The 142,589-nt window shown below is 43.4% G+C and overlaps 5 protein-coding genes across 11 annotated transcripts; 4 read left to right on the forward strand and 1 right to left on the reverse strand.

Annotated features, from left to right (window-relative positions):
- The first annotated feature begins 2,821 nt into the window (after window positions 1-2,821).
- Window positions 2,822-62,885, forward strand: MARK1 (microtubule affinity regulating kinase 1). 6 transcript variants are annotated; one of them, XR_004549441.1, is made up of 19 exons: window positions 2,828-3,205; window positions 26,466-26,669; window positions 27,379-27,432; window positions 34,768-34,816; window positions 35,940-36,005; window positions 36,998-37,068; window positions 38,060-38,116; window positions 41,849-42,085; window positions 42,175-42,294; window positions 46,338-46,437; window positions 47,024-47,136; window positions 48,404-48,557; window positions 49,610-49,800; window positions 52,388-52,488; window positions 54,625-54,786; window positions 55,592-55,846; window positions 56,391-56,506; window positions 58,606-58,650; window positions 60,747-60,796. XR_004549441.1 is itself a non-coding variant. In XM_034060308.1 (18 exons), the coding sequence occupies exons 1-18, from the start codon at window positions 3,155-3,157 to the stop codon at window positions 61,099-61,101; spliced, it is 2,385 nt and encodes a 794-aa protein (XP_033916199.1). In that variant the 5' UTR covers window positions 2,832-3,154; the 3' UTR covers window positions 61,102-62,885. The 6 variants fall into 6 exon arrangements, 3 of the variants coding, with proteins under 3 accessions (XP_033916199.1, XP_033916200.1, XP_033916201.1); XR_004549442.1 differs by having other exon boundaries at window positions 56,412-56,506; window positions 60,747-60,795; XM_034060308.1 differs by lacking the exon at window positions 56,391-56,506 and having other exon boundaries at window positions 2,832-3,205; window positions 60,747-62,885.
- Window positions 62,886-65,770: 2,885 nt separating this feature from the next.
- C3H1orf115 (chromosome 3 C1orf115 homolog) lies at window positions 65,771-69,716 on the forward strand. The gene is made up of 2 exons (XM_034060837.1): window positions 65,771-66,205; window positions 68,294-69,716. The coding sequence occupies exons 1-2, from the start codon at window positions 65,795-65,797 to the stop codon at window positions 68,411-68,413; spliced, it is 531 nt and encodes a 176-aa protein (XP_033916728.1). The 5' UTR covers window positions 65,771-65,794; the 3' UTR covers window positions 68,414-69,716.
- Window positions 69,717-77,698: 7,982 nt separating this feature from the next.
- Window positions 77,699-78,100, reverse strand: PFN3 (profilin 3). Its single transcript, XM_005151879.2, has one exon. The coding sequence runs from the start codon at window positions 78,098-78,100 to the stop codon at window positions 77,699-77,701; it is 402 nt and encodes a 133-aa protein (XP_005151936.1).
- Window positions 78,101-83,292: 5,192 nt separating this feature from the next.
- Window positions 83,293-91,716, forward strand: LOC101870557 (mitochondrial amidoxime reducing component 2). The gene is made up of 7 exons (XM_031051541.2): window positions 83,293-83,582; window positions 83,774-83,947; window positions 87,022-87,184; window positions 88,986-89,126; window positions 90,459-90,520; window positions 90,610-90,681; window positions 91,199-91,716. Exons 1-7 carry the CDS (start codon window positions 83,305-83,307, stop codon window positions 91,323-91,325), a joined length of 1,017 nt encoding a protein of 338 aa, XP_030907401.2. The 5' UTR covers window positions 83,293-83,304; the 3' UTR covers window positions 91,326-91,716.
- Window positions 91,717-128,734: 37,018 nt separating this feature from the next.
- On the forward strand, window positions 128,735-132,456 carry HLX (H2.0 like homeobox). 2 transcript variants are annotated; one of them, XM_034060838.1, is made up of 4 exons: window positions 128,735-129,534; window positions 130,062-130,241; window positions 130,682-130,866; window positions 131,694-132,456. In XM_034060838.1, exons 1-4 carry the CDS (start codon window positions 128,973-128,975, stop codon window positions 132,036-132,038), a joined length of 1,272 nt encoding a protein of 423 aa, XP_033916729.1. In that variant the 5' UTR covers window positions 128,735-128,972; the 3' UTR covers window positions 132,039-132,456. The 2 variants fall into 2 exon arrangements, with proteins under 2 accessions (XP_033916729.1, XP_033916730.1); XM_034060839.1 differs by lacking the exon at window positions 130,062-130,241.
- Window positions 132,457-142,589: the final 10,133 nt, after the last annotated feature.

Raw genomic sequence — 142,589 nt, forward strand, 5'->3', positions numbered from 1 at the left:
AGTCTCCTTATCCAAACACATGCACGTACACAGATCAATCCCGCAATGGGCTTGTGTCAGCAGGAGTTTTCCCCAAGCACTGGTTGCAGCGAGGCCCCATGCAAAGCCCTAGACACAGCCTTGTTCTTATTTGGAATAAAAGTGAATGCACTTTGACAAGCTAAGCAACCAAACTGGGTGAATATCCAGTTTAGAATCATAGAAGCAGCTAGGTTGAAAAAGACCTTTAAGATGACAAAGTCCAACCATTACCCAGGACTGCCAAGCCCACCTAAACCATGTCACTGAGGGCAAACTGATGTCCCCTCAAGATCTTCCCTTATGGCTACCGCTCATGATCTCCACTCACATCCATCCCTCATCTACCTCTCACAGTGGTCCACACTGAATAGCTGCCACCCCTAGCCCTCATGGCCGCCCATCACATCCCATGGCCGCCCATCCTTTCCCCTAATGATTTTCCCTCATGGCTGCCCTTCCTCTTCCCTCATGATCTCTGTCACAATGGCCCCTCACCCCTCATTGACACCCTTCCTCTCTCCTCCTGATCTCCCCTCAGGGCTGCCCCTTCTTTCCCCTCACAATCTCCCCTCACGGCCGCCCTTCATCTCACCTCACAACACCCCCTCATGGCTGCCCCTCCTTTTCCTCCACGATCTTCCCTCATGGCTGCCCTTCCTCTCCCCTCATGATCTCCTCTCATGACTGCCTTTCAACCCTCATAGTCTCCCCTCATGGCCACCACTCCTTTCTGCTCATGATCTTCCCTCATGCCGCCCCTCCTCTTTTGTCATGATCTCCCCTCATGGCTACGCTTCTTTCCACTCATGATCTCCCTTCATGTTCACCTCTCCTTTTCCCCCACATCTTCCCTCATGGATGCCCTTCCTCTCCCCTCACAATCTCCCCTCTTCACAGCCCCTCATGGCCATCCCTCCTCTCCAACATGATCTTCCCTCATGGCTGCCCTTCCTCTCCCCTCATGATCTCCTCTTACAATCACTCTTCACCCCTCATGGCCACCCCTTCTCTCCCCTCATGGTCTTCCCTCATGGTCACCCCTCTTTTCCCCTCACAATCTTCCCTCATGGCTGCCCGTCCTCTCCCTTCATGATCTCCCCTCACCCCTCAAGGCCATACATCCTCACTCCTCATGGCTTCCCCTCATGGCTTTATCTTTTTTCCCCTCTTGATCTCCTCTCATGACCACCCTTCACCTTTCATGGCCACACATCGTCTCCCCTCATGGTGGTCAACAAACTTGTTAGGGCTAGACCATAGCTGTTTACCCTGAGTAAACCAAACCTTGGGTTGTTTTATTTCCAGGAAAATGAAGACCCCTGAAGTTTCCTTTGCAGTCAGTAATGCCAGCTCTGTGAGGAGAGAGCTGGGCCCTTCCAAGGACTTGGGAGGCTTTATGCTGAGGACTCACTGGGAACCTCTGTCATTCCAGCCACACAAATCATCCACTCTCAGAGCAACAGGATGCTGAATGTGCAAAAAGCGAGTCCAGTCACACTGCTTGTACAACACATGGGGATGATCTCTGCCTGTGCCTGCAACAGCTACAGAGGAAGAGCTGTTTTCCTAAACAGCTGGAAAACTCCACTGTCAGGGGCACTAATGCAGAGCTAGCTCAGCCAGAGCTAAATACACTCTAGCGCATTTACCCATAAATATACCTATAAATATAGGTGCATACATACATATTACCTATAAATATAGGTAATGAATAACAGTCTATGCCCCTTCAAAAGCACATGCAATCCATCATAGTACTTTCCATGAGGAAGGTCTTTCAGAACAATGACTGTGCTCACAGCATTTATGGTGTTTATAGCCTCAGCTACAAAACCCCATCAATATACTGCAATGGAAACTCAGGCGCATTGTTTTTGTTGCGGTTTGGTGCAGGGGAGGTTGTTTTTTCATGATTACTTCTAGAATTTGGAGGAGGGTTAATGTCATGTAAACACCAGTAACATCTCAAAGACAAAAAATGCCTGTATGGTTCTAATTTTAAGTACATGAGGTCATTGGTTAAGCATTTGAGTACTGTGTGCGGGTTGGACCTAAGCGGGTAGATGTATCGCAGTTTTGCTGATCCCGTTTCAGCTTCAAAGCGGGTAAAACAGGCTGGCTCAGGCACACCAACGATTTACACAGACGCTGACACAGGGGTTTAGGAGCCTCCAGAAAGTCTGTGACTTGTGAACTCGGAGCTGTGCCGGAGGCGGGTACAGCCGTCCCACCGACTTTCCTAAGGCTGACCTCTGGTAATGGGAGAGTCTCCGTGGCGAGCCTCTCGCCAAGCTGCACCGGACACCAGTACCCCCGTGGGCCCGGCCTCGCACTCCTCACGCTGGGGGCTCCGCAGGCTCCTGAGCCCCGAGCTCCGCTGGCCTTCTCCCCGGGCACCGTATCGCCCGTCCCCTCTTTCTCCCTCCCGAAGCAGCACACCTGCCGCGGCCCGATCATAGAATCATAGAATAGTTAGGATTGGAAAGGACCTCAAGATCATCTAGTTCCAACCCCCCTGCCATGGGCAGGGACAATCCCTCTCGGCCGAGCGCCCGGCGAGCCCTCCCGGCCAGCACCGACCCCGGCTGTGCCCGGCGCAGCACCACCCGTCACGGCTGCCGCGGCGGGAGGGACGGTGGCGCCGGCAGAGGCCACCCGCCCGCGTTTGCCGCTCCCGCCAGCGCTTCCTGCGGAGCGGGGCGGTGGAGCCTGGCCGGCTGGGCCGGGCGCAGCGCGGCGGGGCGGGGGCAGGGAGGACAAGGGGAGGGGAGAGACGGGGCAGGGAGCGTGGGGTAGCGGCGGCAGGAGGAGGAGTCGGTGTCGCCGCCGGATGCTGCGAGGAGGTGCCGCGGCCGCCCTACGCTCCCGGCCGCTCACCTGAGCGGGCAGGAGGAGGAGGAGCCGGCGGTCGAGCTGCGCGAAGCCCGGCGGCGGCGAGGCGGGCGGGAGCGCAGAGGGTCGGCCGGGCGGGTGAGACCATGGCGCCGGGAGCCTAGCGAGGCCGGCAGCGCGGCGGGAGGCCCGCCGTGTGCGCCCGGCTGCCGGCAGGAGCAGCCGGCGGCCTCCGCCGCGGCCTAAAGAGAGCGGGCGGCCTTCCTCTGAGCGCGCCGGGTGCGGCGCCGCGGCTCACAAGATGTCCACTCGGACGCCGCTGCCCACCGTCAACGAGCGGGACACGGAGAACGTGAGTGCTGCGCCGGGCCTTATCCTTCCGCGCCCCTTCCCCCGCCCGACGCCCCCTCCGTAGCCGCCTCTCCCCGGCACCTGGCTGCGACCCGGCCCTGCTTGTCCTGTCCTGCCGCCCAGGCCGGGTGCCCGGGGGGTGGGAGGGCCGCAGCCGTCCCCTCGCCTGGCGGGCCGGGCACTCCCCAGCGCCGGGCCGGCTCCGCCGCCTGCCCGCGCCTTAGGCTCCTCCATGCGGCGCTGCCGGGGCGGGTCCGGCGCGCTAGGATCCACGTCGCCCCAGCCCAACCGCTGCCCCGGGCCTCCGGCAGGGTCGGCAGGAGGCCGACGTTCCGTACCGAGACCGGACAACCTCTTCCAGGCGTTGTTGGGCTGGGCCGGGCTGCCCTTATATGTACTTTGCGGCTGTAAGCGCAAACAGGCGATTTGCTTCGGTGCCTTGCCGGGGAGAGGCCTGTGGCCCCGCGGGCTGCATGCTGGGCTGCACTGCCTTCACGCGTCCCCCACTCCGTGTACCCCTTGCAGCGGGGCCGGGGCGCCCACTGGGGCGCTTCCGAACTGCCTGGCGCTCGGTCCTGTCTCGCCTTCTGAGGTTCAACCGTACTTGTCCTTTGTTTGATTTGCACCTCGAAGGTGGTCCTCAGCGTAGCTGTTGCTGTATTTCTTCTTCTGTTTTGCTTTGTGTTGCAGTTGAGAGAGGCTGGTGTCGTGTCCGAGGTACCTCCCGAGTTGATTGTTTGTATCTTCCTTTGTGCGCTGTTTAAACATAATTGCGCTTTTCCTCTGCTCCACCCGGACTTGATGAAGCAGCAGCATAGTGTCGTGGTGGTCTTCCAGCAGAAAATAACCAGCCTTGGTTATGATAGGCAGTGTACCTGGGAAATCTTAAAATCCCGGACCATGTTTGGTCCGGTCCATTGGTGGTGATTATTTAAATAGGCAGTAGTATGGGAGGTATGAAACTTCAGTCTTAGCAGAGGGACCAATATTAAAGAGGTGTGTTTGGAATGTGGGTTAGATATAGTTACATGCGAGAAGGTGGCAGAAGGCGCAAGAGTCATACAAAATTTAATGCATGCAGTCACACCCAACTTTGACTTTGGTAGAAAGTGATCAGTAAGAAACGAAGGAAGGTGGCCTGGTGGGTTGAAATTGGTTGAAGAAGATGCTTGTTTGTATTGCATCAACGTGTAGAGGTCCTGGCCCACAGTAGGAGCTAATAATATTTGTTACTGTACAAGCCAAAGCAGCAGTGTCTGCTGAATAGGTTATTGAATTATATGAAGTGAAAAGTGAATATGAGAAGAGGATTTGCAAGACAAAGGTAACAGAAATGAGATAATATAGTTAAAGAAGTGAAACCCTAGCTTCCTGTCTTGTTATAATGACCTTTTTAGTATCAGTTGCTCAGTGGAAGCTGAATTGACATAGCAATGTCAGCCCGGTTACTAGTTAAAGCAAATAAATGCATTTGGTCTGTCCTTACACTTCATGGACTCATGAGTCCTATATTACTGTCAGAATGAAAGCAAGTCCTTGAGATTAAAATGAAAGTTTAGATTTAATTAAAAGACAAAGTCTGGGTTTGAGACTCATGAGTCTCCATTTCAGTATATAGGAATGTAGATGAGAGAGAGATGACAGGAAGAAATATTCATGCATCTGTCCAGTAATATAGCACATAGGATTTGCAAGGTACAAGGCAAATGGAAATCATTCACAAATGCCATCAACTTTTATAGAATGAAAACTCCAATTAAAGTGAGTAGTTAATTTAGAAAATAATATGCTCCATTTGAATATTCTCTTTTGACACATAGAGATGAGTAAGGAGTATTTTTTTGTTGTTATTATTTCAGACAGTGCATTATCAACCTCCCCCCTGACCCCTAAACCAACAAAGCAGGTTTGTACAGTATAACAACATACTCAGAATTGCACATTTGCTCCTGAAAATCTTGGTATAAGTCTGTAACCTAACACTAAGGAATATAATCCTCCAGTGGGATAAACAGTAAAGAGCTGTTCAGGAGTAAGTTCCCAAATCTGCACAAAATAATTCAAGTGCTGTTATTAGTAAAGCATTGACTGGGGTTTGGAGCAGTGATATCAGGGAGATTGTAGCTTCTGCCCATTGGGGAGTCTCAGGAATTCCTCTTTGCTACCCGTGATCTCCTTTACGTAAGACTTTTTGCTGAAGTGACACTTGTGGGATGGAGGAGGAGGAGGTCTGTTGCTGACTTCCCAAACAGCAGCATTCTGTGATTTAAAATGGATTCTGTCAGGCTGAGGTGAAACTCTTAATTTACTTTGCATGTGCTTCCTCCTGCTAATAAGCACTAATGGAATAGAGAAGTGTTTATGCCAATGGGTCTTGATGCACAAAGTTTAGCTAGTAAGCGTCAGCAACTGAGGTGTTAAGAAGTTGCAGCTAAAGGGAGAAGTTACTGGAAAGAGTGAGCAGTTAAAGAGCAGCGTAAGTATGAGTGGTTTTGACCTGGTAAATAACTTCATCTTTGTAGTGCATATTTTCAGTTCTTGAGTACATATATTAGCAAAGCTCTCACAAGTTCTGCAGCTAATGGTGATCTTCAGGAGATCTTCATCTTGTATGCATGGCCATCTCAGCAATGTAGCTCCATTGTGTGTCTCTCAAGGGACAGACTGTATCTCTGTACCCTGAAGAGAGCTGATTGATGGTTCTGAGTACAAACCTGCATATATGTCCAGCTGTGGCTTGCACGTGGTGTGAGGCATGAAATCACAGGGAAATACCCTACCAGTGCCACCCCCTGTCTCTTGGCAGCTGCTTTTGGTGCTCTTTAAAGTAGAAAAGAAATAAAATGTCAATGTATGCTTTTCTCAGTAAGTATGCAAGTGTGTGTTTTTTCATTTGGAAAAAAGAAGATATAATAATTGGATATAGCCCCTATCAAAAGAATATACATTCCTTGAGGAATTATGGGAGTTCCTGGAAGGGTGGGTGAAAACTGTGCATATTTCCATAATTCTTTGTGCCTTTTATCCCACAGTACCCTTTGAAAATGATCTAGAAAGGGATAAAGTTGTGCAGCAGATTACTTGATAAGGTCTTATCAGAAAGCTGGTGTCTAAGGCACAGGGACCACCAACAAGGGACAAGCAACAGGTGGAGGGAAGCAGTGAAACAGTCAATGTGTGTGGAACAGACAGGTCCGGTTACAGCAATTCACACCCTCTTTGTGTCTTTTCCTTTTTGCTGTTATTTACATCTCCCAGTGCTATGTTTAACTTCTCAAGCAGATGTCTATCAATATTTTCATTTGGGAATATTTTTTATGAAAGCTGTGCTTAAAGAAACAAAATAGAATATGAGTGTCAAACACTCCTATTGAATGGTTTATTGGGAAACTTGGCGAAATTAATAGGTGGAAGCAGTATGACAGAGATTATTTTTATGTCTGTTACCAGATTTCCTTTTTTTCAAGAGAGGGATAAGAGTAGTATTCAAAATACTAATTTTCCAGTGTTTCGATTTTGCACAAGTAACTGTTAACAGCTTCCTCTTGATACATTTTACATAGGTTGTGGTAGGTAATGTTTCATTGCATTGGAACACTTGATAGTTAGTGGTTTGGTTTAGTTTGGGTGAACTGAGCTTTCCATCTCTGCCTAAGCTGAAGGATGAGAGAGACAGGAATCAAAAGTTTTGAGCTAGAATAGCTTTTTTTTTTCATTGAGTTGATACTCATTGAGGGAAGATGGGCTTTTATATTTTTGCCCTTTATATTGTGTTGGTTTGTATCATGTCATTAAACTGGGGAATGGGTTTCCTGAATTAAGGCAAAAGAAAATATGTCAGTAATGTATTCTCTTAAATGTTTTTTGGAGCTCTGTATAAGAAAAGACTTGTTCAGTGGTCAGCTGTATACTAGTTGCTTTCATAAAATTAATAAAAATGATAATGCTGTAGTGTTGCTTTTTCTGATGTGAGGCTCTCCATCAGAATGCTTCTACAGTTAGTACAACTTAATCTTTTGAAAGGTATTACTATTATTTGTGAAGGTATTATTAATTATTTGTGTTGCAGTGTCACACATGTAGCTAAACTTTAAGGTATTATTTTGCTTTGTGCTTTTCAGACTCGTAGAATTTGACTATTTGTGCTACAGAGATTGTGCATGTCTCCAGCAGAAGGAACAAACAAGGCAGGAGTGCCAGATGGTAACACTGGCCAGAGTCAAGGAAGAATGTGGGGACTGTGGTTTGCCTTAACCTAACCAGTGCCATATGAGAATGATGAAGAGATGTCATGGCAGAGGGATTATTAAGGAAGGATAACACAGAGACCTATGCTTGTGTGATTTGCGTCATTATTATACAAATAACAATAATTTTGACATATACACCTATTTTCAGGCTAGTGAGGGAAGGCTGATGTCTGATGCCATCCAATGTTTTCTGACATGGAGGCTACTAGACAGTTGCATTTCAAAGAGGAAAATAACCCAACAGGGCAGGAGATAAGAGAATGGTCAGATTGTGATAATAATGATTATACCAATTTCTTTCTTTTTTTTTTCCCCTCTCTTTTTCCCTTCTGGATTTGCTTTTGCACATTAAGAACACATGGTTTTGATTTGGACAGAGGGGGCGTGGGAGAAAGTATCTGACAAGAATTCTTTCGTTCAGTGCCTTAAGCAGAAGAATGGCCTAGTTTCCAAGCCTTATGGGTTCAAGAGTACAGCTGTATCTTTCTTATCCACAGGAGATGGGCTCTAGCAAAGTGGAGAATGCCTGTGTTTTTTGCCTTGTAAGATTATTTTCTTTGGTCATAAGTACACCATGAGGTCATAGGGGGGTTTAGAGTGGTAAGAGCAGGGTATGCTCTCCTAATCTTATTTTGAAGGCTTGCGTTTTCTCTATGCAAATTCTTTTTGTCATTTGGTTTGTTTCCGTTCAAGTCTTGAGCAGGCTCCTATGTTGCAGGGAAAAACAGGTGTTTAGCTACAGCATTATGCACAGAGATAGCAAGGTCATGAATTACAGTATCCATTTGGAAGCCTTTGTGTGAATCTGACAGTTGTGGGACAGGTGATCTAGATGTTTGGTTTCATTTTCCTTTCATAAAGAGAAGTATTTTAGAACGAATGAGGGCAAAATGTAGCTTCACGCTTCAATGTTCTTTTTACGCCTCATAAAGGAATATACAGTGTTAAAGTTAAGGATGAATATATGTGGTTTGATTGTACTACTTGTTTCATACTTCATGGGGTTTTTCAGGTTCACAGGTGAGTATCAGGTTGGATTGTTTGTGGTTGGTGTTCTGAAAACTGCACTGACGTGGTCACTGGAGTTAAACGCTGAACTAGAACAAAGAGGTTATGTTCCATGAAGCCTTGTTCTCAGTGGGCTATCTACTGTTACAGGGTCACGAGGACTTCCAGTTTATAATAGTATAGCTTCATTTTCAAACTCTGCACTTGAAATTTTCTAATCCTCACTAACAGCAGGATTTTTTCCCCCATGACACCTGATTATATTTGGAAATTAGTATTTCTACTATAACTGTGGTAAGTTTTTATCATTACAATTGCTGTTGTTCAGCAGACAGACCTCCTGCTAGCTTCTAATTGATAACCGTAGTTTTAACACAGAAAAAGTGATTTCATTTTTCTTCTAAGTGCAAGTACAGTGATTTCTGTAAAATTACATTCTCCATCAGTGATTTGTATTTGCACTTGCAGAGGCTTTCTTTCTTGTTCTCAGAATATAGTATAGACCTAGCCTTAATATCTTACTGATGTTAAACACTTTTCCAGTAGAGCAGATTCATTGACAAACTATCGTATAAGAAGGAGAGATGATTTTACTATTAATGTGGAGCTAGAAAACACTGGTGCAGCTAAAGCCCTAAGACAAATTTCTTACTAATTGGCCTACTAACAGCTTGTGAGCTTGAGCTTTCCAAACATTGCGCTATTGGAAAGAAAGCACGTTAGCATTTCAGTTTAGATACTATCTTTTAGTAGCTTCAACCTTTGTTTTTAAATATACGTTTATGCTCTGTGCTGCCCTCCAGAATGAATATACTACTTGTAAGTTGCTTAACTTACAAGTAGTAAGTTGCTTGCATTACATGTTTCAAACTTAGCTTGTTTGTGTTCCGGTCATGACATGAACTGTTAGATTTTTTTGTTGTTGGAAACACAATGCTTGCTTTTTGTGTGGGTGCTTTTTTGTTGTTGTTAGTTGTTTTTTTAGTCTTGCTGGAATTTCAGAATTGCCAAACAACATTTTTCTTATGACTTCACCATTTTTTCTAGATCTTCATTCTCGAATGTTTACTCCCCTCTAGGTAGTGGTAAATTAAGAATAAATGTCCTCTGCAGTCAAATGTTTCAGAAAACAACCGTGAAGACAGGAAAATTCTATTGAAACATTCACATCATTCAGTGTAATGAATTGTAATGCAGCTGAATCTGTTTTAATAATTGGCTTCTTCTCCACATCGACTACCGAGCCTGTTTGTTAACATGTTTCTACTTTTCTCGCATTCAGAATTAATTCATAAGAGTGTGTGTTCTTTCTTCTTATTGCTGAACTGGGCTTTAAATTGGGCCAGTTGAGTTTCCGCTGAGAGACTGTTTCTCCTTTTTTGTTTTTCTGTGAATAACTTCATGAAACAGTAAAATCAAAGGGTTGCTGAAATCTGAAGGACAGTTGAAGACTTCATAGCTGTACGTGATGATGCAGCTTAGACAGTTTTGCTGGGTATCCTATTGAATCTAACATTAAAAATCCAAGAGGATAAGATAGTCCTTGTTTTTAAGGCAGTTTTCCGTGTGCTTGTTTCATCTTATTTTTTTCTGAGTAGTGACCAGGCACACTATAGCTATCATAGTAAAATAGTGTAAACCAGAAGCATTGGAAAGTACTGTCTGAGCTTATCACAATCCTGCATCTTTTGGGACTGAGATAGCAGCTGTAAAAAAAAAGTTCAGTTGTTTGGGCTTGTTTGGGTTTTTTTTTTTCAGATGTCAGGGATTTCTGGATGCTTTTAAGGAAAACACCAGCTTACGCAGAAAGACGTGTGTTCACAGTTGTAGTAGGGCATCTGCACAGTTAAATTCACCTGGGCTAACCTTTAAAGCTGTGAACTGGACGTGATCATAGAGCAGTGCCATGGCATAGGCTGCAGTGGTTGATCAGCAGAGTGTGTTTATGTAAAACCCAAAAGTGCAGGTTCTCTGTTTATCTGTATAGAATGGAAGATCATTATGTTATTTGAAAATTCTCCTTCTTATCAAGACAGCTGATAGACAGTCACTTCACATCGCGTAAATCATCATGCATTGTCTGCGTGTTTCTAAGTTCTCGTATTCTGTGTGTTTGTTGTGTATGGATGCAGGATAATATTTTTCCTTCTTTTATCTTGCTGTTCCTGTGTTTGTGGGACACTTTAGGTGTAGGCTGTGAGTGTCACCTTGAGAAGTGGTCTGCACTCCACTTGTTTAGTTAGCAATAACATGACTTAAGATCAAGATGACTTTTGTAAAGACTCCTGAGATTTAAGTGCTCAGAACCAAGGACTCATGGCTCTTTGTCTGCAAACTATTTCAAGTTTGCAACATTTTATAAATTCATAATAGAGTAATATAATGTGGGGTTTGGGGAAAAAAAGATTATTTTTCTTCACACTTGCATTCTTCAAAAGACTGGCAATATCAGAAAGAGGATTCTTGGTTACAGTAAACTTTAGCCAGTTTCATTCTTGTAATTTCCAAGCTGCATACCAAATCTAACGAAGCACTTGCAAAAAAAACAACAATCCTAGAAGAGCAGTAAAACATTCTTTAAATTGTTCAGTCATTTTGAATGCCTAGTGAGCATATCCCTGATAGGTGTTCATAGTCCTAATGATTTCTCAGGTAAGGATTGATAAACATACTAAATTTATACTGAGGAGAGAATAAATTCATTACTTCAGATCAGTGTCTGCCTTGTTCACCATGACCCTAGTAGAGTAATAACCTTGTTTTATGATTAAACATGTGGCCTGTAGAATTCGCAGAAGTATGAAAATGTTAATCAGAGCAGAGAATGATATCCAAACTTAAATATTTGAATTTGGTAAGAACTTTTGTCCTGTTATGTTGCACAACATGTTTTAAACATACATACCTGCAATGCAGCTAGCTTGAATAATAAGACAAAACTTTATTTCACCTCTGATGAAAGCACTTGTGTAGTAAGTACGTTGATGTTCACATAGCTGAACATACAGAGTTACTGGATAGCCCATGGCAGTCTTTTGCAAGAGCAGATAATGGTAATATTACTGGTGACAAAGTCTAATTGGTTTTGTATTATAAAGTAATAGTAGTGCATGATAACTTTTAAAATCTCAAGCAGAGACAAAATTAGGCAAGGTTGTTAGAGAGAAGTGATATCTTTCATTAGCCAGATGTGGTTGGAGAAAATAGATTAGATTTGGATAGATTAGGCTCTAGCAGGGCTTGCTGTAAAGGCTTCTGCCCAAGGCTAACCTTGTGGTAAAACCTGTAGTGCCTCTGCTCCGCTGTACTTCTGGAGGAGGACCCACGCCTTACTCATGATGCAGTAAAACACGCACCTTCTTGTAAGTGGAGACCCAGCCTTAGTCACTGTGATAGAGTGCTATTTTCAGCTCTCTTGGAAGCTTTTCTCCTGACTTCTTCCTGTCCCCTCTGTGGGTTTTTATCTTTTCCATCTCAACCCAATACTTAAGAAGAAAGTAGAAGAAAAAATAAAGTAAAGCGTCTTCTACTTGTCTCCAAGCACTCCACTTTTTCAGAGGGGAAGTGGTCATTTATTTGTAATCTTACAGGTCATCACAGACCATTTTTTCTTATTTAGTCCCTTGAATATTTGACTAATTTAATTTTAAACCTGGTGATAGTCTGTAACCTGCCATCACAGCAGCTTATTGCTTACATGCTTCCCAATATCTATCTCTCTGAGGTTCTATTTACCAATGTTCAGTAAGTTGCTGGCCATTTAATAGGCCTAATTTCCTATCTTATCACACCCTTGCCCCCATCACCTTGTTTTCTCTCACATTTTGCTTGCTAATGTGCTTTTGTGCTTGAGCTGGGGAACTTGTTGCCAGCTTACTTCTCACTCTTTCTGGGATCTTTTCCAGTTTTGCTCATTTAATGACATAAGCAAAATCAATACAAAGCTTTACTAAAACAACTACTAAAGCTGTTGTTCCTGCTTATCCTTCAAGTAATATTCTTCTATATGAATCCCAAGGAGCATTTTAGTATGGGAATAATGTGAACTGGGACCAAAGAAATGCTTTGCTATGGGTGGGTTGGTGGGAGTTGTTTCTGGTTTGGGGGCTCTTATTGAAATTATTAGCAAAAAGGATTATTACAACTTTAAATACTCACTAGTCAGATTACATTTTCTTCACTCTGCATTGCCTTCCCTCCCCCTAATAAAGTCACTATGCTTTCTTCTCTCAGATAACAACAGAGAATAAGCAAAGCTTTATAATGATTACTTAGAAAGAACATGCAATTTTATATTCTTTGTACAGAGAGATTTTCTTCATAAACTCAGTAGATATGTGAGAAATGTGTGAGAATTGCTGAGTTAGGGAAGCAAAGTGTAGGGCATACTGCAGTACATGTAGCAGTAGTGTAAATTACTTGTGCTTAAAGAGTAAATATCTAGAATTCCTTTTCAAGAGTGCATGCTTAGCTTCACTTGTATATAAGTACCTTTCTAATTCTTAGATGTTTCTGTCATTACTTAAAATAAGCAGAGGCACAGCTCAAAAATTCAGAGAATCTCATGCATTAAGAAGGGTCTGATTTCTGCCTTCTTACCTTAGCTTGTTAAATGCTACGTTGAGCTCTTGCAGAGGGTATGGTTGTTTTCCACAAATGCATTACACATGTAATGTATTTACTCATATCTCTCTTCCAGATAATATTATCGATTGAAGGTAATAGAATTGTTTAAAGCATTTGGGATTTTTATTTGGTAATTTTTCCAACAGTAATCAGATTTCTTCCCCCTTGCAATTATTACAGCAAGGACTGTGTAGCAGAGGATGTCATTACTTGGTGAAGGACTAGAGTAGTATTTTCTTCTGAAGATTAGACTCTTGGAAGAACAATTGTAATCATTCAATACTATGAGATGTATACAGAAAATATTAATACTAGTGCCTCTGAGTAGTCTTTACCAGACATTCCTGTGTATAACAGCTTTTCAGATTTGCTTTTCTTAATTTGGTATTAATTTAACAAGGGTGGCTGCTTTTTAAAGTTCTTTCTTCCAGTGATGGATGTAAGATGCACATGAACAAAGAAAATTTATGAAAGCACTTCACAATGAAACTCTTGCTCCATCTACTGCATAGTCCAGAGAAATCTCATCTACATAAAGTTGGTATGAGCAATAAGGGTCGATGTAATATAGATGCTGGAATTAGTCAGTGGAAGGCATAATTATTATTAGAGGTTGTATGCCTGTAGCAGTAGTGTTCCTAAATAAGCAAAGGGAAATCTAATCCTCAACCTCTCTAAAGCAAAGCAGGCTGATAAACTGCATTTTTAAAGGTCTTTCTTTATTTTAAAGAAAGCTATTCTTGCTTATCCAATGATTGCAGAAGGATAATGCTCATATCAAAATAAAATTTGAAGTTTTCTAAATGCTACAAGAGAAAACCTTGATTATTGTTATAATTTCTGCCATTGTTGGTTGGTTGGTTGGGGGGTTTTCTGTGACCTTTTGTAAAACTTTATATTTTGGTATTGTGCACAGGCTTTTTCACATTAAATTCGCATTTTTTACACATTAAATCCATTTCCTAGTGGTATGTAATATTTTGTTTAAATAGAATTCCTTTCAAAGTCAGTGGTGTCAAGCCTTTTTGGACTAGCAGGGAAGTAAAAGTGTTAGAAAATGGATAGATTCTTTGTTAGTTCCTTGGTGAAACAAGAAACAAAAGATGCAATAGCTTTTGTACCCTGGAATTGGAAGGGTTCTAGTAAGTTTGGTAAATTAAGGAAGAAAATTACAGCTGGAGTTCTCAGTGAGGCTGTGATAATTCAGGAATCACAACAATTGCAGAAGGGGATATGTGATTATCTCCCCTACAGTGCTGTGGCTTTCCTCATCTTGTAAGAGGCAAGGAGCTTCTTAGGGCTGCAGGTGGGGGAGAGACAGGCTAATGGTGGAGAGAACATAACATTGCTGTCTGACCCACCCTAAGACTTGGAATAATTCAATAATATCCATTTGAAATCTGTATAAGGATGACTTTTCTATAAGTTTTTCTGGATGGATTCCCAGTTGCTGGTAGGGAGACTGATAGTCCCTATCACCTGCTGACTGTGTCCCATGACTTCTGTAATTTCCTGACTCTCACTTCCTTTAGGCTAAAGCAAATTAATTCCTGTTTTAATATGAGATAGTGACTGATTAGGTAAACCACCACAGTTGGGGATTTCCAGACTGTAAGGCTTGTTGCTGTATTGACGTCTAGCTCACGACAGAACCAAGAGTTGCCACTGACAATAGTGGGCACCGTTGCTGCTACTGGTTATTTGATGTAGATCACCATCTAGATAAAGAAGTCTAGAAGTGCCTGACTTTGACAGCTTGCAGTACTGTCTAAAGGCCATAGCTGAGGATCTGGGATTCCTCACCCACTGACTGTCAAGGGTGCAAGAGAGGAAGATTCTTTGGCTTGTATCCTTATGTTTCACATATATATATATGTATGTATATATATGTGTGTGTGTGTGTATATGTTTATATATATATATATATATAATATGTATGTGTGTGTGTATATATATATGTATGTGTGTATTACTTCTTCCACATTTTCTTATGTTTTTGCTTTAAGGAGCTGGGTATATCCAGCGTCTGTTGTTTTTAATATTTTCTTTGTAGCCTGTGATGTTTTTTCTTTCCCTTCTGTTGCTGACTTATGTAACATGGGCTATTTAATTTACATTCATTCTTTTTCTGGTGCTTGGCTTTTACATCTCATCTATAATTGCATCTGAGTTCTGTTTACAGTTTGAATTAAGTACACTGACAGGTATCTGCGGTATATGTGTGATTGTCACTATTCATTATCTACCATATTAGTTTGCCACTTAAAAGCACATAGAATCATACAATCATAGAATAGTTAGGATTGGAAAGGACCTTAAGATCATCTAGGTCCAAACCCCCTGCCATGGGCAGGGACACCTCACACTAAACCATATCACCCAAGGCTTCATCCAGCCTGGCCTTGAACACTGCCAGGGATGGAGCATTCACAACCTCCCTGGGCAACCCATTCCAGTGCCTCACCACCCTAACAGTAAAGAATTTTTTCCTGAGTTCCAATCTAAACCTCTGCTGTTTATGTTTCAACCCTTTATCCCTTGTCCTATCACTACAGTCCCTAATGAATAGTCCCTCACCAGCATCCCTGTAGGCCCCCTTCAAATACTGGAAGGCTGCTATGAGGTCTCCACGCAGCCTTCTCTTCTCCAGGCTGAACAGCGCCAACTTTCTCAGCCTGTCTTCATATGGGAGGTGCTCCAGTCCCCTGAATATTCAAGATTGCTGTTAACTCATCCCAGGTATAAATATTAGGTCCCAGAAACTGATCTAATCTTTCCGAGACTCCGATAGGGTCCTCTAATAATTGCCCCATTCCCTTTTTGAATTCTCTAACGTCCCCTGAGTTAAGGGGAACAGCCACATACCCTACTCCAGGTTGGGGTCCTCCCATGGCCACTTCTCTTACGGGGTATAACTTCTCATGTACTTTTCTCCATGCTGGCTCCTAGCCTGAACCCCAGACGCAGTTTGTTCGGCCTCTGATTAAAGAAATATGTTGTATTTTATTAGATGTATTAATGCAAAATCTGTGAGTACTGCTGCTGTTTGCTTTTTCTTTTTCTTCTCCTTCAATTTGGCTTCCTAGTTGCATATATTTCTAAGGTGCTAGATTGTGGTAGTTTGTGATCATAAATAATTGAAGCCCAAAGGCTAAAATAGGTGGTTGCATGAGTTTAGAAACAAGGGTCCCCGAGGAGATTGAGCTCTGTGTAGAGCGTACTCTTTGATCATAAGATACGAGCTGGTCCAAGGGGCATCCAGTGTTTGCACAGCTTAAAGTTAAGCATAAATCTGTGCAAGGCTGGGGAATACATTTGCTAAGTTAAAATGTGATGTAGCATTATCCACATAAAGGTAAATAGTTACTACAGCCCAACTGAGGACATTTTATTTGATCCATTAATTAACACATGGAAAACAGGGCAGAGAGCACTCGGCAAAAGACTGTCTTTATTTTGCTTTGCGTTTTTTATCTGCATTCACAGTGTCCCACTACACCAGCTGGCTTGGATACATCATCATAATCTTCCTCTGTGTGTAAAACATGGGTGATATTTTCAGAACACCAGCTAAGTTTAGTGCTGTCCTTATAACCTTACCTGCAGCTCCTACCATGAAATCAGACTCTGCCAGACTGTTCTGGATAAACAAAACTATTGTAACTGAGTTCTGCTTGAGTGCAGGGTCGTTGCTACAGGTGTCCTATGCTGTCGAAGGTGCTTCCTCCTCTTAGGAAGGTGGCCAAAATGCATGTTACTACTCAAAGTCAACCTTTGTATCAATGCTTATGAAAGTAATGTCTGCAGAATGCTGTGTTTGATATCCTGGCTTAAATATTTGTCCTGGGTTCAGCAGTAGCAGTCATTTTTTCTCCTTGGTAGCTGGTGCAGTGCTGTGTTTTGACTTTCAGGCTGGGAACGATGCTGATAGCAAGTATGTTTTGAGTTACTGCTCAAATGTTTGGTTTGTCCAAGGACTTTGTGAGTCTCATGCTCTGCCAGGGAAGCAGGGGAGGCTGGGAGGAAGGAGAGACAGGACACCTGACCCAGGCTAGCCTAAGAGGTATTCCATATCATAGCACGTCATACCCAGGATGTAACGGAGGGTTACCCGGAAGGGCTGGGACTCTGGGGGTTGGAGGAGGTATCGGTCAGTGCTCAGTTGGGCAGGGTGGGGTGAGTTATGGGTCGGCGGCTGGTGAGGTGTTGTATTCTCTTCACTTGTTATATGCTTTATCATTGTTATTTGTAGTAGTAGTAGCAGTAGTGATTTGTGTTATACCTTAGTTATTAAACTGTTCTTATATCAACCCATGGGAGCTACATTCTTTGGATTCTCCTTCTCAACTCTCCGGGAGTTGGGGGAGCAAGGGGAGGGAGTGAGTGAACGAGCTCTGTGTGGCTTGGTCTAAAGCATGACAATATTAAAACTGCATCTCCTTGGTAAATGTGCTCCAATGAACATTCTGCACTTCTAAGGCAAGACTTGTTAATGAAGTCAGAAGGCCTTGCTGCAGATGTGTGTCAGAAAACATTATTAAGCCTTAAAAGTTGAAGAAAGTAAGCTAGTATGCTTTAGTGCAAGAGGCCATGAAGGTGCTGTCCAGGTCAGGAGGGATTCCTGACACTCCCTGAGGACTGCAGCTGCTGTGGGAGGTCAGGAGATAGTATAGGCCTTGTGAATCTGCTGTAGGTCTGTGCTGTTTTTCCCTCTTCTAATTCTCAAAATTAACTGGTTGCCCATTGTATTGTAGGAAGGGAAATATTAGATGAATCTCCATATCCCTTAGATTAGACTGCTAAGATCTCTAAAAGGTACATGTCAAAAGGATATTGGAAAATCCTGCTGAATATTGGGTAACTTCATTTGAAATATAACTTGACGTGATCCTCAAGCATCCCAGAGTCCTGTGGTGCCCTACAGTTTCTTTTCTGGAACATGTGTGCATCAATTAGTATGTATTGCTATCAGGTTGGATATTTTAATTGGTCATCTCATCACTTTTTAGAAGCAGGCTTTATTTCAGAAAGTTAATAAGACCTCGAGGTAAAATAGTCTTCAAGTAAGATGGTGATCTGTCTTGATGGATTCATCATTGGATCCACTGGATAAATCCAGTAATGAGGATGCTAAGGCTTCAGGAATGCTGCTAAAAGAGTAACTTAAATTTTCTGTGTAGCATAAATGTTAAGGGTGCTTTGCCTGTGCATGTCACTTCAAGCTCACATTACATGCTTCTCTGTCTCACACATCAAGTGCAGGGAAACAACACAAATAAGCAAATCTGCTTATTTGTTTGTGGGATTTCTTCTTTTTGTTGTTTAGTTGGTTTGCTTTGGAGGTTTTGTTTGCCTGGGGTTTTTTTTTGTGTTGTTTTGTTTTGTTTTTCTACCTTGTTTTGGAATGGGAATAACTATCTCCCAGCTAAAGTTTCACCACTGGTGTTAACATGGAGCTGATGTGGGACCCCTCTTCACAATGATGGATGTTCCCCTTCCTTGCACCTGCACTGATGCTTGGGATGCTGTAATTGAGGAGCTGGAGGTTACCGTGGCAGGAGAGTTGCTGGGTTTTGCATGATGTGGCTTCCTGTGTTGGCCCTCTGTCCTGCTGCCCCAGTGATAGTGTGGTTGTGACTGGGTGCAGGCATGTAAACAGAGTTGCATCAGCTTTAGCAGCCATTATGCTACATGTGGACACTTCCAGAGTTGTTTTAGGTATGCTGTGGGCAAGGAAGAAATTCAGGTTTCATAAACTTGGAGAGAAAGAATGAGTTGGGGTTCAGAGCCTGGTTGCAATTAGCTGCTGTATGCTTTCCTTCTGTGGGAGAAGAAACCCCCTCGTCTGGCCCTGAAGATGGGTTGTTTGATCCTGAGTGTCAGAGACAATTAAGTCTCTAATCTGGTCACTCTTCTGAAATAAACCTTGCCTCTTGCTGCTGTTCTCATCTGGAGGCAAGCTTCAGGTTTCCAAATTGTAGTCTCCAGGCTGCATAAACAGCCCTTTTCCCTCAGTTTTGAAGTTTGATATTAAACCAGTTTCCACTTCTTGTACTACTACAGATGTTTGAGAAGCTCCATGTGCTTGATGTGACCCTGAATCTTAGGTTGTTTCATGTCTCTCTTCTGCCTTTCATCGGGCCAGTTGAAAAATGACCTGGCTGCATCAGTTATAAGTGCAATAAAACCTCCTGCCAGTTTCCTTTGCCAGAAGTTTCACTCTCTGGGTGTGTTCCTGTTCTTGTTTGGTTGGTTCTGTTAACGATCAACATCAGCATTTCATTGTCTTTTTGTTTTACTGAGGGGTTTTGAGCCAACTGTGAGTGCCCGGTAGCTGCCTGCATCTCTGGGTGCAGGTTTAAACTGATCACATCCTGAGGAAAGTGCAAGAAATGTAGAAAGAACTCCCTATGCATAAAGGGTCTCTGTTTAAATGTGTCCAGAAGACTGCAGCAGGAATTGCCTTTCTCTTTCTTTTCCTCCCCATAAGTGCTTTTCTTCAAAAACATGAGTTGTGTTAAGATTTCATGGGTGAGGGACTTTTAACCGTTTCAACAAGATAGAAAATGGGTACTCTTCTGCTTGATGGGGCTGACTGTAGCTTCTAGTACTACACCAAATTACAAATAAAAATGAGTAAACATAAGAGGAGTTTAGGAAAAAACTCTCCCCAACTTCTGTGAGTTCTACCTGTGGTTTACAGCAGTAGCTTTTAGCTGGCTTGTCTTTAGTTCTCACTGGGGCGCTGGGGAGGGCTCAGTTTTGCCATAGCAATTAATGGAGGTGATATGGGCTGACTGTCCTGAATTAGCCCTGGAAAATGTTTGTGTGTTTGGGATGAGTCAGGAAGGAAAGTGCCAGGTTGGAATAACTGTGCCAGTTCTCAGTGAAGCGGTACAAAGGCAGGAAGGTCCTGTTCTGCTGCACCTGCATGCCCAGCCGGGCCCAGGGCTTCAGGCCTGCGGAGAGGAGGAAGCATGTTGACTGAGTGCAGGTTACAAGACCTGATTTAACGCTGTGAAGGTATTTGTTGTTCTGAAGTGTTTTGGCTGACTTCTCAGGGGAGGACCAGTGCAATTATTATATTTTAATCCTTTAAATAAAAAGAGTCTGTGACTCCATGTAACAACCAACTCCACCCTTCCATATGACGTTACTGCTGTGTTAAAAAAGTAAAGAAACTGGGAGCAAGCTTACTATAACATGGGCAGGATTTATGACAAGTTAGTGGCACCATATGAAGATTACAAGTATTCTGAAGAACCTTGTGTATGAACTTTTGAAACTCAGCTGTGTGTGGCACAGCACTGGTCATGGGCTCTGTTTTCTATCCTAGATTGCTGCAAGTATGGAGCTGTAAACATCACATCCTGTGTAGTTTGTGATTAGAAAAACAATTCTGTCTCAAAGTTGGCAAACTTATTTCTGCTATGTCTCACAAAGCTCTGTTGAGCACTTAAAAGCAAACAAACAAAAAACCCCAAACAAAACAAAACCCACCAAAACTTGTAAGGGGCTCAGGAACCATAGTAACAAGCTTAAGATAAAATTTATTCAATGCTCAGCATAACTTTAACTGTTACCAACATATGTATGCTTTTAAAAGGCATCTTTGTTATAAATTGACATTAAGGGATTGTATTTCACCTTGCAATAGAAATGGTTCCCTATTAGCTTTGAAGTTGGTTTTTTGAAATACAGAATATTATAGTTGGGAAGAAGAGAAAGGAACAGAAAAAAAAAAGAGCAAGGGGAAGTTACTGCGTTTAGTGTCTCACTTGATAATATCTATTAAACTCCATGCTTATGGTTTGGATTTTTTAAGTTTTATATAATGGCTTTCAGAGTTATAGAATCAGTTAATGAAATGTTCCCATATGCTTGACTGAGGCCAGCTGTATTCAAAATCATTGTTTCTTATTGCTGACAGGTTCAAGCTCTTTTAAAAGTCCATGGCTGGAATTCCTACATACTATGTAAATCTGATACAAACTGAAAGATGCACATGTATGTGTTTGATTTTTCTCTCTCTTTTTTTTTTCTTTTTTTTGGTACTTCTGGAAAGCCTCTGTGAGCAGGCTCAAACTGTGGCTACAAGTTCCAGACAGATGTCCTAGATTTGTCCGATTCTCTTCCGTCTCTGCCATTTATTGACCTTGGTATCTGATTTAAAAATCTATATATACTTTTTTTATCCCCTTCACTGTGTGTGTGTTTCTTGTTTTTTTCTGAGCAGAATCCTGCGTATAATCCTGTTGCAGTGGAGTATAGGTTGATTGCTTTGGGTTTGGGATTTATTTTTCTGAATGACAAAGTTTCTCTCATGCATTCCCAATCTAGTATGCATTTCATAATTTCTTATCACCAATTAAAAGAATCGGGGTGTATACATTAAGTCTTAATTGTGTCCTCCCCCCAGCACTTTTTCATATGTCTGAGATACAAAAAATCAGAGTAGATAATGCTCTATTAATGTTCTGATTGAGATCAGAGGTGCTTTAGTAATTTTAGTATGATGCAACAGGTACATGTGGCCAGAATGAGCTGTGGTTTTGTGCAGATGGGAGGTTTACCTGGAATAGGGGTGAATCTCCTTCTGCACAGGCTGATAGATCAGGTACTATCATCTTGTGCAGTTCAGGGTTGCGTCAGGCTTCATACCCTGTAAATCTGGACTTCTGGGTGCTCTTGTTGTATGATATAGAATAAGCTGATACAAATGTTTCTTTTTGTTTCTACACTGAGATTTACCAAGATCTTTCTTCTAGTTTACTTTTAGTTTGATTGTTACCTTAGCAAAAGACTTGCTTGTGGTGGCTTACTAGAAGCAAGAGAGCAAGCAGTTGCAGAGAACAAGCAGTTTAAACATGAAAACATCCAGGACTTCTCTTTCCTTCCCCTGAATTCTGAATCAAAGCCATTGCAGATGAGAGCTGTTTAGAAAGACAGTCTTCTAAAGCTATCAGACTCCCTCTGTCTGGCATAGCTATTTTGATTACCTTGCAGAATCTGACAGCTGTTACAAATGCTAATGTGTATTGCACATGCTTGAAAATGTTGGGAGTTAAGAATATAAAAATCGCCTGGAAGAAATTTAAGTTCAGAACAGGAGATAGTAGAGGAAGTGTGGTGATGTGCCTTTTCTAGCACTGTGTGTGCATACTTTGCTTCCATGGACTGACTATATCAAGGAATTTGCCTTGCAGTAATTCAAGAAGGGGAAAATTCAGGACGAAGATGTTTGTTTAATCAAGTGTGGTGTATTTGCAGGCAGATCAATGTGTGGAAGTTATCTATTACTCAGAAAGACTATAGAGGCTGTCAATTTTATTTGATTGAGAAGGACTGTGGTTTGGTGGCCAGAATAGTTTGGGGGGCATTATAAGAATAAGCTGTAAGAGCAGTTTATATATTTGGTGATGTAAGCTTAATTATAGTGTATAATCTGTGAGGAAACTACTCCAGTGGCAAGCTGAGTGGCTGAAGGATGCTGAATAAGCAGAGTAATGGAGTACATACTTTGTATCTGCTTGGTGGGGTTAGTTCTTTGGTGCTTCCTCAGGAGTAATGTGTCTGGGCATCGGGTCATCTTGCTTTTGCAAAGCTGCCTTGGGTAAACATGGAAAATGATAGCTTTGAACCTTGAGGAAGCAGTGGATCAAGTTAACTCTTGCAATTTTAGTACCTTTGGCTTTGTTATAACTCTAATGGAATGTGTCAGAAACAAACCTAGTTAGGCGTAATAAGTGTTAATCGAGCTCTTCTCAGTAGCAATCTTAAGTTGAATGCTAAAGTTACATTTCTGAGGTGTCAGAAAAGGTGGTGGATTCTGTTTTGTGTGGATTTTTCCTGTTGTATTGTTTTTTATTTTTTAAATACCTGATTAATATGCAGAATACTAATTAGCTGTTCTAATACACCCTTTCAACTCTAAACATTTGTTACTGCTGCACCTTTATTGTTTAAAATTACATTTTACATTAAGAAACATATAAATTTTTGTACTGATTTCCAGATATTTTATTTAACACTGACATAAACTGAACATACAGCAATGATGTATATGATGTAATAGTAAGATAGTGTTTTCCCCTAAAAAAAGATAGAGAAATACCAGTATCCCTAACTAAAATCCCATGTGGTTAGCTGGAATTGTTTGAGATGACAGTAAGCTCCAGGGAGTGCAGTGGTTTTTACAGCCTGCTTTTTTCCAGCACCCTGTAAAACTTCTCAGATTTTAGAGATTGTTCTTCTGCAATGGCGTAATCAAATAGCCACATAGTAGCTGATGCATAATGAATGAACCTATTGTAATGGACCAGAAAGATCTTTAAACTATGTAGCCTGTCTTTTTAGACAATGTGGATATTACGTGCTTCTGTGGAATTCAGCTTTAGCATTGTTTGGAAATCGTCTGAGATACCATTATATGACTGACCTTTGTTGTTGTTGTTTTCCAACATCTTAACCTTGATATGTTTCGATGTTGTTGAATGCTTATTTCTAGAAGTTGCTGAGTTTCTAGTTCAGATTCCTCTGTACTTTCCAACAATAGCAAGCTGTTGATGTGCAAAAGAAGGCCGATTGCAAGACTTAAGAAGAATAATTTGAATTTCATGCAGTTATGGCTCACAAACTTCTGAATTTGAGCATATATATGTATATAAACTAAGAAACTTGACCTTTTTTATGCATGTTTTCTGTCATCCTTGGGCACAGCTGGGGAGAATGGTTGACTCGGAAGATAACCTAAGAGAGAATAATTAAGAGGCTGTCCAGAGGGGCTTAGCTTTTCTGTCACAGGAAGGCCAAAGTCATTATGACCATGAACTTTGTTACTCTCCCCACAAACACACACTTCAGATTTGTTTCTGCATTACATTGTCATTTATGCTTTCAATAACAACAGCTATAGCTACTTTCCTTGTTAAATCTACATTAAAATTATCTTTCCTGTGAAGCCACCGTACACTTTGCCTGTGACATTGGTTTTGCTTGGCTATCCAACTGTTTATCTAAAAGATCTCTTTGAGCTGGAAGTAGGCTAATCCTGTGAAGCATATGAAATTGGCAATTGATATTGGGGTTTCTAATGCTTCTTGTAGGCATTGTAGTTCAAGTAGTGAAAACCTAATTGTGTGCATAAACAGGCTCAAAGACTTCCAAAATTTGCTTGTGTAGCATAGTACTGTAGCTCTGGACAGGGTTCTAGGTACAACTGTAATATTCATTATTGATCTGATGGGTGTTGTAGGATCACAGACTGGTTTGGGTTGGGTTAGGTTTAGGGTTAAAGCTCATCTAGTTCCAGCTCCCTGCCATGGGCAGGGACACCTTCCACTAGAGCAGGTTGCTCCAAGCCCCATCCACCCTGACCTTGAACACTGCCAGGGATGAGGCAGCCACAGCTTCTCTGGCCAGCCTGTGCCAGTGCCTCAGCACCTTCATAGTAAAGAACTTCTTAATGTTTAATCTAAATCTCACATAAATTTCTTAGGCAAGATTTTTTTGGGGCTGTGGTTTATCACATGTATGACTAATGTTGAAGTAATATTTCAAAGCCTCTTTCCTGGCTCTGTCCTTCTGATCCTCTCTTTGCAAGACCAGAAAAAGTATTTTAATTATGTGCTTCTAAAGGATAAATGTTACTGCTAGTGTGTTACTTCATGGTTGAATAAATTTGTCTGATACACAGAATCTAAACATGCCTGGTTTGCTCGGTTCTGGGATAGCTTGCAAAACAGTTTAGCAGTGGGGTAAAGTAGTATTTTGCAGAGACTGGTAATGAAAAGACAAACAGAGAATTATCTTTAGGACCATTCTCCTGGCTGTAGTGAATAATTAATAATGCTTTAGGTGATGTAAGCAGAGCTGTGCTACATTTGGGAAGAACATTCTAGTTGTGGTATACTCCTTGTTTTTTCCGGTTCTGTGGCAGCTGTTTGCTAGTTTTCCCAGTTCTGCTAGTGCTTATGTCCTGAAATAGTCCCCCTGAGCCAAGTGGAATTATCTGTGAGCCATGGTGTTTACAGGAGGGGATTGTCTTTAGTGTATAATAAAAACACACTGGAGCTAGAAGCACTCTTTACATTTTGCTTGTAGAAGAAAACAATTATTTACATAAGGAATGATGGGTGAAATCAGCATAGACCCACATTAGATTTGATACTGGGAGAAACCAAGTAAAGCTTCCCACTGCCTTCTGATTCTGCTTTCAGCTTGATGTCAGAGATCTAGAAACCTTTGGTCTGTAGAGAAAGTCTCAGAGCTCTAAAGGTATAGGTACAAAGATACAGATTCCCACTTTCTGACTGAAGCAGTGAATAATGGGAAAATATTGAGGTATCGTTTGAGATTTCTTGCTTCTTTATGCTTAGCAGGAGCTGGGTGAACTAGGAGTAAGCATGCCTTTCTGTTGTTGAAGCCTAAAGGCCTGTTGTTGAAACCTAAAAGCTGGTCTGCAAAGACATTGTTTCTACCTACAGTATTTGCCTGCCTTAAAATCCTTACCTTAAAGAGTGGAGGCTGAATTTTACCTGTTACATTTATACCCAGTAAGTTAGAAAGCAGTTTGAAATACTGGAACACTTAACAACCCTTTGATATTTTCTGTTACTTTGGTTTCTCCTTGAAACACTTCCAAGCCCCATCTGTATGTTGCCCCTTATATACTTGGAAGTTTAAGGGTACGGAAGCTCTGCAGATATCAGTGACTAACACTTAAATGTGGGATGATGTGATGGTATGCATTAAAAATAACATCCTTTTAGTTCTTCAGACTTTTTAAGTTTTAAAATTATATTTATGAGATATCATGGAGCTTTTAAAGAATGGATTATTATTTTTAACTGAAGGTGTAGAGTATTCATTATCTGAACGAGAACTTCTCTGCCTTACAAAAAGATGCAGACAGGAGCAATGCTTACTTGAATAAATACTTTTCTCATAATGTTATTTGAAGAAAGTTAAGAATAAAATAATTGGGTGGAATCTTATTTCCAAATATGCCAAAGTACAAATATTTATAGTTTGTTTTGAAAAGACTAAATTTGGTTAGGATTAGTCAAGTTTGTAATATAGTAGTGTAGTGTGTAGTTTGGCACAGTTTCATATTAAAGTCTGTAATGTTTTGTTTATTACTACCTAGGTGTCTCTAGTTTTATTTTGGGGGCGGCTGAAAATCCGTCTGCAGGCTTTTCCTGAGATATTGTTCAAAGACGGCACGTTCTGCTTAGGCTGCATCCAAAGTTATCATATATATATATATTGTAAAAATAAATAAATTACTCCCCTCTACACCTTTCTATGCTTTTAGTCTATTTTGCTGCGTCTAAAATCCAGGTAGCTAAATTCCAGACTATTTTATCTGCCTTTCAGCATACATCTGTGGATGGATACACTGAACCACACGTCCAGCCTATCAAGTCAAGTAGCAGACAAAACATCCCCAGGTGTAGAAACTCCATTACATCTACCAATGAAGAGCATCCTCACATTGGAAATTATCGCTTACTGAAAACAATAGGAAAAGGAAATTTTGCCAAAGTGAAACTGGCCAGGCATGTGCTTACTGGAAGAGAGGTAAGGCTTTCAAGAAAAAAAGGTTAAATGTGTGTTTTATATTCTCTTTGGCCATCCTTATAGGTATTTCTGCTGTTCTTTTACTTTTCTCTTCCAAATAGAAAAAGGTTTGGGGTTTTTTTTTTGCCATCATAAAGGAAGACACAGAGAGGCTGTTTCAGGATATAGAAAAATTTACCTGAGGTGTCCAGGTCTTCCCCCTCTAACCTTTCACCCCTCTTTGTAAAATGTAACTTCTTGGTGAAGAGATCAAAAAGCTTTTGCGTCAAGGAGTATTTTGGGGTTGGGAGGGTGTCTGTTCAACCCCAAACCAAAACCAAAGAGAAATCTGTTGATAGATAGGTTGCATTCATATTGATATATCTATTGATAGATAGATCAATCTTTGTTATTGAAATATATTGATAGATAGATCTTATGTTTGGAGGACCTGGTTTTGCAGTGGACAAGATAACATTGTTCTGTCCAAACACTGACAGAAGTATGACACTGATTCCTTGGTATTACCATCTTGTGGCAAAGTTCTGAGCTCCTGCTGATAAATCCTCATAGGTGAGGTGATTTTGCTTGACGTAATGCATAAAAGCAGACATATATAAATGTTTTACAGGTATATCTATGGTTTTGCTTGCAAAGGCGCAATATATTTTTAGTGCAAACATTTTTCTGAGTTTAATAATGACTTGTTTTATTTTGTTTTTTCCCCAAGGTTGCTGTGAAAATAATAGATAAAACCCAGCTAAATCCTACTAGTCTGCAAAAGGTAAGAATATACTGTAACATCTGAAATTCTATGAACAATTGAACTGTGATCTTTTGTGTATTTAACAAAACTATTTAGTCCATTTATCTTGCTTAAACAAACATCTATGTGTACATATGACCCCTAGGGAGACAGTCTTTGTTACAAGGTGCATGGGCAAGTTGTCTAAGGGCAGTTACTCTGTGTGTTTCCTATCTAAGCATTGCTTCTTTGTTCTTCCTTACTCCTCCAGCTTTATTCTTTGCTGACAGTAAAATCTGTATCTAATTAGGTACACAAGTAGTTTGTCTACCTAATAAATCAGACATAATGCTGTAAAAGAGTTTTTCTTTGATTTTTGTGTAATATAGTAGTTGTGTATAGAATTGCCAGAGTGACTTAACATAATCTGAACATTCTTGCTTGTTTGTGCCTGTTGATAGACATTCAGAAGTCCTTCGTAACCATTGTGATAAGTGTTTTAGCAAAACCCTGGGGTTTTCCATGTGCTTTGGGTTGCTAGTATTTGAGCTAGTGAAGAGGGACCCACAGAAGCAGTACATGACAGAGCATATTGGGGAAATCATGTGCTGCTCACATAGCTTGTTTCCTACCTAGCTTAGTATTTACACTAGGAGAGCTGTGTGAGTTTGTCTCATTGTTGAACAGTGAGAGGGTAAAAATGTTAAAATGTTCTGGAAAACTAAGCATGAAAAGCTTAACTTCTGGGATAATTGCTGTAATGACAAGTAAGTTGTATGTCACACAGTAATATTCACTAAGAAATCATTCCAGGTATAAATGAAACTTTCATAGCCTACAAAAGATGCTGTCACACTACACAAAATACTTTTGTGATAGTGTATTGCTGCTATTACTTGGTTGTTGAGTGGGAAGCTGATAGCAAGAGAAACATTTTTAGGTACAGTTAGAAGCAGCTTATAGCAGAACTAAGTTAAATTTAGTGATTTAACCACAATTCCATTCTTCAGTAACTTCTAAAAATACTTATCCCATCTTCTGTTTACACTGGAAAGTGTGAAGTTTTCCTTTGTAGCATCTTGATTGAAATTGATTGTAGAAAAAAAAGTAGGTTTTGTTTTGAAGCTCCAAATGCCTTCAGCTTTGCAGTTTTCTGAGAATTTTAAGTGAATATTGATTCCCTGAAAGCTTTTAAGTAAGCTTGAGCATAGTTCTTGCACAGTCACTCAAGTAACTGTTGTTTTTTAAAGCAAGTAAGGGTGGGAGGGTGGTTCATCAGCATGGTTAGATTTATTTTGGTTTCAGGTCTTCAATCACTATTGATTATTATAAATCAAACAAGACAAATATGACATTATCTTAGGCACAGGGTTATTCACAAAACCATCCCCTTTCCTTTCACTGTAGTATAAAGGATAGCAAAAGCAATTGCTACTGACCTAATTAAGTAAAATGATGTGGGGCATCGTAGCTTCTCGTGTACCATTCTGTTTTCTAAACAGAAATATTTAAGCACATATTTAGGTTGCTGAGAGTATTATACAAGCTGGGTCTGTAGTTAGTCATATGAAAGCAGAGCAAATCTTCGGTTTGTTCTTAGCCATTCTCCAGTGTACTTTATGGCATATAGGATTATGTCCTGGTTTAGCTCCAGATGACAATTAAGTGCCACGCAGCCACTCACTCCCTCCCTCCAGCAGGATGGGGGAAGAGAATCAGAAGAGTAAAAGTGGGAACTCATGGGTTGAGATAAAGACAGTTTAGTACGTGAAACAAAGTAAAACAAGGAATTCATTCATTATTTCATACCGGCAGGCAGATATTGGGCCAACTCCAGGAAAGCAGGGCTGTATCACGCTTTATGGTTACTTGAGAAGCCAAACACCATCACTCTAAATGTCCTCCCTTCCTTTTTCTTCCCCCAGCTTTATATACTGAGAATGATGCCATATGGTCTGGGATATCCTGTGGGTCGGCTGGGGTCAGCTGTCCCAGCGGTGTCCCTTCCAGCTCCTTGTTCACCTCCAGCTTACTCGCTGGTGAGGTGGGGTGAGAGGCAGAATCAGCCTTGATTCTGTGTAAGCACTGCTCAGCAGCAACTAAAACATGCCTGTGTTATCAACACTGTTTTCAGCACAAATCCAAAACACAGCACTGTGCCAGCTACTGTGAAGCAAGCTAACTATCCCAGCCAAAACCAGCACATATGGACAGGGTACTTCACAGACATAGTTGCTCTAATTTAAACCATTAAATATTAGGAGATGATTTCAGAAGTAAGCTGACCTTGTGAAATTTTTAATTCCACATCCTTGTGCCTGCAGTTAGTCTGAAGTTACTTCTTGCTTCAGAACCTCTACCTTCTTAAATAGATAAACAATGTTGAATTAAAGGCACTGCCTTTTGTTTTCAATTATTCAGTATGTGGTTCCCATCTTACTGGGTTAGCACCTGTTTAGAAGACAGAGCTGGCTTTTTTATGAACTTGCTGTCTTAATAGTAACATATTGTACTGACTTAGCTTTTCCACTGTCATGATTAAATTTGTTCCCAAATATAAGTATTTGGGTTTCATCGTAACTAGAGTTTATTATCAAAATAGCTGTTCTATTTTCTGCATGTCTGCTACATCTTCTTGTACTGGCTCAACTTAGGGAGGTTTCTGAAATAGCCTTCTGTTGCTCTTCTGCACTCTGCTAATGGAGCAGTAGGGGCTTTTTTTCTTCTTAATAGGCTTGATTAGCAAATGGCAGTTCAGATTTTCCCTTTTTAAGGGTCGGCATGCTTCTTTTTATTATTTAAACAGATCTAAAGCCTCAAACTTAGGTTCTTTCTTTTCTTAACAACAGAAGATGGGAAACAATTTCAGTACATTACCTACTGAAAGTTATGCTTTTTTACAACATCCATTCTCAGTAATGATTTAGAAACTAGAAAAGCATTCCAGCACATCATTCAGAGCAAGAAAAAGCCTTGGTTAACTGAAGGTTTTTTTTAGTTTGAGTGTAGTGACTTAAAATAGTACATCTTCAATGTAGATGTCAGCCTGACAGCAAGTAGAAGTGCTAGCAATGGAAGATCTTTGTACTTGCTGCAGCTTGCCCTGAAAAATTAAACTGGAAAAGCAGGATTCAAGTTTTCAAGCATTGTGCCTTTTCCATGTATATAAGTTCTACGAATTGAGCATGGTGCTGGCTGTCCTCTGTTGTGAGTGAAGCTATTAATGCTACAACCCTTTTACAACAAGGAGGTGCTTGTGCAGGAGCCTTTCTGAATGGTAGCACTTTGTTAAGAATGAAGAGCAGCCCTATAGGTGTGGGGTGGGTTATGGGGCAGGAAGTCAGGGAGCACTTACACCTTCTGAGAGAGCAGTACCCTCCTGCTCAAGAAAGTAGAGGTGTGCATGAAACCTGAATTATATTCTTGTATAATCCTGCAGCTTGCCTCATCACAAAAGCAGAACTAAGCTCTATCTGTCTGTATTTCTATAAAATTAACAAACTTGGCTTTGTAGGAAAGAAGTATGGTCTTATTGCTTTAATACATCTATTCTTTTGCATATAGAGGTATCCTGGATGTTACTGAAGGGTGTAGTGGCTATTGTTTAAAGGTATCTATATTTCTTGAATACATAGTTATTGACATAAGTGATGTTAATGACCAATGTGCTTCTTCAAAGGGAAAGGCAAGGGCTGGGGATTTATCCCAAGGTAGTGCTTTACAGAATGCAAAGTCTGAATATAAAAACAATGTACTGAAATAACTGGATTACTGTTAATGCTTTTATTCAAGTGTTATCCATTTATCGGAGATTTTCTAGATTGTTTCTCTCATACATTTATAGTGATCTATATTTTAATTCTGCTTATGAGAAAAAATTGGACGAAGGAACATTGGCATCTTATTAATTTGTATAAATGCACATTTACACTGGACCAAGTACAATCCCGAATATACGCCAAGACTCCAGAGAACAGTTCATTTGCTCCATTTCCATCCCACTCCCCCTCTGCTGTTTTGAACATCTGTATTGAAAAAAGGGTCCTGCTCTTTCTTCTTTGAAGAGCCCCTTACACATCCCCATGGACCACATGGGCCATCAACTACACAAGGTGTAATGGGGCTTGTTTACGGTCTGTATGCAGTGCTATTCCATTATTTCAGTTTTCAGTCTTTCAAACAATTTCTTTCTTCCTTGGTTGGAAGTATCTGTCATACCAAATAGCTTTAACGAAGCTGCTTGACTTAGTTACATCACAGTATATTGGAATACTTGTTACATCTGCCTAATTTGCAAGATGCCTACACCTGAATTACTTCTGAAAAAGGTCTGAAAACATCAGTTTCCAGGTGTATAACTGCTGAAACTTGTCAGAAGCTGATAAAAACTGCAAAATACAAACTCTCAGAGTAATATGGATCTCCTCATGAAGAAGACAGCCTTGTGTGCTGTAGTTTCAGTAGTGGGCAGGCGTTTGGGAGAGGGGTTTTCCAGGGAATACAACCACTTAAAATTGTTAATCTTTTCTCAGAGCAACCCATTTAGTTAGCAGGTACCTGCAGGTAGGTTCCAAGTTTTCAACTATTCTTTCAGTTCTCACTCTGCTGATTTCTCTTTTCCCCTGCTCTCGTGTTTGCAGGGAGGCTGTTGCCATCCTGACTATAAAATAAACCAGCCAGTTTCCCTTCATCCTATGCTTGACACAATTTGTGTGGATGGGCATCACCTAAGATAACTTAATCTTCTTCAGCCTTGTCCAGTTCTTGCACTAAGCATGCAAATGCATTTTAACTGAGATTAAACATGCCTTTAAGTCAAAATCCCCATATAAACTAAGAAGCCCACCACAGAGCCACTCATCAGCAAGAAAATACCCAATTTGACCTTGTGACTTTGAGTTCAACTAGAATATGCCTTGGAATAGCTGCTTTCTTTCAAAAGGTTGGGACTAACTACTCCCTGTGATCTACTCATGGTGGCTCATACCTGGACTATATACTGCTTGTATACGAACATACGCTTCAGTTTTCTGAAAAACGCCTGTTCAACAGGATATATAATACAAGATGTCATTAAAAACGTACTAGTGTGAATATGGATAAACCTAAGCCCACACTTTGTTATCTTAGTGATTTCTTTTATTCAGAACCAGGGCAGCTAGGTGTTTCATTTCATATAACAAAGTATCTGCATGAGGCTAGAAGTCTTGAGGAAAATAGATTTTTTGTCCTTTTCCTAGTAGGCTTCTTCCTTTATGTAAAAATAAAATAAAATAAATTACATACTATGTGGAACAGAATTCATGCCACTGAAATAAATTCAAATCTTAAACCAACTAGTCAACTTTGAAATCCTGTAAGAGTATTGAATACAGCAATTCCCATCCCGATTCTATTTTTAGTTACTGTGTGCTTCCCATTATATGTAAAATTATTTCTTTGATCTTTTTTCTAAATTAGAAATTATTTTATTTATAGCAGTCTATATTTTAATTCTGCTTATGAAGACATTTTTTCATTGCTGTAACTTTTATACCAGCATTAATACTGTTAAGTTATGAAATACCTTTTGACATTCTGGCAGGACTTGTGTTTTTCCATATACCTGCTTAGAGGCTCTTCTGAAGCTGTACCCTTGCTTGGTTTAGGTTTGTTAGCTTCTGACTAATTGATACTGATTTAGCTGGGAAATGTGTTCTTGTGCAGCAAATTCAAAAACCAAAGAATGCACAAAGAACAGTCCGGCAGGATGTATTTTCATGGGAATAACTGACTTCATGAGGAAACAAGAATATTTGCTAGCTAAAGTTTAATTCTAGTATTTTAATTCATAGTATTACATATCCACGTCTTACATTTTGAACAGAAGCAAACTGCGTCATACTGATCATGTTGTCAGAGAAATGTTTTTATACTCCTTGGTTCCTTCTAAAATTGCTTTAATGGCAACTGTAGAGCAAGTGGATTGTAACTAGCTTGAAATACTTGAATAATGTCAGTATAGAACTGCAGTAATATTGGTCAAAGCTGAATTTCAAAAAGATGTTGCTCTGTAGAATATATGCAGCAATTAAAAATGTTATGACTAACTAGCTTCGTCTAAGCAAAAGAATTTCAATTTCTCTTAACTTACAGCCTCAGCCATCATAAAATAGAAACTGTGAAGTGCTGCTCTTTGAGGGGGTGTCCCATCTGTGGCTTGCCTCATAGTACCCTTTCGCAAAGGCAGCATCTGAACAAATGGGACTCATTTTGAAAATGGAGACAGAGATGTCCTCTGAGACAGAGAAGCAAAACAGCAACAACACACTTCTGCACTGAGCCAAGTTGCTCTGTGAAGAGGTCTGTACTGCTAAAACACCTCCAAAACATCTTGAGCATTGCGCTGAACCCAGCGAGCTTTTCTTCATTTCAACATCCTACTGCAATCCAATGCAGTACTAAGCATGCAGCACAGTAAATAGAATTGACAGTGACGTTATGCTGTTCACTTGAAGTGAAACAGTGTAAACTTATCAGTATTGACAGCCTTAAAGTACGGAGTAATGGCATTGTGTAGTCATTTTGGGTTCTTTCTTTTGAACCCCTAGGTTAGTCTTGATTCACCTCTTATTTAATCAGTAAACCCATGAATGCTAGAAATTTAAGAGCTAAGGCCGCATTTCTGGTTAAAACAGTCATCGAATCACTGTTGCCCAAAGTGTATACAGGTAGGGATGTAAGTTTGTCCTGTTTTCAGTTATGTGACTCAAGATTCTAAAGCAGACTTTGAGCAATCATAAACCTTCAGGCCTTGTCAGGGGGAGAGGGAACATTGCAGTTTATGACCCAGTGTAAAATCTGGTAGCTGGGAGAAAGAACTCACGTGTTTCACCTCTATGGAGCAGCTGGACTGGGGAAAGTCAGGATTCATGGTATCTAATTGAATTTCAACATCTACGTGTGCAAATTTTCTGTAGTTTCAACTACACCTTGTATTTGTACCCACTGTTACGTATGAATTCAGAGTAGTTAGGTGAGCTGGCCAGTCACCAAAGAAAATGGAACAAAAAGGTAACAAAAACTTGTGTGAATTATCTGTTGGTTTTGATCAATGCTGAAACTCCAGAAGGGCCTATAAAACTTGTGTCTGTTTGTATAAAGCTTAAGGTTTAGTCTGGTTTTGATATGTAGTTGGTAATGGTTATTTTCATATGATGTATAAGATACAGATTATGTTTTCTGGAGTTCAGTGTGCTATATTTATCCATATTTTATGCTAATGCTAGTTTCTGTGGTTTATACTGCTCGGTTTTGGCAGCTAACATTGCATATCTTGTGTAACTTCTCTCTAATAAACACAGTCCTAAGAAAATTGTCTTGCTTCCTTGACAGTTGTTTCGAGAAGTACGAATAATGAAGATACTGAATCATCCCAATATTGGTAGGTGCCCTGCATTTCTGCAAACTGTTTTCTCTTGTACTGTTTACATTTTACTCTCTTTGGCTTTACTTGAATGTACTTTACTGCTATGCTGTTAAACTTTTTTTAGCTAATAGGACAGTGAGCATTCAGTAAATGCTTCATTGTCTCACCTTTACTCACTCTGCTTGAAACAAGAGTGGTGATCTGAGGAGAGAAACTGCTCAGTCCAGGAAAGCCTTAACATAGGAGATGCTGAGTGCTCACACTGGTCTCTTGAGGACCCCAACTCCCGTTTTCTGTTGAAATTATTCTTGAGGCCAAAAAGCATGATTTTTTTTTTTAAGTGAAAGTAGCAAAACTCCATTAGTTCAGTCTAGGAGAGACTCCTGCTGACTAATATTTCCATAAAATTAGAATTACAAAGTATGTAATTTTCCCTTTCTGCTTTAGTTCTTTCACGTACCCCACAGCTTCAGGGCCCTACTTTGTGATGACAATTCTTCTGGCTGAGGAGGGCTGGACAGTCTTGTTCCAGAGACAGTTAATGGTCCTGAATCGGCCAGAGGGCTTGTTGCATACAAGGTATGGACAAGGTGTACAAGTTATTACATGCTAGGCCCTCCCTCTCATCCCTTAAATTGTTTGTTGCTTTTCCAGCATTCTTAGCTTCTGCTGGTTTTTGTTTTCTTGGGGGTGGTGGGGGAGGGGGTGTGTTTGTTTTAAATGAATGGTTACTATTACAATCTGAGGAAAGTCTTTCAGACCTAATATTTCTGGTACCCACTTGGTCAGAATCTCAAATTTCTAATTGGGAGCAGCTTACTAGCGAAACAGGAAAGGTTTGTATGATCTTAAAGACATCCATGTCAAATTGAACACTAATTTCAGCATGAACTCGTTTGTACAGTGTGCATAAACTTCTCAGAAAATTGTGAATTAATATGCTTTGGTATCAACTGTGATTTAGAAATTAATTTTGCCTTTCCCCCCCCTCAAAAGAATGCTAACCTAAAGGATGTAAAGTTTTCTTATGGTTTAGTGTTATCATTGGCCATAAATTATACTCACTTCATGAGTATAATTTTTTGTTTGTGCTGTGCTTTTACTCCCTGCTGCAATCTCTCATTCATTTTTCTTGCAGTAAAATTATTTGAAGTTATTGAAACTGAAAAGACATTGTATTTGGTAATGGAATATGCCAGTGGGGGTAAGTGGATTCTTAATTCTGCTTTAAGGATAAACTGAAATATGGAAAGCCGTGTGGGTTGCATGCCTAGGAATGATACAAGAACTTCATGGTTAATGGGTTATTCTAATCTGGCCTTCACAGCACTCCTAACAGACCTCTTAGGGCAGACTTTCTTGCTTGCATCGCGTTCTGTAAAGTAACCTGTTAGGTTTTTGTTTAAGGGTAGTCACCATTCTGAGGCCTCTGCTGGAATTTCAAGAGATAACCTGGTGCTGAATTTGGCAAAAACTTGACTCTATCTGCTATATTTAGGCAAGCACTGGTGCTTTGTATGATCTTGAAAACATGTGCCAAAGTACTTGGAGAGGCAGGTCCAGGGATACGAATAAGGAACACAGGAAGGAGAGCAGCAGGATTGTAAAGAATGAGAGGGATAATGGGTGCCTGCTTGAGAAGCTGCGTAGCAGCTGAATGGGAATGTTTGAATGTGGGAAGGGAATCCAGCACAGGGTGACCAGCTAGGAAAGGCTGCTCAACAGACAGTGCAAAGATGAGGATCTGAAAGGCATTTGAGCAGCTTTATTAGAGAACAGGAAGGGAAAACCAGAAGTAATATAGATAGTGTTAAGTGAAACCAGTAGAGATATGGAAAACAAATCTGATACATAAGAAGCTACTTATTTCTCAGTGTCTTATATGCATTATGAATAGTTTTTATTATTTAAAGCCTCTGGTTTGTTTCTCAGTGGTTCTTAAAGTAAATTTATTTTTAAATTTGAAGAAACCTTAGTATGAAGGGTTCCATTTTTATATTTTTTGACTACTGATGTCTGGAAAGTAAAATTCAGTGAAAACAGTCAAAGGGAATTTTTTTCCTGGCTGCTTCTATTTCCTTTCCCTTCAAGAAGCAGGTGTGTGGGATGTTGTTTTCAAGCATGATTTGATTGTGCATGACAGTGAAAAATAAAACCTGTGCAGTAGAATTGATGCTTTGTCCATGTTGTGATCAGGAGAAGTGTTTGACTATCTAGTTGCACATGGAAGAATGAAAGAGAAAGAGGCTCGTGCAAAATTCAGGCAGGTATGAAATTAAAGTTCATTCTTTCTTTTGTTTCTATTTATGGTTTTTTTGGATAGACATGAATGTGAGCATACTTCTTTTACTTTAAAAGAATATTCGTTGTTGTGATAATGTTTATTAAAGCTGGAGTGGAAAAAAATCCCCAAAGAGAAAAGTATCTGCTTCCTACATACCGTCTAAAAATAGTAAGACTGTTTTGCATTCTTTTTTAGTGGATGTTCCTAAGAGCCCCATTTTTTGTTGTGAGTCATTTCAGGGTTTTGATCCTTTTCTGAATATGTTAGAATTTAACAGATGTTCTATCTAGAGATGTTGATATGATGACATGTATTGCTGTGTCATGTCATACTATTTTCCATGAAGAGTAGTCTGTAGCAGGTTTTTATACTGTTATTACAAGCTTTCTCATCTGTTTTTTTTTACCCTGGTTTTGGTGATTTTTATTGTGAAAAGCTTTGATTAGATAACATTTGGAATTTTTCAGAATGAAGGTATATAATTAACATGTAAAGAAACTGCTTTTAATTTGCTGTTTCAGACTTGGGTTTTGACATATATATGTGAAAGATACATATGGACATGTTGAATGAACTGTTTTGTTAGGGATGAATTGCAGAGCTATGCTGCAGGTATTTCAGAAGATAAAATCTGAGTTGGTACATCTGGCTATTGGGTTGGGGGAGTGGAATAATTTCCTTTTATAGTTACTGCTATTGGGAGATCTGTGTTTAAAATAGATGTTTCTCCTATTACCTTAAGGAATATGTATTAAACTTTTTTTTTAATAAGAAAATGAGCCGCTTTTAGGGACTTTTTAAGTTTAGTGTTTGAGCTTTAATGAAACTTACATGAATATTTTCTAAAATTAAAGCTTTGTATATTAATATCTTATGTTCTGCTGAATTATATCAGAAGCCAAAATTATATACTAGATTATATACAAATGCTGAGATGGAAATTAAGTATTTCACTGATCATCTTGGTGTTTCAGATTGTATCTGCTGTGCAGTACTGTCATCAGAAGTGCATAGTTCATCGTGATCTTAAGGTAGGCTGTTAATTACTTTTCATTTTGCTGGTTGACAGTCTAGAGTTATTTTCATTCTATACACTTGTTCTTGCCACTGTGAATGCCTCAAACATGTGAATGAGGTAAATATCACTTATTCTCTATTTTCTGAAGCACAAAAATAATGTAGCTTGCCTGCTGGAACAGGGGACACACAAGAATAGAATGTGTTACTTTCATTCCAGTTTTAGCTTTAAGGAAAAGACATGCTCTCCAAAGAATTATACCTGCTGGCATGCAGATATGTACACACTGAAGCTTTCAGTGATACCAGTCAGCACTGAAACATTTTCAGTTAAAATATATTAGATAAACATATAAGCATATATATAAAACAATCTCATCTTAGTGATTCATAAGGAATATGTTAGGGTTTTAATCCATTTGAACTTCTGTTTTATACTCTCATGTTTAATCAGACAGAAAAACTAAATCTAAGGTAAACAGAAATTAGTTGAGCTTCTTTTTTTTTTTCTTTGATGCTTTCTAGTATTCTATCTGAATAAATATCCTAGACCATGTTAAAGAGTTCAGCAATTACAGGTACAACCTAAGCCTTCAGTCTGAAGTTGTTTTCATGCCAAATTTAGATATCACGGGACTTGGACACAGTATCTTCACCTGTTTAAAAGTTGGCTAGTTCTCTTTGTGTGTCTTTGTATGCTTACAAAGAAAACACTGATGTAGTTTCTTTTTTACTGATGTATCTAAAATGTTGAATAAGCTGAACTTGAATAATTCTTAATGGTTTGTTTTACCAGTACCTTTTGTCTTAAAGGGTTTTTTTTACTAGTATCTTTTGTATTAACTTCCTTATAATACACTGCAGCATGCTGTTGACCTCTTTCTCACAAATCTGTTCCCTAATACCTGTCGATCTGCCAGCTTCTGCATGTGCATATGGTGCTGGATAATAAAGCCTTTTCTGCTGAGTCCTCCCTGCCCCAGAACCATTGTCAGCATGGAGGTGCCGAGCCAGCATTCTGAAGTCAGAATGCAAGGAAGGAAAAGGCTGGATCTCATTGAAATCTTGATATAAAAAAATTCCTCCCTGTCGTACATGGTGGTTTGGAGCCTGTGAATGTTTTGTCAGTCTCCCTGGGGCTTACAGTCACTATTGAGCTCTCCAGAACGTTGCACCCTTTTCCAGACAGGACCCATTGGCTTGGCTGGACAAGCCACATTCAGTGGTTGACTCAGCCCTATGGTTTGCTGGGAGTAGGGAGCCAGCCATCTCCTTGTGCTTATGTGGCACTGGCTTGCTCAATGCAGCTATTGAGTCCTACTGCATTAATCTCTGTGATTAGTTAGCATTCTACATCTCACTCTTTCTCCCAAAGCCCATCACAGCCTCCATCTAACATTCATTTCTTAGTTCCATAGGATGCATACAGCTCGCTGCATTGCTCACAGGACTGTCCAAAACTGCTTTGCGGGTTTTGTGCAGTCTCCCTTACACCATCTGTCACAAGTACTCTGCTGCTGATCTCCTTCCTATTTGCGAGACAGGCAGGCAGGCTTCAAAATAATTTCTTTGCCTTTCTCTCTCTGACTTCCTTTGATGGAGTTATGCCAGACTCATTTGAAAAGTTCAGTGTTAGGTGTGATTGAGAGCCAGTCAATGAAAAATGCATTCCCCAAAGAAAAAAGAGATAAATGCATGGCTTTGAGGAGGTGTTCTCACTTTGTCTTTTCTTTTCAAACGTTATGTGTCATCTCTGTCTCACTTAAAACTCTTCTCATGGAGCTGCAGAGGAGGAAGAAGCAAGTATAGAGCTTCATCTGAATTTTCAGCTTCTTCTGCTGGCTTTCTTTCTTCGTAGTACCAGCATACTGACCAGTAGACATTGTTAGCACTGCAAGGCAGAGATTTTTGCTAAGTCTTTTTGGCTTTGATAACAGGAAGGATAAACTCTATCAAATGTACATTACTAAACTAGGAAGACATACAAAAAATGTGCAAGTTTGTCCAGAAGAGGGGGGAGTTCAAGGCCTATGGATGCTTAAACCATCTCCTTTTAATTTTCTGTGTTTATAAACAGCTTGAGTAGAAAGGGCTATAACCAGTTCCAGCTTTGCTCATCCTGTGATGCACAAACTTTATCTTACATTTTCAGTGGCTTAATACTTTTTGCTCTGAATGTGTAACCAACAAGAGCATAGTCTTTCTATTTGGCATGTTAAGAAAGGATGGGTTTTGATGTTTTTGAAGTGAGGAACCTAAAAGCATAGATTACTTGGGTAGCAGAGTACTGTTGAACTAGAAGGACTATTGTAATCTCAGAGCAGCTGCGCTGACAGTAATGTTTTCACCACAAGGAAAATAAAGTCTTTGTTCAGTAATGTAGAAGGATGTCAAATCTGGAAAATAGATACCTCTGTGAGTTGTGTCTGCAGGCACATCAGCTGGAACCAGCTGAGATTACAGGTCATGATTTGGGAAAGTAGAATATTTTCTGGGGTAGTTAATTTATAGAAGCAAGCTGTGTTTTACTCCTGGTAAAGGCTAAGTTCTGTTGTGCAGCTTTAGCTTGATAAACTGGCAATTGTTTCCTGTTGTGTTCACTGAGTGCAAGCAAAATTACTAAACACAAAACCAACAAACAAACAAACCCAAACAAAATCATGTTTACCCTAGCAAATTGATTGCTGCTTCTCTTTGTCCTGAACTTTTCTGAGCACAGCAGTTGATGAGAGATGTTTGTGTTTGCTATAAAACTGATGTTTGGCAATTAGGTGAATGCTCTGCTCCGGCTGATGTCTGCCCTCCTGTTGAAAAAGGATTCCTGCACTGCTCAGTGCTGCAAATGTGCAGATCAGGCACTGGGACCCAGTTAGATGAGCAAACATTGCCCAGTTCTGCTGCACTCATTGCTCAACATCCTTGCATTTTGAGAATGCTCTGTATGGAGTGTTTTTCAGGAATGTATTCTTATTTATCTAATCTTAATATTTTAATCTTCTGACCTAGCTGTGATACTAAGTTTAAGGTATTTCTTATTGACTCTCCAGGTTCCTGAGTACTTGTATCTATGTATATGTGATGCATTGCACTTACGTGATGACTGCTGCACAGGCATGAATATTCTTAGCTGTATAAAGCATGCATTTTTTTCATACGCAATGTAATTCTTGAGTTTTAAACACCTTTGGTGGTGGCATTACTAAAGAAAGCACCAGTAATAAAGGGGAGAGAATTTTTTGGTACAGAATGCTGAGATTCAGTGCATAGCTCAAAGTATGTCATCGTGTGAGCAGAACAGATCTTCTTTTGAAGCCTTAAATCCCTTCTAGCATTTACCCCACTGAGATGGTGAATGATGTCTGGAATTAGATTTACACTTCTTAGCGTCAAAAGTTGGCATGAACCTGTCAAAAGCTGAAACTGCTGTCCTAAGATGTCTGGATATTTCAGTCTAAACCTGAACTGAGTTGGTTTTTCCAGAGAAGAAAATCTTCACAGCTGATTCACTACCTGGCTTTCCAGTCTCTTTAGCTGCTTTAACAGTAATATTTCTTTGAGTAAATATAGTTGATTTCCAGTCTTTGTAATGTATTCAAAGGAGATTTCTTTCTTTTATTCTGCAAGAAAGAAAAAGATGGTGAACTATTTCAAAACAAATATTTGCATTTATTGATAAATACTACTCTGTAATATATTGATCTTATTCTGATACATGAATTGTTCTTTTCCTCTCATTTTTCTCTTAGGCAGAAAACCTTCTACTTGATGCAGACATGAACATTAAAATTGCAGACTTTGGTTTTAGTAATGAATTTACAGTTGGTAATAAACTCGACACGTTTTGTGGAAGCCCGCCTTATGCAGCTCCAGAGCTTTTCCAAGGAAAGAAATATGATGGTCCTGAAGTGGATGTGTGGAGCCTCGGGGTGATTTTGTACACACTAGTAAGCGGATCGTTGCCGTTTGATGGTCAGAATCTAAAGGTACAGTTGCAGTATGAAGGCTTGGCTTTCAGTTTCCTTAAATCTTGTGTGTGATTAATAGGCTCACCTTTTAAAACTCTATTTTAAAGGAACTGAGGGAGCGAGTGCTGAGGGGGAAGTACCGCATCCCATTCTATATGTCCACAGACTGTGAAAATCTACTTAAGAAGCTACTAGTACTGAATCCAATAAAACGAGGCAGCTTGGAAGTAAGTAATCTCATCTTGGGGGAAAAAAAGGAGGCTTAGATTAAGAAAGAATAAAATACAGTAATTGCTTAAGACTGTTCTTCACAATAGGAACTTTCTTTGCATTTTAAGGACCCAAAAGTTTTGTTTAAAAAAGAGTGAGGGACGAAATGTCCCCAAAACATCTTGAAAATGTAAAATGTTAATGGGTGAACATCTGACCTTAATTGCAATTGACTAAAGACTGTAACTGAAGAGTATTTCAAAATGCAAACCGCTCCCACTTGTTTCCGTCGGGTAATGGAGGTAGTTCAAAATGGGGGCAAGCAGGACAAGAACGTAAATACCTTATTCTTGGGAGTTTTTCAAAAGACCGAAACCAGCAGCAGGCAGTTCCATCAGCCTTTTTGACTTAATTTACCATATCCAGCATGATGATAAAAGAATAACTGTGATTGAAAACTATGTGGGTGTTTTTGTTTGTTTTAGTGCCATAATACAAACACTTAAGAATACAATGAATTATAAGCTAGTGATTTCCAGTAATTTCTGTTCAGCCTTTTCTTTCCTCCTGGTACTTCTGTTTCTAAGTAACCGGAAAATTAACATGTATTAATACTGTGTCCCTCAGCTAAAAGCTGTTTTGAGGATTTCTTCTGAGTTACGATTTTGGTGGTGGTGGTGATAGTAAATTAGGCTTTGTAATATGGCTAAAAGGTTCAGTGTTTTTAAGGGGCTCGTTCATTCAAGACTGCTATGCTGGCATGCACTTACTAATTAACTCTGAAGCTGCTGTTTAGCAAATATTTTGTGTTGTGTTCACTCTAAATGCTGTCCTGTTCTGTTTTGTGAATTGTTTAACCAAAATAGACCCTTGAAAATACCATCTACTTAGCACAGAGATGAAAGTAGGGTGGAAGATAAATAAAATGGTTTTAAAGTAGTATTTACATGAGTTAATCATCAGTGGTTTTGTTTCATCTTCCTCTGCCTACTTGTGCAGCAGTGGATGGTGTTAGAGAGAATAAATCCCATTTAAGTAGTTTTTTCTTTGTAACAGCATGATTTACACTTTCTGAGAAGTTACTTATGTTAAGGTAGCAAACATTTAGTGAGCTGTGTCTGCATACAACTTATCTCAAGGTGATGCTGGTTTGTGACTTGTAAATAACTGTAGCTTTAGTAAAACCTGTGCTGAAGAGAATAGTGAATGGTTGCTTCTTCTTTATTGATACTTATTAATTATTATGTATTTACTACTGTCTAGAGGACATAATGGTAAGAGAGTAGTGACTTGAAGATGGTGAAAGATTGTGCTTTTCTGTGTTGTGTTTTAAGGCTTAGGAAAAACATTTTCCTTTTATTGAACTTTCCTCTGGATTTTCAGCAATTTCTCTTGAGATCTAATTTCACTTTCATTCTAGATACTGTAGTGGTATCCAGTTCTAAAATTCCTTCTTGTCCCTAGAGAGATGTGTTGGATAGCAGTCTTGCTGGAACAGCATACTCTGATTATATGGAAGAGAGCAAGAAAATGTTATTGTGTGACAGGGGGTCTCGAGCTGTGGATCAGTACCAAAATACTGATGATAACGGGTATTGATCAGTTTGCTAATCTAAGGGAGAGAGAACATCACAAATGCTCTTAAAATATGAATGTTCCTGAAACCACATGTATGTTGATTTAGAAAGCCATGGTTTGTACTTTGGAAAGAAATTACTATTTCTTCTGTTTCTAAAAATACATATTTATAATGCAAGCGCATACTTATTGTTAGATTCTAAAAGTGGAAAGACAGTCTCATCTTAGGTGGGGAGGGTTTTTGTCTGTGCTTTGTCTTTTAATTATTTGTTCAGACCCAGCCATCCACCCGCTCAGTTCCCATGTGTGTTTTTCCCTCACCATTCAATAGGATGTTTGTCAGTGACATGAGCATCAAAGCTGAGGCTGACACGGGATCGGCACCATATGGGTTAGGCTTAGCACTTTTCCTCTGATAAAGACCAGGCAAATGTTTATTGAAATGGTTCATCTAGACATTTCATGGTTGCAGCAGAGAGAAACATTTTAGAAGCAAGAGAATGTTGTTGTAAAATCTTCACAGGAAGAGATGGGAAAAATGCATTGTCAGAAAATGTGGGATCTCTCTTAACTATGAGGATTTCAAAGAATTCCTCCTCTTCACAGTCTTCAGTTCTTTCAAAGCAACACTGTGCAATTCCCACAGAGCAGATTTTTGCTTACAAAGAGTAATGAAACAAATAGTTTTGAGACAGACATGTCTTGAGCCAGATTATGTTTAAATTGTTTTCCTAAAAGTTGAGGGAAACCTCATCAGTAATAGCTAATTGGTTGAAAACTCAGTTTGGATTGGTCTTTAAGAAGTACAGTTTGGGTCAGATCTTCACCTTGATCAAGACTGCTGCTCTTGAATCAGCCGAGTGAAAGCACAGCAGAACTTACATAGATTTAATACTGGAACTGGATCATTTGTGTCACTTCAAAATGCTTGAGTTTAAGTGTTGTACAATAACTCAATGCGCCTATGAGATCATGTATTTAAAAGAATCTAGCAGAAGTTTACATATTTAACAAACAGAAAACCTAGAGCAGATTGCATTGAACTGATCCACCTACTGAAGAGATAGGAAAAATGGTAAGTGTGAATTGTTGGGTTTGCCTATTCAAGAAGGACTGAGAAAGGGAGATAGGATTTGAGCAGTGTGATTTGTGTCATCCAAAGACATTATCATGTTTAAACTTTACATTTAATTAAGTGTTCTTTAAAAAAAAATTGTAATTGCAGATACCACATACTATTATTTGGGGAGTCTATCATGTTACTGCAAGGCTACAAGTACATAACCAAAGGCTATTGTAAAAAAAGCTTGTGCTATCTATGCCAGAGATACAATAAAGCAATACATGTACACAATCCCTTCCCTTTTATCTCCCGCTTCAAAAGCCAAAAACTCAGTCCTGTGGCAGAACTTTGAACAAATCTGTAAGTCTTACTGTCAGCCAAATGTTAACTGGCCCAAGTACAGAGTTCTGTATTGTTCTTGTAAGGATACAGCTATTTGTGTCTCTAATTTGGCAGCAGCACCACATACAAAGAATCTGGTTATATCAGTGGAAACTCGAGTCTTTTGCTTTTTGTGAGAAATAACTTAATTCTGTATTTGCAAAGCATATTGGGAGCTTGTGGGAAACTTGATTTGTTTCACTCTCCTGTCAACCTAGTGAGCAATATTAGAGAATATCCCTAAAGAGGCATGTGTGCCTATTGCTTGTAGGAAGGAAACCAATTTTAGCTGTTTTAAAGATTAATATATCCGTAAGGAAAGATTGTGGTGGTGGTTAGGATTCCAGCTGATCAGTCTGGCAGGCTTATAAACAGATCCAAGCTACGGCAGCGGAAATTTTCCAAAGAATGCAGTAGGAAATATCTGTACAGCATGGAGTTAAGAGGCATTTCCCACTTCAGCCAAACTGTGAACATATTTAGGTCAAGTGCAGGGAGAAAGATCCATAGGTTAAAGTGACCAGTTGGCATCACAATCTTGAAATGAAAGACTGTAGGAAGCATCGGCATGTTCCTGAAATATTCCATAATTTCTAAACACTTCCTTTGTTATTATTTGAAGGAGTTACTTACTGTGATACAGTTGATATTGTAGTAACATCTAGGGATTTTAACCAAGATGAGGACATGAGTGTCAGGCACTCAACAAGGTGAGATTAAGAGGTGGTGGAAGTGAAAGGTACAAATGGAAGATTTTTGTGTGATGAACTGCAGGTTCTTTCCTCTTGGTGGTTTTTCTAGTATTTTGAGTAGGTAGGTATTATAAAGGATTAATAAGAGGGAGGGTGAACTAATGGAGACTGAAGGATGTGAAAGATAAAAGAAGAAACTGTAAGATGGGAGGGGAAAGGTGTGAGTAAAAGGGCAGAATTCTGATTATTATGAATTTTAAGGGTTGTTTTTCCTCAGACCAGCTCGCCCAGATTTCCCTGGGCATGGTAAATGGCATATTGATCTAAAGTTCATTTCTTTCTCTAGCAAATTATGAAGGATCGGTGGATGAATGTGGGCCATGAAGAAGAAGAACTAAAGCCATATACCGAGCCTGAACCAGATTTTAACGACACTAAGAGAATAGGTAAGACTTTTACAGGGATGTTGCATCTGATGTACATAAGCAATTTTATCTTGTAGATCCAACTAAGCTCTTACCAAATTTGACATGCAGTTTCATCCTGCAAGTAAAATGTTTTCTTTTTATTTAAATGAGAAATTTCATTACAATGCCCTCCTTATAATGACTGTTGTGACTTCATAGAGCTGGCATAAATCTATAAGCATAGTAAAAGACAAATAAGATTACAGAATTCAGCATGCAGAAGGAAAGGAGCAACAGTTTTTATCTGGCATGGTCAGAGAAAGATAGGATGTTGTTCTTGTAGCTGTTTATAATTTCTATTTGCCAGTATTGTCATTGAATGACATTTCATGTTGAATAACATTGAACTCTGTAGAATAACATAGTTAAGAGTTTTCAAGAAGAGTGTAACAATGAAAGGAGGGGAGTTGCAGTCTTTGATTTTGGTCAGCAGAGATTATGCTGGTTGAGTTGAATCCCAGTTACATGTTAAATTATGAGGGGGTTTGCTGCTTTCATTGTTCCTTAGTTGTCAGGAAACCCAAGCACTTATTCTGGTAATGCATCTAGTTCTTCTTACTTTTAGACATAATGGTCACAATGGGATTTTCAAGAGAAGAAATCCATGAATCTTTAGTAAACCAAAAGTATGACGAAGTCATGGCTACTTACCTACTTCTGGGTAGAAAACCACCTGAAGTAAGTGCTACCTAATTTATATCTTCTTTCACCTTTATAGCTGCCTGAATTGAATATTCTGGTGGTTCATGTTTTACTGAACTATATTGCAATATCTTCTGTTAAAAAATAACTTGCTAATCCTTTTCATATCTTCTTGGATATGTTGTTAGTTCCCATATGAAGAAATAGACTGACTATAGTATCTTCACATTTGCTTGTAAATCGGTTGAATTGCTTTGTTAAACAGCTAGCTGTTAATCTGAAGTGGCATGACTTCTAAGTGCTGAGTCTTCTTCCTGTCATTGCATTTACAGTTAAAATCTGAAATAGTTTGACTAGAGCAATTATTCCTCAAACTTCTAAGATGTAACATCATTTATTTCTCAGAAATGTGTTCAGCCTTTCTCACTTGTACTATTTTATAGTGTATTTTATTATTTAATAAATAACTGTATGATAGTCATTAATATATTTATGATAGGAAATATTTTGACTGTTTTGGAATTAGGACCATAGGGATTTTCAAGAAATCAAATCAAGACCAAGGCTTTCTTTTTGAAGGAATTTTTTTCCTGCTGCTTCATTAGCCTTCCTTCATTTCCAAGACTGTGTAGATCCGCTGTGTGCATTGCTGAGTGCGTTTTCCCACAACATCTCTGAACCAGAATTCCCTTGTGATGGCAGAGCATGGAGGGAATCTGTCTAGCGTGATTTTGACTTAAACTGCTTGGAAGAGGTTATTTGTCTTTTCCACTGCTTGCTCCTACAACTTAGGCTTTTTAGATATCAACAAACCGGTGGCTGAATTATATGCCTTATAAAGATGTGCTGAAGGGCTGTAAGGAATCCTTAGATCAGTAGTACTTTCTTTTTTAGCCCTTCTGACTCACTCTGCATTTTGAAATTTTTCTGAAACTAGAAATGCTTTTTAAGCTTAAAAAGAATTGAGGGAGCCACTCTTTGGCTTAGGTTTTAAAATAGCACAGTTTTGTAACTGTGGAGTCTGCTAATTTTGTTTTCAGCATTCATTAACTTCCTAGCTTTAGCTGTGTTTTTAAAGCATGTTACATAGAGTCACAGAATGCTTGGGGTCGGAAGGGACCTCTGGAGATCATGCAGTCTAACCCCCCCTGCTAAAGCAGGTTTAACTATTAAACACACATGAAGTGATAAAATGAATTTTGAATAAAATTAAACTCTGGGTACATTTTTACCTCTTCACTTCAAAATGTTCTGAAAGTACCAGCAATGTTGAATTTATGCTTTGAAAAACTTTCTATTATAGTTTGAAGGAGGTGAGTCCTTGACAAGCAGCAACTTGGGTCAAAGGTCTCGTCCTAGCAGTGACCTCAACAACAGTTCTGTGCAGTCTCCTGCTCACCTGAAGGTCCAGCGGAGTATATCAACTAACCAGAAACAACGGCGTTTCAGTGATCATGGTGGGGATGACATTCTAACAAGTAAAGTAACATACACAACTCAAGTCTGAATGTGCAGTGTTTTGTGAACCTGGCAGGTCCACCACTCTGTGCATTTGTTGTGTATCTCGTTGTGCTCCACTGTGATGCTTTTATTTGTATGAATGCTTCTGTCGTAATTCTGGGTCAATGTCACTTAGAGAGTTAATGTTTTAAACTTGTTACTTGCTTTATTCACTAAATAAGAGCTTGATAATGTTTTGTGTTTAGGAAGTAATGGCAAAATATTGGTCTGGAATAGAGTCAAAAGCAGTAAACCATTATATTTATCAGTGCATTTGGAGCTGGGTTCAAATTGTTTCCAAGAGACAACAATTTTACCAGTTATTAAGGAAATACTTTCTGGTGAAAGTGGTTACATCAAAAAGGAGTGCACATTTAAAACATTAACTAAAGAAGTGATTTTTAAATTTTTTTTCCCCTCTCGCCCCCTGAGAGAACTATTAAATTACAGGAAATATTTCTAAAATGCTAAAAATTTCCCTTTTCTCTGCCTTAATTTACATTATTATTTCTATTTTTACCATTTTCCCTCTGCGGTAGTTTGTTGTGGTTACTTTTGGGGGCAAAAAATGAAAATTGTAAGGATCATCAGCTAATGTGATTTTTATTTCAAGGGAATGTAAAATTCTACAGATGGAGAATTTGCCTCAAAGCATTTTTAAGGGGGAAAGAATTGTAATTTTCTAAGCATAAACATGCTTTTAAACAAAATAGTTCTAGGGTTTTCAGGAGAAAAGGACCTTCCATGGTGTTTAAAGTTAGAATTAAAATACTCTTCTAGGTTTTACATCCTGATGTGAAATGGGAACTAATTCTGAACTGCAAAGAGAGGGTAGGTAAAAAACTTAATCTGACAAAGCTCAGTTGAATAGGTTGATATATGTGCTGAGTTTGCAGTCATAGTTGTTCAAATTCTTTTTGGGGTCAGGGAATTATATTTGGACTATTTTGGCCAGGAGAAATGCAATGATTATTTTTAGGTATTTATTTATTCTGTTTTTATTTGGCAGTTGGTCCCTCAATTCCTCCTGCTGTGTCATACACGAAAAGGGCTCAGGCAAATAGTGTGGAAAGCGAACAGAAGGAAGACTGGGACAAGGATGTCTCACGCAAACTTAGCAGCACTACAGTGGGCTCCAAAGGAGAAATGGCTGCAAGTCCACTTGTGGGTCCAGAAAGAAAGAAATCCACCGTTCCCAGTGTGAGTGCTTGCACTTTTGGCTTGTTATATTTATTTTTCCCTATTTAAACAAAATCCGCAGCATAAGGTTACTATAGACATAATGGTTACTGAATAAGCCACTGAGTCTATTTCTGGTAACTTTTGCTGGCAGACAGAAATAGACAGGCTTCAGTGAATGTCTTTAAAATAAACTTTTCCCTTCCCCCACAACTTTACTTTTTCTAACACCAACGTAAGAGTAAGCACTAGGATGTCTGCACTTGGGCAGACTGAAGATCTGTCAAGACAAATAGTGTATATTTAGGGAAAGAACATAAGAACAGTGCCAATATGGAGTGCTCTGTTGATGGTTTCTAATGCTCGTGTATCTACAAGGAAGCCAAGGGACTTCCTGAATCAGAGATTTCGTCTGAATAATCCTATGTAATATCCCTCATAAACGTTTTCCCTGTGACTTTGCTTAGTTTTCTGAAACCACTGCTCTTTGGACTTCACAAATAAGGTGGAGTGGAGGATAACAACCTACTTTTCCCCAGGTGTGTGTGCCTGTTGGTGTTATGAATGACAACCTGTTTCTTGTAATAAGAAATTATTTATTTTCTAGTTCTTCTGTTACAACATCCTTTACAGTTTTGTAAACCACTATCATGTTACTGCCTTAGACACCTTTGTTCCAAATAGGAGAGTCTGTCTCTCCTAATGTGAAAGTATCTACTTTGTGGAAGTTCATGGGCAGTACTATCAGTGTTTAGGCTATACAATGGAAAAACATTGTGCAATGTTTGATCAGCTACTTAGTAGCAACAGTTCATGTGGGTAAAAAAAAAAGAAGCAATTGTAAATTAAGATTCAAGTATACTTTATGCTATTTAGGAGGCATACTGTATTAAATACAAAAATTCTGGCCATCTTTCTGCACAGGCAGCAAGAATTCTCCTTGTCCTTTGGGATTCTACATGCTGGCTCCCATCTTGGATACTCTGGGGAGATAAAATGCATTTCTTCAGGAATTTTCTTTAGACAAAATAGACGCTGAAGTTCATGTAACTCTTGCTATTCTAAAGGCTGTGTCTGCAGTGCATCTGCAGGTGCTTTAAACATTTCTTTCAAATTTGAAATAAATTGTTTATCTCCACAAAGAGTCTTTGAAATTATGGCTGTGTGCATTATATGCAGGAGCTTCGTGACTTCTAAGATTAGATTTCATATCTGAGCCTTCCCAAAACTATATTGCCCCAGAGCTGACTACAGTTCATGTATGGTACAAGCTGATATATCAAAAGCATTTCTCTGCTTTCTGAGAACTAATTAAATGGAATATCTTTGCTATTAAGAATAAGAAACTGATTTACTTGCTAATGGCAACTTCAGTATTTGTGTTTTGGGGACTTAGTAGGAGGCTTTGTGATGGGCAAGATTAAGGAATAGTGGTGTCTGATGTTGCAAAAGTAGCTAAGGTTGAGCAGCTTACAAAAAAATCAAAATTTTCTTTTTAAAACTCAGATAGTGAACAAAGCAAATTCAATATGGATAATTTTAAAATACCTCTGTGTAACTTTAAGGGTGATGTTAGGGAAGGTAGGATTCCTTACAAACATGTTTGTCACCTCCAGTCATACTAGTCTAGCTTGCAAGAGTTTAATTCCAAAACCAGGTAAGTGCAGTTGTTAATCTTTCTTACACATTGGCCTTGAAACAGTTTATTCAGTAGTCTCTGGGGGATGATATTAATGCTGCAAATCTGTAGATGAGGGAGATCCAAACACACAGTAAATCTTGCAGAGTTCATGATGCCCTACAGTTCCCCAATTTAGAGTATTTGAAATCTTGCCAGCATGTATCAGTATGTTAGGTTAGTGCTTTGCAAACCTCTCTCACCCCAAATTCAATATGTACTGTATTAAAAACAGAATTGTGCATCATATACTGCAAGTCTTCAGCAGCTAATCTGTGCATGGCAAGGAAGGAGGAGAACATTGGTATTCTATGGAGTATGTGCAAACTGAAATCAGTAACAAGGAAAGTTCCATCAGTATTTTTTATTCTGTTTATTTGGTTTTATTTTTATTGTTCCTACAAGACACATCTGGTGTTACCTGCATAATAATTTCTGGGTTGACAGGCACAGATTAAGAACATTTTCTTTTTGTTCTCTTGAAACCTCTTTTGACAGAAGGCAACTAACTATAAGGCTGGAGCCTTAGCAACTTTATCTGCACAGGGAAGCCTTTCAACCAACCAGATAGATGTGTTCTCTAGGATTCCAGTTTGTTCCTTTGATCTGGGAGACAAATAACTTTGTAAGACAGTATGTGGGAATTGGATAATAATACTTAGGAAAGCAAATGTCAGCAAAATTCAGTTTCTCTATGTTTTATTTTAGTGTACTCTCAATGGTACAGTAAAGAGATGGTGAATAAGCTATTGGAAAAGTTAGCTGATACAAGTGATTTGTTTCAATAGATTGGGCTAGTACATTTGAAGACATTAGGAATATACATAAATGGATGAAACTGTTTTTGTTTCCAATTCTGACATTTCTGTACAACATAATATACAGTAGAAGAAGGTATTTAGTTTAATTTTTGTCTTAATTTTCTTCTAGAGTAATGTATTTTCTGGTAGTGGAATGACAAGGAGGAACACTTACGTTTGTGAACGTTCTTCAGATCGCTATTCTGCAATACAGAATGGGAAGGACAACAGGTATTCTTCAACTTTCATTACTTACTAATTTGGGTACAAGAGCTGAGGCACAGAGAAGCAGGTTGTGCAATTAGTGAATACCATTATGAAGCATGGTGTGAAATACATGAAGTCCGATTGTACCTGTTCATCTTGTCTTTCACCATAGTTTCTATGTTTGTAATGAAATTTATCGCTAAATGTGTAGATTTGCCTTTGTCTCTTTTTGTGGATCCACATTTATTACCAATGGTTGTCTTGGAACAGTGAGTAAAGTAACTGCTTACAGCCAAATAGACAACTCTATTATGGAGAACTTCGTTGGATCATCCCAACAGTGGAGCCTGATCCCTTTCCATTTCTTCTAGTAATCAAAGTTAAAATTGTTAAGACTTGTCAGTTCTATGCGGTACAATTTTTTGGCCCAAAATAATATTTTATTAGAGATGGTAACCAAGTTGTATGTGTATTTGGGATGATAACTACACTGTTTATATGTTTTGTTAAATATTATTGTATTTAACACCACCACAATTACTGGGGGTTTAGAGATACATCCTTAGTTCATCCTTGGTGTTAGTTAAACTCTCTACCTGACTGCAAAATAAACATTGTCTTTACTGGGGAGTAATGCAAACTGGATATTTTTTAGTTTAAAGCATAAGGTTTCACTCTGGTTTTATTTTGGTGTTAGCTACTTAAATAACAAAGAGTAAAATGAATCAGAAAATCGCTAGCATGAAATAACACCATCTATTAAATTAATTTAATTTCCTGTCTTGGTGTTTGAATTTTTAATTATGCATTTAATTTTGAAAATATTAAGAGTATAGGGCTGTTGAATTAGTAAAATGAGCTATGGAACACGTGAAGTACAGCTATTCAGAGTGCTATAAGGAGGTACATTAAAAAGACTGATTTTCAGTATTAATTTCAAGTTCTTAGGTGCTCTCGAAAGCATCTTTCCAAATTGTTGACTATAAATAAAAATATTTGAATAAAGTTTCCAGCAATCTTTTTTTTAAAAAAAAAAGAAATAGGAACATATTTTTTAGGATTAAAATTTATACTTAAGTAATTTTTCTGATCTCGCAAAAATGAATACAGGTTTTTCTGCAATAGAGCTAATACCAAAAACACAATGAGAAGGGATTTTATTTCAAAAGTTTATCATTTTTAAAATTTATATTTAATTTTTTTCTATAGCATTGAAAAGGCAAACAAATCTTAATCCCTGTTCCTTTCATAAGTGCAATGAGTATGTTCAGCTTTTTGAGCAGATTCTGAAAATGAAGGATTTTTGTTCATTTTGTATACTTGCCTTTCCTGTAATACATTGTGGTTGTAATTGGTGTAGCTGAAAATCTTGTGTAATTGGCTTACTCACACTAAATCTTTACGTCTTTGCTACAGATATTATTTAGCTTTGGGACTGTTGTTGCTAATACATTTTTAATGCAAATTTTTTTATGCTTGTGGAGACAAAGCTGTAGTTTGACTTCTGTATTAAAAAGTCATTTGACTTTCATATTAAAAATTAATAAAATGATAGTTTTACTGCTACTTTCATCTCTTCCTTGCCACTTGGGCAAAGCAGGGTAGAGAGAACTGTATTTTGGCTCATCCTAGCAGTGGTTGAGATAGTCCAGAGGAGAAGTACAGCTTGTTCCTTTGAAAATAGAGTCACTACCAAGTGATAGTGTGACAGCAATTCCAAATGCTTCAAGTTCTAGGTGTTTGAGTTTTAATAGAAAATAAGGGTATTCATTTCACAAAAGGAGACTATTTAATCAATCTATTTAAGGCTTTTGCAAGTTTCTTTTTTCATTTTTTTTTTTACTATTTCCATGTACTCTTTGTGGTATTTCTTCATTACTTTGAATAATGTGTGTGTAACCTTTATTCTTGGGAGGAGTGAAAAGGCCTGATTTAACATGTCTGGTGATGTAATTTGTGGATGAACATAATTTTCTCAGAATTCTATATTCTTTACTTAAGCTGACTATGGCAACTGGGTCACTCAGTCTTCTAGATATTTAAATAGCACTAAAAGAAGAAATTAATTGTTATTTCCCTGTTTGCTATGGTGTTACACTCTAAACTTTCTTTTCCCGTTTCATTTGTCTGTCCCCTCCTGCCTTCCTGCCATGGTAAAAGCCTAACAGAAATGTCTGCGAGTAGCACGTCTTCCGCAGGCTCTGCAGTAGCTTCTGCTGTATCAACACGGCCTCGGCATCAAAAGTCTATGTCTGCCTCTGGTCATCCTATAAAAGTTACACTGCCAACCATCAAAGATGGCACTGAAGCTTACAGACCAAGGTAATAAAGTGATTACGATTCCTTTAATGATGTGCACTTCAAAAATGCTGTTGTTCAGTCCATGATCTACTTTGATTGCAGTCTATTCAAAACTGTCATTTTGCATTCTGTCTCAAAACACCTGGTTACTCAAGTACTGTGGGCATTGCAGACAATTTAAGCCTGATTTTGTTCATAACGTGTTTGCATATAGCTAAAGAAGTCCCTTGACTGCCTCCCTCTGGATGCTTCTGGAAAACTTAGGTAGTTAAACATTTAACTAATTTAGACAGGAATGTACAACCCAGGCCACCATAAATTCATGTGAGACACTGAAATGTTAACCTTTTGGTTTTGTAGATTGCTAGGCTTATTTCTGTCTTAAAAGTACTGTAGTATAGTTACTGTTAATGGCCCAAATAGCTTTATGTATTTATTTGTGCCAGATGATTACTTCTTAAGAAGTATCTGTTAAGCTTTTGGAGTGCTTGTGTGTTAAAGGTTTTGATGAACAGAGTTTTCAGGAAGAGGGCTGGGAACATATTCAGATCTTACTACCTTTACAGACCTTACTACCTTTTCCCTTTGTCCTATTATCTGTGTGTATTTTTTAACTGCTCTTAATACTTGAGACAATTTGATTTTACAATGAATATGTATTTTGGTTATTTCTAAGTATGAATCATAAAGGCAAATAAGTGGCAGAATCAGGTTTAAAGAAAAAGGAATCAAGAGCAGGTTTTTTCTCCTATCTTTGAGAAATGGTTGCCATGTAGGAGGGTTTCTAGCACAGTCTTTCTCTTTATTTATGTTTCTGTTTTTCCAGCAGTGCAACTCAAAGAGTGCCTGCTGCTTCCCCGTCTGCTCATAGTATTAGCACTACCACTCCAGACCGAACCCGCTTTCCTCGGGGGAGTTCAAGTCGAAGCACTTTCCATGGTGAGCAGCTAAGAGAGCGGCGTAATGCCACTTACAATGGACCGCCTGCCTCACCATCCCATGAAACCGGTGCTTTTGCACATGGTAGAAGAGGGACATCAACTGGTATTATAAGCAAGATAACTTCCAAGTTTGTTCGCAGGTTAGTACCTCGATTTTTAAGAGAAAAAAAGAAAAGCCCAGCTTATATAGGGCCATATTTGCAAAGTTGTTGAAAATGTTCAGTTTAAGTCTGAAGTAGGTGTACATTAGTTAGAATGCTGCTTGGTTTGTATGTTCCTTTCAGAACTTGCCTTGTTATACTTCTCTGTGTGTATTGTAACCATTATGTTTGACCAGATATTCTGCTGCTTTATCTGAAAGGAGCAAAAGAATGCTTCTCAAAAGCGTTTTTGCTCATGCTTTACAGCTAAAATACAGAGATGCTACAATTAAGTTAAAATGAAATGAACTTAAATACTGAAACCAGTGACTTAAAAATGAGTCATTATTTAATGTTAACAATATTTTAACTGGATGCACTTTGTTGCAAGGGCTGTATTTACAACTATTTCATTGCCATGCTTAGAGGGAAGAGATACTAACAAATAATTTCAGGGACTTCTAAAATATGTGAGTAAATGAGAAGTGTAGAAGTGGGCAGAAGTCTGGATGTCTGGAAATACTAATATTTCAGTATCATGCAGCCTCTCATATCATGTTACCAGCTTCTTCAAAAGCAAGTTCAGGACTCTGAAAGAAGAAAACCCACACACCCTGGACCTGCGGTCATTCCCGTGATGATGCTAACAGTAATAATATTGTAAGAAGTGCTGGGAAGGATTTTCAAATACATAGTTTAATATGAAGTGACTGTTGACTTCGCAGTCCCAATAGCTTTACCAAAATGGGATTTAATTTTCAGTTTGTCCCTTTCTAACAGTGATTTACCTACTTATGGATGTATCCATATGCATTATTGCCAGTTTTACAATAGGACTATGTCTTGTAAACCTTTCTTTTCTTTGCAGAATTATGCTGTTATGTACTGAATTGTCATTTGTCTCTGTGTGGGTATATATATAATATATAGATATAAAAATTCAAACCTAGGTTAAGATAGTAGTTGCAAATTTGTAAGTAAAATATAAGTTGCATAAGGTGATACTACAAGGGAAAGGAATAGAGAAAGCTGGAAATTCAGTGTTTTCCTTATAAAATGGATTTAGCCTGGTGAGCACCTAGTGCCTCACTGTACGTTTAAGCAATACCTCTTATGATGAACTAAAAAGAAAACCAAAAAAAAGTATGTGAATTATTTTCTTTTTTCAGAAACCTGAAGATACAGGACTATGATCCTCCATTATTGGTATCTCCAGCACTTTACAGGGGAGGGGGGGAAGAATTTGTTCTGCAGTTTAAAACAAGAAACTGAAAGTTACAGCAAAATTAGTCTCTGTTTTGTCAGGGTACATTTCTTAATAGGAAGGAAGGTATTTTCCGTTACTTACCTAACCAATTTCAAGAGCACAGGCTGGTTTTTTTTGCATTACAGCTCATTGTTATTTGCAAGGAATGGTATCTTGAATTGTTTTGACGAGTCAAATCAAAGAATTAATATTTTTCGTTATGTTATGTTACAATGTTAAAATAATACTGTGAACTGTTTATTTGACATACTGTAAATTGACGTCTTAAAGTTATCTTTACTATAGAACAGTTTATACAATTTCCTATTATGCCTTATACTGCTAAAAATGTATTTTCCTATAATGAAGGCTTTGTAAAGGCTTGCTTTGTTTTGTTGCTGGTGGTGGTGGAGAGTTTGGTGTTTTGTTGTGGTTTTATTTCTGTAAACTGGGGGTTTGAGACTTTGGGTGGAGGTTCGGGGGTTCCTGTTCTTTTTGTTGGATCACATAACTGCATGCCTGTTAACTTGTGTACTGTTCAGGAAATAATGGTTTAAAGCATACTTTGAATAGAAGGTGTCATGAAAGACTTTTATTATCTTTTGGCAAAGGTTAAATGCCTTTTCTGGTAAGTATATAAAATAAATCCATAATGAGAATGCTTAATGAATAAGGTATTGATGTATTTTGCATCAGTGGTTTATGTCAAATGATGCTTCTCTGTTATTTACTGAAGTATTTGTGTTTTGAAGGTATTAAATTAGTAGCTGAAATCATGTGCTAAAATGTTTGTACAGCAGCACTAGGAACATACCTAGGTGGCGTACACACTCTGTTTTTCAAATTGATTCAGACTAAAAGGACATGATACAGAACAGTTCCTTTTTACAGTTCTAATTCACCAAAATGAGGGGGAAAAATACATTTAACCTCAAGCTCACCAGTAATCTTACCAAAGACAATGTAACAGCTGATTTGCTTAAAGATAAGCAGATGTTGAAGTAAACTGTCTGAACTGGGCACCCAAACATTTGATCTCACAAACTTAGGCACATCTTACCTTTAATTACCTGAGTGTGCCTAAGCAAGGGTACCTCCCTGTGCTCTCAGGACTGAGGTGTAAAGGCTTGGCCAGAAGGGTGCAGAGTGGAGCCCACCTCCCCCCTTCCCCCCCCCCCCCAGACCACCTTGATCCTGTGTGCTTGCTGGAATTACATGTGGCCATTGCTCTCTGTCTGCAGTAGGTTAAAAATAACATGTTGATATTACCATCAATTTAAAAAATAGATAAATCATTACATGTCAGAGCTGCAAGAAGTGAAGGTGTCATAAAGGGAAGTTAAAATTACAGCTGTGGGAAAAATACTATTGAACAGTGTTAGGCTTGACATTATTATACTGATTTTTCTCTTTTTTTTGATCAGTACCTATTTAACATTGTTCTAGATGTAGGTTTTCTTAACTTTTATTATTCACCTTTATCATTGAATCTCAACCTTAACTTTGTTTTGAGGGATCCAAGTGAAGGCGAAGCCAGTGGCAGAACTGACACCTCAAGGTGAGGAGCCACTATTAATACTTCGCTCCTAGGTCTTTCACATCAAGATTTTAAGTAATTTCTTCCAGAGTTAATCAGGATGTAAAATAGAATAGTGTTTAATTAATCTGCATTTCAGAAATGGTTTTTATTTGTGGGGGGAGGGGGTTTTGGTGAGAATCTTTATGCCTTGCAAAGTTTTTAATATAAAACTTTTACTTAAGTATATTTCTGTGAATAATATAGCCCCCTATAGGAGTTAACTAATTATTTAGGCACTTAAAATCATGTTTTGGCTTATAAATATTTAATGGTGTTTACTTTTGGTTTCAGTGGAAAATACAGTATACTTTGTGTCTGTGTGTGTGTATATATTTAATATTGCGTTTTTACTATAGTTGCATACTGCATTCATTATTAAAGCTGCTGTTAACCAGAAGTAAACACCTTTAGTCCCTGTGAAATGAATGTCACTTCACACTGAGAAATAAGTGACATTCCGAGACAAAAAGGGTGGTGACTGCTAAGTACTGAATTTGTATGGCAACCACTGTACACAAATCTGTATCTGCTTTCTTTAGTACTAAAGCATTCCTTCATATGCTCATTTTCCAGTGTATCTGCTCTTTTGCCATATTTCAGCATTTGGTTCTGCATTTTTTGGTGTGCTTAGCACAATGCATAACTCTTTATTTTGATGCTCTCTAATGAACAGGCATTGTAGTTTGCATCCTAAACTGGTCACTTATGGAAAGTATCGACTTAGATGTCAAAACAGAAAGCCTTTATTTCAACAACAAAAAAAGGCAGCACATTTTTAATAGGATTCATTGTGTAATGCACAATACATTTTATTTATGTTAGCCCTTTTCAATTCAAAGCTTATTAGCTGTCAAATTCTTGATGTGGAAAGGGGAAAAAAAGAGATTAATCAACTGTTCAAATGAAGTGTGAAATTGCTTTCAACTCTTGCCTTCATTCTCTAGCTTCCTCTACTTTTTGTCATCCTACAGTGTCTGTTTGGGGCTAAAAGTCTTTGAGATCTTCTCCCTGCCATGCTCTATCGCTTAACTGATGTGGTTTCTTGGGGATCACACTGAAAGTCAAATTAAAAATACTTGTTTTGACTCCTCTCTGAATAGTGACAGTTTGTAGACTATCAAAATGAGAACAGCACCTTTCCCCTGTGATGGATGGGGGGCATCAGGCATCTGAAGTACCTGGAACAGGAATATAAACAGTTGGCTGTTACTTTTAAGTAATTAGTGCTGTCTCTCCAAATGCTTTCTGCAATTGAATAAATAAAAGAAGCATCAGAGCAAGAACCTTGGTTGGAAATTAATCCTTTGAAATTTTGTCCATGTCATTGTGTCAACAAAATTACTTTGTGTCTGTATGTCACTTTTTCTTCCATGAAAAAGCCACAGGCTGTGTCCTCAACTGCTTGACAAACAAGCTGTTTACAACCAAATTACAGCAAAAAAAAATTGCTTAATCTGTTAAAGTAAAGCACATTGCTATATTTTTACAGAGAGAGAGGTCAAAAATCCATAATAAATGCAAAAAGGAGGGAAATGAAGAAAAGAGGGGAGGGAATTAACTGAACTCTTGTGAATCGCAGGGTGGGATTTCTTCCTCTGCTGCTTTTACAGTATGATTTCTGCTTCAGGATTGTCTCTCTCAACTTCAGTTCTGTCGGTGTATGGCATGCTCCAGATCATGAAATCAGCAGAACTTCAGTCATGCTTTTACATAGATTCCACTTTCTTTGGAGCAGTATGGAGTAACGTGTGTCCGCTGCAGTTACCATTGCACATGTCATCAGAATGTTTTAGAGCAGGGGTTTTCAAACATGCTTTGCTTGTGTGCCACCACTGGGAGCTGCTTCAGTGCTACTCAGCACTGGTAGCAGCTCCCAGTGCTGCACTGCAGCACATGTATGTGCAGGAGATGGTGCATGACTCTTCCAACAGTGTGCATCAAAACCTTTGAATTGGCTTGTGTGTGACCATGTGGCAATGGCAGTTTAGAAACCCCTGCTCAAGAACTGTATTTCTCTTCTATCTCTTGGTTCTACAGCTTTTATTCTTGACTGTTCTGTATGTCACTTTTTCCAGGAGTGCTTCTGGGGAGCCAAAAGACAGAGAGAAGGAGGATAGCAAGGATTCCAAGCCACGCTCCTTGCGGTTCACGTGGAGTATGAAGACCACTAGTTCTATGGACCCTAACGATATGATGAGAGAGATTCGGAAAGTGTTAGATGCTAATAACTGTGATTACGAACAAAAAGAGAGGTTTTTGCTCTTCTGTGTTCACGGTGATGCACGACAAGATAGCCTTGTTCAGTGGGAGATGGAAGTCTGCAAACTGCCGCGGTTGTCGCTCAATGGAGTTCGCTTCAAAAGAATATCTGGGACTTCTATCGCATTTAAGAACATTGCATCCAAGATAGCGAACGAGCTTAAGCTGTAAAGAGAACCTAAATTTTTTGGGATCAGGGAAGATTCATACATGATCTACACTTTGAATGTACTGGTTACGCCTAATGTGATTGGCCTGTGAAACTCCCCATGTAGAAATTGCCCTTATTGCAATAAGGTTATACATAGTTATTCAGAATTGTAAAGTTAAATCCAGTATGACCTATATTAAATAACTGTAGCTAAAGAAGTTATGTTCACATGTACAGGTAAGTATATAGAGCATTCTGTTCATTTTATGTTCATAGAGTTGTATAATAAAAAGATGACTGCTTAAATTCAGATCTTGTATAGTTGTCTAGATTTCTGCACAGAAATGTATGTTTGATGCTTTGAGTTGGAAAAGTCCTTCCCTATCATTTACATTTTTGGTGGGTTTTATAAGTCTTACCTCTGTCATGCGTTTTTTAAACAACTTCTGTCCTGAGTCAGATGCACAAAAATAGTTTTGACAACTGTAGCATGACCATTTTTAATTATTTAGATTGTTCATGATGTGAACCAAAAGCTGATGAATAACCAGCTTTTGTTCTACACAAGACTGTTCCTGCTTATCTTAGGCTCTTATTACCCTTGTTATCGGGTGGTGTTTAGTTGAAAACAAACAAAATACAAACATGTTTACAGTGTTGGCACTTACAGTTAAAATCCTTTGTTCTGCCTTGGGCCAGCTCAGAACTGTGGGGGAACAGAAACCAAGTGTAAGTGATGTTCTGTCTGTAAATTACAGTGCTTACTCCCATGTCCCATCAACCAATGTAGCACCCCAATGGAGAACCATAATGATTTATTTGATTCTCATAGTGTAAAGTATCACTTGTTTTTTTGCTGCCTTCAGAATACTATAAATTCCATTTTATGGAAATATATTAATATTGGGACTGTTTAATAGCACAAGATAATCTGAAGTGTTGACCAATTGTTTCAGTTAATAATACCATCTCAGGAATTAGCTTGGCTTTTGGAACATGTGCCCCCCCTCCAAAGAGTACATGCAATTCCACAGGATATTTTACAGCTAAACATACTTTGTTTATAATGATAAATTGTTGATTTATGCTTTTGTGGTTGTACAGTTTGTTCCCATGTAACCTGTTTGTGTTTAATATTTTACCAGATTTCTTGTATTTATTCCACATCATTATGCCTGTAATGTGCAGCTTTGTAATTAGGCACTTGCCTATGGAAAAGAAGAAAAAAAAGAAAACCCCACACATTTTTTTCCTTCATAATTAATGATTATAAACTATGTAAAACCACTAGTACTGGTACATTTTAATACTTGTTATTTTGTACTGAATTAACCATAGAGGTTGGTTGTGCAATGTTATTTAATGTCGTAATTACTGTAATATCAAGGTAAGGGCCCCATCCGCACACTCTTGTGAAAAATAGAAAGTTCATTAAGAAACTGTCACTTTAAAATAATAAAAAACTAAAAAAAAATAATTAAAAAATAAAAAAACCCTGTGGTAAACTCTGTAACCCTAAGTTAGAAGGCTGTAAGTGTAGTAAATGTGCCATTCTCTAATGGCTTCTTGACCGAGATGGACTTTACATGCTGTACTGTGATGTAGCTTTCCTATGTAACGGTTATGTTCTGAAATGGACGTGTATTGTTGCCTTAGAAAAAGGGTGGTGTTTGGAAAGAAAGAACTGTAGCCCCTTTTCTTTTTCTTTTTTTATCTGATGTTCATTGAAACAAAATCTGATGCAAGTCATCTTGATTCACTGGTGCACTCTATTAAAACTTACTTGAACAGTTCTCATACTAAACTACTTGTTGGTTGCCCTTTATGAAAGCACAGTGCTCACTGCAGGGACCTCAAGGGCTACAGGCTTCATCTTCAACAGTGAATTCAGTGTTAGTGGTGCATTGGTTCTGGGGTCTTGAAGTCTGGTTTAGTACCTCTCAGTGGGGAAGGTAGGATAAGGGGTCCATGAATCATAGAATGGTTTGGGTTGGAAAGGACCTTAAGATCATCTAGTTCCAACCCCCTACTATGGGCAGGGATGCCTTGCACTAAACCATGTCACCCAGTACTCCATCCCATGTTCAGTTATCTTTGAAAATACACCACTATTAACCCAAGATCATGTATAAACTTAGTCCTGAAACAAAACCGTCTGCCTTTTCAGAAGGTTCAGTGAAGAAAATGTGGGTCATGCTGTGAGAGGGTAGATTAAGGGCTCAGGATGGCTTCCTGAGCCGTGGTTTTACCTGGCTGACTCTGCCCTAGATTGCCAATGGGTTTCAGTGCTTCATGTAACCAGAGATGTGTTCATATTCCCCAAAACACAGGTGCCATTTCCAGAGGATGGAGATTGTGTTTCAGTTCAATGCTCATATGAAACGTGATACCTAAAGTGCCAGTTTAATGGCATTATTTCCACTAATGGCCAACTGTGTGAACTTCCCTGATTCCCCAGCCCTGCTGGCCTTCTGCCTTCCGTTGTTGAAAGACAAGCTCTGAACCCCCTTATGCTCTCTGGAGCAGATACACCAAGTGCTTCAGCATGAGCATGAGTTGTGAGAGGTGTAGCTGCACCCAAATGCACCATTTGGCTTCCGAAACCTCCTGTTCCTGGCAGGAATAAGGTTGGAAGATCCAAGAAAGATATTTTTTCAGAACTGGTGGGTTTATTGGCAAGTAGAGCACACTTGGCTTAGAAATCAGTGGGATATTACTGAACCCTCGATGCCTGGGGTGTTCTTGGGTCCCTCAATAACAGTCTTGTTAGGTACCTGTTCTGTCTAAGTTACTCTATGGGTAAGAGTGGGATGAGAACATTTGGATCCAAATGCAGTTTGACTGTCACATGGGAGGGGATCAGTGTCACATTTAACAGTGTGGTTTTAACTTGCTAAAGCTAAAAGACAGTTAAAACACCATGTCATGTTCCACAGCTTCGGGTAGGGGAAGGGATGCACTGGGTCTACAGAGGGCTTATGTAGTTGGTTGTAATTCCTTGGCAGCATTTCTAGGGGGTCAGTAGTTAGACTAGTGCATGGTTCAGCTGGTTTGGGCTGGGTTTTTGCTTCATTTCTTTATTTAGGGTATACAGGCAGTTCCAAACTAAGTAAATTGGAGTGCATGAAAAGGCATCTAAAATGTTAGCATGTACATAGGTCAATGGAAGGACTATAAACGTTCACTCCTTGTGAAACAAGAGATGTCATTAATGCTGCAGTGTTCCAGTGGTGGTTAAATTCCATGAGCTGTCGGACGTGAGCCTTTTGATACCCAGTGTCTTGCATCTGAGATGTACTAGGTACAAACCCAGTCTGTGGAGAAAGAGCTGCTACTTGTGAGAAGAGAGATTATCTTTCACTATCTCTATGCTTCTTGCTTAGGGACAAAGCACACGTTCAGTAATGGGTCTATAAATAGGAAATCTTGACATAAACACTTTTCAAAGCCCCAGAAAAAGAGTTTACCATTTTTCAAGGTAGCTTGAGGTTGTAATTGGCAAAATTCAGCATTCAACAGCTGATAGGTTATCTTTTGATGCTGCTACTTAATCAGCACCAAGCAATTACTTCATCCCTCAAACTATCTTAGAAAGTGGCACATTAAAATCTACAGCAGTGTATCAGAGCAGGCAAAATGTAACTCCTGCACCATGCCATTACTGTTAGAATAGGTGTCTGGGACAGGACCTCTGGCATCACCTTTGTTTCACTGTCTCTGCAGTGTTTAGGACATCCCTGTGGCTCCAGGACAAAGGCACACTCAGCATCTGGCTCCTTGAGTTGAGGAAGAAAACTGGGTAGTTCAGAGAGAGGCATCAGAGCCCAGAGGAGGCACAAGCTCCAAGGGCCATGCACAGACAGTGGTAGGAGTCTGTTTGGGATCAGTTATCCTGTCCTGGGTTTAGGTCTCCACCTCAGCCTTTTGGAAATACACATTTAAAACCTGGTGATGGTAACAGGAGTGGTGATGTGTTTAATACAAAACAGAGGAAGGGACAGAGCTCCTTTCACATGGTGACAGACCCGGCTCACATCTCCCACCTTTCAGAGGACTAGGCAGGCTCTCCCTCACACAGCTTTCTGGTTGGAGCTGTGATGATGGTGACACCCATCTTTGGGGCCAATGACTACACTGGGGTGCAGGATTCACTTGCTGAATGTTAAGGGTGCATGTTGGACAGACATGGATCCAAGGCTTTGTTCCTTGATAGGGAAAATATTTAGGGAGGTTTAGACTGGAGATGAGGAACACTTTCTCTTCCCTGAAGGGTGCTCAGGCACTGGAACAGGCTGCCCAGGGCAGTGCTGGAGTCACTACCCCTGGAAATGCTCACCGTGTAGACGAGGCCCTCAGTGACAAGGGTTAGTGGTGGCCGTGGCAGTGCTGGGGAACAGCTGAACTCAATGATCTTAAAGGTGTTTTCCAACCCAGCTGATTCTATGATTATAAAATCCACAGTAAGGGATCAGTCTGTACCCTTAATGCATCTGAAACATTTGTGTTGATATATACACCGCCTGGCTTAATAAATTACATCCTCCCTATGCAATTTTGCTTTTTGTGATCTACCCCAACTACACAAACACCGCATGGGAAGCTCAGCAGTTAAACTGCAGCCCGTCTATGTGCAGGGGCCGTGGGCACAACACTTCCCCTTGAGAAGGCAGCCCTGGGTCCACGCTTCCCTCGCCGTCGATCGCGGCGGGTCCCATGTTACCGGTATCCACGGGCACTGCGGGGATTTGCTCGCCTCTTCCCGCAGCCGTCCCGCCCCGGGGAGGGGGCAGCGGCTGCCTCCGGCCACACCTGCGGCGGGGGAAGCGCAGACGGGGCGGCAGCACCATGACGGTGGGAGCGCGGCTGGGCGACAAAGCACGGAGCCGCTTCTCCCGTCGCGGCACCGGCGACGACCAGGTCAGCATCCTGACCGGTGGTGAGGAGGAGGAGGCGGAGGCGGCAGGGAGCGGAGCGGCGGCCCCTGAGGAGGAGAAGGAGAACGAAGAAGGCGCTGGCCGCAGGAAGGTGCGCTTCGCCCTCCTGCCCGATTCCTACGAGCCGCTGCGGCCGCCGCGGGCTCCCGGCAAGCGGCACTACGGGAAGCGGCTCAAGAAGTACGGCAAGGTGAGGGCAGAGCGGCGGGCCGGGGCCCCGGGGGGAGCGCGGAGCGGCACCGGCTTCTCCGTGCCTTGTCCTTCAGGCGGTTTAGGTGCCGGTGTTTAACGCTGAGGCGGGTGTCAGCCCGCTCCGGAGTCTTGCTCTTGTTGGGAGGGCAGGACTTCGGCCCCCGCCTGGTTCAAAGAGGAGGAAATCTGCCGTTTCGCACTCAAAACGGCACTAAGCCGACCCGTGTGACGGGTATTTTGCCTGTGTCCTGTATTTCCTTCGGCGTCACTGTTTTGACACTATTCCTTAAAACTTCCAGTTATTTGGCCTGCTTTCTTAAGGGACCGCAAGACAAGGTACAACCACCCCTCCAGTACATGCATTTGCTGTTTCACCTTCTAAGTGTCCCCTGAAAATCACTAGTATGGGTTAAAAGAAAAAAGCCACATGTTTTCATTGTGTAACAGCTATTTTGGGTCAGAATTGTTCTTTTGCTTTCCTGTGGGACAGTCAGAAGTCTGGCAGCCTGGTGGTTTACAGCTTTTTTGCCCCTGAAAGGCGAGTGGCTTTGATTGCTAAAGTAACATTTGGAAGAATTTGGTTATTTTTCTCTCGTTTGTGTCTCTTCAGTACAGCTCAGGTATGTTTTGGATGTTTGTAGCAAAAAAATACAGGAAAAATCTGTCTGGTGTCAGGAATCTTTTCCTATCAAGAGAGATCACAGCTGTCAGTACAAGACGTGACTTTCTGCTGCATTCCTTAAGGAAATGATGATTTTGGTAAAGATATGCCAGCTATGTCTGATATGCAGAAAAGGCCAGATAGCCTGGCAAAGGTGCTGCTACAGTTGTCAGCACAGTCATGAGCTGCTCCACTGTTTCGTAAAGAGGAACAGAGTATTTCCTTCTTTCATGATGGATTTGATACTTCGAGTTTCCAGCACCGTGTTTCTCATGTCACATACATGGTGCAGTTCTTGGACACTGTGTATTCCCTTTCGTATCACTCAGACGACATCCCCAAGTGAAAGGTTGTCCAATTTGGCTTTGGCGGTGAAGACTGATACGTGAAGGTGAGCTGCTCACAGTGCAGAGCCTTGAGACTGGTCCAGTTCCAACCCCCTGCCAGGGGCAGGGACACCTTCCACTAGAACAGGTTGCTTCAAGTCCCATCCAACCTGGCCATGAGCACAGCCAGGGATGGGGCAGCCACATTGCTGGGAGACCTGTGCCAGTGCCCCACCATCCTCACAGGGAAGAATCCCAAGAATGTAATAGATATAGACTGGATTTCACCAATTTAAAAAAATATCCTCTGTTTCAGTGTTTTCCATATTACAGGGGACGATTTTGATCTGGTCCCACTCAACCATAAAGGGTTACTATGCTGATAGTCCTCCCAAACTAACCACATTGTATTAATTCTCTGTCATGACCAACTGTGTGAGCACAAACAAGAGTGAAATTAGAATTAGATTAAGTTTTCAGTTTAAATAATCTGTAGCAATTTCTCTCTAATGCAGTACACAAGTTCTTAAATGTGTATAGGTGTGAAAGTGGCTCAAAACATTCTCATTTTGACCAAAAGAAGAGTCTTTTTGACAAAAAGCAAGTCCAAAGCAAGAATTCTCCTTCTGACCTTGTTCTAGTGGAAGGTGTCCTTGCCTCTGGCAGGGGGTTGGAACAGGATGAGCTTTAAGGTCCCTTCCAATCCAAACTAGTCTGGGATTCTGTGAAATTCCCATATAAGTATTCTCAGTGTTTTCCTGCCTTCTTGTTCAGCACCAGTTTTAACAGCCTATGTGCCCACATACTTAGCACATGTGTGTGTGGGAAACACATACCCCTATAAACTAGGTGTGAATTTCAGCTAATTTTATTCTTGACTAGAAGCCCACGATGAAGCCTGGCTTCCTGTGGAGGCTGCATCCGCTCGGTTACACTGTGCTCTGTGGGTGTGTATTCCTATATAAAAATAGATGGTGAATGTTGTTCTGTGCTCAAGCCCTCATTAGCTGTGGGAGAAGTTGATTTTCTATGTCAGAATGACTTTATGTGAAGGTATTTCCTCTAATTTCTGGGGGTTTTATCCCCTTTCTCTCCACAGAACGTCGGCAAAGCTCTGCAGAAGGGATGCCGCTACTTGGTGGTCGGCCTGCAAGGATTAGCATCGGCTTATTCTGCTCCCTTTGGAGTGGCAGCTCAAGTGGCATCCTTCGTCCGCTAGTGCAGCCCCATCAGCGAGGAAATGAGGTTAAATCTGAGCCCTGCATCTGAGAAACCTCTTGGACAAATGGCCCCAGCCTCTCTGCCAGCCCTGGGGAGACCCAGGACTGAGTTATCTTCTCTGCAAATACGGCATTAAAACAGATCGAGTCAAAGAAATACAAGGATTAGGAAATAATCTTCCACGAATGGCACTGAAGTTTGTTTTCGGGCAGGAGTTGGACTTCTAGAGCTTTGTGCTGTATGTGGAAGGGAGCCAAGGATGGGGGGAAAAGCAAGAAGGAAAATAGAGGATGGGGAGGTGGAGATCAGAGTGTGGCTGGTGAGAGGAATTGCAAAGCAGTGGAGGAAGCAGATAACAAGGGGTCAGGAAAGGGCAGTCTTTGGTTTTCTGAGGTTGTTTTGTTGGGTTAAGATTATGAGTATATTAAAAATATACTTGGATATAAATGGACTACGGTCTGAGACATGGAGAGCTTTGCGGCACCATGATTGTTGATTTCAAACACTGGATGTCATGAGCCGTTAAATGTTAAGACTGATCTAAAAATCCAGACAGGAAATGAGATGTGTTTGTTTTCTGATCCAGGGGCATTAAAAGTTCTCTGTGATTGGTGTTTTAAGCTTTTCCTCTGCTGCTGTGAAATCCGAATGTATTTTTTTTTTCCTGAGAACTGTTTGTATCTGACATACCTGATTCTGGAAGCTGGGGCATAAGAACACTCAGTTTCTGTGGTGTTCACCAGGAAGAAAACCCCAAATTATCAGGTGCATCTGAAAAGAACTGCATATAGCCTTTGGTATAAGAATGTACAATCATTCTGTGTCAGAATGGGGCCAAAAATCTTCATTTCTATGTGTGGATGTTGTAGCTAGAGGATGCCAACAGCTCAGATCAGTGGTGCAAATGAAGAACCTCCAGGGATATAAACCCTGTATACGATTGTACAGATGACACAGGAACAATGGGGTTTGTGGGCCTTCATAATTCTGTGAGGTTTGGGGTTTTGGGATATTTTTTCTATCAGTCTTTTGTGGTAGCAGTCAGTGACTTTCCTGCTAGCACTTTCTGTGTGTTACAGATCTTTCTATAATGCAAGTATAGTTTTGATACTGGTTTTGTAATCAAGGAGTTGACTTATATGGTAAAAAGTGCTGCTCATTTGCTTTCTTTGCCTTTTTTCAATGAAGGGGTTTGCATGTCTCAGCAGACCACGCTGTGTTGCTTTTAAGTGTCACAAATGAAAACTAAGTCAATATTTTTAATGCTGTAAGTGGACTGTAAATAAAAGCAGTGTAATCAATGCCGTGTGTTTACCTTCACACATAAGTCAGCACAGAGAGGAGGAGTTTCCCAGCAGCCAGGGGAAGCTGCAATATAAACTTCCCCATGTTGTTCTGCCCTCAGCCTTGGCTCTCTGCTAGGACATGGTTGTAGCCCAGGCCACAGGGAATGGCAGGAAAGGCAAGGTGTGAGATGAGGATCTAACATTGCACAGATTGGGGTAGGAATAGCCACAAAGAGATTTCATTCACTGATTCATACCTTTAGCTGTTTCTCTTGAGCTTCTTTGTAGGGAGCAACCTCCCAGTATCTGAAGGGGACCTACAAGGTTGCCAGAGAGGGGCTCTTCATCAGGGACTGTAGCAACTGGACAAGGGGTAAGGGGTTAAAACTTAAACAGGGGAAGTTTAGATTGGATATAAGGAGGAAGTTCTTTACTGTGAGTGCGGTGAGGCACTGGAATGTGTTGCCCAAGGAAGCTGTGAATGCTCCATTGCTGGCAGTGGTCAAGGCCAGGTTGGACAGAGCCTTGAGTGACATGGTTTAGTGTGAGGTGTCTCTGGCTATGGCAGGGGGTTGGAACTGGATGATCTTAGGGTCCTTTCCAACCCAAACCAGCCTGTGATTCCATGATTCTATGACAGACCTGTCCTGATGTGCCCCACCAGCATGGCAGAGGGTATTGATAAAAGCTGGGTGTTTTGCAGTAGGAACAGAACTGTACTACCACCCATGTGCCACACCAGCCTGGGATTAACTTCAAATTTCATTACACCACTCTCTGTTTTACAGCCTGAATCATTAGAGCTCCTTTTTTCAGTTACTAAAGTGATGCAGGGAAGGTTTGTGTTTCCATTTTTCCTGTGTGAAATGAGTGTCCCATCTATTCAACCGTGTGTCCTGTGAATAGGAAGGCTGCTCCCTTATTGCAACACTTGGGGTACAACCCATTAGTGCAGGGACTTTCCACCAAAGGTAAACACGAACTTTAGCTTGTGAACCACCAGCACAATGGTTACCACTGACTTTTGCCTGCTGACCTATGATCTCTGCTTACCTGGCTGCTGTCCATACAGAACCTAAGTGATGCATAAATGGTGTTTCTGTGTGAGCCTGAGAAAAGCTGCATGCATATGGATGAGGCAGCTCCTGCTAAATGGTGTTTCTAAAATGGAACAAAAATAAAGACAGAGGACAGAGAAAGAAAAAGCAAGTATCCTCCTGTGCTGTTGCTATAAACACCTGGTGATTCATGCAGCATATTTTCCTATCTCAGAATGAACTGAGGCTACCAATTAGTGCTGCTTATCAGCTCTCCCTGGGCAGTGATCCACTTCTCAGCTGGTGAGGCCAAGCCTTGCCTTGGGGGTTTGCTAGTCATCACCAGCCCAGCTCACACAGCAGTGTCAGAGGATCTGAAGCTGAGCTGTGAGGTCCAGCATGGTGGATGGCAGAAGGCTGTGGTTCCTGTCAACTGTGGGAGCATCCCTGCTGTGTCAGGTTGGGTGTAGCTACAACATAGACACATGGGAGATCCTGCAGTGCTGTTGCTAAATGTTGCCTCCGGGATGTAAGAGATGATGAAGTATTCCCTGAGTAACTCAACATTGGGAGGCAGGTCGTGCTGCTCTGTCAGTGAGACGTGGGAACCTCCATCTGCAGCAGAGCAGTTGGGAGTGACTTGGAGGAGAGCAAGTGATGAGGAGCCTGGGCTCAGGGCATTCCTGAAAGCATGTCAAGGCAGGAGGGGAGACTGGGATTAACTCTTGGCTTCTGCATGGGCTTTACATGCTCTTGGCAGGCTGGCCTTGGAGGAGGATCCCAGCAGGGAGAGCTTTCAACCCATGGGAACAGGCAGGCTCTTTCGTTGAAATGGGCTTGTCTGCAGTTTATCTTCTGGTTCCTTTGAGGAACAAAACAGCCCTCTCATACACAAAGGTAGGATGGGGTGGATATTACAAAACAGAAGGTACATAGGGAAGATCTGACTTGACATTTGACCTGAGTGAAATGTGCTCCTCCCTTCAGGCACTTGCTTGGCACCACCACCAATCACTTCACTTTGCATGATTTTTAGTGGTGTGCTGCCGTGCTCTCTGGTTCCCTTCAGATTTTACCCACCTTTCACCATGCTCTATAATAAACAGCAGGTTAAATACGTTTTGGGCAGCTGAATACATGCAGAACAGCAAGAAGTAGTCAATTCATCCAAGCTGCTCTCAGGAAGGAGCTCCACTAACCCAAACAGCCTGGCAGGTTTACAGAATCATATAATGGTTTGGGTTGAAAAGGACCTTAAGATCACCCAGTTCCAACCCCCCGCCATGGGCAGGGACACCTCACACAATGTCACCCAAGTCTCCATCCAACCTGGCCTTAAACATTGCCAGTCACTTTTAAATCCCTGGCTATTCCTAGTGCCTGCTCAGTGAGCCACAAAGCTGAATTAAGTTTATTTGTGCTGGTTTTGCCAGAGCACTTAATTGCAGCTCTGGCTTACCATAGGCTCTGAGGAAATGGCAGAGGTCTCACAGCTATTGTCCTTTGTCCTGCAACATTAGAGCAAGGAAGCTCTCTTGCACAGCTTCCTTTTGAAGTGCTGTAACTGAGGAAAGCCACACCACAGCACATTGCTTTGCTGCTTCCAGTGCCAGGCCAAGGCTCACTTCAAGCGTGAATCATAGAATCATAGCATATTAAGGGTTGGAAAGGACCATCAGTTCCAAACCTCTGCTATGGACAGGGATGACCTTTCTGTCCTCTGCCTATCTGTATGACTGTCAGGTCATGTCAAGTCATGGCAGGTTCTGTGTTGGGGTGCTGTAAAACCAGTTGTCTCCTTTTCTGTACCATGGGTTCCTTGTTAGGTGGCCATGGGTTTTCTTCTGAGAAAATAATGGTCCTAAAGTGTGTACCAAGTTATTGCAGTTACATGCACAGGTATGCTTTGGAAATCCTTTGTCTTCAAGGACCAGTAAGGAGTCTAAAGAGCTTGGAGACTAATGGAAATAATCAAATGAAAAGAAAGTAAAGAAATAAAATTCACCCATTTATTACTCTCATAGGAAGTAATATAAGGCTGCCAGGCCTGTTTTAAGGTGAAGTCTAGCCTGAGTTCAAACAGGGTGATGCTCCTTCCTGAACTCTAACCTACTAGGAAAATCTCAGGGCTCTGCGCTTGTTCAGCTGGAGGAGGGAAGGCTTAGGAGGGACCCAACAGCGGCTTTTCAATACCTAATAGTGGGATCCTGCTCCTGCTGTGAGCAGAAAGCTTGTATTTACCCACTCTATGGAGATGTAAAGACCGATGTTCTCAACCCTGCTAAAAGCACAGACACTGAAAATGTTAAAGCTTTGCTTCTGGTAACAAGGAGAGGCTTGCAAAGATGGCACAAACTGCCTGCCGGGCCCTCAGCGAAGTTCCTGCTGCATTGCACTGTGAGGGCTGAAAGGCAATCGTCCTTTGGTGCCATCTCCTGGGAAAAAATCAGATTCCCAGCCTCGGTGTTCTGCCTTATCTCCTGCAGGGATTTCCTGCCCTCCCCTAGGCTGGCCTCCTGGTTTGTGCAGACCCATATTCAGGATGCTGGCTCCCAGTCTGGTAACGTGTGTCTATATACCAGTGTTTTCCACCCAGTTGAATCCTGACCCTCCTGCGTGCAGTTGTTTCAAGTGTAAAGCCATAGGAATGTTGCTTTTGTGTTGTGGATATTTTTTGCCTCCCTGACTAAAAATGCATTATACTTTGCCCTGAGATTCTTGCTGTGCACTGAAAGCTTTCATTAAGGATGCTTCACGGGAGAGAAGGGGGATGAGCCATGGCCACTTTTCCACTGGAGAGATCATAACTGCTTAAGACAGCATGTGTAATTCCTAATGGAGGAGGCACAGAGGTAGGCAGACTGGAATGACCTCTCCCAGGAGCCAAGAGTGGCCTTGGACCCCAGTTCCAGCATGCCGCATGTACTTGGCTCTTCGTGCTTCCTGTATTCCCCTATTTCTGCTGCTCATAAAGGAATCATAGAATCATAGAATCATAGAATAGTTAGGGTTGGAAAGGATCTTAAGATCATCTAGTTCCAACCCCCTGCCATGGGCAGGGACACCTCACACTAAATCATATCACCCAAGGCTTCATCCAACCTGGCCTTGAACACTGCTAGGGATGGAGCATTCACAACCTCCCTGAGCAACCCATTCCAGTACCTCATCACCCTAACAGTAAAGAATTTCTTCCTTATATCCAATCTAAATTTCCCCTGTTTAAGTTTCAACCCATTACCCCTTGTCCTGTCACTACAGTCCCTAATGGATAGTCCCTCACCAGCAACCTTGTAGGCCCCCTTCAAATACTGGAAGGCTGCTATGAATCCTTGCTCCTTCTTTCCTGGGATGCTAAGCTAGCACCAGATTGCTTTTTCAGCTGTGTCTGCATGAAAGTGGGGACATTCCCGTCTTTGGTGAATGCCATCCTCTCCCATAATGGATGCTAAACCATAGCTGCAGAAGTGCGTTAATCCTTGTGTTACAGAAGAAATGCACTGCTTCCCAGTAAGGCCTCTGCTTTGGGCCTTACCTGCTTTCTCAGATGATGCTGCAGCTCTACCCTGACTACTCAGACTCCTGAAGCTGCCTGATGAATAGTATAGTCACCCAGAAAATCACAGTTGCAGAACATGGGGAGAACTTATAATGTAATTAGCCTGCACCGGTTAATACCATGCTGAATATCTGCCTGGAATAACTGTTTCTGTATTGTCCTGGTGAGTTTAGAGAGACTGAAGTTAAACATTTGGCTGGACGAAAAGGACAATTTTCAGTTCATCTTCGTATATGACCTGACAGTCAACAAAGTAGCCAATAACCTGCCTGGCTTTTACATATTTATGATTCTCTGTGTAGGAAAAGCCTCACACACAAAAAACAGGATCCCTTTATCTCATTGCTGTGGCTCCATTAAAAGGCATCTATCATTAATGATATTAGTCTATTTTTAATCACCAATTATTTACCTGAGATATTTCACTGAGCTCATTTCTAGTGCATGACTCACTGAACTCTGATCTCCTTGAAGATTTTAAGGGGAAACTGCAATGCTTTTATCACCCCTTCCTCTCTACGAACAAACCTGTTGAATTTGTTAGTTCATAGTTTGGAATAGGATGTAATTTCTCTGTGTGAGTGGATGTAATATAATTTTTATCCTATCTTTTTGAAATCAGCATGTTGAAACTGCATACTCACTCAGCCATATCATCCCCTCATCCCTGCCTTTTGCTGAGTTATCATAGAGTCACTGGAAAAACAACTGCACATCCCTGGAAAAGGGCATTTAACCCTATTCCTTCATTGAGACAAATTCAGCCTACATTAATTAGCTCCATCCAAACACCCTGTCACTTAATCTAGGCCAGTATTTTGCTGTCTTTATCACTGGGAATTTGTAATGTCCATCCAGATCTCCCCCTCAGTGTGGTACTTTATGCCTTTCCCAGGGTCAGCTCTGTGCACATACTGAAGGCATACAAGTTCCTCAGTCACTTGTCTTTTTTTTTAGTGGAAACAAGTAAAATCTTTCATCTCTTTCCTCATTATTCACGTTCATCCTCTGATTGAGCCGCTGCTAGAAGGGAGTCTAGATTTACCTCTAGAAGAACCATCTGTCTCTGCATCTGAAAGCAGATATGTCATTACTTTTTCCTTGTGTTCCAGCTGCAAGTTTGCCATGTGGATGCTTCTGAGCTGACACCATATTTTTCCAATATACGCCAGCGTTGCCTGCTTTCACAACTGATACAGCCCAGCCCCATCTTGCTGTGGGATTGGCACTGAGAATCCTTCATGTGATCAGACACGTTACAAGGAGCCTGGGGCTAGAACTGGGTGTGGAGAATTTCAGCTGTATTCAGTATTTCAGTGTTATGAAGTTATAAGTGATTGACCACAGTCATTTCCCTTTAAATGCTGGTTTGCTGTGTGCAGCAAATACAGTTCTGTCACACGAGAGGCTGTTTGGATGGTAAGAATAGCAGTGCCTATATTTTGTCTGAATGGCTCCATTCATGTTGCTGTACAGCAGGAGCTGGTGGCTCTTAGGTAAGCAGAGGTGTGCCTGGGATGGAGGACTAAGCAAACCTGTTGGTCAAGCTATTTACTGGAGGCTTCTTGAGAGGTGCCTTGTGTATGGCTGAAGGGGGCTCTCCTCAAAGGCTGCAGTCTTAGACTTGGAGCTTTAATCCATCAACCACATTCCCTCTGAAGCTATTTATGATCTTATGTTCCTTGTATCACAGCAGGAAAGGAGACATTATGCAGATGCTGTCGCCTTCTGTTATTCCTCTTTAAGCTCCTTCTCACCAGGCCTCCAAGAAGAGTCAGGACTGAATGTAAGAGCTGCTTTTCGGTGCTGGTCTGAACAAATTCCCCTTAGGCTCCAGGTTGGTAGATTTAGGGAACGAAAATGAGAGGTTCTTCTTGGATTTAGAATTATTTTTTGTTTTCTCTAAAATAAAATTCAGTCATTAGTAAAGGTGAGTTATTTCTGAATTCACTTAACAAGTCCTTCAAACAGAAAGAAACTGATTTTGTACACCACTGTGCTGCCCATAATATGTAGTTAGGGAGCAGTTGTAGCTATTTACACCACCGTCACACCATAGAGGTCCATAATTCTTCAGATTCTCATGCTGGTAAAGAATATATGCCCTCCGGCCCAATTTTCTCTGGTACCTAAAGGGGAGCAAACAGTAAATCACCCAACATTTCTTCATGTTATTCCAAATCCCATCATTTTGATGCCTCATAAAGTTTAGAGGACAAAAGCTTTTTGCATTCTGTGATTTGCATAGTGGAGAATACTACCAGTGCTCAAGAAATCACAGGAGATAGCTACTTGTTTTTCCCTTAAGCTTGTGAAAATAAGCATCAATGTTTGTCAGCAAAGCCCAGGCTTGGTTAAAACTTTGTGACCAAGTTATCGTTAGACTGTAAATTCAGCATGTGGTTTTGTGTTGTTATCCCTTTAGCACATATGTTCATTTGATTCATGCTTGCAAGCACTGCTCATCAGACAGTGCTTACTAATTAAACACTGCAGTTTTGTTGAATATTTGCCAATACATGAGAGGCCTGCTTCTCTTTACAGCATTTTCGTGCTCCTGTGGGTGCAGTTGCACATTAAAGATCTCTGTGTGATCTCAATTCAATTACAAAACACTGACCACATGTTAAACAAGAAGGTGGCATGTGATGGATTCAGGCTCACTGCTACCGGGGCAAGGAGAGCCCACACGTGGGGAGATCACCCCTAACAGGGATACCCCTCAAGTCTTCCCTGTACTGGTCCCATCTCAAGCACACCAGTTCTGCCTCATTTCAGACTGGCCATATAGGGTTACAAGGAGGAGAGGGCTATATTGGTGAATGGAGTGGGAAATCTGCAGTGCTTGGCACAGCTCTGCATCCTCCTGGGAGTCCTGGGGGGCTTACAGGGACCTGTGATCTTGAGGCCATAACAGCAAGACTGAGCAAGATGGGAAGGAAGCAGCCTTCAGAAGATCGCCCTGCCATACACACCAGACAGATAACTGCCTTATGAAAACCCATTTTGCTCAGCAAAGTAGCCTAAGAAGGTGTTTTGAATAATCTGGAAGGTGAGCAGTGGCAGACTATCACTGCATGTGCCTCCCTCACAGTCCAACAGCAGCACTAGACTCTGCTGATCAACAGCTATCTCCCAAATTAGCTGGGCTTTTTCGAGGACCAGACACAAAATAAACACAAGCCCTGCTTATCCTTAGTGCTGTGGCCTACTGCAGCAGGAGAAAGGTCTCAGAAACCATGACTGGCATTAGGGCATAATGTAAACAGCAAAGTGGTAAACAAGAGGGCTCACGTCCTTTCCCAAAACTGACAGAAGCAGGCAGAAAATTCAGGTTTATTTCCTTCCGCTGTGCCCTTGTGTTCAGGCAGAAGATGTCTGTCTCTTTGGCACTGTTTGCTTCACACTTTCATGTCCACAATCATATCATGGACCTTCTGGTTGAGGACTCCTCCGTGGACTCCCTTCTTGCCCATGAGGAAGATCAGGGCTCTGGGGGTTTTACCAATACAAATGGATCTGCTGTCATTGCCTTTGCTTCTGACATCCATCACATTGTCTTCATCCACCAGCAGGTTGTCACGAATCACACTGCACTTTTTGCCAGCTATGGTGATTCCCATTAGCAGGAACATCTTCCGATCCTGGCCTGTGATCAAGCCCACTTCTTGAGGTGAGATGGCTGCAAGGAGTCCTCCTGGCTTGGCTGCCCAAACGCACTTGTAAGAGAGGTCCACGAGAGCCACATCCTCGATGATCCTATCCACCAGGATGCTGTTGATATATTGCTTCCAGTAATCCATTGTGATTCTGAAATGAAATTGTGACTCGTGCTCTCTGAAATGAAATGCCCAGGGCTGAGCTTCCCTGTCTTCTGCCTGCTGGGACTTTGATCTTGGCACACTGATCCTAAAAACTTCGAGTTATGAGTTTGGCCTTCAGCTCCCTGCAAGCCTAATATGGGATCTAAGGAGAACCAAGAGCCAATGCTCCTGCTTAACCTGTGAGGAAAGACCTGTGACAACGGTGGCATTGGCCTCTCCAGCTGATGTTGTGATGTCACATCATAGAACAGGGAGAAGAGAAGGCTCTCGGGACACATTAGAGCAGCTTCTACAGTCTAAAGGGGGACTACAAGAAATCTGGAAAGGGACATTTTACAAAGATAGGAGAAGAGGTAATGAGTTTCAAAAGACAGATAGGAGATTTAGACTTGATATTAGGCACAATTCTAGGTATGCATTTTGGAGGAGCACCGCAGAGCCCAGGCAGGGGGACTGGAACCAGCTGCAGAGACAGCCTCTGCCCTCCTTGTAGCTACACTTTAAAGACTGCAAACTTGTAAGGATCTCCCCCCGCATTGTTACCCCATGCTCAGACATATTCTGCTCCATTAAATTCCATTCTATTCCATTCCATCGCATTCCATTGCATTGCATTAAATTCCATTCCATTGCATTCCATTCCATTCCATTGCATTCCATTGCATTCCATTAAATTGCATTGCCTTGCATTCCATTCCATTCCATTCCATTCCATTGCATTCCATTGCATTCCATTGCATTCCATTCCATCACCTGGCAACGCAGCAGTCACAATGCCCGGGAGAGTATAAAAGGGTGCAGGCTCCTGTGTCCTCTGGCCTCCTGTGCCCTACTGGGCCAGGGGAGCCCAAGACTTCTCTAGGAAGTCCTTGTTTGGAGGTTCTAGCAGGGAGCGCAGCTACTAGTAAGGAAGGGGAGCGCCTGTGTCAGGGAAGGTTGTTTGGAGGTTCTAGCAGGGGAGCGCAGCTACTGTATACCCGTGAGTAAGGAAGGGGAGCGCCTGTGTCGGGGAAGGTTGTCCTCTTGCCGAGCATGCAGTGTGGGGAGGGACGCGTGTGGAGAACACGTGCGCAGCCCGCCAGATGAGCTGAATCAAGCCCAGTGATCAACAGGGTGACAGATATCGCAGCCAGATGGCCCTGAAATCCAGGCAGAGCTACAGGCTGGGCAGAGAAGAGATTCTGAGCTCTGTGCTGCAAGGCCAGCTCCTGGCAGGGCCAGCTTCTTAGCTCATGGCAGAGATAGCAATCCTTTTCAGCTGGGTAGGCAGGGCTAGATTCTAGGAATGGCTTTTGGAGGAGCACCGCAGAGCTCACCCTTCTCATCCCCCACGGAGCCAGGGGCAGCAGCCATAAGCAATGGGATGCAGAGATGCTTGCAGAGATGCCAGCGCTTTGGAGCAGCCACTGATGCCCTGCCATGTGTAGCACAGATGGATTCTTGCCCCCAGGCTCGATGAGGCCAGGGGCCTTTGGCCACTCGCAGCAGCCCCTGCGGTGGCTCCAGATTGAGGGAGAATAGGGCTTGGGCATCTGCGGGGAGGCATCAGCAGCCTGTGGAGCAGGAGCAGGTCCTGCTCCCGTGCTCAGGGATAGCCGATCGCCAGTGCTGGGGTCAGGAAGGAATTTTCCCCCGGGCCACATTGGCTCTGGTCCCGGGGGTTTTTTGCCTTCCTCTGAGCATGGAGCAGCACCACTTGTCAGGGCTCCTCTGCTCCATTCTGGCTGCACTACTGCCTGCTGCTCATGCACCATGAAGGTGGCCCCCCTGGTGTCCTGCAGCTGGGGGGGGAAGGCTTTTTTTCCCGCATGGAGGGCCTGCCAGTGTCCCTGCGGGTTTTTTGCCTTCCTCTGCAGCGGTGAGCCAGCCCCTTGACAGGGCTCCTTTGGGCTCTTGTGGCCCAAGGGCTGCTGCTCCTGCTCCACGCAGGTGGCCCCTCATGCCCCCATGCATGTGGGGGGAGGAAGCTTTCACCACTCCGGGGGTAGCCCCTGGACGTTGCTGCTTCTCCTCTGTTGCATTGAGCACAGCCCCTTGACAGGGCTCCCCGTTGGGCTCACTTCTTGCCCGCTGCTCTCGCACCTGCAGCCCACCACTCCTGCCCTCCCAATCTCCAGCTCCACTGCAAGCTCGCAGAGGGAGCCACTGCTGCTCTTCCCTTGGCTCCGTATACGCATGCGGGGGTTCTGCCTTCTGCACAGCAGCACTGTGCTTGCAAGGCCTGGATGCTTGTGAGCATCGCCTCTGAAACCAACCCACAACAAAACCCCGTGATGGCACTTCACGGAAAATTCGGCCAAAGACAAGAAACCAAACTCAAATCAAATGGAATCCTAAAATAAATTCTTTTTTCCACTTGTAAGCTTTGTGCTTCGTCTCCTTGAAAGTGGTTCTGGAGCTGAAAACCCCTGGCATTGCAAGGGAATAGCAGTGCCACAGTTATTCAGCTTGGGGTGGGTGTAGGGAACGGCATGGGATGGGAGGCAATGGATTGGCATGGAACGCAATGAAATGGAATGGAACGCAATGGAATGGAATGGAATGGAGAGTCATAGAATGGAGAGTCATAGAATGGAGAGTCGTAGAATGGAGCGCAAAGCACCAGACTAGGCTTGCAATGGAATGGGTTATGCTGTGTGATGCCTTCGAGTCTGCATGCCAAGTGGTGGCCTAGGTGTCAGGGGTGCAGGCAGGAGAGCAGCAGTTGCACTGCACCCTCTGCAGTGCAGGTCCCAGAGCCATCCAGGAGACAGGGACAGGCTGAGCTACAGCACAGCTCAGGCAGGGACTGAAGGCCCCAGGCTGAGCTGAGACACGGCCCCTGGGCCCTTGGCATCAGGCAGCGGGCTGGGGGTCCCAGCAGAGATGGCTCCCAGCTCCTGAGCCCCTTGAGTACCCCCAGTACGCTGGCACAAGTAGCCCCGCTCTGCTCATAGGCTCTCCTTTCCACACTGACGCTCGGCCTCGCTGGAGGCCAAGGAGTGGCCATATGGGCTTTCTCTCTGATGCACTCCTGCTCTTCTTAGGCTCTTGTGTCTCAGGATGTTTTCCCAAGGGAAACAACTCTGGCATTTCTCAAATGAGGACAAGGCAGTCCAAGCAAATCCATGGGCAACTGAACAGCTATTGCTGCCTCCAACAGATTTGCAACCATTTGCTTGAGGAGCACGTCCTGCTTCAGACTGAGGTTTGCAGCCTGGCTGGTGCCAGACATGTGGCAACTCTGCTCAAGCGCATGAGCACAGAAGACGTCCAGGATCCCACACAAGTCTTCTTCTCCTGTGGGGCCTGCCTCTGGGGAGATTTGGATTAGACATTAGGCACAAGTTCTTCCCTGTGAGGGTGGGGGGTGCTGGCACAGCTTGCCCAGAGATGATGTGGTTGCCCCATGCCTGGCTGTGCTCGTGGCCAGGTTGGACATGGCTTGGAGCAACCTGCTCTAGTGGGGGAACTGGCCTGTATGATATTTAAATGTCCCATCCAACCCAAACCTTTCTGTTGTTCTCTGGTTCTACAATACTTTCCTCTCTGCGGGGTGTCCCACAGAATGACTTTCTCATGAGCCTACTGACAAGAGGGAAGCTCTCATAGGCAATCTCACAAGTTTTGTACCAGGCACCTGGCATCAGGGCATCCAAATGGTACCATGCACTAGGCAGCAAGGCATCCAGATCTGAATGGTACCCCCTCCCGAACCTCAGGTGCTGTAATTGCTGCCTTGTCCCTTGGCTCTTCAGCTATGTGTTTCTTCCTTCTTATCTAAGTCAAACAAAGTGTCTGAATTTCACATACGTATTTCCACACAGTTCATACTTTTTCTGTACTTCTAATAAAAGCCCAAATATTAGAAGAAAAGCTTTTGCTGCCTGTATTTTGGCAAGCTGAACATTGACAGCATCCACTATTTTTCATACTGTGATCACACTCTTCCTCCCACCAAGAAGAAAGGGCTCCTGGAGTAAGTCCAGAGGAGGCCACAGAGATGCTTCGGGGGCTGGAGCACGTCTTCTCTGGAGACAGGCTGAGGGAGATGGGCTTGTTTGCCCTGGAGAAGGCTCCATGGAGACCTTAGAGCAACTTCCAGTGCCTAAAGGCAAGAAAGAGAAGGGCTTTTTAAAAAGACATATCGTGACAGGAGAAGGGGGAAATTGGGTTTAAGCCAAAAGAGGGTAGATTAGGTGTTTGGAAGAAGTTCTTCCCTGTGAGGGTGCTAAGGGGCTGGCACAGGGTGCCCAGAGAAGCTGTGGCTACCCCATCCTTGGCACTGTTCAAGGCCAGGTTGAACAGGGATTGGAGCAAGCTGGTCCTACACCTGGGTCGGAGCAATCCCAGACACAGCTACAGGTTGGGCAGGAAAGAGATTCAGAGCAGCCCTTTGGTGAAGGACTTGGGGGTGTTGGTCGATGAAAAAATGAACATGAGCCAGCTTCAGTGTGTGCTTGCAGCCCAGAAAGCCAACCGTATTCTGGGCTGCATCAAAAGGAGCATGACCAGCAGGTCAAAGGAGGTGATCCTGCCCCTCTACTCTGCTCTTGTGAGACCTCACTTGGAGTATTGTGTGCAGTTCTGGTGTCCTCAACATAAAAAAGACATGGAACTGTTGGAACAAGTCCAGAGGGGGCCACGAGGATGATCAGGGAACTGGAGCACCTCCCATATGAAGACAGGCTGAGAAAGTTGGCGCTGTTCAGCCTGGAGAAGGCTGCGTGGAGACCTCATAGCAGCCTTCCAGTATCTGAGGGGGGCCTACAGGGGTGCTGGTGAGGGACTATTCATTAGGGACTGTAGTGATAGGACAAGGGATAAAGGGTTTAGACTGGATATAAGGAAGAAATTCTTTACTGTACGGGTGATGAGGCACTGGCATGGGTTGCCCAGGGAGGTTGTGAATGCTCCACCCCTGGCAGTGTTCAAGGCCAGGCTGGATGAAGCCGTGGGTGATATGGTTTAATGTGAGGTGTCCCTGCCCATGGCAGGCGGCTGGAACTGAACGAGCTTTAATGTCCCTTCCTCCACAAACCACTCTCTGAGCTAACCCCCCCAGGCCCAGCGGGCAGCGCCTCAGCGCGGTCCGTTACGCGCCGGACGCTGCAAGGCCGGAGGTGGGCGGCTGCCGGTCCACGGCCCGCCCCTGGCCCCGGCCCCCTGAGGCTCCGCGCCGCCGCCGCTGGGGTCTGGGCGCCATGAGTGGGGCGAGGAGCGCACTGGGCCTGTCTGTGCGGGCCCCGCGGCCGGGCTGGCTGTGGGGGGCTGCGGCCGCGCTGCTGGGGCTGAGCGCGCTGGTCGGAGCATGGCGCTGGGTCGCTGGGCTGAGGCGAGCGGCGGAGCGCCGCCGGCGCCTGCAGCGGGTGGGGACGGTGATGAGCATATTCGTGTACCCGGTGAAGTCGTGCCGGGGCATGGCGGTGCGGGAGGCGCAGGTGACGCCGATGGGGCTGCGGAGCGGCGAGCTGCGGGACAGGTACGGCAAGGGGCAGGCTGGGCCCCTCCGAGACCCTGCTGCGGGGATCGGCTCTGCCCAGCGTCTCTCAGATGGTTCCTTTAAGGCCTGCAAAGAAGCACGTGGGGTGCCCGGCTTTGGGAGTTTCCTTTGGCTGGTGTCGGCCTTTAACGTTGTTGGACGTGTTTCTGGCCTTCCCTGTCGCGCCGCAGGTTTTGGCTTGTGATCAAGGAAGATGGGCAAATGGTTACAGCTCGGCAGGAGCCCCGGCTCGTCCTCATTTCTGTCAGCTCTGAGGATGGGCACTTGATCTTGGAGGCACCAGAAATGAAGAACCTGTACTTGCCTGTGAAGCTGCCCAGGAAAAACCGTGTGGTGAACTGCAGGTACTCGAGAAGGGTTTTGTTACTCTTTTCTGTCTAAATGCTGCCTCTCACTTAGGTGCTTTGCTTTTCAAGACTGTCTGATGGTTTGCATTTTCTTATGCAGAAATCGGAGGGTGAAAGTTGGGTGCTTCTTTTCTGGTTTTGGGGGTCTGTCTTCCCCATCTGCATAACAGAGGCTTAAGAGCAGGGCCTTTACTGAAAAGACAAGGAACAGTGGTTTTAAACTGAAAGAGGGTAGGTTTAGATTAGGCATAAGGAGAAGAGGGGGTGGTGAGGCACTGGCACAGGTTGCCCAGAGAAGCTGTAGCTGCACCATTGTTGGCAGTGTTCATGGCCAGGTTGGACAGGGCTTGGAGCAACCTGCTCTAGTGGGAGGACTGGCCTGGATGATCTTTAAAAGTCCCTTCCATCCCACACCATTCTGTGAAATTCTCTGCCATGTGTTATGCAGGAGGCCAGGATTGTTTGTCACCACAAAAGATCTTGTTTTAATCTTCTAAACACTGGTGAAAACAAATCTTGGGAAAAGCTGCTATATGCAGAACCATACATATACATCTGCCAAGTGAACTGTGGTCTTTAGTCTTCATAGAAGGTCATGATTACGCATTTGTGTTTCCTTCTAGTGTTTTAATTTTTGCCCTGGTAGGTAGTTGCGTCTCAGAGGCTCAGTCATGCATGTTGGTATTTTGTGGTCACCACTAGTATATGCATCAGCCTTTTTGGATACACACTGGCTGTTTGGAACTGATGAAATGTCACAGTTTAGATTCCTTCGCCCCCTACGTGTAAGCATTTAACCAAGGTGCCTACATTGAAAACTTAGTTGCTGGAGGCTCACTCTGTGTTCATGGGGGAAAGACTGGCATCCCTAGAGAGCAAATTATTCCCTGTAGGTGCTACTTTAAAGGGGTTTCAGGTGGACAGGTTACAAGCACAGTCATTCAGCTGTGTGCCTAAAGGTTTGTTGTATGAATGCAGCTCTGTATTCTATCCATGTATTGAAATCCATGCAGGAAAATGGCCAGGAGGAAGCATAAAACATTTTCTCCTCTAAAATGTCTGTTTAGTAACTGTAGATGGTGTTGATTCCTACAAAGGTACTTGTAGTTTTCCTTTGTACAGCAGAGAAAGAAAGGGTAGCTTTTGGCATAAATCTGTTGCTGTGGAAAACCTTGAGCAGCATAGCTTTGCATTTCTGTTTACACAAGCCAGATGCAAGTTACACATGATTGCATTTCACATGGAGAAATAGGGTGGTCTTTCAAAACTCTGTCTGTAATGCTTACATATTAGCCAATGACACATACGCTACAAAACCATGCTGGTTTCAATGTGTTATTTTTCTAAAACTTGTGCCATTAGAAAAATATTTAAATAGACTTAAGTTTGTTTCAGCAATAACAGATTGTCTTGTATTTTCCAGTTTCAGATCTCAGCAATTTGTTTTTCTCTTTGGTTTCATTAATAAACGATTGCATTCTCTAGTTTTAAACTTCCTGGAATTTGGGAATGCAAATAAGCAAAAGTTAGATGCATGCAGTTGGACTTCAAAATTTACTAAGTTGTGTGATGTTGTGGGTGGTGTCATAGGCTGTGAAATTAGCAATGCCTGTAGTTAAACATTGCCTTGTACTTCATAACCAGAGGGCTACAGAAACCCTGAGGAAGAATCCTGAGGTTTGCCATTTATCAGCACAAGGCTGATCTTTCTGATCCATTCAGCCATTCATAAGAATGAAGTTTGGGAATAGTACTATATTCCAGCGAATAAAGATTTGGCTTTTTGCTCCTGGATTCTTCCCTTCCAGCTTGTGAGTGGGAGCACAGTATGCTCTGCTGGCAAGGCTCTGTGCACAGGCTTGTATTTATTCTGCCACTGGGCAGGCAAGATGCCTTCAGATTCATGCTGGCTTGTGCCTGGTGCTGTGAAGGTAAGGCAGTGCAGTAGTGCATCTGGCTGCAAAAGGCTGTGCTAATCTTTAAAACTGGTAAATCCAGTTGCAGATTTTACATGGGTATTTAAGAATCCTGTGTTTGGGGAAGTGTAGGACTTCCTAGTGTAACAAACTGTGGGACTGAAGCCATTGTGTAGACAAAGTTTCTATTTGATCAAATGTTAGAGGGTTTCCATATTCCTCTGGTTATGAAGCATCGTGTTCTTCATTTGTGCCCTTTGTCAGTATGTGTTGCACTTACATTGCATGATCTAGTCCCGTGGATCTCTATACCACTGACCGCTCAGGATACATCTGCCTCACAGGTAGAAAACAGTTAATTGGAAATTGTTAGGCCCCCACCTCCATTGTCCTTTGAACCAGAAGGCAACACAGACTGAGAAAATGGAGGAAAGAGAAAGGCAGCTGAATGTGGTCTGTGGCAATATTTAATCCCAGTCACAGCTGATACAGGGATCCTAGTAAACAGAACAGGGATACTGCTGGCAGCACACTAATGATTAATCTCTTCCCCAGATGAATAAAGGAGGGGTCGTAGGAACTGGGGTCAGCCTAGATGAGCTGCCTGGGCACCTCTATGCTTTAAGCTGGCCAGAGCATGATTGCAAAAGTAGAGGGAACTGCAGTGCATTTGGGTCAAAATCACTACTTTGAAGAGAGTAGTTAAAACTGTTCTTGGCTGGTTGAAGTTAATGAAAAGTTGAGTTGAAGTTTACCTTTTCTTGGCAGGGAAGTGTTCCCTGTATAAACTTGATTGTATTCTGATTCCAGTGTTTTTTTTATGCCTGTGGACTTTGCCTCTATTATAAATCTTAAAATCTCTTTTAAGATACTGAGCTATTCTGTATGCTGAGTTTGAGCTTTAGAGTTTCACAGCTTTGTCTTAAATTGTTACAGCACTAAAATCTGAAGGAAAGCTTCCTTAATAGTCAGGTATATTTACAATTAATAACACATAAATGTCAATGACAGTAACAAACCACATCATTTGAAACTGTCATTCATTTTCTGAAATTAGTTACCTTTCAGCTGATTTCTGGATTGAAATCTTTTGGTGTTGCAATGATGTGCATATGCAAGAGTAGACACTTGCTGATGTGTCTTCTGACTCTTCAGGGTGTTTGGACTGGATATCCAAGGCAGGGACTGTGGAGATGAAGTGGCTCAGTGGATCACCACTTTCCTGAATTCGGAGCCATATCGCCTGGTGCACTTTGAGCCCTCCATGGTGCCAAGAAAGTCAAAAGATGTAATAAATCTTTTCCGAGCCACAGATGAGGTAAATGAATGTCTTCTTATCAGATGTACTTTCTTTTAATCATTTACCACCCACACACCAAATCTTGCCATTCCAGTGTTTTGTTGTTGGTGACTGAGCCCTGTTAAGCAACGTATGTAGCCATGTAGTTAAATCACGTGAATGTTCTCCTTTTCTGTGATGGGATGGCTTGCTTAAATTTTATTTTAAATCTGTTCCAAGCTATTGACTATTCACAGCTAAAGAGTATGATACTGGTATTTGAAAAGGAACTCTTGCATTGCAGAATAGCATTCCTTTTGTGCTTCAGTTAATAGAAATAAAAATAAGTTTTTAAACATGTTTTGATGGCGCAGTCCTTATTGCATAGAAAATTCCCTATCCCTTACTGGGTCATGGAGTGTACTGATATGAGTTGTGTTGCCTCATATTTTGTTTTAAGGAACATTGCTTAACCCAGGGATCTATAGCTGTGGGCTTAGAATTAAAATCCAAAGAAGATTACAGAGGTTTCATTCACTGGGAAGACGCTTGGAGGTGTGATGTTGGAGAAAGTTAAAGCAGGTAGGGAAAGGAGATGCTGTGCACAGTCATCCTCGTATCATTGGAACCACTGATGCCCTTCTTGTTTGAACAGTGCTCTCACATGAAGGTGGTTTGAATTCTGCCAGATGCATGTAAGCTTTTTTAGGAAATGGTGAGAACCTTGCCTTACTGATGTGATATTGTTATCAACAGGGCAGTGATTTTGCTTGCTGAGGGAGAGAAGATGCATTCAATTATGGACTTTTATAGATGTGCATTTATTATGTAAATAATAAATATATATAAACATGTAAATGCACTGAGACCAATGCAGAAATCTAGCTTTTGGCAAAAGGGATGTCAGGTTAGGAGGGATGACATTCAGGAATCCTAGCATGAAAAGAGGGCAGAATTGTTTATATAGTTATTTCAACACTCATCTTCTTGTGGTTGTAAAGGCATAGACAAGGAGGGGGGAAGGATAATATAAGAGTAAGACAGGAGGAGGCCTAAAACTCTTACTACATTTCCTTTTTATTTTTCTGTGGAACTAGCGTATGTTGGAGTTTTCTTTTAGTTCATTTATTTATTTATTTATAAATAAGCATTTACTTATTTATATTATTTATTATAATATATTTATATATTATTATGTTTAGTATATTTTTATATGTCTATATAATTTGTTATATTACTTTATTATTCAACATTGATTTATTTATACATAAATATACATTTATTTTAGTTCATTTGCCTTGTTTGCTAAAATGTCAGACCTCCTACTTACAAGGTTAAACTGACAAGTGGACAGTTGCAACATAATGTTGCTATTCTGTAATGCGAAGCTGCTTGTGGTGTTGTGAGAATATAGATTCATTATATATTCAGCAGGTCCCTAAATGTCTTATGTACCTTTCATAACTTGCCATAACGTGGTTTATTGATATATTTTGTTCTGTCTGTAATAACTAGAATATATGTCTGGGACATGCATGTGGTAATACTTTGTGAGAAGTTGTGGTAGCTTCTATAATTTTGGTTTAATTCTGTATATAGAAGTTTAATTTTACAGTTTGAACAAATGCAAATTGCCATAGTTTCTGAAATAGGAAAGGGTGTGTTATTTTACTTACTCACCTGCTTCTAGGACAATTCAAAACCTGAATGCAGCAGCCTAACAGTCAGGCTAGTATGTGGCCACTGGTTCCAACATACCTGTGTTTTTGCCATTCACTTTCCTTCCATGCTCTTTCAGCAGCCTTAGAGCCTTGGGATTTCTTTGTGTTTGTTTCTGTAGGTTGCCTATCCTGACTGTAGCCCAGTCTTGGTCATCTCAGAAGCTTCATTGGACGATTTAAATGCCAAGCTAGAGAAGAAAGTGAAGATACAGAACTTCAGGCCAAATATTTTTGTGACGGATTGCAGTGCTTTTGAGGAGGTAAAATAACTGTCTTAATTATATTTTGAAGGCTTGCCTGTGTTTCTTTGTAACTATTTCCTTTGTCTACAAAGAGGAGGAAAGCTGCTTTTCTGTGACTTTAACTGGATTCAGAGAGATACAGTTCTGCTCACATCAGTGTTTGTGAAACACTGAAGGAGGAGACAGGTCTGCGAGCACTTATTTACCTTAGCAAAGTATAAAATAAGTATGTTTAAATGACAGGCTTGCTACTGAAAGCTCATCTTTAAGTATAAATTAGGGAAAGCTGTGCATGCTGTAACTGATCAATTAATTATACAATTAGTAAACTAACAACAGTGTGATGTTTTATAGTACAGTGTTTCCCTGGCACAAGAGGAAAACTGACCCATGCAGTGCTGGGGTCTGTCACTGCATCTCTGACAATGTTCTGGTAGTTCAAAAAAACATTATCTAGGAAGGTATCTGGTGGTGAAGTGAATGGGGAATGGTAGTGTTTACATGTTTTTATGTTGTGTTACTGTGCTTCCAAAGAATTTGCTCTGGATAGATCTGATTATTTCCCAAATCTAAGAATGGGCTTCTGTGTTCCAAGAGGGATTGTAATAGGAAGCTTGTATAGACGAGCAGTGAAAACTTACTTCACTTACTTAAAATTTCCTTTCTGCAAAATTGGTGACTTACTAGAGTTCAGTAGATCAGATTATTGCACATACAACAAGAATAAGCTTGCTTTAGGTTCAGGCAAGTGCACACTGCAGAACAGGATCTATTACTTGTATATACTTCTTTCCAGCTATAATTAATATTAATTATATTTATTATATTTAATTAATATTAACGTAATATATTATTTAGTTAATATTAATATTAAATATTAATATCTATATTAATATAGATATTAATATTAAATTGATGTTATATTAATATGCTGCTAAAATATATTAGTAAAAATATTATATATTATGAGAATATATCAATGTTAATATTATAGATATTAATATTAATTTATATTTTAGTATTAATATTTAAAATTACTTTTTAATGTTGATGATTAGTAAATGTTAAGTGATATTTAGTTAATATTATTTAATCAATATTAATTATATTTATTAATATAATAAATATATTGATTATAATTAATATTAAGGCCCTTACCTTGGTGGTGAGTGCAGTGACCACAGGGTTTTCATTAAATAGTACCATAATACAGTGTACTTAATTAGAAGGCACAAGTGAAGGTGATCACCTGGAATGGTACTGTTTCTTCTAGGAATGATTGTGCCCCTCCTGGAAAAATGGTAGCATGTGGATATGTCTAATCTGTGCATAATTTTTACCTTCCCTCAGGACACCTGGGAGGATGTTCTTATTGGCGATGTGGAAATGAAAGGGACAGTGTGTTGTGCCAGGTAAGCATTTGCGACTCTTTTCTTATATAGATGTATGGAGATTTATGGGAAGAAGCCATTATTTGATTTGGTGCTGTCTGTCATTGCAGGTGTATTTTAACAACTGTTAACCCAGACACTGGGGTGCTGGACAGGAAAGAGCCCTTGGAAACATTGAAAAGGTTGTAAAAATGCTTCTTAAGCTGTGGGAGTAGATTTAGGCTACAACAGATGTTAGACTAACTAGTGTTTTAAAAGTATGTGTGGGACATAATACTGCAGTGTAAAGGTACATGTGTATTGGCTTCCATTCTGCTTTCTGCAGTTTTTTATGGTAAGAAAATTCAGGAAGTTCTCTCTTCTTTCTTGCAAACTTTGCATTCCCTGTCTCTTTCATCTGTACTAGAGTAAACACTGGAGTAACAGGTATTTAAGTTACTTAAAGATCTAACTTTGCAACACTGGTATCTCTTTTTATAAAGCCTTTGGCATGTGTATTACATATGCATGTGTGAAGACTGTCAGGCTTCTTTTTTTCTCCACTTGAACTGCTTGGTTCTCTTAATCATAATACTTACTTAATTTTAGTCTAGTATGGGGACCAAAACAGGGCATCCCTGTTCATATGTCTTCTTTCTCATCACTGATATTTTGATGTTCAGACTTATTTGATTCTAAAGAAGTGCTCTCTCTCTGCAGTTACCGCTTATGTGATCCATCGGAGCGACACATCTACAAATCCAGCCCTCTCTTTGGGAGATACTTTGCTGTTGACAAAACTGGAACAATTCAAGTTGGAGACCCTGTGTACAAGATGGTCCAGTAATAAGGGAGACTTCAAACAGACAATAACTTTTCACTTTGATGCACAAATTGGTTTTCCATTAACAGAATCACCAGCATAACTTTTTCTTATTTTGTGCAGTATTTTTCATGCTATATTCATTTGTAAGGTGCAGGGGAGTCTTTGAGGCTATGAAATGCCAGCCATTTCAGATCATGTAATCTACTAGTATGCCTGTAGCAGCCACAACTTTAGTTCTTCTGGAGGCTGTGTTAGAAGGCTGTGATCCAAGGCTGACTTCACAGCACTACTGTGAGTCACACCCCCTACAATTTTATGTCAAACCCAGTATTGGAATTGAAAACACAAGGGCTTTGCATCTTGCGTTAGATACATTAAGTGCCTACAGAGAACCACAAAAAAAGTCATGCCAAGTGTGTTGGTCACAGAACTGCCTTTACAAGTAAACATGAAGTGCAGATGGCAAGGCTCTGTCTTAGATTCCACCTTGTTTTGCTCCTAATCATTTTACCCTGTCTGTATTTGGGGGTACTTCTTTTGCCATGTTTTTTATCCTGCAGTCATTTCCTGAAGGTTGCTACTGTCTTGAGGTTGAAGCAAGATCAGAAGGAGAAGGACTGGGAGCTGACTAAGTGCTACTCTAGTCTAGAGGTGAGAACACCTGCTAACAGTGTGTGAGACTGTGGCTTTGTTTAGTTTACAATCTCTGCTTGATAGAGTTTGAACCATCAGGTTTTTCTCTTGTGAAGCATACAGTAGCACCAAAGCTGTGGAGTAGTGACGCATTTGCTAATGTTTCAGTATGTCCTGTTTTAAGCCCAGTCCAGTAACTCAGAACCACACAGCTGCTCGCTCACTCCTCACCACCTTCCCTGGTTCCCAGAGGGATGGGGAGGAGAATTAAAAGAATGTAACTCCGGTGGGTTGAGATAAGAACGGTCCAGTAACTAAGGTATAACACAAAACCACTACAGCTACCACAAATAATGATAAGGAAATAACAAGGGAAGAGAATACAACCGCTCACCACTTGCTGACCGATACCCAGCCCGACCTGAGCAGCGATCTGGGCCTTCTGGGTGACTCCCCCAATTTCTCTACTGGACATGACGTGCTGTGGGAAGATACCTCTTTGGCTGGTTTGGGTCAAGTGTCCTGTCTCTGCTTCTTCCCAGCTTCTTGTGCCCCTCTGCCCTCGCAGAGCTTGAGACTGAAAAGTCCTTGGTCAGGGTATTACGTAGCAACAACTAAAAACATCGGTGTGTTGTCAGCATTTTTTTCGGGCTAAATTGAAAACAGCACTTTACTAGCTACCAAGAAGGAGAAAAATGACTGCTACAGCTGACCCTAGGACACAGTAGAACTTCCAGTCTGACTAAAAGAGTTAGGTGTATTAGAGACTTTATGCATATTGGAGAAGAAGAAAAGCTGTTGGGAGTGATCCAGTTCTGAGCCTGTCTCATTCAAGTTGATGTCCAGGCCGATATTTTAGGGCTCTGTGTTCATGTGTAGCTCCTCTCTGGCTCAGTGAGTCTGTTACTACAGTAACTTAGGCTGTTAAGCAGATGCGTGGGAAGCTGCAGTTTTAGACTGAGCATCTTAATGTCCAGTAAGGACACATTTAGGTCTCTGGTTGCCTCCCACCCCTGCCCTTAACCAAAATGTCAGCTATTTACAGGAAGCTGATAATTATATTTTCTGCTATATTTTATACTGCTTAAAGCAGGGGAGGAAACTAGGGTGTGGATTGCTAGATCTAGAAAGAGTGTAGAACTAACCAAAAAGAGGAATATAATCAAGTGTGAAGGACGAATATGACCCAATGTGGCCTTTATATTATTTGTTCCCTGTTGTGAATATGAAATTAGAATTTTGCTACATGTTTACAACTCATACCTGTAAGATGATGAAGAGCTGTTGCACCTTTGAGTGAATTCAGATGGATGTATGTGGCAAGCCTGAAGCAGACACATGGGGAAAGCAGTTTTCTATTACTTGTGAACTCAGGGTTGCTCTGAATAACGTTTTGTTAGCAGAATGCTACGTAAATACTAAGTTTTGCTGTGAGAGATAAGTGCCCAGTTTGGACTGCATGTTGCGTGTTTGTGTATTGTTATGCCTGATGCAGCAGAGAAAAAGGAAAATAATCTTGTTCACTCTTAAAAAGCTTATGTTGAAGATCCTTAATATTGGATGCTGAAATCTTGTGGAATTCCTAGTGGTGTTATTAAGCAAAGATAGCCTGCTGGCCTGCCAAGGCAGTTAAGTGTGTGTCTCTTCATTAAATCAAAGAAGTGGAAGGAAAGAGCTGAACTTTTGCCTCTAGGCAAACATCATTTTTCAGTGCTGTTTTAGCACCTCATTAGATTTTATGGAACATAAAGTGTGTGGTATAGATCACATTGCCTCTTGTTAGATTATCATCTATTGGGCTAATTTGAAAGCTGTCTTTCCAATGAGAATGTGCATCTGCATTCCTGTTAAGACAATGCCACAGATCTAAAATAGTGATCCCTGTAAAAGTCCCTTAGAAGATTATGGCTTGAATCTTAAAACAGGTGTGTGTCTGAGTACAACACATCTCATGAATGTCACTTAAATATGTGAAAGGAAGTGGAGAACATAACTTTACAAACCTTTTAATATAATATAAATGTTGAACTGCTGTAACTGTAGGAATTGTATTTGATCTTGCTAAAGCCATTTATGAAATGGACTGAAAACATGTCAATCATGTAACACTGTTTTTTAAATTGTGTACTTAAAAACGTTAATTGCTTTTGTAACTCTAGAGGAAGCAAACAAAAGTATAAACTTTTGTTGAATCTAAACTCTTGCATCGTGTCATGTTTGTCAGTTTTCTTTTTTCTTGGTTTTCTGTTTCTGCATTTAACTTCTGCTGTGGTTTCCAGGACCTCATATATTAATGATGACTATTCTTTTACCTCTAAGTTCAGGAAGATAGGCAGTTGATCAGAGGAAGCTGTATGCAAAAGAAAGCAGAACCATCAGATGTAAGTGGTCTTCAGACTCAATTTTACAGCCTTTATATCCTTATGATCCTAGATGATGACAAAGATGTTTACAGAGTGCATTCTCTTTTTCCAGACACCTATGAAAATAGGGCAAAATGGATTTGAAAGTAGGGAAGTTTAGTACACTCAAGGTCAATACAATAGAGCCATCTTTCTCATCTCTTAAATATAAAGCCAAAATTTTTTTACGGCACTTAACTGAACCAGCACAATTCTTGCAGATGACATTGTGAGAGAGCAACAGTTCTTGCAGGCAGACACTTCTGAATTTCCTAGTTGTTTAAGATTTGATGTGGGTAAACCTTCAGCCAAGTCTACCCCTCCCCCAAAAAAAGCCAAAACCAGCCAAACCAAAAAAAACCCAGCAAAAATCCATCCTTCTGCATCTCGAGGGAAAAGTCTTGCAAGAGCATTGCTCTGCTTCTCCATAAGAAGAAAAGAGATTCCTGGCCCTTGCCACTATGTATGGCAGAAGATTTCTAAAAGGGTTGCCACAGAGTGTTAAATTTCTTGTCTGTTTTAGCACCTTAAATTGCTTTATTCTCATTTGAGATCTATTAGAAATTGCCTGTGCTGGGCAGTGGCAGGGCTAACTACCCCTCGAACATCTTCGTTCCTTTTGAAGAGAAGGTTCTTAAAAAATAATAGAGGTATCAAAAGCATATGTGTATTTATTGGGCTGCAGTGAACACTGAAGAAAAATAGTAGCAGCATTCATACTTCATAAAGATTGCTATTTTTACATATTCCACATAGCCATGTTAATATTAATAATTTCTACTTAGAATATCACTGTTACTAGTAAGTATTTTTGCATTTTACCTGGAGAAGTAGGTGAAGTCAGTAAGGATTTCAGACACTGGGTCTCTTCTGAGACAAATCTGCTTACGGAACAGGACAATAGTTGGATTCTGGAGCCAGATTCTTCACTTGTGTTTCCTTTCCTGGTGGGGGATGAGGATACTCAACTGTAGATGTACACTAATTTTCTCCACTTTTATTTATCGGTGTTCCATTTCAAGTATCTTGAAACAGTGCCATGCCAGTCTGCTAACAGAGCTGCTTCCTGGGCAGTGCATGGAGAAGATGCCCTCAGTAGAAATTGGATTGCTGAATACTGCTATGTGACTGCATCATGTTGTGGGGATACATGGTACTGATCAGTGCTGGTGAAGCAGAGGTTAATACCTCTTGGCTTCTCAGCTGTTAAATGCTTATTTAAGATTGTTTTAATTAGGATGTTGGTAGTCAAGCCTTAACAATGAAGCTAGGACTGAACGTGTGAAGGTGGATGTCATCTGCCACAGCTGAGACTGGTATGAAGCAAAGAGCTGAGGAGGTGCCCATCTGCAATGAGGGAAAGGATGATATCAGTGTGGCAAGTGGCAGTTTGGAAGGGCTGGAAGGGAAAAGGAGGTGGGTGGGACTGTTGTGTGTTAGAGCTGGGGTCACAAGAGATGTGGAGCAAGTCAGGTAACTGGGTGGTTACGTATTTTCAAGGTGTTTCTGTGCAGATGGATTGAGAATGAGCTTCAGTTTTGAGGTAGCAATCAACTCCCAGTATTGGTCACAGACGCTTGTAGCCTGGCCTGAGAAATGCCATGCTTCCCAATGGGCAACAACTCATCTTGTTGGCTTCAGGAAATCAAAACACAAGTCATTGTAACCTGAGATAAACAGCAGGTAGAGACAATCCTTTACCTATGCAGATCATACACACAGGAAAGCTGTGGTACACCATTGTGAAGAGTTTGGGTGGGACCCTTTCTCATTTTACTGACCCTGTGTAAAGCTAAAACATCTCCCCTTTGCTCTTGGGCCATTAGGCACTTAGCTGACTGAAATTTCACTTTTCTCCAGGATCACTGATGTAGAGAATTGTATCTCCTCTGTTGCACAAAATTGCCCTGACAGTTTATCACTGCTTGTTTACTGACTGACTGTTCTTGCTTTCTCTAGGGGATAGATAATAAGCACAGTAAAACAATTATCGTGCTTCATTGATGCGCCAACCCCTGCAGCCTCTTTGCTTTTGAACTCCACAACCCAGCTACATTCACTGTTAATTGAGGTTTTTCTTCAAACAGAGATAATGAAGGATGATTTTTCAGTCATAGCAGGCATGATTATATGCACTGATTCATGGACAGTTATTTTTGACAGACCTACCTACATTATCTTTGCCTAAGTGAAAGGTAATGGCTAAATCTCTTAATTTTGTCAAGAAAAGTGGAGGGCTGAAAGAAACCAGCAGGGTCACAGAGTGTAGTCTTCTCTAACTGCAGAAAACAAAGCAGGAGATGTTAAATTCAGGCTTGCTAGGACTTCTGTGGTACTGCTGAGTATCTGGCTCAGTTTATCTTCTGGACTCAGCATGGCCTTGTGGAATCTCTTGAAAGCAGTGGTGGAAGTTTTGAAGTTGGCGTTGTGCATTCATGAAGGGGTAGGCAATGTATGTACTCATTTAAGATTGCCAACAAGAGCAAAGTCCATCTTCTTTCTCTAGTTTAAACATGCAGCTGCACCCAAGGAAAGCAGACAGTGCAGCAGACAAGTGAAAGCTGCTAGAGTAAGTAAGATTAGTGTGCTTTTCCTCTTCTTTAAGTTATGTTGCACTTACCAACCATAGAGAAACCCCAGATGTGGATGACATGGCCAAATACTCACCTTGCATGTGGAGCAGCAAGCTCCTTCACCAGAGACATTAAAGGTTCCAGTGTGTCTGAAGCACTCTACTTCTAAAGCCTACTTGAAACTGCAGTGCTGCTGGAAATACTCTGGAGCCATGGTATGTGTGGCCCTGGTTGAGAGCTGCTAAGCCCCAAATGCAGCCACAGGCAGGGTGCATGTGAGGTAGGTCCACTTTGGATGCTATGAGTACAGCATGTTTCCTCCAGAGGGGCAGGAGGCTAAACTCCAAATGTTCTCTGAGCTAAGAAGGGGCAGCCTGGTACACCTCTCTTCCCACAGTCCCTCATTTCCATGAAAAGCTTTAGTTACCCAAGTGCATAATTCACTGCCATTAAAATGTTTTCTTTCATGTGCTTTTCAAGATGGCAAGAGAAAATTATCACTTCTTTATTTGCACAGGTATGCTAAAACAGGATTTTACTTAACTTAAAAAATAACCCCAAAAACAACCCCCACCCCCCAAAAAAAAACTCCAAACAAACAAAAAAGCCCAACAACCAAACCCCTAAAACCAACCAAAAGTGGGGTTTTGTCTGTGATGAAAGATTCCCAACACCACAGCTCCAAGCAGTTAGAAAAGCCATATTGTTAATGACCAAGTGGAGTCCTTTAGTTAGTATGTGTAATCATGATAGAGCCATCTACCAGCATCTCTACTAAGACTTTCCTGAAAAGCCCTGTCAAGCTCAGCATCCTTACAAGAGCCTTGGAACACCAGTACTTCTCTTGCATTCCTCTGACATTTCTGGAACCCAAATATAGCTGTTCCTACCCCAATGAACTTTCAAATACATTTGATGCCAGCTACATCTGAAGACAATATTTAAAGCTATTGGTTAGCATCAGAGATAGTTCCTGCCCTCCCCAGTGCCCCAGCATTGTTTGCCCTTTTTAAATGGAGTAGGTTTGGATGAAGTATGTAGTTTTGGTATGCACATTATGAAAGAGATGCTATTTAATATATCCTCCATTAATTCAAGTAGGAGAGGTTGGTGTATCTTATCTATTCATCTAGATGGAGCTGTCAAAGTGGATTTAGAGCTGAATTTGAAGACATCAGGGTATGTAAATTTAAGAGGGAGAAACATACCCACGATGAGTCTGAATACAGCCATGCTTATACCAAGTTTATTTATTCTTCAGAAAAAAATCGATAGCAGATTTTTTTATAATAGACTTCAGATAATGCCACAGAATCATACAACATGAATGTGGTTTATTTATTGTTGAATGTATAAGAAATCAACCTCTGTTTCAAAATGGTGTGTTTTTGTCAGGCTCCTCTCCCCCAAATAAGTCTCTGAAAGCATCTCAAGTGGGCAAAATAATCAGCTCTGGCCATTTTATTTCAATTCCTGATTACTTACCTTTTCCCATGAGAAAATGCTTTTGAATGACATGTCTAGCTTGTGTAAGTGAATGGATGCTCCATTCCTCCAAAACGTGAAGGTTTCTTGGCTTGCTATTCTTGTTCTGTGCTCATCACAACCTGTGATAGATGTATGTATGGAGTTTTTTGGTTTCTTTCCTGGCAGGTTTCCACTAAATGGAGGCATCACTTTTGGTACATCCTCTGGACTAAAAGTCTCCTGGCATCAGTGAAATAAAGCAAGGGGGTACCTAGTACTCTATCCTGGATGAAGTTGTGATAATTTGTTTTCAAAGCTTTAAAGTTTGGGGTTTGTTCATTGGTTAGGGTTTTTCCTTCTTTTTTCTTTCCTGTGGTTTTCCTTCTCATATGCCTTCCTTCTGGTCAGAAGTTCAGTATTTTTGACATCATTCTAAAAGATGAATCCTTTTGATGAATTGAACCAAATGGAAGAAATCACTTTTCATGTGTTACAGGAAATAGAGACACTTCCACTACGTTTTGGAAGAGCACTAGGGAAATCCCTGCTCTTGATCCCTGCACAGGATGCTGTGGCTCAGTCCCAGACACCAACCTACTTCTCAGTGCTGCCCAGCAGTGCCATGCTTGCTGGGTGCAAAGGAGGTGACACCACCCAGTCCCTCTTGGTTCTTATTTCAGTGGTAACAAGCTCTTGAAAACAATGAATGTTGTTTCTACAGCCAAATGGTGGAGTAGGAGACTTTGGATTTAGAGGCAGGAGTCACTTGTACGATACTCCACGATACTCCAGGAGGGCTTGCAGCACCTCAGGCATGTTAATTCAGCTCCTGGCAGGCTTCAGGCTGCTTAGAAACCCCAAAGGGAAGGTAATCGTCCTCCTCTGAGAGGAGCAGCAGAGTGAAACAGGAGAGGTGAAATGCTCTGATGATGACAGAAAGCAGTGGCAGTGGGAGGGCTGCCAAGCATTCCTCAGGGACAGGAGGAGCCTGTGTGCACTGTGCAGGATATGCACAGTGAGCCTGCAGCATCCAGAGGGCTTCTCTGTGAGGCATCCCATCTTACTAACCTTACTGCAGCCCAAGCAGTCTGTCCTCATTAATAGGTGGGATTTAAGAAGACCCATATGTGCACCAGCCCTCACTTTGTGTTTAGCTGAGTGGCAGAGCTCATACAGGTAGGACACTGGGAAAAACCTTTCTGTGTAGTAAAGAGAGAGGAGTAGCTGGACTGGACTGTGCAGGCACTAGGAGAAGCTTTGATAATGAAGATTTTTAAAGACAAGTTGGACAAACCTTGCTCAGAAATAACCTCATAGCTGATCCTGCCTTACAACAGGGATTAATTTGGATGATTTATCAGTTCTTTCCATCACCTTTTTCTTTGTTTTTGTTTATTGGGGTTTCTTTTTGCATTACTGCTTTGGTCTGTAAAGATGTGTAAGTGTAGCACCTACAGTAGCTATGTCCTTTCCCAATGGTGCTGGCAGCATAGACATGTTATGACCTCCCTCTTCCCTGCACATGAAAACATGTTTGCCTGTGCTGAGGCACTCTCCCAAATAGAAGTCTCTGGGGGATGTAAGTAAGAAGTATGCATAGGTATAGCACAGGAGGCATGGACTGGAAGGGTGTTCAAATCATTGTCCCTATGGGTTCAGCCACTTACAGAGTGGGCATTTTAAGTCATTAAAAACACTAATTTCTGCCTGTGCTGGAATAAATAACTTTAGGTAGAAAATTCTGTACAGAGAATAGACTGAATGATTTAGATTGTTATTGAACACTCCTTGCAGCTTCTAGAATAAATGAAGCAGACCAAACAAACCAACCAAGGGCATGTGTAATCTGTGGACACAATGAAAAGCTGAATTAGCTTTGCATATCCAGAGGGCACAACAAACCTGCGTGGCTTCCCTTAAGTTTACATTCATGCTTGTCAAAACTCACAGCACAATATGGTACATTTTCACTCTCAATTTCCAATGGAAATTGCTTTTAGAGTGACTCATTCCTTATTTGTGTTCTTTTTGTGGTTCCTGACATATTTTACATTTCAGTAGGTTGTAATGTGAATACACACAGACTTAAAGGTTGGCTTTTTTGTCTCTCTTCTGTGAACCGTTAGGGGTTTATAAGTCCTAAGAAGCCATATATCCAGCATCTCCAAGAGTGAGACCTGAAACTGAAGAACCATTTTGCCTGAATAAAGTGAGTAGGATTTTGAGATCTCAGTGTGCTACAGCTGAACTTTGCCTTTCTCCTTTCCTCGAGATGTTTGTGCTGAACAATGCTACAGGGATTTGTGCTGTTGATTTTTCAGAGCTCTGGGGTTTTTAGCGTGTGAGATATTCAGCTTGATAAACTTTCCACATAGAAGCATCTCTGGTTTTGTTACTGCTATTTATATACAAAAATGCAGCATTGGAAACAGCACTTTTGCTGCAGGACTTGTTTCATCAGATGTCCATATCCAAGAAATCCTGATGTGGTGTACTGCTGTCTACCTTCTCCCTGGATGTCTGTGTGGGTAAATGCAAACTGTGTCTATAAGGTGCTTAGCACAAATAAACTGAACTCTGCCCATTTTCTGCTATCTTACAAAACTCATGAACTTCTCCCAGATAAAAGAACTCAGCATGAGCTCTCTAGCCTGTGTTAGGGCTATGCATGAACTTTAAGCTCCCATAAATATAACAAAGTGTAGGTTTCCAGGAAAGGGAATAATTAATTTGAGGGACTGATGTCCTTTGCTGCATCCCAGAGGACATATCCAAATGAGGATCCTTCAGTCTTGCCTGGAGAAGCTTTGCATTTGGCAACACTGAGTCCTAAATCTGTGCTAGTTCTCCAGTTGTCATCAAAATGCTCTCCTTACCCCTATCCTTTTCCAGATGTTCAAAAAGAAAAGCTGCATTTTACTCTTGCTGTCAGCTGTTTGACAGTGCTGCTGCTTTTTAAATAAATACAAAAGTGAAGATCTTAAATCACTGATAAAGTATTAAACCGCATTTGAATAGAGTTGCTGTTGCTCACCTGTCAGGGCTCTCACTGGAGCTTGGATCCCCCTTGGCTGAATGTTTCAAGGAGCTTGCTTTGCTCCCCCATACTTATCAAGTGTTTTGGTATTTCTGGAAATGCAACTCTTATGGCTGGGTTCTTGGGAGAGATCTCCCTCTCCCATGGGCTGCTTGTGGTGTGTCCACAAACACACCACTGGTTGGTTTATGGCTGAATTGCCTGCCCTTTAGCAGCAGAAATTTTACTGTTGTTTTCGATAGAAGAAGGATCAGACCTTTAACAGTTTAATGTTTTATGTGCTTTCCTTTTTTTAGGGCATCTCGTTATACATTTTTCCTAGGTTCAACTAATGAATTGAGCTTGGTGAAAGAAGCCACCCTTTCTAGGCAACCTGTAGCCTTACAGATTGTCCCAGCTATACTCCTCTGCTTCTTGTAAATCCAGAAAGCAGCCAGCTCTTTTGGTACCAAGTGAGAGATTTCTAATGATGGGCTGGGAGAGACAGCAGAGCTTTCTATATCCATGAACAGGCACTGCAAACACATACTGCAGTATATCCAGTCCCCTTGTTCCTGAGGGAAGAGATGTTCCAGCTAAAAACTGTGCTTTAGAAACTGTTTGATTTTCTGATGGTGAATTTAACTTTTATTGGTGCTTGAGGCACAGCTTCAATTATCCTTCTCTGAATCAAACTGGTGTCATTTCCAGCAATCTTAAGGTATCAGCTGCTTGGAGATGCACTTTGGTTGGAGATGACTTACAGAAAACTTCCCACCAACTTCAGGGTCCAGCAGAAGAGTCCAGAGTTAGCATGGCCAAACCACCCCTGAGAGATGCCTTTGTCTTTCCCCTGACTATGAAGAAAGCAAAGACAATCTCATACATGGAGTTGGGTGAGGGGAACCCAAGCTCCCACTTACAAACTGAGCAAGGGAATATATTTTCAGCTCTCTGAAAATACTTCTTTTCTGAATCCATATTTCTGAAATAACTATTGTGTTCCCTTCTGCTTTGGTTTTCACACCGCATAGGCCTCTGGAAAAATATTATCTATATAGATTTGCCAAGCTTTATTCTTTCCTCTCATGTCACCAGGTGATATATTGGTGTTTGATCTTCAGGGGTTTTTTACAACATGAGTTTACTCCTAATAAAACAACAGTCCTGAAAAGAATATTAGTTATATTTTAGGCCATATGTTTTATCTGGTTGGCAGACTAATGAGGCAGAAGAAATACAACAAGGAAGGCAGTTGTTTACTTTTCCTGCAAACCAATGCAACTAGAGTTGTTAAGCACAGCTTTACTACAATTAGTTTGGATGGGATGGTTTTGCTTTCTTTTCTGTGCAATTATAGTTTAGACGATGGCATGAAAAATTATTCACCAGCAGAAGGAATGCTGTAAAGGGGCTGTGGCAAGTCACTTAGTCATGAGCATAGAATCATAGAGTGGTTTGGATTGGAAGGGACCTTAAAGATCCATATTGCAATAGCCTTTATTCATTTGCCTTCCCTACCACCTGTCTGCTCTCCCTGTGCTAATCTGTCCTTGTGGTTTTACTTCATCTTTGTTCACCAATGCTCATGTGGTTGTTCCTTATCCTTGCTCTGTTTCCTAATAGAATCATAGAATCAGCTAGGTTGGAAAAGACCTTTAAGATCATCAAGTCCTGCCATTATCCCAGGATGAGCTACATACCTGGTGATGGATAATCCCTGCTCAGGCTCCTGATGACTTCAACAAGACCTTGTTTTCACCTGCTTTTCCCATAGGCAGAGATACTCAGGCAAGTACTAAGGTGACAGAGAGCAAGTGCCACAGTGCTGGGCTCTGCTGCTCTCCAAGCTGTGCAGAGCAGCCGCTTGGGCAGGACCTGGCAAGCAGTGGAGCTTGCTGTGTCTCTGTGCCAATGCCAAGAGGAGATGCACCCTCATGCAGCCTGCTTTAAACCCTAAAGCAGTGACTGTGGCTCTGTCTATGAGCATGACTGCGTGCAGGAGAAAGGAGGGAAAAGGCAGCATGTTTTAGTAACAGGGTATTTAAACAAGCAATGCTGCTTCAGCATTTGTGAATCTGCTGAGTGATTATAAGATCAGCCCTTATAAAAAAAAAACAACCTACTTTAAGAAAGGAATTCAAAATCAGGCTTCTTGCTGAGGCCATGGATTTAGGATACCCCAGAGTCAGGAATCAGCACACAGCATGGTAGTGGGTGTCAGGACTGGTTTCCAAATGCAGAGTGTGTTGGAGCAGCAGCTGTCCGCCACTCTGTTGCTGATGTGCCATGGATAGTCAACCCTGTCTGAAACTGAGCTGCTGAAAAAGAGCAGTCACAGTACCAGGGAAGGTTTAATCATCTGCGACAAAAATAGGCATGGGAAGGTGAAAGAAATCAGACAATGAGGATTTTATTTACATTACTCCCAGTTAGCAGTGTAGGGCAAAGAAAGAGAAGGCAGCAACGTCACCCTCACACTAGTGTAGTGTTGTTTGTTTCCTTTAACTTATTAGAATCATATAGAAATAATGTTGCCCAGTCATTAATACCATTGAAAATAAATTCATATATGGAATCAATTTTTCAACTAACTGCATAAAATGGTATAATATCTGTTGCAGATAGGACTGGAACTCAGATATTCAAAAGGTGGAGACTCTTTTGAGGATAGGTGGCCTTGGGAAGGTTCAATCTTTTGTGATTAATAGCTCTCACATTTTATTCATGAGTGTTTCATTCTTAGATCTCAATAAGCAGCTCAGACCTTGTGTAAATGAAGAGCGTTCCCAGTAAGTGTGTATATTTACAGTGCATTTCATGTGTAAAAGCTCCAACCAACTGAAGTACTAAACTTGTTTAAATCAGTTTCAGGTTTTTTAAAAGGAGTCTAGATACACATGACTTCATGTTATGGATTTTCACTCCTGGTCTTAATGTTGTATGTATCCCTAAACTCACGTATGCAGCCACAATCCACCCCCCCAACCCTGAAACAAACCACAGTTCTCAAGAGACAATCACACACTTGAAAGAGGAGGTGACTGATTTAGAGGTATGTCTATCCAAAGCAACATTGACTAGATTCCTTCTACACAGACTTTTGTATTAGATGGGTAAGTACCTTGAAAAGTAGCCCATGCTAATAGCAATAAATGTATTGGAAGGGTAGTGATGCACATCTATTTTCTGGCTGTAGCATGATAGCAATTGGGATTTCCCTGTTATCCTGACTTTCCCCTTTGCAGTGGCTAGTGCAGAAGAGCTGATACTCTAGTTGGCTTTTTGTTTTGTTAATGATTATCTCTTCATTTTTCTGTTAGTGAAAGTAGACAGGTGGGATTTTACCTATAGGCAGCCTATAACTCACAGGACTGGCGTAATCATTTAGAGGAGAGTAATGGAGTGAAATGGATGAGACTTTTGTTTAGACAGGGATTCTGTTCCTAGCTCTGCCTAAAGTGACCCTGCACAGCCTTTCCAAGCCTCCTATATTTTATCTCTGGCATGGGTGGATTGATACTTGCTTTCCTCATAAAGTAGGAAGATGGAGCTGTGCTTGGGAATAAACTATCTGAAGTGTCAGTATCATTAGGTGTAATCAGGGAAAGAAGTAAAAGTAGGACTCCTGGGTCCCCTCCAAGCCTTTCCCTGGTTAGTGAGGCACTTTAGCAATCCCAGCTGCTCTTTCAGTAAGTGCTAGGGTTTGCTGGGTTTATTCAGTTGGTTTTAAAAATGATGGAGGAGTCACAGATATGTGTACAGGATGGGTGGGTAGAGTCTGTTTAGAAGAAAAAGCACATGAAAAGCAAGATTCCTAGTTTTTCAGTGAATGGATTTCACACAATACCACACCACCTCTCTCAGTCCACCCTGCTGGACTTGCCAGAATCTGAATTCTTACTACAAATCCTAGAAATATAACAGGCTTTTAAAATCATTTAGGTTGGAAAAGACCTTTAAGATCATCGAGTCCAACCGTAACGTATGCTGTTAAAACAGTGCATTTTTTACTGCTCTTATTTCTAGAAGTAGATGCTGACCCATGTAAAATGTTTCCCAAAGCGTGCACACATTTGCATTTAATATGAAAAAAGAAAACAAAATTAAACTGAGGCTGATTGATCAAGGTAAATATCATATGGTTAAGGTAGAGGTTTGATTTACTTGCAATCTCCAGAATCTCCATAACCACTTCTTTTCGGTGCTACAGATGGCATCCAGAGAATCTAGCCTGAACACAACAGGAATGTCGGAATGAAAGGGTTTACTATTTCAGGTTTTTATCAGTTCTTTTTCATCAGAAATATTAATGGAGTTCAGATGTAATTCGGTGGAGTCCCATGTATAAACATTTCTCTGCTGTCTGCATTTATCCTAAGCTTTAATGTTCCTCATCAGTTTAGCATGTAGAGGAAACTATTTCAGAGAAGATAATTTTTTAGCTCCACTCAACTCTTTTTATGTGCTTGCTTTTGCATTTGATTGCTCCGTGTTTATGTCCAGATTTTCTCAGATCCTTTTGTATGGCAGTTTTCCCTGGTTAGGATGTGTCTTTCAAACCAAAAAAGGCAAAAGAAGCCTACATTAAAGAGAGTTGAAGGTGTGACATTTAAACCTCTTTAAATCTTACCCATTTGTGGTTGGAAAACATTCCAGTGTAACAACTTCATTAGAGTCTAGGGTAAACAATCACTACACAATGATAACAATGAGATCAATTATGAGATGAATTATGTGGTTTAATGCAACTAAAATGTGTATATGTATGCTCAATACACCACATACTAGAAAGCTTATTTGGGATTTCATGTGCTGCATTTTTAGCAAAAGTTAGATTTTGGTTTCTTGAACATCCTTTCCCTGCCCTGGTCTCCTATTTTATCATCACCCTAGCCCTGAGTCTTTGATATTCTGACACCTGCTGGGTCTCAGGTTGAACCCAGTTATTAGTCTGTATCTTGTTGCTAATTTAAATCAAAATACAGATTGTTTAGAAAGAAATTAAGCAATCTTTTCAGCCTCTGAGCACAGCCCCCTGGGACAGCCAAGGACAGCTGTAAAGTTCTTCTTTTTAAGAAGTTCTGGTTAATGTCAGCTGAGAAAGCTCTCAGTAAACAAATGAATAATTGATTGCTCAGCTTTCACATAGCTACTGCGTTTCTGGGCTCACATGACTCATTTGTGAACCATTCCTGTCATCCTAATGCCATAACATTGGAGAAATGATGATTGTTTCTTGGAGGATTCTTCTGTGGACATAGTTGCCAAGACCAAAGCTGTAATGGTTTGTTATTATGACCTTTGTTATTCCATTAGGCTCAATAGCTTTAAAAAAAAATGATGTGTGCATACTTTAGGAAAGTTTTTACCCTTTACATTGACCTGACATCATAGTTTATGCTACAAAATGTATTAATGACAAAGCAGTGTTTTCATGTCAGGAGGACAAATTTTAACAGCTATAATCTGCCCTTAGTCATCATAAATACAAATGTATTGGTAAAACAGACCTTGTTAATGCAGCCAAGACAAATGCTGGAACATATTTCAAATCAATTGAAGCACTGGTCTGTACACACTACAATATTTTTGAGTAGCTTCAAATACATTATAGTCAAACCGCTGTTAATGTTCATTTTCCAGTGGGTGTTATAGAACAGTAATGACCCATCAGATACAAACAACCTAGGTAATTTTCCTCGATTATTTAAAGAAGTGTAAATGTCTTTGAGGATATGGAAGGGCATAGGGAGCATTCCATTAATATTGTTTTGATGGTTTTTTAATACTCGGAAAGTCAGCAGTACAAAACCTTGTGAGCATGAAAGTGCTTGCAAATTGCTTCCATACAGTAAACAGTTTAATTTGCAATCAGTTCTGTGCATTATAGTTAACTGAAGTACCATATTCAGTACCCCTGAGCTGGTGATATAGAGTAGGCTCACTATTTTCAGTTGCTCTAGCACTTCAAAGCTGATAAGCTGTCTCCAATTGCTCCTTTCTGGTTCTGCTTCCATAAATTCATTAACTATACACAAAAGGCTCTCATAGCTATGTGCATTTGCTTACACCCTTTCCTGGGTACATAGATCTCTCAGGATGCAGAATGGGACCCTGGGAAAAGCTATGAAGCAAAAAGGCTACCTGCTTTCTCCCAGCTCCCGTTCTTTTTTTTACCTAGCATCTGAAGAGCTCTTGTTGCATGGATAGACCTGCTCTAAGAACTGCTCTAAGAGGTCCTGTGGAAATGTGTGTGAGAAACTCTTTTGTCTCTGGTTTTCCAGTCTTTCTGGAGGGGAACTGCCTGTCATTGTACTTATCTCTTAACACCAGCATGCTTCCAACACAATTGAGTCTCTCTTTGTGGAGGCTTTGCTGTAAGGCAAAGAAATAATAAGAAATAAGAAATAAGGCAGAGAAAGGAAATAATGAACTTTCAGAACTCTCTCATAGATTTGCAAGGAAGCAGAATTGAGGCAAAACTGGGTATTTGTGTGGGGTTGGGGCAAGGGGAAGTTTCTTCACTGTGTTGCAGGAGATGTTGAGCTCACCAAAGAGGTGGTTACAGGAGAAATACACCAGAAGGTCTCACTCCTGTTAATGTTACTGAATAACTGTCTGTGTCACTTAAAATGACACTGCAGCAAGGCAAGTTTGAGAATGCTTGTCCTGTCCAGGATGTAAGCTGAGGAACAGGTATTTACTGATACAAAAAGTGATGAGGAATTCTTAATGCTGGGGAGCAAGAAGAAACTTAGCTCAGAATATCTCTGCAAGGAGAAAACTCTCAGTGTGTGTTGTTATCCCATGCAAACAGGTAAGAGCATATTCAGAGACTCAATCTTCCTGGTTTTAGACCTAAATCCTTCTGGAAAACAGTGTCTTAAGAATCCCGGATGCAAAATGATCATGCTTCTGCTTGGTACTGTTTAACTGCTGAATTAATCAAGTACAATTGCTTAAGGCCCTGAAGGGAAGGATGTAATAAATCTTGGGAGTATTTGTTCTGGTTTATGGCTGGGAGAAGCTGCATAACATTAAATCAGATGTTATAAACATTTGCAGTGGCACATTTTCCTTACTCTGGGCATTGTGGCATGAGTCTTGAGAAACTAACGAGGTTCTATCCGGAGGGCTGGATGCGTTTCTTATTATTGACAATTGGCTTTGCTTTGCAACGGGTGGCGTTGGGCCGGGTTGCTGAGCTGTACGTCCTGCGCTGTCGGGTAGAGGGCAGTCGGATACAGCAGACGGTGCTTGGATCCCGGCTCCGGGCTGAGCTTCCTGCCTGTTTCCTGGCTCTCCCATTCCCAAATAAACTTTCACTTCATTGGAGAGACAGAGATAGATTCATTGTACCTGGGCTCTGATGCTCCTCCGCAGTTGGACAAATAGCTGTTGGTATGTGGAGCTTCTCCTTCGTGCTGGGAGCAGGAACTACAGAGACATGTAGCAACCAGCTGGAAAAGAACTGTCCTACCTTAATTATGAGTTGAAATGGAGCTGCCTGGAGTTGTTTTCCTCACGGCAGTGCGGAGCTGCCCCGGCACACTGTGCTGAGCAGAATGTGTGCTGTTCTCATGCACACAGCACATCCTGTCCTCTGGGACCTCAGTCACTGGAAGGGGTGTGAGGAGGCAGATTCTCTTTCCCCAGGAAAGATGTGCATATGCCCTCCAGCAAAGAGACCTTTGTCACTGCTTCGTGGAACAGTGAACTGAGGAGTTCTTGTCTCCTTATTTGCAAGTACCTAAACAAGCTGTTTTGCACCGTGCTTACTCACTGCATGCATTGCTCGAACCCTTCAAGGCTGCTTAGGACCTTAACCATGTAAATGGTGTCAACCTGGATGAGGGCCCAAGGCTGGACCCCTTTTGTTGCAGGGAGGGAAGGGTAAGCTGAAGTGTCTGCTCCTTCTGCTCCAGCCAGTGAAGGGTGGGGAGCTGCTGCTTCTGCCCCATGCTCCCTCTGCAGCAGTTGCTTGCTGACGTGCTGGATGAAGCAGGCAGAAGGGCTGTGATTATTGCATTGCCCTGGTAGTCCACTGCCTTAGACCTGGTGCCATGAGCTGGTGGTAGCTGATGCTCTGAGGTCAATGACAGAACCATGCTGCTCCTCAGGGAATACCAAGCCCCTGTGGTACAAGGTTTTCTCCTTGCTGAGATGCTTGAGAGCCTTGGGATGATGGGAGGAGGCAGCTGCTTGAATTGCTTGAAGGGATCACTTGTGAAATGGATGTAAAACCTGTGTTTCAGAATTCAAGTTTTTATTGTTCTGTTAGTTTAAAGGAAGGTAGAAAATGAAAAGCAAACAGGTTTTTGTGCTTGGGAAGAAGCCAGTGATGCCAGTATAAATCAGCATGTTGTCATAAGTCTGAGCCTGCAGCCAGCCTGAAGGGAGAAGTGAGCTGCCCTGTTTACCTAGGGGCTATTTAAAAAACATCAGTGCTGTCCCTTGGCTTACTGATGAAAGGTGTAGCCATTGCTTCAAGCATTGAGCAACCGGAGAAAAGCATCTGCTGTTAAGGCTGAGGTAGTGCTCATCCATCTCCTTGGACTGCAAGCCTGGGACCCATGGGATTGCCTTGCCTGTACCAATATCAGATCTGGTTCCGGTGCTTTTACATGTGCTGGGCCATCTCACCCAGCTTCTGTGGGCTCCCCAGCCCTTTGCAGGAGCTGCTTCACACTCACTGGGCAGTGTATCAACAGATAAAGCATCCATGCTTTAAAAATGCAGCTGAAAACATGAACGATGCAGGACAGAACTGCATGTGGGGGCTCTTCTGCCTCACATCTTGCAGTGACTGCAGTGTAAAGCACATCCGCAAAGCTGCACAGTGCAGGAGCAGCCTGCCACAAGAGCCCTGCAAACACCCTGGCCAGCCGGCTGTTTCCCAGCTGGAGTTGGAATCTCATTAGGAAAGTGCTCCCTGCTGAGGGGCTTTTACTCATCAGGGTGATATTTGTGTCATGTTTCCTATTGGGTTGGTGAGAGCATGGTTCATGAGCATCTGGATGTGCTTGGGCAGCAGAGAGACCATCCCCTCCCTGGCAGCAGTGGCTGAGCAGGAGCAGCAATGCTGAAATGCCTCAAAGTTTGTCTGTTGTAGCCTCATATACAAACAAATACATTCCCAGATCTGGTGCTGGCAGTGCTGGGGATGCTGCTGGTGCTCATGGACTCCCATCTCTCTGCTCCCCTGTGCCTGCCCTGGCATCTGGACTGCCTGGACCATGCATGTGCATCTCATGCATGGTGCCTGGGTTGTAAGAGCTCAGCACTTCCCTGGTTTTGTTTGCAACAGCTGTGGAGAGCACAAGGCCACACCACAAAGTATAATTATTTTTTTATTAGAACAATTTCCTGGGAAGCCTTTTTTTTTTTCCCTTTTTTCCCCCTCTTTTTCCTTCTATAATGTTGCTTCAGGTTTTAAGAGGGGAAGGAAAATAACAGTCTAGAGAAAATAGATTGGTGGGACCATGTTGTATAACATTAGAACAAAGGGGCATTCAACGAAATTAGAAGGTGGCAAATTCAAAACAGATCAGAGGAAGTACTTTTATATGTGTGTCCAGGCTGAGAAGCTCCCTGCCACAGGAGATAGCAATGCCAGCAATTCAGTGGGTTTTGGAAAGGGCTGATGTTTGGATGGGCATCATGAATGCTGAGACCTACTGAAGCTGAGAGAGGGTGCATTGTATTAATTGGGTAGAAATACTAAGTTTTCAGGCAAAAGATGAGATTATCACAGTCTGGATCTGAAGAGGGACAGGTTACCTCAGCACCTAGTGAGGCTCCAGGAGCAGATCTGAGCATCCCTGAGACAAACCAGTGATGCCAAAGAGAGCCTGTGACAGCACCAAAGTATGAGCACAGGTCCCCTGAGTGCTAACCATCCTCTCTCTCACAGCCAGGCTCTGGTTTTCAGAGGTATTCTTCATATGGACAAGGTGAGCAGGGCTTGGCCACAAACACCCTGCACTTGCCTTTGGTGAGGATCGTAATTGTGTGCCAAGAAACTTGGGGTTTACTCCTCTGCTTCTATGTTGCTATAAAATAAATCTCTTTGGAGATATTCATAATAGTTAATGGAAGTCTTGAATAGAGGTTTTTTTTTTCCCCTCCTACTGACCTAATGAAATGTATTGCTTTTTCTCCCAGGTATTTTTATGTTAGCAGGCAGTGGCTGCTGCTGGAGGATAACCCTTTCTAAGTGCTATAAATTAGTCTGCATGGAGACCCTCTCATCAGCAGCTGACCTCAGGCCCAAGCAAAGCTGAAATGTAATGCTTGTCCTGATGGTTACCATCCTGGGCCAGGAAATGTGGCAATGTGTTTGGATCAGGGAACAGCAGCTCTCTCCCCTTATGATTGTCTGATTTATTGTATGTCTGTTAAAACAATACTTTTGGACTTGTTTTTAGATTTGCTTTAAGAAAAGGGAGAAAATGAAGATGAATGGAATGGAACTGGCTCTCTGGGCTTGACAGGCATAGCACAGAAACCAGTCCCCACAGACTTGATGCTGAAAGTCACACTAAATGTCTGAATCCAGGGCTCTTGGCAGATCATTTTTCCATCTGCTTGGGAAAGTCACCACCACACTCTCTCAATGGCTGACATGGGGATGCAGCCAAAGCTTCCCTCTGGCAGCCTGCGCCGGCAAGGGCTGTGGGTGCCCACTACCATCGGGATCAAATGTCACCCCCCCCAAAAAAAAAAAATACCAATGAGTGCAGGAAAGGAAAAGAAACTGTTTTCCTACCTGCTGAGGTACATCACTGCACTGGTGGGAGTGAGGCAAGGGGCTGAGTGAGCTCAGCCCTGCTCAGGACATCTCCACAGAGCATGTGGTGTCCAAACGTGCTGCTGCAGCACCAGGAGGGCATGTGGGCTGGAAAGATGATATTCACCCCAAGATACGCAGCAGCAGTAATGGAATAAGGATTTTCTGTGCCTTAGTGCTGATGTGCTTCACCTATCACAGTCTCAAATCCAAACAAAGAAAATCCTGGCTCTGGTGAAGCAGCAAACAGAAGCTGCCTCTTCCTTCTGCTCTGCAGAAGGCAAAGGAAGTTATCTATTAGCTGATCCAAGCTAAGGCTTTAAGTATAAGGAATCTTTGCATCATCCCCATTTTAACTCTTGCAGAAAGCCCACCCTTTCTTTGCCAACAGATAATTTGTGCATGTGGCATGTTTTCTTTGGAAATGATTCATGCGATGTTGGATTTTGATTCTCTTTCTCTGCAGCCTGCCAGGTTTTGTGCTGTTTTCTAAGTGCCCTGCATTTAAACAGCTTGTCCTGGCTGCCGTGGTATTGTTCTGCACACATGTGCTATTGCCGCTATTGCTGCCAGACTGCCTTTTGATTCCATGTGGCTTGAAGATTAAGCCTCAATGAGCAGCGCTGTGAAGTTCACATGAGTTTTCCTCATCTCTCTGCCTGACAGGTGACTTTGGCATCGTTGTGCTCTGTGGGGCTACGTATGCACTTAGGAAGTTCACAGGGTTCTAAGCTCTCCTTTCCTGGCAAATAATGTGTAAACACACTCTCAAAGCCAAGCAGTTGATTTCCCTGTTGTCCTCAGGGCCACACGCTGAGGATCAGCTGTGTGCCACGTTTTCTTTCCCCTTCAGAATAACGGGAGATTTCAAGGGGGTGAATTGTCATCCATTGTTGGATACCAGTTCTGTCGGTTTTCCTTCTCCGCCGAAAACAGCCGACAGGAAAGTAATTACAGGAGCAGATGTGACTTGTGACGTAAATGTTACTTCTGGCCTTTTTTTCCTTTAAGTAATCCAACAGGGTGATTCCAAAGCAGCAGTGAGACACATGGGCCTATGGTGGTCATTTCAAGCTTTTCCTTGACTCAGGCAAGTCCAGGGACAATTTGAAATACCTTAAAAGACACGTTTTCAAATGAAATTACCAAGTAAGTCACATTTCCAGAGCAGCTTCAATATGTGCATCCTGCATAACTGCCTGCATGAATCCCTTTGCCCTATCCACTGACTTACTAATGTCTGTCCTCAGCAAGATACTGCAGTGTAATTACTTTGTTGTAACAAATCAGTGAGCATTTTCACGTTTCTCTTAAAGACAAGTTAATTCCATAGTCTTGATATAAAGCTGAATTAAACCATTTAGATCTTTGAAATCCCCTTGTTTTCAGGATGTCATGTGATTTGTTCTGAATCAGATGCAGCTGTAACAGACTTTAGTTCCTAATGAACTCACCTGGCAACATCTACCCAAAGCTCACATGGAAAATGGATGCAATGGCTGTTACTGAGTGGTGGACTATTAGCCAGCGGTGAGGCCAGGAGTAACAGGTACACATCTCATGTGGGGTCTGGTATCAGTGCACATCCCAGGAGCAGACAGAGCATGCGTATGGCTCACCTTGTCACTGCATGGCATCCTGGAGTCCCTCTCCCTGCCTGCAGACAGTCATAACAGACATTGTGCCCTCTCTATGCCACAATTAAGGTTGTGAAGCTCCATTTATTTCATATCCTTTGCTGGCAAAGGTTTTGCTTTCATGTTCTGGAGGGGTAGCTGAGGAAAGGATGCTGGCAGGAGTGACCACCAGCCTGCTGCAGCTCTGAGTGGCACCTATATATGAGGGCTGGCTTCATCTCATGTTAAGTTATTCTATATGCTGTTATTTCTGGCCAGAAAAAACGTTCAGAAACGTGCCCTGCCTCATTACCAGCTCCCACCCAGGGACCTCCTTTCAATGTCGCCAAGCTTCCTAGCACCTCACCACAGGGACCAGTGGGGACACAATAGCTCTGGGGTGTTTATTTCATTTCATTTCACTTTTCCTCTCCACTTGGCCAGCAGCCAGCAGAGATGTTCTTTGCAAAGATAATAGTTTCAACTTAATCATTCACCTCTTATGTGTCTAAAAGGAGTTAAGGAGACTGGAAGTTTCCAAGAAAAATAAATGAACAGAACTTGCTTGAGGGGGCCTCCTTAAGGCTGTTTTATTGATTCAAAGAAAGGGAGAAGCAGCAAGCTGTTCCTGCACATCACCCATGCACTATTTATTTCTTTAAATGCCTGTTTAAGTGTGGGTGGAGAGTCGTGAACAGAAGGATTACAAAGTGTTTCTCTTTGCGAAGGGATTTGCAGTGTGTTTGGAGAGACAGCTCCAATGTGGAATTCTTGTCATGTTCATTTTGAGGGTTGCAGAGCTGGATTTGACTTTAGGGGACTCCATCCTAGGCCTGTGTGTGAGTGACAAGCAAAAATACACCCATTTATTTGGTTTTGGTTGTATTTAAGGGGACTGTATCCCTGTCTGGTTCCTTTTTGGGGTTGGTTATCTCTGTCACACCTAAAGGTCTGAAGTGTCAGAAAGCTGGAGGACCCAGTCCCTTAATGATGGATCTCATTGTGTTTTCTCTAGTTAAGCAGCCACTATCACCAATTTCTTTTGCAATTAAGGCCTTTGTTTAAGCCATAAACCCCCCAAACATCTTCTTACACCTGCCCTTGCTGAGGGACAGTGATTAAAACCCCATATGTTATTTATTCACATCTCCTGTCCATAGAGCTGTTAAAAACAATGCATGTCTTTGGGAACTGTTGATAAAAACAAAAGGTTTCTCTTTCAACAACATTTCACACTCTTCAGTTTCACTGAAAACCTGAAAAACTGGATGTTTTTGGTGAAGAAGCAAGAGAAATCCCTGCTCACTTGTAGTTGGGGGTGCATTGAGACAGCAGCAATAGGCTTGAATCTGAGGAATGAGCTCCTAAATCATATAACTTCAGGGGAATCTGGACTTCTATTTAACCACTAAACCAAAAGCAACTTTACAGTTCAGCCTAAATCATCAGAGCGTGCCCTGGGAAGAAACACATGCTGGAAAGGCTGGAAGAGCCCAATGGGTTGTCCTGGACTCAGGGCAGGGAGTGGACAGAAGGAGCTGCTTTGTCCCCACTCAGGTTTCCTGGCTCTCTGGTGTGAGGTGGTGGGAGGCTTCTCCAGAGCATCTCCAAGAGGGGAGGTTGTTCCTGATGTTACTGTCACTTGAGCCAGAGGTGGGAGGCAGAGCATGCAGCTGTAGAGCCGTGGCAAGGGAACAGAGTGCAATCCACAGTGGGAATCTACTGTAATTCAGTCAAACTAGTAATATGGGCAGATCCCTCCTCCCCTTCTGTGTCTCTCTGTGTCTTCCCCTACCTTCAAAGAAGTTTCTCTCTGGAAAAGAGTGAAATACATTAATCCATTCCTCCCCTTTCATCCCCCCAGCTCCATCCTCTGAGCAGAGTGTCAGTGCAGTGCTCTGGGCTCTCTCTCATCAGCCGCCCTTTACCCACACATGCTTATATGTGAACTTACATGTACTTGGCATCCTCTTCTTGCAGGTATGGAGGGTCTCTGCCTGATCCCACCTTTGGAAAGAGGGTTTTCCTCTGGGTACAGATTGGAGGACTCAAATCTCCATAAAATAGTGGAAAAAGGAATAAAGTTGTAACTGTCATCACCTATTCAGACAAATTCCTGCAGCGCAGGCATCCATTTTCCAGCCTTTGATGACTAGGGGGGAAAATTACCTTGCCAGGTGGAGTGTGATTTCTAGCTCTTCTCTTTGGCAAATGAAGGGGCTGAATTTAGCACATTTGGAGTGGAATGGAAGAGAAACATCCCTCCTTCTCCTCCCCTCTTCTTCCTTCTCCCCCTGGGCAAGCAACACCCTCCCTGTTAGAGAACACATCTTCACAGATGCGCTGATTTTCATAAGGCCATGAGGAGGCTCTGGGCTGGGTCTTGTTTCCCTTCCCTCTTGCCGAGTGCTCCAGTAACCACACATAATCCAAGCACTTTTTGCATGACTCAGGGGTTTTTTTAAGAACTAGAGTCCAATGGACATTTCCCTTGCTGATACCACTGGGACTAGAAGGTCTTTTTTTTCCCACCAACCTTAAAAACATGCTGATATGCTGCATTTTTTTTCTTCCTTTTCACTCTTCTGTTGTTATTAAAGCAGCACCAAATCCCACAGCACCAAAGGATGGGATCTCTCTTGCTCTTTTCTCCCTTCGTCAACAACTAAGGAAAATAAAAAGGGTAATTATTCATGAAAGAAGACACTGAAGGACATTTGGACCATCCCTGATGGCTGGGCTGAACTGGGGGTGCTGGCAGGGCCGGATAAGCCCATGGCATAGGTTCCTATCTACAACAGCTGAACTACTCCCACCCTGGGGTGCAAATGTGAGAAGGGGAAATAGCCAAGGATTAGTGTCCCATCATCACCACCACCCTGCTGACTGGTCATGCTGGGCACAACCTGCACTTTTCTGAGACCTGAAGCATCCAACTGAGGCTGATGCACCTCAGCCAGTGCCTGGTGAAGAGTGGAAAATGCCTTAATGAAAGCAAAGGTGACAACCTGTGTCACCCAGGGCCTTAGTCCTGAATACAAACGGAAGTGTCAAGGGGGTGAGCTCCCACATGGAGGTGTCTGAAGCCAAGGAGAGTGGTTTCACAAGGGTTGGCACCAGCTTTGGTTACAACATAAGGTGGCACAGACAACATGCATGATCTCCCATGCTGGAAACAGCTCTGTGGTGTATGTCTAGGAGAGATGCTCAGCAGCAGCTTGGATGACCCAGCCTTGAGCTTCCCCTAAAACCACAAGCAGCATATGGGATCCAGTGCGTGTTTTCTCATGTGAATCCCAACAAGTTCAACTGAACAGGTTTGGGGCCATGGTTCCCATCTGATGTTGACTGCTTGATGTGATTATTCAACCCTGAATTCCTTCAATTGACAGCCACGCTATTTCCAGTCTCTTAGTCAGCATCCACCACTCCGCTTCCCAGTCTGATGAGACCTGGATTTTCCCACACTCCCCCTTAAATGGAAACACATTGTTCATCTTCATTTTATTTATTTATTTGGTACAGAAAAACAAGATAGTGCTATAACTTTGAAGTGCTGGCTCTACAATGGTTGGTTCCTCTTCGGAGCAATGGGTTTTCCTAAAAGCCTCTCTCAGCAAGATCGTTATCAAACTTTCCTTAGCAGGACACAATGAACATTTCACAGCATGAATAGGAAAAAGCCAAAAAGGCTGGTGAGAAGACAAATGCTCTATATGAAGAGATAGCCAGGGTGCAGATGAGCTCCCACAGCCTTGTAAATACAGGTTATTTTCTGGCCAACTTACAGTTTCTGAGCATTTCACTCATTGATTTAGCTCTGCAGCTTATTGAAGGGTGAAAACAGGGACCTAAATATTATGTGGACACTTCCATCTGAGACCCATAAACCTCACTCTGATGTGTCCAAATACCAAGAGCCTCCCTTGGCAATTAGGAAGGGATCTGAGGGGACACATATGCCTCTGCAAGCTGCTGGGGATGACTTTCCATGACAGATCTCACTGGGACCAGTTTGTTTCCTACTGGGCTGTGAAACCAGCAGGTGACCTGCGTGGTGACACAGCACCTTCCCATGTCTTGAAGTGGTAGGGAGAGAAAGAGACCAAGGAGACCTAGATGCCAAGCCACCATCTTCTCCATCAGCCTGCCTAAAACCTCTCCTGTGTCAGGTGGGTGCCAGAGGACACTCTGAGCTGGGGTCAGCTTGGGACCAGACCTTTCCTATAAATGCCACTGGATTTTGGGGCTGAGAGATGAGCAAGCACAGTAAAGTGCCATCCCCACCAAGGACCTGCCCAATTCAAACTGCACCCACCAGCTCAGCTTATCTCCATCAGAGCCTACATGGGGGCAGCAGGCAGTGCTCCAGGCCCAGGTAGCGGCTCGGTTGTTGGTTTTGCTGGGGGCCATCACTGCTTTGCTCTGGCTGTGTCAGAGCAGCTCATGCAGGCGGGTGGCAGCTTTGTGTGGAGGAAACATGTTGGCTGGCGTCTGCCATGGGGTTTTTTTCCCTTGTAGCCTAATTGTACTTTTAATTATTTGGTAGATGGTTTCAAGCCAAGACTGTGCAATCAGTCAATGTTTGTTAGTTAAAATAGAAGTAAACACTAGGCTATATAAACAAAGGAGCGCTCTGGTTTATTGCCCAGGGATAACACCACCATTGTTGCATGGGTCCTTGTCCAAAGGCTTTGAAGATTGCTTGCTCTATTTATTTGTCTAAAGATGGGTAACTTTGTTCTATTTGCTCAGCCTCTTATGAGCTTGAATATACAAGAGGTAAAGTGCGGTAAAGGTGGGTCTGGCTCTGAAGGAGCCTGGAGGGAAAATATGTTCTTGGATTCTGATCTCATCCCAAAAATGTTCCACATTTCAATACCCTTAGATAGCTTACATGTTGGAAATGCCAAGGAACCGGAAACTTCCTCTCCAAAGTCAACTCTGCTTTCATTAATAATTATTTTAAGACAGCATTCAGAGAACAAAACAGTACTATATGGAGCAGAAAGAGAGCCATGAGGAACTGGGGGTTGAACAGGAGTTCAGCCCACCATCCTGTCTCTCACACTGGATGTTGAGGATTAGCATCTTGAGATGCAGACAAGGTGTTCAGGTGAGGTGATGGTGTGGGACACGATGAAGGGGAGTAAGGAGAGCTGCCCTCCAAGTGATACCAGCAACAGCAGAGCCAGGGGAAAAGCAAGCAGTGGGATGCTCAGGGCTGTACACACAGGGCTGTGGAGCACAGAATCATAGACTGGTTTGTGCTGGAAAGGACCTGAATATCATCCAGTTCCAATCCCCTGCCATGGGCAGGGACACCTCACCCTAGACCACGTCACCCAAGGCTCTGCCCAGCTTGGTCTTGAACACTGCCAGGGATGGAGCATTCACCATTTCTTTGGGCAATCTGTTCCAGCACCTCACCACCCTCACAGTAAAGAATTTCTTCCTTGTGTCTAACCTGAACTTCCCCTGTTTTAGCTTGAACTCATCACCCCTTGTCCTAGCACTACAGTCCCTGATAAAAGTACTCCTAATTTCTTCAGGTAGTAGAGATGTGTGCTAGACCCCATTTACCCATGGTCAAACCAAGCTGCAGAACATGAAGATGCACATTTTATTGACCAGTATGGGTCTTCCTTCAGACATGACCCTTCCTTGTTTTCCTGCCATAAAGTCACTGCCCATGCCTGTAATCTGCTTCTACAAGTCCTGTAGATTGTTACAAGTAGTATTAGATTTATCACTTCTGTATGCAACGCCCCAGTCCTGGCAGCACGTTTTGAAAGCACAACAGCAACAAGAAGCATATGTTCTGAGAGTCAAACTAGTGGGATTTTTTGTATTGCCAAGGACAATAATTTTTTCCCCCTTTTTTTTTAATTCAAAATAAACATCACGCTGGAATGTGCTGCAGCAAATGGCTTGGGCTCTATTATATTTCATGCAGCTTTCTAAACAATTTTCAACCCTGCTGGCCCGGTGTCAAACAGAAGGCAACCAACAATAGCAAAATCCCATTAAAGCTGAGAAGGTTCCTTCCTGAGGTGAACACGGCCAGAAATAGTAATCTTGGCTCTCTTTTCAATTTGGCATTGGGGACTAATAATGCCTGTTCTCCTAATGGAAATTATCTAATTTCATCCAAATGCAGCTCCAGAGAGAGCTGGGCTGACGCACAAACAGTCAATATAACAACATTCTTCTTGAAGAGCTGAACAATGGGGCTTTGGTGGGACTGTGATTAACAACGTCAAACTAAGAACAAACAGAAGGTGTAAAAATAGGCATCTGAGGAGCTGACACAACGGACTATTTTTCATCTGTAAAGCCAGAGGAGAATAGCTTGTTAAATTGTATGCTTGGAGCACTTCATCAGATGTTGTGTGGAAGGACAAAAAGAAAATATCCCATTTCCCATCTGGGTCTGAATGTACTGAGGAACTGCACATGCCTTATTAATATAAATCACGCTAGGAGTATAATTCCCATTAGCATTAAAGAACCATTTTTCAATGAAATACTCCTGCCCTAGGAACACCTAATGGGAAATAATGATGTTTGCTTCATTTGAAGAGAATAGTAAAATACAGTATGGAGACAGAGAAAGTAGAGAACCGTTTCTTCTCTTCAACTCTATGGACTTTTCACATCTGTCATAAGATATCCCCTTCCCAGCCCATCAGGGCCATATCCAGCTGTGCTGTGGAGGCCCCCTGAGGTGGTATGGAATGGGAATGGGGGTGAAGGGCTGCTCCAGAACTTAGAGCGTTGCCACAGTAGGGGCACAGCGCTGCTGCCCTGTTTCCTGCACGGCTGGGCTGGGTGAGGGAAGGGGTCCAGCCTCCCTCCACCTGCCCCTGCTTCCTCCCCAGCACAGCCTCACATCTGGAGCAGGCTGAGATGGCTTCAGGCCACGTCCACCCCCTTACCCACATGTCCAACCTCACCCTGGAACAAGTCATCGTTGGCTTAAAAATAGCACTCCCTGAAACAAATCACAGTCCTGGCCGTTATTTATCATGTCTCAAGAAAAAGCAACACTTCCTACATTGCCCTTACATGCAGAATCCACAGCTGGACTCACAACGGCTCCGCTACATTAAAAAGCAGAAGCATTAGATGTAGGTGAAACCACTGCATAGCTCATTAGCTCTGGTGTCTGGCGGGCTTTGCCCAGGGCTCTGGTTTGGTACTTGCCCTGTAAGGAGACGCATGTGTCCAGGGCAAACAGTTGCCCTGGGGTTTGTCCATGTACACACTGGCTCCTGAACCTCAGCATCACCTTGGTTGGACACCAAGGGTTTTATTCCCCTTATCCAGTTAGGCACTGCAGCTCCCGTATAGCTTTTAATGAAAGGAAAGTCTAGCCTTGAAATATTAGACAAATTTCCATTTCTGGTTAAGCAGGTATGTTTTGGGGGTTTTAATTCTTATGAAATCTCAAGTAGCCATTTACTCACTGTTATTTTTAGAGTGTGAGCTCTGTGCTTTTATCCAATCCCTATATGTGCACTCAGGCAATACGATTTAGTACGAGACATGACACAGTTAACTTGCCTCAGCATTGTGGCCGATGTCATCCAGGACTGACCCCGCTCCCCTTCGCTCACCCCACAGGTCACCCCCTGCTCAGGGTCTGCTAAAATTGTGTCATTTGCTTGTTCTCCTTCCTCCTAACAACAATAAAACTGGTGAAACGTATGGAAATTGCTAGTAATGAAAGAAAAGTGCACCAGAAGTAATACAACACCGTGTTGCCCCTGGCCTCAGCTTTCACACCCGGTTAGTCCCCAACTCTCACACCTGGTTGGTCCCCAACTCTCACAAACACCAGCACCTTTCTCCATGCAAAAGTCCCAGTCGCACAGCCCAGCCACAGGCTCAGCCCTTTCCCTGCCCTTTTTTGCCCCCCCCCTTTTGCCCCCAGTCCTTTCAGTGGGATCCCTCTTGCTGGTCCCAAAACAGCCAAGATGTGAGGCAGACTCTTGGCAAGGAACATTTCTTACCTCCAGGCTTTGGCAGGCAGCAGCATCCCATAGGAATGAAAGCAGCATGGCCCACTGGCAAGTCTGTGACACCTGCCTGCAGGTAATGCTGCTGCCTGGGTCTGACAGAGACCTGGGACACATTCAGAGTCCAGTGGGTGCCCAAACCATCCATAGGGATCTCTGGAAGAAAATCTGGGAACACTTTGGAGCACAGAAAAACCTTCTGGCAGAGCCCATCCCCAGTGGATCAAGACATGCTGCACCAAGACTGGATTTGACCCAGGAGGGTTGTTGTTATTGAGGCTTTTAATGTTAGCTTGCACTAGAGGGTGCTACTTCGTTGGTGTTTGGGAAAGATCACAGTAATGAGACTGTCTCCGATGTCTTTATTCCTTGCAAAGTTAGGCTGGGACTTGGAACATGTTGAGATTCGTATTAGCATTCAGCATGGCCTCAAAACGAAACATATTGCTTAGCTGGGAAAAAGAGAATGTCTTGGCTTGGAAAGGAGTTTATACATCTGGGGGGCAAAGGTAAACATTTGGGTTAGACACAGTGACAAATGAAAGGAAAAACTGGTCAGCCTTGCCTTTTTTTCTCTCCATTTCACAATTCCAGGATGAATGGATGTCTCAAAGAACTGAGAAATTGGGAAGAAAAATAAGGACAGGACAGCGAAGGCAGACACAGGAGATAATGAACCTTTGGAATTCACTGCTGCAGGACAGATAATCAAAATCTCATGATAAAGTTTTCTCGGAGAAATAAAAGCGAAATACATTTTATGACCGCTACAGTCTTTTGGCTAAGATAAAGGTAACCAGATCCCAGGCATCGAGATAGAAAATGATGTGTTAGAGGTATCAGTAGGAAATGACTTCCCCTGTGTGCTGTGCTGCTCCGCTGGCTGTGCCTCCTCTGTTTTTGTTTCCACTTGCTGGAGGCATAGAGGAACAGCTATTGCTATAGGCAGCATCCCAGACCCGCAGCAGGGAAGGGGATACCTTACGCCACTCCGTTCAGCTCCTAGAGCATCTCCCTACTCTACCAGGTCCTCAGGAGGGGACCAGGATCTTCCAGGACTGGTGGAGCCTGGCACAGGGAAGCTGCGGTCTGCCCATGGAGCTGAAAAGAGATGGCTGGACTTCATTTAGGGCAGATTGGGTTCCAGCAAGGGAAACTGGTCCGGAGGGTGTGATATATATGCTACATAATCCAGTGTGCTTGTTTATGGGATCATAAAACTCCCCTGTCTGGCACTTCCATTTGGCACCCACCAGAAAGCATCTCCCTTGGGCAAAACAAGGTTAAAATGGGATTTGTTTTTAAGAACCATGATGGCATTTTGCTGGGGTTTTATACAGGCTAATAGCAATGAAAGAGGTGGTTTTAAAGCTGGACTGATGTGTACCTACTGCATTTAAGTCCACTTAGAACATGAAAGGAGGGCTGGAACAAAACCAATAACCGTTCTCAAATCCAGATGAATTTTACAGAGTAATTTTCTTCTAGAAACTTGACTTCCTTCCTGGGCTGATTTTGCCTTTTATGTGACTGCATTCTGATTGCTTTATTTCCAGCTTCTCCGCATTTTGGACCACTGCTGGCAAGAAGGAGGAAACTCTTACTGAAACTTTTATTAAGCAATTATTAGTGTTTCCTTCTGATACTGAGTGGCTTTTCTGTGTAGTGCCTTTAATGTACTGCTGCTGGAGAGGCAGAGGACCTAAAGCATCACAGAACCATAGAATAAAACCATAGAATCAACTGGGTTGGAAAAGACCTTTAGGATCGTCAAGTCTTCAGGGCTGCCAAGGTCACCATTAAAATGTGCAACTGAGGGCTTCATCTACATGGTTTGTGAACACTTCCAGGAATGGTGACTCCACCACTGCCCTGGGAAGCCTGTTTCAATGCCCGAGCACCCTTTCAGCATGGTCTTGTAAAAATAGGAAGGGTTGCTCTGGCAGAATCACAGGGGGAATGACCCACTATGGGAGCAACAAAATCCTCTGTTCAGGTTCCATCTCTACTTGCACCTAAATATGCAACGTGAACTAAGATACACTGAGCCTGTCCTCAACAGTTTGCTTTTGGGTCTCAGCTGAAAAAGGTGTAATCATACTCTCTTGTCAGACCTCTGGGTGATCTTCCTGCACTGAGAAGTGAATCACCTTCATATTCATGCAGTGCGGCTTGTTCTCAGCCTCTGTGCCCTGTGCAAGCTCAATCCAGCGTGTGCATGCGAATGCTTCTCTCATCGGCAGTTGCACATTAGAGCAGGGGGTCAGCACTCCTGCACGTCATGTCACCTTTAATCAGCTGCTGGGGGGTTAATTGCAGACCAGCTCTCTGCAGACCTCTCTGTTGGTGTGGCCTGGAAAATCACAACTAGCCCGTGATAACTCCCTCTGTAAACAGATTACGGCTGGACCTCAGTGTAAAGGTGAAGTAACCTATGAAATTGGTGATGCCAATGGAAATGAAAGCAAACTCAGGGTCCTTCCATGCGAGAAGAACCCATGTGAGACTGCAGGAAGCAGCTCCAACAAGCAGCACTTAAATTAACGGGTGACCTGGTGAGAGGTTAGAGCAGACTAGGAGAGGGTCACAGCAGTCCTGCCAGCCCCAGTCCCAAAAAGTATGTTTCCGCCAGGTCCCTCAGCCTGGCTAACCACATGATACAGAAGTTTGGGGAACTATGGTAGAAAACAACCCCTTTTTTTACTGGAAGAATTAATTTTCTCCTGTTCAACTTCCCTGGAGACAGGAAGAGGCAAACAGGGATGTGAGGGAGTGAGTGTGGGAGACTAGCACTTCAACTTCAAGCAGCTTGCTCAGTGTCTGGCTCCAGGACAGCATCAGGTGCTTAAAAATGGGCTTCAGGAAAGCCAGCACAGCAGGCAGGACCTGCCTACTCTAACCCATAGGAAACCCCCAGAAGGGACCATCCTGACCTTGCTGCTCCTTGGAACGCAGCCTCCCTTCCCAGGGTTGCGGAGAGGAGCTTCTTTTCAGCTGCTATTTATCATCCAGACCCTTTAGGATTTATGTATCTGCAGCTTTTCATGAAAGAAAAAATGGGGGGTGAGGAAAGGGAAAAAGGAAAGGTCATCCCTCTCTCTGTAAGGGAAGGATGCAGATCTCTAAGCCAGGCACTCAAGAAAGAGGGAAAGCAGGAATCAGTGTTTTCAGGTCCCCTCTCTGTTTGAAGGGACTTGAAGGACTACAAAGCATTTTGGTAGAGTGCAAAAGGTCTCTCCACTTGGAATCCATCAGCTTGACATGATCTAATGTATTTTATTGGGACAGTTGAAGGAAAGACATGGAGTGCAAACACACCAGTGTGAGAAATCATAGAACCATAGAATGGTTTGAGTTTGAAAGGACCTTGAGATCATGTAGTTCCAACCCCTCCAGCTCAGTGGCTTTTGTATTGGAGTTGGGAGCCTTGGGCTTTGATCTGCTCCAACATATGGACCTGTTCAATGGGACCCCTTTGACTGTAACGTATGGTCATTTATCAGGACACACAGAAATGCCCCACTGAGTTTTCAGACCACGGCAACCCAGCACTTTTAGGGGGATTTTGCTTCAGAGTAATTTTAGCATGCCCAGATTACTCCATTCCTATTGGGATACCCACTTGTGCACCCTGAGAGCTCTCCACAGGTGGTCAGGATCAGGCAATTCTCTCCAAAAACACACTATGGCCCAAACTCAGCTGCTGAGGGACAGGGATTCGAATGTTCGGCAAGTGGCACAGCGTTACTGACACAGGTACTCGGTAACGCGTAAAACAGAGAGGAAATGCCACGGGCTGACCAGCTCCCGACCTCCATTCACCTACGGTTTGGCTCCCAACCTTTGCTCGCTCCCTGCTCGCATGGAGCTGGAGGGAGAACCACGTCCCGGGGGTGCCTCGCGGGGGGGTCAGCAGGTGGCGACAGAGAACGGGCTTTGGGGCCGGGGGTCAGCGGGGGGTGTGCGGTACTCGGCGGGACCGCTGTTGGGGGGCTTCCAGCGGCGTTGAAATCGTTCTTGTTACGGGTACTCCTAAAGACAGTGGGAGCTATAAAGTTTGTTCTTCTTTTTACCTATTACATCTATATATTACATAGATCTGTATGGTCGCTGCAGAAAGACGGGGAGCCCAGAGGGACAGGGACAGCCCAAAGAGCGGCCTGTGCCCGAGAATGGGGCCGGGGAGCTGCCGTACCTCAGGGTCAGCCTTTGTATTTTCTCCTTATAAGAACTCTAATATGTATATGTGTATATATATGCATACATATATATATTCGAATATATGTGTGTGTGTATATATATACACACACCTTTGTCGGAGGTGTGTGTATATATTCACTTCTTTGTCAGAGTGTATACATATATATATTTATATATACACATATATTCACCTCCGTTGTCGGCCTTGGGGGGGAAAAAAACGAAAAAAAAGGGGAGAAAAAAAGAGGAAAAAAAAAAGAAAAAAAGGGGGAAAAAGAGGAAAAAGTGGAAAAAAAGAGAAGTCTTTCGAGACTCCATTACAAAAGGAAAAAAATTAAAAGGAGGCATCGCTCCTGCTGCACAGTTTATTCGTCTCCTTCTCGAGTCCCTCGGAAAGCAAGATTAAAGGGGAAAGTCGCAGCTGTATATTTATGTTTTCATTGCTAGAAGGGAATTGATTTCCTTGCATTTATTTTTGTAGTTGCAATACACAAGGGCGGATTTGCGTCACCAAAGCAACTTGCTGGTCGAGATAAAGTTGCACAAATATTGAAAAGGGAAGTGCTCGCGCTCATTATGAAGTTTTTCTCCGGAAGAAATAAGGATTTCTGCTGTATCCTAAAATACTAAAGCCGCTTCTATTTTGGGACAAATCTCGCAGGCACATCCGCTCATTTAGTCCGAGTTGGGACCTCTCAAAAAACAGGAGATGACCTGGACTGCAGCGAGCCCCGGGCTTCCTGCAGCCTTCTCCCTTCTTGCTCGGGGAGGAGGGGCCGCCGCCTCCGCGGCCTCGCAGCCCCGCTCCTCCCGAGAGGAAGGTGTGCTTGCAGGGACACCTGCGGAGGGACACCTCGGGGAGAGGGGACCCCGACAGAGGGAGCGGACGGGGCGGGGGTAATGCAGGTGCTCCTGGCTTCGTCCAGCCGAGGATGCGCGGGGTGCTGAGCCGGGTGCGGCCCCGGAAAGGCAGCTGCGCCCGCGGTCCCGGCTCCGCAGCTCCCTCGCCTCGGGGCGGGGGGGTCAAGTGCTTCATTGCGACGTGCTGAGTGTTTCCTTTCGGGTTATTTCAGTCCCCGCGAGGTGACAGCGCCGAAGGAGCGCTGCTCTACGCGCAGACCAGCGGGGTCCCGGGCACCAGCACCCGCCAACGGGCGCTTCGCTCTGCAGCGGGGCCAGCGCAGCAGTGAAATAAACTCCTAAAATAAAAGAAAACCACCCCGGTTGGGGGTATTTTTTGTGTTGTGTCGTTTCACTCATCATCCCTGATGGCCTGACTAGGAGGGATCTCTGTACCGGTGGCAGTTGCAGAGCTGACTCCTCTGCCCCAGCCCGACAGGGCTTATGGCAGTGGAAATGATACAGGAACGGGTGTCGTTCGATCCGGTTTGAGAGCGAGAGGCTGGAGCCCGGCTCCTCACTGCGGGGAAGACAAGAATGGGGCAAGGGAAAGGGTGTTTCCGCTGTCGAAGCAGGAAGACCTCAAACTTAATCAACTAAGGTTCGCCTTCGGTTTTGGAACACATCTTGGCAGGCCGGCCCGTCTTTATTTTTCGGTTTCGTGTCGTTAATATAAATCAAAGCGAAGCGCTGCTGGGGAATCGGCCCAAGAAGCTCATCCCCCTCGCTCCCAGGTGGATTCAATATTCACACAGGAGCTACGGCTTCGTACTTCACGGGAAAAGAAATAGTTTCCCTTTCTGGTTCCCCGAAAACCTTCAGAATTTGGGAAGTTATTTGAGAAAATAATAAAAAAGATTTTTTTTTGTGACAAAATTCAAGTAAACCTGCAATCATCTGACCCGGGAGCCTGCTCAAAACGGCAGCGGCTGGTTACGTGCAAGAAAACTAAAGGAATGTTGTGCTTCAGAGCGAGGTCGGGACAAATATGGATGCTAAAAAGGAGAAATAAAGCTCAAAAAAACGCTTTCATAAATTTCTCCCTAAATTATTGCAGCGGATATAGGTAATAATTGTATTCTAAAGGGAAAAATTGGGGTGATTCAGTTATCAGAAGTTTGCAAAATTACAAATGGTTTTCCAGGTGAACTTGGTGTGGAAACAGATGCAGCTTCTCGGCTGGAGAACACGGAAAATAGCTGTAGAACTACATTATGGACAAACCACTATTGATTAATTAATTAATTAGTCGCTGCTAATGAAGGATCCAACGTGTCCTGGGCCCGACATAGCTCAGAGCTCTCACAAACACATACGTTGCTTGCATCAGCACAGAATCATTTTCTTCCAGACTATCCCAGGCTCATTTATCCGGGAAGGAAACACATTTTCTCGGGAATCATTTCCAGGAGGACCCAACTGCTTCAAATCGCCAAGAACTGATCTGCGCGTTTCTTTCAAACGGTTGGGAATCGCTGCAGTAAGAGCAGAGACATTTTGGGGGGTGGGGGGTGTAAAAGCCAAGAGTGGAATTTGAGAGGGGGTACCTTGAGGGGCAAGCCAGTTCGGGACAGGGCGTGCGTACGAGATACCGCGCAGTTGCGCGCAGTTGCGCGGTGTCCCGTGCCCACGCCCAGGCTCTTCATGGGCGTGTTCTGCGGGCGGTGCTGCCCGGCCCCGCCGATCGCCGATTGGAGGCGGGGAGAGAGCGAAGGCTGATCCGGAGCCGGGAGTGTCGCTGCCAGAGAAAGTTTTGGGGAGGGGTAAATAATCCCCCCCCCACCCCCCAGTGCGAGGAAAGGGGGTTTGGTTTGAGTTTGTTTTGTTTGCGCTGCTCCTCGTCCTCTCGCTCTCTCCGTCTCGCCGTGGGTTTTGGGGACTTTTTCCTTTTTCTTGCTGTTTTGGTTTTGGGTGGTGGTGGTTGCCCCTCCGGCTGCTCCACCAGCTGCCTCTCGCCATATCTCCCCATGCGCCCGGGGCAGCGGGCAGCTCCGCGGCGCGCACCCGGGAGCTGAACAGAGAAACGTCGCGTCCCCTCCCCGGGCAGGATGTACACGGCCGGGTTGGCTCCTTTCTACGCCTCCAACTTCAGCTTGTGGTCAGCGGCTTATTGCTCGGCATCGGGGCCCGCAGCCGGCGGCTGCTTCCCGCTGGACACCGCGGCGGGGAAGAAGCCGTCCTTCTGCATCGCGGACATCCTCCACGCCGGAGGAGAGGCGGCGGGCGGACCCACCGACAGCCTGCCCGGAGCTCCCGGTACCGGGATGCCGGCGGCGCTGGGAGCCGTCCACCACGGCGGTCCCTTCCACGCCACCGCCTCACCGCTCCGGCCCACTCCCGTCGTGGCCCCCGACGCCCCGGCTGCCGCCTTTCCGCCGCGCCTCTCGCCGCTCTCCGCCGCCTACCACCAGCAGCACCGACCCCCGCAGCACCGGTCCCCCGCTGCGGCGGCTGCTGGCGCCGGTGGCGGCCCGGCCCCAGCACGGCTGCCCGGCGGCCACACGCCCGGTTCGGCGCCGGCTCCCGCCAGCAAGGACCTGAAATTCGGCATCGACCGCATCTTATCGGCGGAGTTTGACCCCAAAGTCAAGGAAGGCAACACGCTGAGAGGTAGAGAAACCGCCTTGATCGCTTTCAGTGCTCCTTTCTTTATACTCTAATAGTATTGCTAGTGAAAGCTTTTGAACTTTATGATCTAGCCGAGAAAAGAGTTATTTGGGGGTTAAAAAAAGCGCATTATAAATCCGAGCCTCTAATAGAGCTCCCCAAACAGCCCGGCCCCGAGCAGGCAACACTTGTGCCGCTGGCACACATAGCAATAGCGGGAATATTGCGATCGGAACGGCCTCACTTCCCTAAGCAAGCCCGGGGTTTTTGCCTCCGAGGGCACAGCCTGTTTTAACGGCTTTCGCTGCAATATCCCCCCGTTTCTCCCTCCGCGGCGTATAAACATCCTGGTCAAGGGAGCGAATCCACCGGAGGATGCCGGATCGCCGGGGCACGGCCGCCTCTCCTAGGAGAGCTCCGGGGCACAGAGGCGGCTGCCCGGTCTCCCCGAGCCGCTCTGCCCGGGGTTACCGGGTTGTGTCGGTTTCGACCGCGGTATAACAGAGCTCTCCTTATTCCTGTGCCCACAGATCTGACCTCCTTATTAACTACCAGTCGCCAAACTGGGGTTCATCTCCCCACCTTGCAGCCTTCCGCCGGCCAGTTCTTCGCGTCTCTAGACCCCATTAACGAGGCCTCTGCTATTCTGGGTCCCTTAAACACAAACCCAAGAAGCTCAGTTCAGCACCAGTTTCAAGACACTTTTCCAGGTACATCTCGTCCACACTCCCTCCAGCGGCACAGGGCCCTCCGTCCAGGAGAAGCCCTCCCCGGAGGGATCGGGTGTTTAATAGCGAGGCTCAGATTTTGGGCGAAAGCCGGGCTGCGTGGGGGGGATGAAGAGCCGATTAGGGCCTGACACAAAGCACCGTCCCATTTAGAACAACAATAATAACCTGGGCTGAGAGAAAAGGGGCAGGGAGGGGGGAGAGGAAAACATTCCGGTCCCAAACCGCTCCACCCTTGCCCTAGGAAGCACACGCTACCCCGACCCAGCTGCCCCGGCCCGTGCCTTCCCAGCACCGCAGGCCAGCTGTTATTTTGATCGATTTAAGGCCCCCTTTCAGACACCGACATTAATAACGCTGTCTCCTTCTCCTTCTCCCTCTCTCTTTCTCCTCCTGCTTTTCTCCCTCCGCCCCCCCAACAGGTCCGTACGCAGTTTTAACCAAGGACACGCTGCCCCAGACATACAAGAGGAAACGTTCCTGGTCCAGGGCTGTTTTTTCCAACCTGCAGAGGAAAGGCTTAGAAAAACGGTTCGAAATCCAGAAATACGTCACCAAACCGGACAGAAAGCAACTGGCGGCGATGCTGGGGCTGACGGATGCTCAAGTAAGAACGGCCTCGGGTTTATTTCAAAACTTTACTTCCAGTTTATAGGGATACTGGGGGACTTGGGGTGGTGGTAGTGTGTGTTTGCAAAGTGGTTTTCCCTTTCTTAATCCCTAGTGGGGTGGATGAGGAGTGGGGCTTCGCCCCGAGGGTCTCCTGCTAGCAGGGTCCGCGGCTTTTGGCGGCCCGGTGCGGAGCTTTCGCCTTTGCTTTGGGCCACGGCCGAGGCAGATGATCATCAGTGTGCGCTTTACTGAAGTGCAACTCGCTGTAGGAGGCAGTTTAGGTCAAAGGAAGTAGAAGCCAACACACTATTTTTAATGTGTGTCGTTTCCCCCACCCCTACCCCCCTGTTTTATTCCTTTTTTCTTTTTCGTTCTAAATCTCTCCCCGTGTTGTGAAATCCTTAGTTCTGGGGAAGTGAAAAGTCTTCTTCAAACGGAATCATTAGACGCCACTCTGTAATGATTCCACTTTTGACGGCCCGCAGCGCACAGAATTGTATAACGCTGTGGTTTCTTGAGCAAGAGTTGGTTTCCTGGAAGAAGAAGTAGAAGGAGAGATAAAAAAACAAAAAAGACAAAACCCAAACAAACAAAAGAACCCCAACCCAAAACACCAACTCGGAGGGGGCTGTAGGTGGTAAATAGAAACTAAAGCCACCTCTGCCGCTCACGGGTGCGGGCAGAGGGAGCTGAGGCCGGCTCCCCCTTTTTTCCCCGCTTTGGCTATCCCCGGTAGAAGGCTTTGGGGCCGGGAGGTGAACGGAGCGGTGCGCGGAGCGCGGTGCTGGCCGTGCCACCCGACTGAGGGCGGTGCGGCCGCAGGTGAAGGTGTGGTTCCAGAACCGGCGGATGAAGTGGCGACATTCCAAGGAAGCGCAAGCTCAGAAGGACAAGGACCCGCCGCCGGAGCCGGAGGCCCAGCAAGCCGCCGTCCCATCTGCCGCCGCCGGGGATCCCGAACGCAGCCCCAGCCGCTCCGAGGGCGACAGCGACAGCAGCGACGCCGACTCTCTCGACATGGCCCCCAGCGACACGGAACGGACTGAGGGTGCCGAGCGGAGCCTGCCCACCGCCGGGCTCGGCAAGTCCTCCGGCAGCACCGGCCTGCCCTCCCCGCCGCAACCAGCCGCTGCTGCTGCCAGCCCCGAGCCGCGGAGCGGCCTATAGACGAGGCGGCCTCAGCGCCCGGACCTGCGCGCTAATTTATCTCCCTTCCTCCCCCCCGGGAGCACGGTAAGGCCGGCCCGGCACCGGCCCCGGCCCGCTCCCGCCCGGGGCAAGGGGCCGAGGATGCTGGAGGGGGGGCGGCCTCTCTCCCTCCGCGCTGCTCGCAGGAGAGCAGGATTTCTCTATTCCCCTTTATTATTTTTATTCTCCGTCTCCTGCCCCTTGTCCTCTCCAGGGAAATCCGAGTGAGGGACTCTGAGAACGTGTCCTGAAATCCCTCTTTTCCACCTCTCCCCCCACCCCGAACCAATTTACAATGTGAAGTATTTTGCCAACGTCCTCATCGGTTGCAACGTGTTGCTTCGAATAATCCGGCCAAGAAATACTGCACTGACAAAATATAGAAATATATATATATATCTCCTGTAAATAAAAATGTTTGCTATGGTTTGTAACCACGCCAGTTTGTTGACCAGGACGCAGAGAGGAATGCTGAGGCTGCCCTGGCTCTTTCACCCCTCTCCAAAGGCAGCCGCTGTCTCTCCCACCGGGAACATAACACACACCCCCAACCCGAGCCCCGAGGCAGCCAGCTTGGGGTTTTTTTATCCCTTTTCCCCCTTCCTTTTCGAATGGAGGCTATGACAAGGACCGGATTTGATGCAGCGAAATTGTGCCCCCGGTGAGAAAGTTGCCAGCAACATTCTGAGATGCGCATGTCTGTATGCAGATATTGAGAGGCGGCTTTTGGGGTTTGAGGCAGGACGGGATCACACTGTCTGACCGCTGGGGTGCTGCGGAGACCCGGCGGGGCTTGTTCTGTGGTGCGGGCTTTGTATGTGTGTTTGCTTTGCCTTGGTGTCGTTCCGATTTGCCGAGCACCCCTTCGCAAGCCCGCTCGGCAGCGTGGGCAGTAAGTGCTCTATGATGTCACATGGGCGCTCTATGACGTCACGCAGGCGCATGGTTCCCCCCCTCTCTCGACGGGACTCCCGGAGGATCCAGGCCGGACTCCGCTCGGGCTCATCGTCGGCTTCGCTCCTCGTTGAAGCAGTGTTTGGTGCTCGGCTCCTCCGGAGCACCGGACAGGACGGGGGGTGGCCGCTTCTCGTTCAGCCTGCTTCTCTCTTATCCCTTCTCAAGTAGCATCGATTAAAGCAAAAGCCGCAGTGGTGAGAAGCCCCGTCCTTGCCCACTGTTTTGTGCCTCAGGGCGTTTTGCGAGGCCCTAACGGGAGCAGTTCTGTTTCCACATACCCGAGGGGCTGCGGAGGCCTTATCCTGTCCTGGGAGATCGAGGCGAGGGCAGGCAAAGAGAAGCCGCTCTCCCCCCCGGGTCAATGGGCGCTGAGCCTGACACTGCTGGAAAGAAAGAGGGGACGGAGAAACAAGGCGTAGAACCGATAAGTTCTTGGGGCCGGGGGGGGTTTGCCGCGGAGGACGCTCTCCTCGGGAACACCCCTGCTAGCAGGGAACTCCAGCAGCAACAAACACCTGCTGAAGGCACAGGAAATACTTACAGTATCCCCCCATCACAAGCACCAGGGAGAAGGAGCTGGGGAGAACAGCGAGCCAAGAGGCCGCTTTTCTGGGCGAAAAGGGGACGGTAAAGTTTTAAATCAGGTGTAACCTAGCGGGTAGAGCCATAATGGGCAGGTTGATCCCCAGGAGGGCCGCGCACAAAGCTCTGCTGCTCACCCGGATGCGCCCGCGCAGAGCAGCGCCCCCGCGGCGTCGAACCCGTCCGAGCCCCGCTGGGGCAAGGAAGCGGGGAGACGGATTGAGAAGGGGTTTGCGAATTGGTTCTGCCTTTAAAACGCGGTCAGGGAGGAAAAGGGGGTGTCACGGCTTTTCGGGGTGCGGAATGGGCCACGCCGTTGGCTCCTAGCCCAGAAAGAGTTCCTTCCTCGGGCTGCTGCCGTGCCCGTCAGCGCTGGGATCACAGTGGGATTGGTCGTAACTTCCCCCGAGAGTAAAGGAACCCATGGGACAGATGTCAGGCGAATACACGGCTGGTTGTCCTCCGACAAACCACCGTGATGTGGAGCACGGACACGCAGGAATTTGTTTGCCTGTTGGTTTTTGCTTCCTAAAGATTAACCCGTGCGGAAGAGAGGGGTTTGAGGTGGCTCTTGACAGATGAGAAAGGAAAAGCGCGTCAGGAAAGAGTTTCTTTTCCCCTGGGTTAGAGGAATCTGCGCCTCTTCCAAGCACAGGGCTCCCCCTTCACCTCCCTGAGTAACGGGAGAGCAATGCCCGCCTGGAGCCCGGGTAGGGGGGAAGAACAGGAGCAGAGCCTTTATGGCACCTTTTGATGGTAACGCTGCAAAAGGGGGTAAAAAAACCCCCACTGTTAGGACTCAGCAGGCTACGGAGGAAGATGCTCAGATCCGAATGAAAGAGTTCGGATGAAACTCCGTCGCGCAGCCCATTTTCTTTCCTTGCCTCTTCACCTCCAGGCTTTGGTGCTCTGCGCGCCTCGGGCTGCTTCTGGGAGGTGGGGTTTTACCCTTTCCTTCAGTGATAAGGAAAAGAGAATCTCTCCCCTCCATTGCTGCCGTTGTGCACTTCCTCGGGCAGGTAGAGCAAACCCGTGAAAGGGAGTTTTGGGAAAGATGCGCGGACGGGGGGATTTGTGGCCGTCTCGACAGGGGTTTGCCCTGTCCTGCGTGGCTGCAGTTACTGCTCAATTTCTGCGGCAAAAAAAAGAAGTCGTAACAGTATCGAGACTGCAGGCAGCTCGATCGCCGTTCATCGGCGAAATCGACCTGGCAGTAGCGCAACGCACCCCACCCGCCCCGAACAGGTCCAAAAACGCCTGGGGTGTCCTTTTTTGTTTGCTTTACTACCGTCTGGTAACGGGAAAGGCTTTTGACTCCTGTGATTTCTGAAGGAGCCCACGGTTCCCTCACTGATCCAGTTCCTCGACGGTCTTTCAACGAGGAGGTTGCAGCTTTTCGGGCAGTTTTTTTTTACCCTCCTCCCCCAAACCCGTTGTGTCTCTTTCCAGACCCGTGGCAGCCGATCTCAGATCCCTTGGGTTGGACACCCTCCACCGACACGAGTTTGTGCTGCCCCCCTACCCGGGGTCTTCTCGTAGGGGCCGGTAAGGGCTTCCCCGGCGTTGCCCTCTGTGTCTGCTGCCACGCCAGGCCAAGGCCAGGCTCTCCGACACAAACCCACTCTGCTTTCCCTCCCCGACTGCCGGGCACAGATTTTTCGAGCTTATTAGAAATGAGTTGTAGGGGAGACCAAGGAACAGGAGCGATACGCAAAGAACCAAGGCTTCCCTGCCTCCTTCCTGCGTGGTATGTATGGGACACGGGGCTAATACCGAAGAGGGTATCCCAGCACCGTCAGGAACGTTCACACCAGTTGGGATACGCAGCCGGGCTGATCGGAGCCAGCTCCTGCCGAGCTCCGTCCCTGGGAGCAGTTCCTCAATAACCCTCCTTTCCCGGACTCCGTGTTAAGGTGTCCAACGAGATCCTTTTCCCCTCTCCTGATTTCGTCATAGAAACCTCCCATCTCCAAAGAAACTGGAGTCAGCCTCAGAAATCACCGCCACGTTGGAAGAAAATAAAAACCCAACAAAACATAATAATAAACCAAATCAGAAGCGATATTTTGAGCGATTTACGGTGCAATAAGGGTCGGGCGAGGAGCTTGCTGTGGGGTTTTGGGAAGGGGGGGTTAAAAGGGTCCCCCGCCACCTCCTGAGTCGATGTTGCTTCCCCTGCAGAGCCCCCATCGACAGCGAAACCCGAGTTCGCCTCCCTCGTTAGGTGAGCTCGGCCCCGCTCCTTAGGAAAATATTTTTGCTTTATTTTAATGTCGGGCTTAAGCTGATGTCTTAAAAAATAATTGTTTTCAGACCCCGTTCCGCTCGGCATCGCCGGTTCACACTCGCAGGCACACACAGCTCTCCCTGCAGTTCATGCCTCGGGACTGCCTGGCGTCGGCAAGACAAACTGCAATCTCCGAAATGTCAACTTTTGCCACAATCTCGACTAAAAAAACCACCCCCTCCTTATTGCTGTTGAGCGCCCATCAGAAATAATGGCTGTTTACACAAAACCTTTATTCACTTTCTTAAATAAACACCAGTGAATTCAAATAAAGCAAACCCTCAGCTATAATTCAAGCACAACGTTTGCTGTGTGTATTCTCGGCTGCGGACCTGGAGAGACTCCTCGGAGAGAAATATGAAGTCTCCTTTCACAGTCCACCTCCATTAGCTAGATATTCTAGCTCACCTCGGCCGAGCTTATCCTACCCCAGTGTTCCTTCCCCCCTCTTTATTTTGATGTTTTCCCATATCCAAAGCTGAAATGCTTCCCCTCTTTTCCTATGTCCGCCTTTACAAAGGTGAGATCTGGATGGTTTTCTTTCCAAATCACTTCCCTTTGCCTCCTTCCACAGCTCCGGGCGGCTGGGGCTGCCCGACTTCGCGGAACCGGCCTGGCAGAGGATGCTCGAAGCTCGAGGGGGACTAAGGGTGCTCAGACTAAGGGGTGCGGAGGTGGATGAGCCCGGCAAGGTGATGCCAAGATCTCGTTTATTCGATAAAGCCGGCTAGTGATTGAGTTCACCAAACCCGTGAGCTTTGGCAGGTAGCGGGAAGCGGCAGGTACCCGGTGGGGGAGCCTGTCTCGGGGCAAAGAGAACTTTGCCTTCCCGCTCACTTCATGCCCCCCTGCTCCCTTTATCCCCCTGTTCCCTTCATCCTTCTGCTCCCAGGCCGGGACTCGCGGCCCCAGCCCTAATGAGATCCATTAAGCGTATTATTGATGTTGAGGTTCTCTGTGAGGTCCTGGCTGGAGGGAAGCGGAGCTCTGCCGCAGATACAGGCGCTCTGATCTGCACCACCTGGCTGAAACCAGAGAGCCGCCACTTCATTAATGGGTTTAGCCTTTGCTAATTGGTGTCTTTAGGAGCCTTGCCAAATTCAGCTCCGGGATCTTTGGAGGCAGCTTTTGTTTTTCCTTCTGCCGGCGACATTCGTTGACGGCAATTAGACCCGATACCACTCCCGCTCCGGCGGGCAGCCAAGCGGTCCGACAGCCCCCGAAGGGGCTGGTTACTGCCTCCACCATCATCATCCTCATAAGTACCTCAGGTAAACATTGAGGTGGGGGACTCAACCAACACTCCCCTCACCTCGGTGGCGGCTGCAGCAGGTTACACGAGTGGGGGGGGGGGGGGGGGGAGAGGGGGCAAAAGGGGGCCTGTGTCCCCCTCCCCCCCCGCAGAAAGCAAGCACAAGGGCAACGGGTAAAGCGGCCGCATCCAGCCCGGCTGATCCTGGGGCCTGCGGATGGAGCTGAGCCGAGCAGGGGCAGTGCCCGGTGCCGTGCCAGCCCCGCGGCCGCAGCATCCCGGAGCCGTCGCGGTTCTCCCCAACTCGAAGAACCGGCGCCGCGGCCGAGCTCCTTTCGCCACCCGCCCTTGGGGTCAGTTTCGTCCTCGGCCCCGCGGCCCTGACCGGGTTTTCCGAGACTCAAACTGCCGTAGTTAATGAAATCCGCTCACCGCAAATCACAGACCTCTGCCGTACGCTATAATCAAATTTCTGCTTGCCTTAAAAAACCCAGGCCACCCTCCTCCACCCCCGTTCTCAGGGCATATCAAAGGTTTCCAGCCATCACACCCCTCCAGCTATGCTCGGTCCTAGGCCATCATCTCTCCCGGCCTTCATCACCTCTTTCCCCCCCTTCCACCCCCATGACCAGGGCCTTTCCTCTATCTCGAACCTGTCCGGGACTCTCCCGGCCTTCTGTATACTGGAATGAGGTGCTGTAAGAGATAGGGGTGCTGTAAGAAATAGGGGTGCTGGAGGGGATGGGGGTGCTGGAGGGGACGGAGAGACTGGAGGGCTCCCTGCACCCAGCAGCCGAAAAGAGGGGTCGGGGGTGGGGAGACACTCCACAAATCACGCCAACCCCATTTCCAGGGTAATGTGTCACTGGCCATGTAAGTCAACTATTCAGGGGTCAGAGACTGCTGATAAATCACGCCGAGCTGGGGTTTTATCCTCCTAACGGCACCACTGTCACCGGGCTCTGCTCACCCTCTCCGCGGGCCATACCCGGTACCGGCCCCCGGCAAGGCGGCAGCGCAGATGCCAATTTGAGAGGCGCTTTCTCTCTCCCACCTCTCCTTTTCCGTTCTCCGACTCGAGCAGCAGCCCAAACCCGTTGTCCCTGGAGAAATGCCGCCTGCCACAGCGCCGCCGGCTCGCAGGGACAGGGCACTTCGCGGTGCCCGGGGAGGGAAGCGGCGGCGGGGTTATCAGGAGGAATAACCGGGCTCTCCATTTCTTCCCCCTTTCCTCCCTTGGCTCAGACACTCCCTTCACCCTCCTGCTAGTTGGCTGCCTGCAGGCGAGAGAGCCCACCCGGCTCTGCCCGATTTAAGCCGGACTATGGAGGGCACTGACCCGTGAGGGACCGGAAAGACCCCCAGCTCTGCCTGAACCCCGAAGCCTTCAGCCTGTGCCTGATCCCAGCCCCAGAAAGGGGAAGAAAGAGGATGAGATGCGGCACAGAACCGGCCCGTCACGTCGAAGACGTCCCGCTACAATTCGCTTCCCTATACTGTGTTTCTAAAGGCAAATCCTGATGTGGACGCTCTGGCCCGAGTGACCCCAGCCCGGGAGAGCCCTCTCAGTCCTCAACTGTAGCCGTGGCCCGTTAGTAGTCAGAGGGCGAGGATAGGATGGTCCCTGCTTTCCCCCCTAGCAAGCGCTCGGGGTCGTGGCCAAGGCTGGGAAAGTACCGTGCCGATGGGCTCCCCCCGGCGTGCGGGGTGCCCCGGTCCTCGCCGCCCCTCGCTCTTGTAGCCGGGTGGGCACCGGCCGGATCGGACCCCTCTCTTCGTCTGCAGTAGACGTGTTTATTTGTGTACTTACCTCTCTCCATAAATCCCACCATCTATAACCGTTATCTACATGGAAACTTTTGCCCCCCTGCAGCCCCCAGGACTTCCCCCTCCCCTCTAGTTAGCGGTGATGATTTTAAAAGCATGCGATGATCTAAGCCCTAATACTAATATTATGCATCATTTGGACAGGATAACCATGCCACCTTGTCAAACGCCGCCTCTTTACACAACCCATTTGCTGCATCGCGGAGTCATAACGGCGGTGATGGATGGACCGGGGCCCCCCCGTTTCCCCCTGGCGCGGGGAGGAATGCGGGCGGGCGGAGCCCCTGCGCCCGCAGCCGGCCCGCACCCCGCCGGCGGCAATTTATAGTCTGTATATATTTGCTGGCTCCAGATATCGGCAACGTAATGGATGGTTCTATATTTTATGAATCCGAGGCTCGGATCGCGGGAGTCGGGAGTCCCTTCTCCTTGTATGGTGCACTCCTGTCTCGCCCTTAATCCGCCCGGCAGGCAATAAACTTCCCCGCTAAATGTGCCGGGAGATAACAGCCAACTCTTATTGATTACAAGAAAATGCTCGAAGCTAAATAAAAGGCTTTTATGAGGATCCCCCTGCGAAGAGCCTTTTCCCCGCAAGCATTAAGCGCAATACCGACGTTTTACTGTGTGTAAACTGTGAACTCGTTGAGCTCTAAGCGGGTGGAAGGCGGATGAAAAGCGAAACGCACCGGCGGTGTTGTGCCGGGAGGAGCCGGGGCTAGGAGGTGCCGCCAAGCTACAAACTGGAAGGGATCTCTCCCCATACCTCTCTCTCCTCCCTTGGTAAAGGCATCGATCCGGGAATCTCTCCTAAACCTAGGGAGCTCTGGGGAGTAGCAGCGGCGGAGATGCCTGGCAGGGAGGGCGGATGAGGCGAGACCCCACTACCGTTTTAGGGTGGATGATCCCCGGAGGTTCATCTTCCTTCCCCATGTTTCGATGGGCCTGTGGAGAGGCTGGTTTTAGGGGTATATATTTTATTCCGACCATAATCTTTACAGCCTCAAAGGTGTGAGGGGTATTAGGAGTTTCCACCTGGAAGAGGGATGAATTTTTGCTCAAGATATTCCGTGGCTCCATTGCTGGTGTTATTTCTCTCCATAGGCGGCCGGTTTGGAAATCACAAACACATTATTTTCTCCTGCAACCTCACTGCCAGCCTTCGAGAGCAAACGGCAAACGGTGTTTAGTTGGTTTTAATTTTTGTTGTTCTTTTTGCCACGCTTTGGAAAGGTAACTGTAAAATCACTCGGTGTCTGCGAGTTGTATCACATTTTACTGGAAAGCTATAAAACTGTCGTATTCCCTGACGTTTCTTGATTAACTTAGGAGCATAAAGGAAATGCTTGAATAGTTCCCTCTGCAGCTTTCTTTCGGTGAGGGGAAGCCAAGGGAAGATGCTAATATTGTCATCTTATTTTACAATTTATACCGGCTGCCCGAGCCGTATGTGTATACAAACGAAGGCTCAGTGGGGTTCAGTTTCTTAAATGCAGCCCATATATTTCAGAGATCATACTAGCCTTGATAGCTGGCCCGGCGAATTATTTAGCCTGCCCTTTATTGCTGTTAAAACGTTGGCTTCCATTTAAACAAACAAAGGGATCCAGAGCCATTTATCAATTCCGCAGAGGTCCAGTTAACAGGATGTCCCGGCAGCGCTAGTGTGTGCTTACGCCCCCAGCAGACCCTCTGTTCCCACCGTACAGGATTCCCCCCTGCTAATAACCTGCACATGGGCCCTTGGCTTCCCCATGCAAACTCCAGCCTGCCATGTGCTTACACTTAACTTTATCTCTAATGCATGTGGATATCTGTGCATACACATAGAATATTATGCTGGGAACACATGGCTGGCCTTTTTTTGCCTTTCCTTTCTTTTTAATGTTTTGTTTTGTTTTGTTTGTTGAAGCTGCAGTTTTGTGAGGCGTACTTAGCCCATTAGCTGAATTAGCCATTGAGAACTGAACACAAACAGAAAGGATGCAGGCATTGCTACTGGAAGAACTGGAAAACATTTGGAGGGTTGTTTTATGCGATTCAGGTAATGAATTAATTGTTGGTGTATTCTTCAATGAGGAAAAAGCCATTAAGGTTTGTTCAGCTCTAGACTGTGGGAAAATAATCTCTTTGATTGAGTTTCCCCTAAAGACCCCCATAAGTTTTCTCTCCTCTGTCATGAACAGTCTGCTCTTTCCTGTCTTCCGGATGGAGGGAAGAATAGGACCTCCGGAGAAAAGCAGCTTTCCAGCATCTTGAATTTCACTTTGCATTTGTCTTCCTACCTGCTGATTTAATTTCTATCTGCATTCGGGACCTTTCGAAATCCATCAGGAGAAAACTATGGAATAATGAGTGGTGTATCATCTTTTATCAGCTTTTTCTTCCTTGCTGGTGGCCAATATTGCAGCTCTGAAGGAAACAGACATCTGGGGGGGAAGGGGTGAGGCAGGCTGAGAGCTGGGAAAGCATGGCATGGAAAGAAATTCAATCTGAGGAATGAGAGGAATGGATAAAAAAAGGCAAGGCTGATGACTTTTTCATTGCATAGATTTCCTACAGGAGCAGTGGTTACCGATCCCTCGTCTGCTTGTTTATTTAGTGTGTTTCTGAAATGCATGAGCTCCTAAGCTGGCCCATGTTGCTGGAGCACTCCACACTGCCACGGATGAGGCCCAGACCTGGCCCACAGCCTTGCTGTTAGAAAGAAGCACTCCAGTCCTTCCACATGCTAGGTCGCTATGCACCATTTAGTGACTTGCTCCTCACCCCCTCTGGAGTCACAGTGAACCTCAGAGATCATAAGGCTGCTGAAAGGCTAGGAATTTGATCTTGAAGGGCCATCTGCCTTAAAGGTAATGAGACTCTCTCCATCCCTCTTCCCATTCCAATTTGCAGGGTGCTGTTTTAAGGTTCTCCCTGGGTGATGTGGATGCAGATGCAGGTCAGAGGACCTGTTGTGGCAGAGGAACTGTCAGTGCATGGATGGTAACCTGGCAATGGTGGACATCCATCCCCACAAACAGTGGGGTGTGATCTGGTGAGCTCCCTATGCCAGGAGCAGATGTGCTGCTGAAGCCTTGAGCCTTGCCCAACTCTCCTTCATTAAGTGCCCCATGGAATGCTCCAAACACAGCCTTCAATGTCCCTCCTGGGCCAGATTTCAGTAGGGCCCCACTCGCCGTCATTTTAGTCTAAGATTGGTGATGGGTTACAACATGATGTGGTGTGTGGGAATTGGCCTGTGCAGCAGTGCAACCTCATGAAATTCCTGTTGTTAAAACTAGGCACATCAAGACTTGTCCTGAGAAACAAAGAGCACTCTTTCCATCCATCCTTCACTTTTGGTAACATATAGATGTGTGCTTTTGTGTGGACCTCTGTCTGCGTCATGAGACTCACTGAATTCAACAATGCAGGAAGTTGAAGCGATGAAAACCTACACCAAGATCTGTCCTGCTAAAGGTAGTAACTGAAGGTAGGAGTTTTCTGCTGGGAGAAGTTTTAATACTGGGCCTAAGTTTCACTGGGCATGAAAAAGGCTTACTTAGGCTTCACTTTGTCCTGGATTATTTGCCAGTTCTACTATAACCGTGAATGAGGCAGAAGAAGAAATAGGGAAAAA

Source organism: Melopsittacus undulatus, chromosome 3 (assembly GCF_012275295.1).
Source record: "Melopsittacus undulatus isolate bMelUnd1 chromosome 3, bMelUnd1.mat.Z, whole genome shotgun sequence".
Lineage (NCBI taxonomy): Eukaryota > Metazoa > Chordata > Aves > Psittaciformes > Psittaculidae > Melopsittacus > Melopsittacus undulatus.

Coding starts and splice junctions, on each gene's coding strand:
- HLX (XM_034060838.1), top strand. CDS start 128,973: ATGTACACGGCCGGGTTGGCTCCTTTCTACGCCTCCAACTTCAGCTTG. Junction 129,535..130,061: donor GGAAGGCAACACGCTGAGAG/GTAGAGAAACCG, acceptor CTGTGCCCACAG/ATCTGACCTCCTTATTAACT. Junction 130,242..130,681: donor GTTTCAAGACACTTTTCCAG/GTACATCTCGTC, acceptor CCCCCCCAACAG/GTCCGTACGCAGTTTTAACC.
- C3H1orf115 (XM_034060837.1), top strand. CDS start 65,795: ATGTTACCGGTATCCACGGGCACTGCGGGGATTTGCTCGCCTCTTCCC. Junction 66,206..68,293: donor GGCTCAAGAAGTACGGCAAG/GTGAGGGCAGAG, acceptor TTCTCTCCACAG/AACGTCGGCAAAGCTCTGCA.
- LOC101870557 (XM_031051541.2), top strand. CDS start 83,305: ATGAGTGGGGCGAGGAGCGCACTGGGCCTGTCTGTGCGGGCCCCGCGG. Junction 83,583..83,773: donor AGCGGCGAGCTGCGGGACAG/GTACGGCAAGGG, acceptor GTCGCGCCGCAG/GTTTTGGCTTGTGATCAAGG. Junction 90,521..90,609: donor GGGACAGTGTGTTGTGCCAG/GTAAGCATTTGC, acceptor CTGTCATTGCAG/GTGTATTTTAACAACTGTTA.
- MARK1 (XM_034060308.1), top strand. CDS start 3,155: ATGTCCACTCGGACGCCGCTGCCCACCGTCAACGAGCGGGACACGGAG. Junction 34,817..35,939: donor ACTGAATCATCCCAATATTG/GTAGGTGCCCTG, acceptor TTTTTCTTGCAG/TAAAATTATTTGAAGTTATT. Junction 55,847..58,605: donor ACTTCCAAGTTTGTTCGCAG/GTTAGTACCTCG, acceptor CTTTGTTTTGAG/GGATCCAAGTGAAGGCGAAG.
- PFN3 (XM_005151879.2), bottom strand. CDS start 78,100: ATGGATTACTGGAAGCAATATATCAACAGCATCCTGGTGGATAGGATC.